The sequence below is a fragment of the Esox lucius genome, chromosome 15 (genome assembly GCF_011004845.1).
Source record: "Esox lucius isolate fEsoLuc1 chromosome 15, fEsoLuc1.pri, whole genome shotgun sequence".
Taxonomy (NCBI): domain Eukaryota; kingdom Metazoa; phylum Chordata; class Actinopteri; order Esociformes; family Esocidae; genus Esox; species Esox lucius.
Window position 1 is genome coordinate 1,185,898 of NC_047583.1, and position 144,179 is coordinate 1,330,076.

General features: G+C 43.1%; 3 protein-coding genes across 4 annotated transcripts; 1 reads left to right on the forward strand and 2 right to left on the reverse strand.

The window, feature by feature from the left end:
* Window positions 1–22,834: 22,834 nt before the first annotated feature.
* rnf144aa (ring finger protein 144aa) lies at window positions 22,835–67,666 on the reverse strand. 2 transcript variants are annotated; one of them, XM_010898130.3, is made up of 8 exons: window positions 67,605–67,666; window positions 67,122–67,360; window positions 41,229–41,333; window positions 37,127–37,187; window positions 35,035–35,254; window positions 32,537–32,684; window positions 31,567–31,656; window positions 22,835–27,769 (listed from the first exon to the last, which is right to left on the reverse strand). In XM_010898130.3, the coding sequence occupies exons 2-8, from the start codon at window positions 67,299–67,301 to the stop codon at window positions 27,638–27,640; spliced, it is 936 nt and encodes a 311-aa protein (XP_010896432.1). In that variant the 5' UTR covers window positions 67,302–67,360; window positions 67,605–67,666; the 3' UTR covers window positions 22,835–27,637. The 2 variants fall into 2 exon arrangements, with proteins under 2 accessions (XP_010896432.1, XP_010896434.1); XM_010898132.3 differs by lacking the exon at window positions 67,605–67,666 and adding an exon at window positions 42,129–42,279 and having other exon boundaries at window positions 67,122–67,205.
* Window positions 67,667–71,386: 3,720 nt separating this feature from the next.
* Window positions 71,387–74,926, reverse strand: rsad2 (radical S-adenosyl methionine domain containing 2). Its single transcript, NM_001303704.1, is given in 7 exon segments — window positions 71,387–71,798; window positions 72,214–72,246; window positions 73,382–73,531; window positions 73,658–73,887; window positions 74,263–74,424; window positions 74,562–74,870; window positions 74,872–74,926. Coding segments are annotated over 7 exon segments (1,068 nt in total). The 5' UTR covers window positions 74,891–74,926; the 3' UTR covers window positions 71,387–71,633.
* Window positions 74,927–76,835: 1,909 nt separating this feature from the next.
* Window positions 76,836–82,663, forward strand: cmpk2 (cytidine monophosphate (UMP-CMP) kinase 2, mitochondrial). The gene is made up of 5 exons (XM_013137650.4): window positions 76,836–77,531; window positions 77,728–77,842; window positions 78,077–78,278; window positions 78,516–78,749; window positions 81,246–82,663. The coding sequence occupies exons 1-5, from the start codon at window positions 76,938–76,940 to the stop codon at window positions 81,364–81,366; spliced, it is 1,266 nt and encodes a 421-aa protein (XP_012993104.1). The 5' UTR covers window positions 76,836–76,937; the 3' UTR covers window positions 81,367–82,663.
* The last annotated feature ends 61,516 nt before the right edge of the window (window positions 82,664–144,179 follow it).

Sequence of the window (144,179 nt, forward strand, 5' to 3'; positions counted from 1 at the left end):
TGATCCTCTATAGACCTGCTGATATGTGGATCTCTGTGGGTTTGTTCTGACAGTGATGTTAGCCTCACCACATACCTGCTCTGTTTCTCATCCTCGGCCTTGATGTTAGAAGTGAGAAAACCACAAGCCTGGAGCCAGCTGTACCCTGCACAGAGTGTTGGCAGGCACACACACACACACACACACACACCTAGATACACATTCACATGTGCACATGCTTCTGCGCACACACATATGAAGATATTTATGCACACATTAAAACCTAGGCACACACACACGCACATACACAAATACAGGTTCACCCTTCCACCCACCAGCACACACAGATACACCCAGAGGGGGAGGTGCACAGGAAGGCTGGAACTTTGCTCAACTGCACGCCTCCATATTGCACCTCTTTAGCGTTGCATGTCTTCACACACCACTATGAACAGACCTTGAAATGAAAAATCACCCTCTGTTAGTATCCTCATCAGCACTGTCAACATCAGTATTAAACTACCTGTAAACATCTGTGATGTGTATTAAACTGCCTGTAAACTACCATCATCTGTGATGTGCATTAAACTGCCTGTAAACTACCATCATCTGTGATGTGTATTAAACTGCCTGTAAACTACCATCATCTGTGATGTGTATTAAACTGCCTGTAAACTACCATCATCTGTGATGTGTTTTTAACTGCCTGTAAACTACCATCATCTGTGATGTGCATTAAACTGCCTGTAAACTACCATCATCTGTGATGTGTATTAAACTGCCTGTAAACTACCATCATCTGTGATGTGCATTAAACTGCCTGTAAACTACCATCATCTGTGATGTGTATTAAACTGCTTGTAAACTACCATCATCTGTGATGTGTTTTTAACTGCCTGTAAACTACCATCATCTGTGATGTGCATTAAACTGCCTGTAAACTACCATCATCTGTGATGTGTATTAAACTGCCTGTAAACTACCATCATCTATGATGTGCATTAAACTGCCTGTAAACTACCATCATCTGTGATGTGTATTAAACTGCTTGTAAACTACCATCATCTGTGATGCGTTTTTAACTGCCTGTAAACTACCATCATTTATGATGTGCATTAAACTGCCTGTAAACTACCATCATCTGTGATGTGTATTAAACTGCCTGTAAACTACCATCATCTGTGATGTGTTTTTAACAGCCTGTAAACTACCATCATCTGTGATGTGTATTAAATTACCATCATCTGTGATGTGTATTAAACCGCCATCATCTGCGATGTGTATTAAACTACCTGTAAACTACTATAATCTGTGATGTGTATTAAACTACCTGTAAACTACCACAATCTGTGATGTGTACTGAAGTATCTGCAAACTAACATTATCTTCTGCAGACAGACATACAGGAGGAGGGCACAGCAACAGATTATTTGTCTGCTCTGGGATTCGAACCAGCAACCTGAAGGTTACCACTAGGCTGCCACCCACTCTGCTATAGAGTGTTACAGAGATTTATAAAGCAGAATATCAATATGTAGATAACTCGCATGCCGTTTCCATTTCCCAGGTTGCAGGCTGCTGTTCTGTACCATGTTAACAGGCCTCTCCAACCTCCAGGTGTAACAGTTCTCTCTCTCTCCGAGCTGGATCACATAGTTCTGTGCGGCGAAGTTTGCAGTATCTCACCAGCAAAGTTAGTGATTAGCACAAGCTCCAGAACTCTGGTGACAGCTGAGTTCATTTGAGTGGTGTGTGTGTGTGTGTCAGTCTGTCCCCTACCCATCATCCCCCACGGCTGCCAAAGCTTTCAGGGGGCTGCAGAAAATCTGCTCGGCAGATGGGGTTCTCGCATTTTACATCTCACTTGAGGGACACCCATGCGGGTGACGCAATCAATGACCCACAATGTAGCCGGCCGGGACCCAAGGATTCAAACAGATAATGGATGCAGAGCCACAGTCCAGAGATCCTCCACATCCCCACCCCCCACTTCAGAAGCACCCATATCTTTGACTTATGTTTTATTCTAAATAATGCAGGACTAAAATAAACACTAAAACACACACACACAGCCTGCTTCTGGCTCACAAACTTCAGGGGAGGGACAGTTGGGATTTGCACGTGTCATGGAGAAAGAACTACAAGTCCCACCAGGCCCGGCGGTGGAAATGAACCAGCTGTCTGCGGTTTGTAGATCAGATCCCATCCTCTCAGTTACAAAAACGCAATATAACGAGGACCAAAGTGGTAGGCATGCCATGTGTGTAGCCTTTGTTGTTTCACTGAAACAGGAGTTATTTTTCTTCCATTGCCTCCAAGCTGGGCTTGGTTGGTGCCAATGTTTGGTGTGCTGTGTTACATTTGTTCTCACACACACCCACATACACCCACAGAAAGACAAGGCTCATGCCCGGCCCCTCTAAAGCTGTCATCCAACTCCCGCCTTTTGTTTAATTTAGACTTGAGTGTGGTCCATAAATTCTCCTCTCACCAACTGGCTTCATCAAACTTGCAGAGATCAGAGCGATCAGACACATTATGGGGTTTGGGGAACTTTTTTATCTCTAAACAACTTTTGGTCGGGTCCTGATTGAGTCCTAGAACAGGAGAATGCAGACAGCAAAACATCTACTCAGTTTGAAACCTACTGAACAGTGTTTGTGCGGACAGGACAGGACAGAACATCATCAGAACACACATCGTTATTTACAGAAAGCTTTGGTTTCAGGCACTTTGTTCATTTTTATGCTAGCTTTGGTAAAATATATAGCTTAAATATATTTTGTAAAGTAAAAGGCAAAAATTAAATAGCTTTGGAAAAGTAAAAGGCTTAAATAAGACTATAAAATGCAGGTAAAATAAGTATTTTATTATAAATTCTATATCACTATAATTATGCATGAAGTGATATCAGATATTTACTTTCCCCAATGCTTTGTTTCTTATCCCTTGGATGCCAGCAGTACTACATTTCAGGAGCAGGACATGACCTAGGCGATAGGCCTATCTGGTTCCTATGGTTATGGTCATAATGCTTCTTTTGTATCGTCATAAACCGTATTTTGTCACTTCAAGTACTGACAAAGGATGGTCATAATGCTATTTTGAAATGATCATAGACTGTATTTCCTCAGTTCAAGTGACACAATATTTAGTTATTTATTCAAAATAAAATGACTGAAAGGTTATGGCACATGACTTTCGATAGCATATAAAATCTACACTAACATCAATTGCATGACTAGCATGGTCTCATTTTGTGTTACTTTAATGTACAACACACACAAACACACATTGTGAATTGAACTGAAAAAGTTTGAGGTCTTCGGACCACAACAAAGACCATTCATGAGACGCAGACCAAATGAAAAGCACGTTTTAGTTTTTGCCCTAGCACTCACAAACCTGACTAAAGTTGTACCCTAGCACTCACAAACCTGACTAAAGTTGTACCCTAGCACTCACAAACCTGACTAAAGTTGTACCCTAGCACTCACAAACCTGACTAAAGTTGTACCCTAGCACTCACAAACCTGACTAAAGTTGTACCCTAGCACTCACAAACCTGACTAAAGTTGTACCCTAGCACTCACAAACCTGACTAAAGTTGTACCCTAGCACTCACAAACCTGACTAAAGTTGTACCCTAGCACTCACAAACCTGACTAAAGTTGTACCCTAGCACTCACAAACCTGACTAAAGTTGTACCCTAGCACTCACAAACCTGACTAAAGTTGTACCCTAGCACTCACAAACCTGACTAAAGTTGTACCCTAGCACTCACAAACCTGACTAAAGTTGTACCCTAGCACTCACAAACCTGACTAAAGTTGTACCCTAGCACTCACAAACCTGACTAAAGTTGTATCCTAGCACTCACAAACCTGACTAAAGTTGTACCCTAGCACTCACAAACCTGACTAAAGTTGTACCCTAGCACTCACAAACCTGACTAAAGTTGTACCCTAGCACTCACAAACCTGACTGAAGTTGTGCCCTCTCTCTTACACACTTGACTGAAGTTGTACCCTAGCTCTTACACACTTGACTGAAGTTGTACCCTAGCTCTTACACACTTGACTGAAGTTGTGCCCTAGCTCTTACACACTTGACTGAAGTTGTACCCTAGCTCTTACACACTTGACTGAAGTTGTACCCTAGCTCTTACACACTTGACTGATGGAAACAAAATGATAGAAACAAAACATGTCACCATGGGTTCACCAGGACCAGGATTGGGACACTGGGAGTAGTGCATTCTTACTAAAAAGAAAGTTATTAAAACCGTGTAGGGCCCCTCGATATGTCCCCTAAGTGGATCCTTTGTTTAAATAACTCTTTACAAAGAGTTCAATATAGTGTTATTCAAACCAATTCCTGTATATGGTTCTAACTAGAACCCTATATGAAAGGTTCTACCAAGAACTATTTTATAATCTGAAGATGTATCAAACTGCATTAAGTTCTTTTAGATCAGGAGCATGGTAATTGCACTCTACCTGCTTGAACCAATTATTTTTAAGTCACCCATATCCATACCAATTAGGCCAAGGTCCCAATTTCAAAAAAGGTAGCTTACATTATATATAATTATATGAAATTAGGAATAATATTAATTATATTATTTACTATAATTATATATTTTTTTATTAAAAGTATTATTTTTTACTTTTTATAAAACTACATTAACTTTTATATCCGGAAATCTAGAACGGTGAAAGGTGTTCACTCTTTTGTGATTGATCTCCTTTTTTATGGGTACAGACCAGATTTTGCAAACGCAGCTGTCTGAATTTTGGCCATATAGTGTTCATGTACTGCTGGCATCGGAGTCATGAGAAATAAAGCATTTTGGAACCTAAATATCTGACATCACTTAATGCATAATTATACTGATACCTAGCATGTATAATTAAAAGTAACAAAAATACTGATTTTAAGAAGAAGGTGTTACAGAATGGTTTGTTATGTTTTGACAGACTTACGCAGGTGTCATAACTAAATATATTTCATAATATTTCTAAATATATGTGTCATTACATGTTATGACACTCTACACATCAAGTGTTACCGCATTGTTTTGGACATCCATGAATAAAGTTTAGGATTTTGGATTATGTTCTGGATTATGTTCTGCTCACTTTAGGGGGTTAAGGATAACCCACACATTACATGCCAATGCCGTATCTGAATTCTTTCTTGCAGTGCACAGCAAGAAAATCCTAATTTGTAGTGTATTCAAGGGTAATTTAAAATAATTCAAAAGATTGAATTAACAATAGTTAACAATAGTCACGCTAGCTAGTTAGCTTGTAAATATTGATCTGTGTAGGTTAACATGTGCCATCTGAAAAAAGAACATGTACCACTTCTAAAGAAGAACAGAATAGGTGGAACAACTCAGGTTTCCTTGTAAAGCCAAACATCTGTCAGGACTAAAATCAATCCAAGCAAGGGGACTGGAAGGCAATTAAACAGATAAGCATTGAGAAGGAGTGGCAGGGTCTGGCTGGGAGGCTTTGTGTGATGTTTGGTTTTAAATATTCCAGAATCTCAGGCTGATGTGACCCTATAAGTTTCCCCGTCCATCTGGTTGGTCTTCTATGCAGATTCAAACAGGTGCTGTGGGCTAAGGATTGCTGTCTTCCAAGTCCTTGTTCTCCGGTTACTGTTGGCTGGGAAACCATTAATTCTGCACAAATGACAATATTAGTAAAACATTAGCCAGTTTGAAGAAAAATAATGTTTATTCTGCATTGTCCTGGTTTAAATAAAACCCTGAAAGAATGTTGAAATTTCGTTATAGTCATAATGTCTTCTCATTTTGAACAGATTCTGTGTGACTAAATTCTGCAAAACTTTTTTGTTAGTTTAGTCAAATTACCACAGCACGTACTTCCAGGGGCGACTGGTCTTTAGGCACTGCCCCAACTGTTGTCAACAGAAAGAACTGCAACAACATTGTTATTTTTATAGATATATATATAATTTATTATCTATGAATATAGCATCTTCCTAAATTGCATATCATTTGTGTTAGGATTTTATTTCATGTTCACTGGTCCCTCCCTTGCTGCTTAAGACTGCGTTCTGCCGATTCGGGTTCTCAGTAGCAGGCCATAGGCTAAGCGTGAATGTGGGGCTAGCGCCTCTCTCACAATGCAATGTACATTGTATGTGTGAAAAGACTAATACGCATGCTCAGAATGTTAGTGTGATCAATGTAGATCACACAAATTTGATGCCAAGTGGGGCTGACAGCCGGAAGCCCCACTACAGCGTAATTTCGTATTTCAGACCTGATTGGCTGTCTGCCTGTCTGACGCCAACATTGGTCGGGAAGAAGAGCGAGGAGGGAGATTATCTTAGCTAGCTTGTTACATTCACAAACGCCAGATAACTTGAGAAAATGAATAAAGTGGATTTCATACTTGAGCACCGGTTTGAAACCCTCGGAGGAGAAACTTGGTGCGACTTGGTGCCCATCAGCCACAGGATATTGTAATCACTCAAACTGCTGGTAAAAGTAACCGCTGGTTTAACGTGGAGTGGTATTTGAAGAAAAAGTGGCTAACAGTTAGCATACAAATGAAGGCACTCTTCTGTTTTCCAAGTCTTCTATTTGGTGGAGATGGTACTTGGTTGAGGAATGGTTACAAAGATTTGAAACATCTTTCTGAGAGGATTGCAAAACATGAGAGCAGCGGGAGTCATCTGGACAATGCTGAAATTGGGCTTACTTGGAAGTGTAAATGTCACAGCCCAAGTTGACAGTGCATACAGGCGCTCCATTGAGCAGCATAACAAACAGGTGGAGGAAAACAGGTACGTTCTCAGTCCGATCATAACGTATTAAACTGTGTGGAAAATGTGAAACCGCCCTGCGGGGGCACGACGAGTCAGTGGACTCCCTGAATCCTGGAATATTCAGATGCATTTTTGAGACTGTGTGAGGGCGATTTGAGACTTCAGAGGCACTTATGACGCTCAGCTTCAAAGGGACATCTAGAACTGTACAAAACAAACTGTTAGACTGTATGTATGAAGTGTAAAGGGAAGAGATAGCCAAGCAAGTGGACGAGACATCATTTGTTGCCATACAGGCAGATGAGACAACTGAGTTCTCCTGTAAATCACAAAAGGTGGTTGTGTTGTGATACATGTTGCCTGACAATACAGTGACAGAGAGGTTTTTGGAGTTTGTGGAAGTCAAAGATAAAACTGGACTCGGCCTCTCTAATAGCATCAAGGGTGTGCTGGAACCCCTGAAGCTGGGAGAAAAGCTGATCGCTCAGACTTATGATGGCGCGACTGTAATGAGTGGAAACGTCCGAGGGGAGACAAGTTTGTTCACTGCTATGTTCACCAGCTGAACCTGACCTTGCAGCAACTTTGTTCCGCCAGGATGAGCATCCTGAAGGTGTTTTTTTCAGATTTAACTGCTTTTGCCACCTTTTCTCTGGTGCTCCAAAACGTGTTGCAGCACTTGCTGAGGCAACACAGAGACGCATTCCAAGGCCATCCGCTGTACGATGGAGCTTTAAAAGTAGAACTGTCAATGCAGTTTGGGAAAACTGCGCTGCGCTGCTCCTGTGTATGGAGGACATACGCACACAACCAGGATGGGATGAGCCCACCATAAGTGAGGCATACGGCCTGTCAAAAAAACTCTGGGACCGAGCCTTTCTGCAGCTGCTGGAATTGTTTTTCTTCCTTATACCAGAAGTTGATGTTTTATACAACACTCTGTAAAAACGGAGCATCGATGCATCTGGGATTAGCAGTGCACTCACCCTTTTTCAAGGAGAATGTCCAGAATATGCGGAAGCAAACTGATGAATTGGCTGCCACTGTTTACGATGGAACAGAGGAGCCAGGCCGAGTAACCAACACAGCGCCGGTGATGAAGGAGGCATGCAACACAGTCATCTCCCAAGTGGAGCAGAGGTTTTCACAAAGTGACCACCTGATCGCTGCCAAGCTGGTAGACAGCTCACTCTTCCCACAATTTGTCCTGTCATTCCCTACATCTGAGCTTGACTGTGTGGTGAAACTATGGCCTCTAGGAGACGAGGAAAAGTTGAAATCTGAGCTGACCACTGTACCACAACACTGAGCTTCACACTGGTAAAACAGCCCTGTCTCTGTTAAGATCCATCCATGAGAACAACCTAGAGGAGGCTTTTGCTGAGACGTCATTCTGATGAAAATTATCATTACAACACCAATGACGACATCCGAGTCAGAGAGGAACTTTTCTACCTTGAAAAGGGTAAAAACCTTCACTCGCAATATCACGGGACAGCCGCAACTCAACACATTGGCCATGTTGTCCATTGAAAGCCAGCTGATTCAGCAGCTACATGACTTAATTCCCAAAGTAATTGAAAAGTTTGCCCAGAGGAAGAACCGCCATGCCACCTTTCTCTTCAAGTGAGTCCTCAGCCTTGGTGAGTGAAAGCATATTTTATCATCCTGCCTTTGTGGTGCTGGTCCGTGCATTGGTCATATTTTTGTTCTGGATCGATTGATAATGATGGTGACGAGTGTCAGTGTGTCCAGGCTTATCTAGTACGGTTGTGGTCATAGAATGGATCTGTATCCCTAAATACTTTCCGCTTAGTTGTGGCCTTCAGTGGTGTTGAGCTCATTGCTGTTCACGTATGGCCCTGTAGGCACATTGGTTCTGAGCTTGGTTGCATTCCTAATTTAGGTCTGTAAATGTGACTTTGGTCATTTTACATGAAGGAGAGCAATTACACAAGAAGGTCTCTCTCTCTCTCTCCTGTATGTGTACTACAACCATACTTGGTAGAAGCAAGCCGCTTTGTCGTTAAAAGTGTTTGTTAAATAAACACATCACTAGCAAGAGGGAATTTTGTCGCCTTACTGGTATGTATCCTATATTTTGAAATGGTTTGTGCCCCACAAATTTTCTACATATAAAAACGCCACCGTGTACTTCAGATAACTCCTAACAACTGTTTGGAATGTTGTAAAGACTATAAAAGGAAAATGTATCTTTTTTTTACATGATGTTGTATGCATCCTCAACCTAAAAGCAGTCTGTAGGCCAAGAAAATAGCCATTATAAATGAGGGTGAGGAACCATCTAATCTAATAAATTCTCCTTTAGCGATACTTTGTCAGGAAGTCTCAGGTTGTGATACCGCTGTCTATATCAATATACACTGCTCAAAAAAATTTAAGGAACACTTAAATCAAACTAAATATATGTTTACTGTACATTGTATAATTCATTGAAAACTAAATGATGCAACAACGGTCAAAGGAATCTGTGGCGCTACTTGGTGGTATCAGCTGCACCGATACATAACGTCCCAGAGGTTCTCAGTTGGATTCAGGTCTGGGGAATGTGAGGTCCAGTCAATGGCATCAATGCCTTGGTCATCCAGGAACTGCCTACATTCTCTGGCCACATGAGCCTGGGCATTGTCCTGCACCAGGAGGAACCCTGGGCCCATTGCACCAGCGTAAGGTCTCATGATGGCTTTAAGGATTTCATCCCGGTACCTAGGAGCAGTCAGGGTACTGTTGGCTAGCACGTGGAGGTCTGTGCGTCCCTCCAAGGATATGCCTCCCCAGACCATCACTGACCCACCGCCAAACTGGTCACACTGGATGATGTTGCAGGCAGCATAATGTTCACCACAGCATTTCCAGACTCTTTCTCGACTGTCACATGTGCTCAGTGTGAACCTGCTCTCATTTGTGAAGAGAACGGGGTGCCAATGACAGACCTGCCAATGCTGGTGTTCTCTAGCAAATGCCAGTCGAGCTGCATGGTGCTGGGCTGTGAGCGCAGGTCCCACTAGAGGACGTCAGGCCCCCGTGCCACCTTCATGGAGTCCGTTTCTGACAGTTTGGGCAGAGACATGCACCTCCTCATGCTACCATTAGTGACAAGGTCACCAGCAAAACGAAAACCAGAGAGGAGCCAGTCAAGAAGGATAAGGAGAGAGCAATTGTCTGTGGCCACCACCTGCAAAACCATTCCCTTTTTGGGGGTTGTCTTGATGTTGCCTCTCCAGTGCACCTGATGTCACTTTCATTTGCACCAAAACAGGTGACATTGATTAACAATTGCTTATGCTTCTTGACTGGGCAGATTGATATCCCTGAAGTTCAATTGACTTGGTGTTACAGTGTGGTGATTGTGTTCCCTTAATTTTTTGGAGCAGTGTCTATACACAGTATAATAATACTGTTTCATACCTCCCATCCTTTTTTAATACAACTGTTATATAATATGCCCTTTGATAATAACATCAAATCTAACTTAATTCCATATTATGGGGAACACAAAATAAGCCAACAGCAGAATGTGGTTTGAATGTGCTGAAGGTGAAAAAAGATGTAAAAAGCTGACAATGTCAATACGGGAACCAAGAGGAGGACCTGGCAACCCATCCTGCACCTGCACCTATACACACCTGTCCCCTGTGTCAAGCTCTGGCTCGTCTTTCTGGCTTCCTTTTTCATTTGCATTCTCTTCCGTGCGCTGCAGCTCAGAGTGGTGTCCTTTCTGGCGTGCTTTTTCAGTTCAGTGCTTCGTGTTTCAACCAAGCCCACCCCCCTGGCACGGTTGTAGGGGGCAGGGATGGAGAAGAACCTGTTTGACGATGACATGGCAGGGAGCTACAGACACCTGGCCGGCCTGAAGGGCAAGCAGAAGACTTTCTCCTTTTACTGCCTGTTGTCTCCCACTGGATAAAACAGCTGCTGTTGAACCGCTCACAAACAGCTCTACCACCGTACAACCAATTCCATCAATCAACACATCACTGCTTTGTGTGTGTGTGTGTGCTTGAGCGAGAGGTACACAAAGAGAGAAAGTTTGTGTGTGTCGGTGTTGTACGTTGTCAAACAACAACTGAGAATTGTGTGGAAAAACTATGCAGAGGACTTAATTGGGTACATTGAAATGTTTCTGTCATTGAAGTTGAAAAGCAAGGAGCAGAGCTCTAGCCAGGTGAACTGGCTTGGCTGTCTCACAAGTTCTGTATCTCTGTTCCCATCACCAACGTTAGTCCCGATAATGTAGTGGAATGCAGTACCATTATTAGTAGCGTTATCTGCATCAGATCAGGATGTCACGGTTTGATCATACTGTAGTCTGAAAGGTTTTAAGTTGGCAGAAGCTCCACACCAATCAAATCACACGCTGACTAGACTGACCTGGCTGTGGGAGCAGCGGAACAATGTCGCACACCTAGGTGTTATTCAGCAACTTCCCATGTGGGGTAAAAGGCACCAAATTGACCCAAGGTCAGAGCCTAGACGCAACGTCCTCCAACTTCAGCATACAGTCAAACATCTCAGATTTAAGTCAGACACAACAGCCTGCCTCCTCGTTTCAACCCCCCAACTCTCGCCCGTACGCGCACGCCGAGTTTAGGCCCTGCGTGAAACGTTGGAAGTTCCATATTCACGTCGTCTGACATATTGAATAATGGAAAGTTGCTTGTGGGCAGACCCAGTGACATACGCACACACACGCTCACACACGCGCTCACACACGCGCTCACACACACAACTTGGTCAGCACAGATGAGTTCTGGGAAAACAAGCAGCTGTAGGAGTAAGAACGGACCATAAGGCTCGACCGCTTGCCAAATTTCAGCATCTATTATGGATTGCCTGAGAAGCACAGTCCTCTGCGACCGGGGGCATGTTCCTGAATCACATGCAACCATACATTTGCATACTTCACCCAGACACCAGCCCATTTTTGAACGGAAGAATGCTTTTTATTGAAATTCATTTCAAATTGTGTAGTTTTAGAAAAGAAAATCGCTGGCAAGAAATGTTTATTCCAATGTAATTGCAATGTTATATTGTGCTGGGTCAATGAGTGGCCAATCACAAATAAATGAAAGGACATAAACCCTGATTAAATAGGACCATAATAATCATAATGAATCACTTATTATTTGGAGTGGAACACATTGAATGTAACAATCATGGATCAATCCATGGATTCATGATACTACTGGAAAAATCATGTGCATTTCACACTAGAACTACAGCAAAGCTTAAAGTGGGAATCAGCAGTTATAAGAAACAATAACCAATCACATGCCAAGTAAAAGCCAAGTGACAGGGCCAGAGAAATGAACAACCTGACATGAGTCAGAGAAATGAACAACCTGACATGAGTCAGAGAAAATGAACAACCTGACATGAGTCAGAGAAATGAACAACCTGACATGAGTCAGAGAAATGAACAACCTGACATGAGTCAGAGAAATGAACAACCTGACATGAGTCAGAGAAAATGAACAACCTGACATGAGTCAGAGAAATGAACAACCTGACATGAGTCAGAGAAATGAACAACCTGACATGAGTCAGAGAAAATGAACAACCTGACATGAGTCAGAGAAAATGAACAACCTGACATGAGTCAGAGAAATGAACAACCTGACATGAGTCAGAGAAATTAACAACCTGACATGAGTCAGAGAAATGAACAACCTGACATGAGTCAGAGAAATGAACAACCTGACATGAGTCAGAGAAATGAACAACCTGACATGAGTCAGAGAAATGAACAACCTGACATGAGTCAGAGAAATGAACAACCTGACATGAGTCAGAGAAATGAACAACCTGACATGAGTCAGAGAAAATGAACAACCTGACATGAGTCAGAGAAAATGAACAACCTGACATGAGTCAGAGAAATGAACAACCTGACATGAGTCAGAGAAATGAACAACCTGACATGAGTCAGAGAAAATGAACAACCTGACATGAGTCAGAGAAAATGAACAACCTGACATGAGTCAGAGAAATGAACAACCTGACATGAGTCAGAGAAATGAACAACCTGACATGAGTCAGAGAAAATGAACAACCTGACATGAGTCAGAGAAATGAACAACCTGACATGAGTCAGAGAAATGAACAACCTGACATGAGTCAGAGAAAATGAACAACCTGACATGAGTCAGAGAAAATGAACAACCTGACATGAGTCAGAGAAATGAACAACCTGACATGAGTCAGAGAAATGAACAACCTGACATAAGTCAGAGAAATGAACAACCTGACATGAGTCAGAGAAATGAACAACCTGACATGAGTCAGAGAAATGAACAACCTGACATGAGTCAGAGAAAATGAACAACCTGACATGAGTCAGAGAAAATGAACAACCTGACATGAGTCAGAGAAATGAACAACCTGACATGAGTCAGAGAAATGAACAACCTGACATGAGTCAGAGAAAATGAACAACCTGACATGAGTCAGAGAAAATGAACAACCTGACATGAGTCAGAGAAATGAACAACCTGACATGAGTCAGAGAAATGAACAACCTGACATGAGTCAGAGAAAATGAACAACCTGACATGAGTCAGAGAAATGAACAACCTGACATGAGTCAGAGAAATGAACAACCTGACATGAGTCAGAGAAAATGAACAACCTGACATGAGTCAGAGAAAATGAACAACCTGACATGAGTCAGAGAAATGAACAACCTGACATGAGTCAGAGAAATGAACAACCTGACATAAGTCAGAGAAATGAACAACCTGACATGAGTCAGAGAAATGAACAACCTGACATGAGTCAGAGAAAATGAACAACCTGACATGAGTCAGGGTGTTCTGAGTTTCTGAAGCAAGGACTGACCATGATATCAACATTATAGTTTGAATCACGTTTTGACACTGTTGTGTTTTAAAATTGTGGTTTTCAAATACTGGAGTAAAACAAGTTATTTGGGTTTCTGATCGGCTAAACCAGTTCAACTAATCTATACATGAATTTATTCATAAGTACATTTTTCTAAATTCAATAGACACAATACAAAGACCTTCGGACAAAAACCAAACCCTTTAGGCATTACTACCAACCAGACACTCCAGATTCAAGGCATATTTCTGAATAGTACAGTGAGTGTTTCTGGGGTTTGGGTCATCATTTTGGTGGATGACTCTGTGGCAGGTACCATTACCACACAGCAGTCAACTGTCTTGTAAATTACAAGGCCTGGGTAATAAAACCAGATTTGTACATCACCAGGAGTGGAGTCTGTGTCTGTCTTGTAAATTTAATTAAACAGCAGGTGCAAAATCAGGTCATATGGCTTTGATGTGTCCCATGTGAGAATGACAAGCAGACAAAGATTCTAATATGGGCAGCATTTACATATTTTTGCATGCGCACTCTTGTATGAGGGGAGCTGCTACCACCTTGTAGAGTATTATTTTCACGCAAATCAAAAGAGGATTCAAATTAACTGTCACCTTTACTTTCAATAGATCGACACCTAAATAAACAGTTAAGCTCTTCAAGAACAACCCATGCTCGCTTAACTTGGCGTAAGCGTGCTTAATTACCAACAGCTCGCCGAGACGAGATGATTTAAACTGGGTCGTGTAGCAATGTGTCTGCCAGCTACAACCGCAACGGTGACAAAATACCTGTAAAACACTAGTTCCAGCCCATTACTGTCAGGCCTTAATATAAACTTCCTTCAGGGGAGGAAATTATGTGCAGTGAAGCTAGAAATCATCCTTTTATGGACGCATGACCTGTGACACCGTTTGCCAGCCGTCTCCGTGGCTGAAGACCTCCATCGTTTGGAGTTGACTGGAGGAAAGTGTCAGCAGTCTGACCTGACGGCAACACCTTTGCTTGTTGTTGGGAGGAAGTGGTTGATAATTACCACCTAGGATGTAGCCATCTGTGCCACCCTTTCACGGCCTGTTAAACTTGCTTTTCAAAAAGTTTCCCCGTGACAGAGGGCACACTCCAGCATTATTAAAGCCAGAGTTAAGAACCTGGTATAACCGTTAGTCACTGTTTTGCATTTAACATAGGCTGTGAGAAATGTGGAACTGCTAAGGATGAAGCAGCAACGATAGACCTTTTTTTGTAGGAACCTAAATGCGTTTCAACATTACATGTAAGTCTCCAAATGCAGACAGACTGTCACCATGACATGACCGCCAGCGTTCACGATGGAAGTTGTTTTTTGATTTTTCTCGCGCACATTGCCATTAGTTTGACATCAACTTCATTCAACAGAGACAGTAGTATCGCAGCCTTGTCAATTGCATCTGAGGCTTTTCCTTAACCTTCAGAGACACCTGTGTTGTTGCAATGGAGGTGCCAGCTATTAACAACACACTTACCGCATGACTGTTGATCTGTCAGTCAACTTGGCAGTGTTTATGGGGAAGGCTTTGTTGTCACAGGTATTTTACATGTTTTGTAGAGTTTTTAATAAGAAATGCCAAGCAAAATCCACACAAAACTTGAGGGGACAGGTGTGTGTCTGGGAGCGATGAGATCTGTGGGGTTTTGATTACTGCCACATCCAATCACAGTGATCCCATCAGAGAGTAATGGAGACACATGACAGGCTGAGACAATCTATGGACTGCTGTGGCATCGAGTCAGCCAATATTTTCCAAGGTGTTCACCAAAAACCTAAAATACTGCCTGTGGCTATGCATCTAGTTTTATGGGAACCCACCCCCGCCATTGGCTTAAATGTCCTGGTATGTGGTATTCATGATGCCATTCATCTCCATAGTATTTTAGGTACCCGTATATAAAAAAACATTGCATTCAGCAATCACTGTTCATAGATGTTGCATTACATGTCTTTCAGTACGAGAGATCTTCTGGGTGTTTGAGACAAATCTGAATTGAAGAGATGCAGGTAGCTGCCACATCTTCCTCCAAGACTTTCGGTTGCTGGTGATTTGCACTAACTGCTAAGCTAACAGCTATAAAAAAATAAAAAAATTGCACATTCAATCCCATGGTATATCAAATCAGTGCCATGTTGGAAATGTTGGATCATGGTGAGATGCATTATAAACCCAAGTGGTGTCTCAGGCGCTGTGTTCAAGTGTGTCTGAGGCGCTGTGTTCAAGGTGTGTCTGAGGCGCTGTGTTCAAGGTGTGTCTGAGGCGCTGTGTTCAAGGTGTGTCTGAGGTGCTGTGTTCAAGGTGTGTCTGAGGCGCTGTGTTCAATGTGGGGGAATGAAAAGGCAGAATGTCAGCCTAAAAGAGATGCTGGCACAATGGAAGAGACCAAGGTGGTGAACCCCCTAGACACAGCCCCTGGTTTTACTCTGCTGTAGTACTGCGCCAGGGGGCTAGGCCCAGTCTGTCTGAAGTTACAGTTGTTTACGTTACATTTATGTGATGGGCAACACTGATATATGCTGGGCTATGATTTCATATCTGTCTCTCTTTTTGGAGTTCTGTTGAACCGTCAGATGACCTGAGCTCACTGTCCGAAAAAGACAGGCATATTTTTTTAAGTTGCCTTGTTGTGTCACACAGAACAACTCCTCACCAAAACTATTTATAGATTCTACAAATTCTCCAAGAATATGTTTGTTATTCAAAAGCTAATTTCCTGAAATAAAAAAATGTCCCACGAAGCTGAGAACAATGGCCTGGCCTACACATTCAGCATTTTAGATGTAGCAATAATAATAATAATTAATATTAGGGCAACAACATTTTCTGAGAATAGCCAATCAACAAAATTACACGTCATATTTTTGGATGTTTTACTGCCATCCATGGCCTATGGAATCATTTAAATTTCAGTAATTCAGGATGAAAACTACTTTGTAAAAGCAATTTGTGACAACTGCTTATGTAAAAAGGGCTTTATAAATAAATTTGATTGAGTTTTATTGATTGGCCTGTGTTTTCTACAGACTACCCACCTGGTCGTTGTTTGAAATTGTTCTTAGTGGGTTTTTTCATTTATATTAATTATTCTATTGCACAGCATTTGTGCACCCATAACTCAAAGTATATGAATGTAGGCTGCAGTTGAATAAAAATGCAAACTTGTGAAAATCAATAAGATGCATTCATTCTGCAAACCAACCTGATGTGATTTGAAGTTTTCTATTTTTCCCAGATTTAACAGAAATCTGCACTGTAACATTCCTGAATACAAGTAGGAGATTCACAATCAGTGTATTTGGACATTTCAGGGAAGTTAACTTAAATTTACCTTAATCCCTGATGTCCCATTAATACGTTCATAAAGTAGGCCAGCCGGTGTAATGTCCTAAAATACAAAACTCAACAAAGCACTCGTGTGATAATTTAACACTAAATGTTGATTTGTAACTGGAGCTTTTGCAACGCATGTCAATAAGAACCAGACCGTAACCTCCATCACACAAAATCCCTTTATATCTCTTCATGTCGCTACATTTAAAAATAATCAATCTTCAGTGGAATCAAACTAAGTCTCAGAAAGGTTGTTAGCAGAGCGCCTTGGCAACATCCATCTGAAACATGTCAATGCATCTGCATGCGCCTCCGTTTGCTAACAAGAAATTCCTCTGGCTGGCTGAGGTCTGAGGAGGCATCAGGACAGACAAAAACAGGGCTGCTTTCCCCTAAAGCACAGCACATCTCCACAGAGACCGGCTGACATGTCAGGAACAGCCCAGAAGACTCAGGTGAATGACTGCAGGCACTCAGAGATGGCCAGGACAGAGCACTGTGCGTAGGAACACCCCCACGCAGAGGAGACGTGTCAACACCATTGATACTTGTTTCATAACAGCGTCTTCTGGAGGTCACGGATGCCCTACCTTTTGTGTTTTGACATTTAGGAGTTCCATGTTTGGTAGGAAGACGGTTGAACTATATAAGGTTGTGGTGGTTATTTAGGTTATCTGACATCTGAAAAAGCAATTACTATCCATCCGATCAATACCTGACCTAGTATGTGGTCATGGTAGGAAAAGGTCCCAGTTCCTGTCAGAATACTCAAAGGAATTACTAGCTCATTTCACCAATGCCTTGCAGCACAGGAGAAAATGCCTTTGGCTAAATGTCAGCCCCAGAATTGACTGAATTGCCTATATTGTTTGTGACCATTTGCAGAAATTTCGTCAAGGGCGCAAGAAGACCTTTGGAAAACCACAAATAAGTGCATCCTTTGTTGGTCACAGGCCATCAAGTGTTTTCTTCTTCTTCGGCTAATTTCACAGCGAGACAGGACCAAGGCCATGCTGAACCACAGGAAGTTAATAGGTGTCATGGGTGGCGTGGACAAAGAGCTGCACTGTAGCATGCTGGGAGTAAACTTATCAACATGCCATCTGATGTCCTGCACAATAGCCTCTGGTCAAAGCTTGAGTCACATCACCCACCCCACATTATTAACCTTTGACCTTTAGGGGCAGCCCCTGATGGCAACCTGTGCTGACTCTATTGCTCTGTGTGGGAAACAGACGAACCCTGCAGACATGTGAAGGCCATGTATGTCTCCCCTGACCTCAGAATAATCAACACCATCCATAACAATCCAGTGTGTAGCTAGGTTACAGGCGGTTGAAGCACTGAGGAATAAAGTGTGGTAAACATTGTGTGCTGTCATGCAGAATGAGAAATATCAGCTCTACACGTTGCTTAACTATTTGAAACACATATGCAATAAGGCACGAGGGGGTTGGGTACCAAGGCAAACCCCAGATACACTATTACTGTTATAAACCAGTCACCAACACAAACAGAGCAGTAAAAAGTGATGTCACACCTATCAGCCAATCAGCATTCAGACAACCTTGTTTATAACACTCAATAGACGAGTCCTCACTAGTGGACATGATGCTGTTTAGAAGGTTGTACTATGGAACAGCCTTTGGTGAGTTCACGACAGGGTGAGGCGGTGGTCTTCATGTTCTCTGTGTTTTCGATGACGGCACTTTAGTTCCCTCTCCTGGCAAACTGATCCACTGCATTAACCTACTCAAGTCAAGGCCCAAAAAGATCCAAGCACAGAAGAAACACTAAACTGCTAAGTATACATTATGTACCAATTTGGATAACATTGTAAAACGTATGAAGAGCTGTGAGACCAACATAACATTTATATTCAGGCAGACAAAAACATAAATTTCACTGGGTTAGTGAACAAGTAAAATGTAGCTACCTTTCTAGACAATGCTATGATATCTGATATTCATTTTTATATACATTTCTTGCTCTGAATGTAATCTGCTGTAGGAGGTGGTGAGAACAAAATAGAAGCAGCATATTTAATGACGTTCAGTAGCAAGTTTAAGTGCTAATGATATTAAAAGACATGCTGAACAAAACAGGGAGGACAAAAATATCCACTTTAATTCAATGTAATTCAATTCAAATTAAGAAAATTAAGAAAAATAAGAACCAAATGTAGTTTATCACAGACACCTTTAAAAGTGAGAACATTTCAGTAATTGCTGGCAAACTGATGAAGTCATGTTTAGCTTATTTGAAGAAATTATGAACTTCATCAGTGAGACTGATGAACACACATTACCTGACCATGGGTCTGAGTATACACGGACATCTGTCAATATTAATGTGACATCGTTATCTCAAACACACGGTAACTCAGAACCACAACTGCTTGCAGTTCACTTGCGAAATTATCCAAGCAAAGCTGTGCTCTCAGTGTTCTCTGGGACCAGCTCAGTCCACACCAGCTCGGTCCAGACCGGCTCGGTCCACACTGGCTCGGCAGCACCTGGAGCCTATTTTAAACCATCAAATCGCTTTGAAACATTTTATGGGCTATCCATCATGTCGCCACTTGGAGAAAAGGAGGAATTCCAAAAGCATACCATCACCGGTTCAGTCCAGTCCTCACATAAGCAAGACTCCAGCTGCCACCACCTAGCAGCTTATTACAAACCACAGAGACAGGAGGAGGACCTCAGACTGGACAGGCATGGTCCACAGATGTAGAGCAGACAGTACACAGCTACTACATGGCTAGCATATTACATTTCAGAAATGTATTTGATGTGCATGAGCAGGGTCTATTTGGGAAAAATGACCACCTGCCTTAAACAAACGATGACCTCATAAACCCGCATATTTACACAAGCAGAGAGCCACTCTAGAGACAAAACAACAACTGGCAGGCGTGTAACATTTCACAGAAAGAAAACCTGGACAACACAAGAAAGAAGTGTTTACCCTAAAGACTGAAGTACAGGCATGAGGAGGGACTTGGCAAAGCAACGTGGGTAAACCTTGGCCTGAGGCGGTCCACACGTGTGATGTCAGGACTTTGTGTACCATCCAGGACAGGTGTATGGACCGGGTTCTGGCTTCCCCTCCTCGTTTCACTCGCTCCAGATAACCCATCAAACCCTGTCGCCATGGCGCCCACAGATGGCGCTTCCTGCGGCCGGGCTCTGTGATTGGTGGAGGCTTTCCAAACAGCACGCAGCTGCCCGGGGATGATATATCACTGGGTTGTTATTTGGCATTTGCACTTTCATTTCAGGCTTGTCTGCCTGACGATCCCAAAGCCACATCTGGCAGGAAATAGAAGCACAGTGATTAAACAAAAGGCTGAAAAGCAGGTGCTGGTTTGACTGGGCCACAGAACAACGTGGAAGGACCAGTGGAAGTTGCTCAGGGAAGGCTTTTCAATAGTTTTAGGTCGCACTATATCAGCTTGTTGTATGTTTGAATTATTAGAAGCCTTATACACTTTAAGGTATGCAAGAATATCTTGGGAGAATGACTGGATTGCATGGGGTACCACACAGACATATGCAATTTGTAATAATTTGTAAAGTTTTTGATACATAAAAACTATTTGGGAAATGATATCCAATAACTAATGTTGACTATTCCAATTCTAAGTACAAAGAAAAGTAAAGCAAGAGGTCAGCTATACTGAGAAATATGGAATAGTATATACAGTGGATATAAAAAGTCTTCACACCCCTGTTAAAATGTCAGGTTCTTGTGATGTAAAAAAAATGAGACAAAGATAAATCATGCCTGAACTTTTTCCACCTTTAATTTGACCTATAACATGAGCAATTCAATTGAAAAACCAACAGAAATTTTGGAGGAAAAAATAAATAAATAATAATACTCACAATAATCTGGTTGCATAAGTATGCACACACTTAAAGTAATACATTGTTGAAGCACCATTTGATTTTATTACAGTACTCAGGGTACTCCTACCCAGTACTTGGGTAGGAGTGTATTAGCATGGCACATCTTGACGTGGCAATATTTGCCCACTCTTCTTTGCAAAAGCGCTCCAAATCTATCAGTTTGCGAGGACATGCGCACAGCCCTCTTCAGATCACCCCACAGATGTTCAATTGGATTCAGGTCTGGGCTCTGGCTGGGCCATTCCAAAATGTTAATATTCTTCTGCTGAAGCCATGCTTTTGTGGATTTGGATGTGTGCTTAGGGTTGTTGTCGTACTGAAAGGTGAACTTACTCATTATCTTTCTAATGAACACCTGAAGGTTCTGTGCCAAAATTGCCTGGTATTTGGAACTGTATATAATTCCCTCCACCCTGGTTCCAGCTGAAGAAAAACAGCCCCAAAGCATGATGCTGCCACCACCATGCTTCTCTATGGATATGGTGTTCTTTGGGTGATGTGCAGGTTTATTTTTGTGCCAAACATACCTTTTGGAATTATGGCCAAAAAGTTCAACATTGGTTTCATCAGACCAAAATAAAATTACCATGTGCTTTTGGGGGACTTGATGTTTGTTTTTGCAAAATTCAGCCGGGCTTGGATGTTTTTCTTTGTAAGAAAAGGCTTCCTTCTTGCCACCCTACCCCATAGTCCATTCATATGAAGAATATGGGAGATTGTTGTCACATGTAGCACACAGCCAGTACTTGCTAGAATTTCAGTTCCTTTAATGTTGCTGTAGGCCTCTTGGAAGCCTCCCTGACCAGTTTTCTTCTCTTCTTTTAATCAATTTTGGAGGGACGTCCAATTCTTGGTAATGTCTCTGTTGTGCCATATTTTCTCCACTTGATGATGACTGTCCTCACTATGTTCCATGGTAAATATAATGCTTTGGAAATTATTTTGTACCCTTCTACTGACTTAAATCTTTTAACAATAAGATCCCTCTGATGCTTTGGAAGCTCTTTGCGGACCATGGCTTTTGCTCTGAGATGCAACTAAGAAAATGTCAGGAAAATCCTACTAGAACAGCTGAACTTTATTTGTGATTAATCAGAGTCACTTTAAATGATGGCAGGTGTGTAATGACTTCTATTTAACATGAGTTTGAATATGATTGGTTAATTCTGAACACAGCCACATCCCCAGTTATAAGAGGGTGTGCACACTTATGCAAACAGGTTATTATTAAGGTTTTTATTTTTTATTTTTCCCCCTCGAAGATTTCAGTTTGTTTTTCAATTGAATTGTCCACATTATAGGTCACATTAAAAGTGGAAAAAGTTCTGACATGATTTATCTTTGTCTCATTCTTTAACATCATAGAATCCTGGCATTTTAACAGTGCTGTGTAGACATTTTATATCCATTGTAGTAAAACTTGTGTAAATGTCTGATATGCACACTTTTAAAAACATATTGTATATATACCCAGGATGCACAGTAACATTAGAGCAATATAATTACTGATTAATATTACTACAAGAGCCAATGTTGTTGAGCCGGTCTCTCTTTAAATAAGACTAGCAGTTGGAGAGATGTTGTTTACTTACTCGCAGTCCATTTGCACATCTCTATTCAGTGACATTTACATGCTGTAAGCACTGAGTGGAATTACAATATCAACAGATAAACACAATACCGTCTTACAACACAAGAGGGCATACTTCTACATCTTACGTTCTTGGAACCATCAAACGATGCTGTGAGAATTGTGTGGCCTCTTTCGGAACATGTTGACCAGAGGCTTTGATTGCTCTATTCACAGGTCCACACCATATTTACTGAAACCAACATCTGAGCCGGCACAGAACGATCCAAGTCAATTCGGAATCAGGAATACGGTTGTCGCATTTATGTCCAGAAGCGAATCATGAAGAAACAACCCAATTTATTCCATGTCACAGTGTTAGTGGAACAGTAAATACATGGGAGAGAAAAGCATTGCTGTGTTTATCCAAGGCTGTCCACACATTGGCCATTCACATAGTTACATAGTTTGAACAGGCGGAGATATTAATCGTTCCCTTCCAAAGTTAACACAAATACAGAGTCATTACCGTTAGCTCACCGGCATTCAGGCCAACAAAAAGAGTGCAACTAAGAAACTATTGTACATATAATCAGGACTAAAAGATTTGTGGACACAATGTCAGTTCTTAAAATTATGAGTCATAACAGATCAATAATAGAAACAAAAGGAACATCATATTTTAACAGAAGAACATTATTCAAAATGAAAATTAACCTCAGTAGACAAGGACAAAGACCTAAATAAGTTCAAGGCTTAGAAGATGTGTATTCGATAGATCTCAACTTGAGATCCAAGAAACATGATGGAATATGGTTGACTCTCTGTAGAACAACAGGGAATGAAAGCAGATGATAAAACTAATGACTGAAGAGCCCAGAGTCTGAAAAGTAGATCTCGCATAAACAGATGAATAAAGACCACAGGCAAAAATCTGTCAAGCACCACATCACAACTACTCAATATTGTCCTCTGCTCAACAACCACTTAACCAAAATTATGCTCATACTGACTTCTCGTCTGTTACATTCCAAACACTTTCAAAAGCCAGCTTTCAGCAGTCTGTCTTCAAGCCTTGGAAAACATTTCTTACAATTCCAAACCCTGAAATACTTCAATAAAGACTATTAAAGTGCCTGTGGTTACTTCAAACATTTTACAGTCATACTGTAAAGTGGCCTATTTGGAGAAAGCTCCACCATTCAACATGGGACATAACGTTTCTGTTTTTACTTTACACGATCTGGAATGCTTCAAACTATCCACTTACTCTACACCACTGAATTCTCTGTTGCCAGACTTGGTGTAACTGTCATAGAGAGATACGGTCGGCTCAGCAAATCCACATGGGCTGCGCTGACAGAAAGACCAACCCTGATCTTACTTTCACTAATTTAATCTTTTGATCAATCAGATCAGCTCAGAAAATTCTTATGTTTAAATACCCACAGTGACTCATCAAAAGACCAATTTGTTGGAAAAGATCAGAATTGGGCTACCTCTAAATGCAGCTGAGCTCTTTAGATTTCTTTCTGCCAGAAGAAGAATGTAATAAAGGCTAATTAATGCATAAAGGGTCAGCAAAAAATGATGAGCCCACAGGCAAGGTACTCAAACATTAAGGCTAAATTGATTGTGCTGGCTACCATCAGGCAAAGTAATAGACAATGCTAGCTCTAGTTTATTAACAGCCCCCCAAATTCAACGCTACATGGAGTCCCTTATGGAACAGGAAAAAACCTTGGGCACTTCAGAGAACAAACTCAAAATATCTTGCCGAAGTGGTTCATTGATAAACTGAAATACAAGGATTAATTTCTTGAGGTTCACTGCAATCTTTGAAGACAAAGCTGTTTAATTGCCACTTTTTCGTTCCCTAGCTAAGGGGCTGGAGAAACTGAACCACTGAAATTCATAGAGCTCTAGATACAAGAAGTGGACAGTATCTATGTCAAAAATATTGTTTTAGCTGTGTCCAGGCTATGCAATCAAGTATGTGTTACAAACAAAGGAGTAAAACGGGCTGTATTTCACACAGTGTGAATCCTGAACGCGTAATGGTGGAAAGCAACGCTTTATGAGACAGTATACAAGGGGTATGACACCACATCATTTTCTACTGCGCTAACTGTGTTAGCAAACGGTTTATAAGGCCAATAAGGGATCTCAGGGGTGTGGAATACAGCCAATATACCATGGCTAAGCTCTGTGCCCAGGCTCTCCACCATGGTTCATCCACAAAATCAGCCATGGTATATTGGCCATATACCACAGCCCCCCATGCCTCATTGCTCAACTATACAGTATATATGTTTATATAGGTTTCTGATGGCATTAGACATTTAAACAAGGTCCAAAATATTGTTGCAAAAATCACGTTGTCCCTTTAAATGTTTCAGAATGACAAATGGTGTAGCTACATAACCCCTTTACTACAGCCCCGTGCACATATCCCGCTCGCTAGCGCTATGAAGAGGCACGATCCCATTCATTTCCAACCAGAGTCACAGAATTGGGGCGATAGTGGGCAGAGCTAATCTCAGAGATGAAATCTCCCAGCGGCAGCTACACTATAGAGTAGAGAAATGTTCAACTTGATGCTAATTTCCAGCGAGCGGCCAGTGGCGGAGTTCGGCTACTTCGAATGAAAGGGCAGACGTTCTCTGCATCTTGATGTTCCTTCTCTTTTCTACTCGCTAGCTTAAGAAATGGCAAGAAACATATTATTTCAGTGTCCGGTTTCCCCATTATCTATGATGCGTCTCCGGCTTTATAAAGAGATATAATTCTAAAAATGGATGCATGGAAGGTTTCAGAGATCGTTGGGATCATGGGTGAGTGATACATGCATAACGGAAAAAAAAGTAAATTGCTATTTGAACATAGACAAATCATTGATTTGGCATTGTGTTGATACTTTAAAAAATATATATTGGCGGAGTCACGCAAATAATAAATACGTATCAGTAATTGCGGAGACTGTTGTGTCCCCAATATTGGTCGACTTGTTGCTAGCATAAATTTGGAAGACGCCCCGCCCGATCGAGGCAGTATGCACACAAGGGAGGGCTATGAGACAGCTCACCAGAGATTGAGCGATTTGCGAGTTCAGTGAGTGGGCAGTGTGCACGCAGCATACAAGGTATGATTAAACATCATAATGAAACATAATATGATCCCTGACCATCCAATCCCACCATCCTTTACTGAAACACGGGCCGTGAACGATCTACTAGACCACTCTATATAAATACAGACTATTAGCAAGACCTAGAAAGATTACAAACTTGCATAGATACAGTGATGTGTAGAGCAGCTTCTGGATCAGTCCTAAACAGCCCAGTGAAGTACTTGACATTTTGATATCCCTGCAAATAAAGGTTGCAATGGCTGTCAGTAGTGGGAAGTGAAAACCTGCTCCCAACCAAAACATGGACAGCCACACCACTGACATGGGTAACATCACCACTGGTTCAGGGAACAACAATGTCTTTACAGGATGTTAGTTTGATCTAGTTTTTGTCTAGGATATAGCGTATATAAGCAACGTCAATGCAATATGGATGATATGAAGACATCTTTGTATCGGAGATATTCATCTCCTACCTGGTCAACCTGAAAATAAACAGGTTGTAATGACTGATTGTGTTGCATAAAACAAATGAATTCCTTAAATGTGCTTTCAATTGGACAACATTGGATAATGGACCTATTTAGCAAATTGTCCTCTGAATACTTTCTTATTTAAGGCCATTTGTTTCCATTTGGCTAAGCATTATTCTAATTTGTGTTTAACCCTGTGAGACCCAGAGTTGTATTTTACTGTTTCCTAAAGTGCATCCTGTATACAGTAGGTTCTGAATTAAATCATAATGACCAAAACTGCAACCAGATCTAAATAAATCTCTTAGTAGAATCTCTTGTGTGTTGGATGCTAGTTTTGGCTAAACATCAAAAGACCAAACATTTTAGAATATTAGTTATCAAAAGTGGATTTTTGACCAAATAGAATGATTTGACTGTTCTTCTAATATAATGATTTGAATGTTCTTCCAATATAATGATTTGAATGTTCTTCTAATAGAATGATTTGACTGTTCAGAAGTGGGAAAACATCAAACAACCCTGTGATAAAACATAGGGTTATTTCCCTACAGACTTTGATCTTTGCTTGGGTCTGACAAGGTTAAACATTACATCTACATTCAAACATTTCTTTATACAACAACAACAACAAAAAAAGTTTCTTTTTTACCTTCACCATCTGTGTGGATTGGGAAAAGAAGCAGCCTAATTTAGGGCCTCATAGAAAATGGGCTGACCTAGGATCAGTTGTCTAACCTAAACCATTCAACAGGCTGACCTAGGATCAGTTGTGTCTAACCTCAACCATTCAACGGGCTGACTTAGGATCAGTTGTGTCTAACCTCAACCATTCAACAGGCTGACTTAGGATCACTTGTGTCTAACCTAAACCATTCAATGGGCTGACCTAGGATCAGTTGTGTCACTTTGTGAACACAAGGCCAATAGGATTCTTATTGGGCCACACAGGTGAGTGAACAAACACATTATGGTTGAAATCCATTCAGTAAAAGGAAAACATTGCTGCTATCTGGAGTGAAGGATTAGAAAATAAACTGATCTAAGGAAATGTGCTGTACAGGGGAGGGAGAACACCTCCTGCCTCCAGCCCCAACAACGGCAGTAAACACAAATCGTGTTTCATCCTGTGACCCCAGCTCCTTCCCGCTGGGCAACACACAGAGGAAGCAAAGCGTTGCATCAGGACAAACATAAACAAAAACAGGAAGTCAATTAAAGCGAGTTAAAGTGAAACGTGGTCTGTTAGCAGAGTCTCCACCTCTGATGCCTCAGACATCCCACCCTCCCATACCACAGATCACTTCAAGTCCCAACTCACATTATCCTCTTACCACAATGACATTTGACCCCTGAGCTCCTCCACCAGGCCAGGGGAGACAGGGTCAACTCATGACACTGTGTGGTGAGATGTGGCTGGACCAAGGCCACAGCCTGCTCTCAGCCCTGTTAATGAAGCAGCTCTTGGAAGGAGGAAACAGGGGAAAAAAAAGGATGAAAGGGAAAAGATGTCCAGTGGTGGGCGGGACTCTGGGAGGTTTTAGGTGGGCAAGGGGTCGTCATCCCCTTTGCTACATTTGCATTTGCAGCAGAGAACGAAGGGCGTGGCCAGGAGGAGGAAAGGGGAGGCCACCAGCAGGAGGAGGCCGAAGCCAGCGAAGATCCCCACCACCTGAAAGACAACAGGAGAGTGAGACTTGTGTTGCAAAAAAAATTTTGTGCCTATGTATACAGAATAGTTCCTCAAAACATTTTCTGTGCCTATGTATACAGAATAGTTCTCAAAACATGTCAATGAGCACGATATTTTGCTGAAAAACTGAGGAAATCTATATTTTGTGAAGCCACTCCAGAGTGGATAACAGCACTGACACACTTCCTGTAAAGCCTGACGAGGTCGGTACCCACTACCTCCATCTAGCACATTAAGATTCTTGATAGTCTTGGGTTTGCCCTCTTCAATTCAGACCACAGGTTTTCTAATGGATTCACGTCAGGAGACAGACAAGGCCATAGTTTCTGTGGACCTGTAACCATTTCTGTGACTTTTTCAGATCACGGCCATGTTGAAAAGTCTATCAATGACCAAGTCTCAATCTACTGGCAGAGGCGACCAGATTTTGAGCTAGAATATCCTGGCACATAGTGGAATTCATTGTGCAAGTGATCTTAACAAGTAGCAAAACAGCCCCAAAGCATCAATGACCCACAACTATGTTTTACTGTGGGTATCTGGTGCTTTTCCTGGTATTTTGTCCAGTGTGACTCACCTGACCACAACACACACCAAGTTCCTGTAACGACTGGCTGTCATTTGAGGACTGTGCTCTGTGAGGGCTTCTTTAAAACAACCCTCCTGTGACACGGTGGAGGCAAACAGTTGAATTTGGGACTTGATAATCCTTAACTTAAGAGACTAGACGGTGTCGTTCTGAAACTGTGATCCTTGGATTCTTCTTTGCCTCTCACACCATCTTCATCACTGTGTGTGGGGGCAATATGAACATCTGTCCTTTTCTTGGCTACTTTGTAACTGTTCCAGACTTCTGAACCTTTCTGACTGTTGCCCTGACTTTTCTTAGTGGCATGTTCACTGGTTTGGTATTTTTATATGCTTTACCTGATCTGTGTAGGTCAATGACCATCTGGCTGTTCGGCTGACAGCCATTTGGGTTTACCCATGGCGATGGAGGACAAGGGAATTTCTACGTGTACTCCGATCACCATTTTGTTAGGGAAGCAGTACCTCCATTTGCAATGAACGCTGGAATCTGTGATATTTTATGCAAAGATGAATAGAGGATGTTGATAGTACAGCTAAATTCTAGATTGTGTTGAAGAGACCTTAAAGAGGCCAAATGGTTCATTGCTTACATTTGTAATTAGCAGTAGGCTAGCTACGGTGAACATCTCCTTTAATAAAAACCCCTGTATGCGCTGAGCATTCCTTTAAACTTCGTGGGGCATGTCACCTCTCTATCCACACGGGGGCGACAGACACTGGGCCATTTTCTGCTACAAAATGGCATTTCAAACAGCCTTTGACATCCAAACGTTCCTTCATTAAACAACATAGTGCAGTTCAGCATGTTTCAGAACAAGAAAGTTATTCTGCTGACCACTCCAGAGCTGATAGATGTGTCTGGTTTAATTTGGATGGATATGGTCCTTTTAATACAGTTTTGGAGGTTTCTGTACCCAGACGAGAACCCTGTTCTGGGGCAGCAGGTAGCCCAGCAGTGAGACCCTCTGACCAGGAACCAAAAGGTTGAAGGACTGGGTCCGTAAGCCAGAACGCTGGTTTGTTCTTCCCTTCAAGCAAGACAGTAAACACCATTTGCTCTCCCAGGCTCTCAACTAGCCAGCCCCCACCCCCCACCAGTCTAATTCAAAAGGACCCTTGGTGGGACCCAGTGCCATAACTGACAAATATCCCCTTTCCTTAACCTTGAGTCGTACCGACAAAGCAACTGTATAGGCCGGTCCGTGAGCCCAGATACGGGGTGACCTTCATTCTTCTGAGGAGTCCCTGTTGCGTGAAATTGCCCAGCCAGCTCCAATCTCAGAATAGATCCAAAGATCAGATTGAAAGGCGAAGACAGATCCAACAGAGGTTGAGCTTTCATAAAGGCAGGATCTGCCATAACATATCACGCCCTTTACATAAAGACTATGAGTGCTGATCAGGTTAGCCTTTTAGATCATAACGGTGCTGAAATGGCCATGGGGGACCTGACCCGATATCAACACTCAGACAACTAAGAGCTCTGGGTCTTTTCTATGTATTCCTGAAGACACGAGGCTTGTCAGGGGAATCGGGGTGTTGGTTACGGGCTGTAACTATGTTCCAATGACTCAGCCTCCCCCGCTGGGAAGCAGATGTCTGTGTGTATGCTAGCAGTCCCAACACTCAGTTAAACACGGGATATGTGCTCCTGTACGAAGAGCTGTAGGAGAGAACACTACAGCTCAAACCACAAAACTACAGCTCAAACTACAAAACTACAGCTCAAACCACAAAACTACAGCTCAAACCACAAAACTACAGCTCAAACTACAAAACTACAGCTCAAACTACAAAACTACAGCTCAAACCACAAAACTACAGCTCAAACTACAAAACTACAGCTCAAACTATAAAACTACAGCTCAAACCACAAAACTACAGCTCAAACCACAAAACTACAGCTCAAACCACAAAACTACAGCTCAAACTACAAAACTACAGCTCAAACTACAAAACTACAGCTCAAACCACAAAACTACAGCTCAAACCACAAAACTACAGCTCAAACCACAAAACTACAGCTCAAACTATAAAAAGTGCATTAAATAAAACTATGTTTAACAAAATTCAAAGGTATATATACAGGTGCTGGTCATAAAATTATTATAATATCATCAAAAAGTTGATTTATTTCAGTAATTCCATTCAAAAAGTGAAACTGTATAATGTGTTCATTCATTCCGCACAGACTGAAGTCCAGTGTAAAGTTTCCACAGTCAGTGATGGCTTGGGGTGCAATGTCATCTGCTGGTGTTGGTCCACTGTGTTTTCTGAGGTCCAAGGTCAACGCAGCCGTCTACCAGGAAGTTTTAGAGCACTTCATGCTTCCTGCTGCTGAACAACTTTATGGCGATGCAGATTTCATTTTCCAACAGGACTTGGCACCTGCACACAGTGCCAAAGCTACCAGTACCTGGTTTAAGGACCATGGTATCCTTGTTCTCAATTGGCCAGCAAACTTGCCTGACCTTAACCCTATGGAAAATCTATGGGGTATTGTGAAGAGGAAGATGCGATACGCCAGACCCAACAATGCAGAAGAGCTGAAGGCCACTATCAGAGCAACCTGGGCTCTCATAACACCTGAGCAGTGCCACAGACTGATCGACTCCATGCCACGCCGCATTGCTGCAGTAATTCAGGCAAAAGGAGCCCCAACTAAGTATTGAGTGCTGTACATGCTCATACTTTTCATGTTCATACTTTTCATTTGGCCAATATTTCTAAAAATCATTTTTTTGTATTGGTCTTAAGTAATATTCAAATTTTCTGAGATACTGAATTTGGGATTTTCATTAGTTGTCAGTTATAATCATCACAATTAAAAGAAATAAACATTTGAAATATATCAGTCTGTGTGCAATGAATGAATATAAAATATAAGTTTCACTTTTTGAATGGAATTACTGAAATAAATAAACTTTTTGATGATATTACAATTTTATGACCAGCACCTGTATTGGGTTTAGTTTGTAATGCTTTAAGGGCAGCTGAGCCCAGATAACTACTGTAGGAAGTACACTACCAAAGAACACACTAACTACAGCCAGAAGTGACTGGAGAATGTGCACATACTATAAGGACACATATGACAGGAACAAACAGTAACCTGCAGCCTCCCAACAACACGTGACCAGGTCCAACTTGCAAATCAAAAAGACAAACATGCCAAGGATACGTACTTGTGTTCTGTGCCAGATGACAGAGGCTCTGGAATGGCCCAGTTTATTCCGACAGGGGCCTTTGTCATAGTGGATCAAAAGGAAGTCATCCTGTCTCACAAAAACACAAAATGACACATACAGAAAGGAGGTGGGGGGGGTGAGCATATCATTAGTGCTGTTGTTAGTACCCTGAGAGGACAGGCAGCTGCTGGGAGAATATTGCTTTTAAATGACCAGTGAGATCTAACGACCAGTTAGGATTAACCCAGGATACTGGACATCTAACTACCCTGGTCTGTGGTTAGGATTAACCCAGGATACTGGACATCTAACTACCCAGGTCTGTGGTTAGGATTTACCCAGGATACTGGACATCTAACTACCCAGGTCTGTGGTTAGGATTAACCCAGGATACTGGACATCTAACTACCCAGGTCTGTGGTTAGGATTTACCCAGGATACTGGACATCTAACTACCCAGGTCTGTGGTTAGGATTTACCCAGTATCCTGGGTAAATCCGTCTAGCCTTCTTCAATCACAGAAAGCCCCTCCATTTCAGCTCCTTTGTATCAAACATCCTAAATGAGTTTGGATTTGTAAATCCAGACGTCAATAGTCTTATCACACCTCATGCTTTCATGCCCTGATAACACCGTTAACACCAGACCTCAGAACAATCTAAACAATCTGATCCAACAGACTTCACACTCTAATAGGAAATAAAAATGTGCAAAGATAAGCAGGAATAAGTCCATATAGAAATGGAGTGGGGAAGTGTTTCAGAAAAACACTGGGACCAGAAAAGTACCAGCACAGTGTGTGTGTGTGAAAGAGACAGTTATCTACTCACAGAGGCGTGCGTGTGTGTGTGTGTGTGCGTGCGTGTGTGTGAAAGAGACGGTTATCTACTCACAGAGGCGTGCGTGTGTGTGTGTGTGTGAGAGACAGTTATCTACTCACAGAGGCGTTTGTGTGTTTTCTACTCACGTCTAGGGACTCCAGGCAGTACCAGCAGAAGGCGTGTTTGCAGTTCTTACACATCATCTGGGCACAGCCTTCATCCCTCTCGATGTACACCTTACACTTGGGACAGCGCTTGATAGGACCCTCTTCGTCATCACTCTTATAGAAGGAGCTAAAGGGACACAGAGGAGAAACGTGGAGATTTTAATGGCACTGTTAAGGAATGCAGCCAGTCTCTCATACAGCAGATTTTGACAGCAGGGTTGAATGGGCACGGCCACCCGGCCACCAGGCCACCAGGCCACCCGGCCACCAGGCCACCCGGCCACCAGGCCACCCGGCCACCCGGCCACCAGGCCACCCAGCCACCAGGCCAGCAGGCCACTAGGCCACCAGGTCACTTGGCCACCAGGCCACCAGGTCACAAGGCCACCCAACCACCCGGCTACAAGAAATAAAACAGCATTTCTATTAACACAAAATGAAAATAGAATGAGAAACCCAAAGTGCTTTTCTGTTGCATGCAGATTTTTTTGACTTATAAATGACTGAAGCATATCCATGGAAGAATAACACTTATTAATGCCTCAGAGGTGACCTGTGATTCCCCAACACAACCTCAACGAGGACCATGGTAAACAACACTGGTAAACAACGTTCATGTAAACAATGTAAAAATCTGAATTTTGTTAACATCGATATCAGGTCTTTCATACAGTTGAATTTAAGAGTAGTTACTTTTCTCCAGATCCTGCCTCAACATTTAGCCAAGACACAGATCGGGTGATCCCTTTGTTATTGTTCAAAACAAGAATCCTGTCTTTAAAAGGATGATCTTGCTACTCCTTTTCATTCGGACTGCGGCCGCTCTTTGAGGTCAGGCACAGATGTCAGTTGGAGTCTCAGAGGGGTGGAACAAGACCATTCCCTTCCAAAGACAATTCTCTGTCTATTGATCCCCTCTGGCCAAAGTGAATTAAGGCACACCTTTTCACGTCCTGCTTCATCCGATACCCTTACAGCCAATTTGCAACAAAACAGGACATTTGGATTCCAGCTTCCTCTCAGAAGTGTGGCTATGCCACTGTGATCTAGCCCAAACATCTCTGGGGCCTCAGTCTATTGAACAGAAAGGACAAGCAACATACTCCGTTAAGGGGGTTAATTAACAACTCATGATGTGATTACTGTAACTCAAAGCCCTCCCAACTTGGAATACTTCGATCCCATCACCCAGGAATTCACCAGTATCTCTCATCAATTGTTTTCTCCCCAGGCCGACACCAACCATGCAATACAGGAGTTCTAGATTGGAACTACAAACCCTCTACACGGAGGCTGCATTTGTCATTAGCGTGTACTTCAATAACAGGAATTTAAGGGAAGTGCTGCCCAAATTTCACCAACATATCTTCTATTCAACATGCTTTGCCACTGTTATACTTAGGATTTAAGGGCCTCCTCCGCTTCAGCAGGAAGCACCACTAGTAAGTACTGAGCTGGTCTGAGAAAAGAGAATCCATTTAGTGGGACATTTGGACTAGAGGGACAGGTACACGTTTTGACCAGATGGACAGGGACTCGTTATGACCAGATGGACAGGGACGCGTTTTGACCAGATGGACAGGGACTCGTTATGACCAGATGGACAGGGACGCGTTTTGACCAGATGGACAGGGACGCGTTTTGACCAGATGGACAGGGACGCGTCCACAATAAAGGTATTTTATCCTTGCATATACTGTGAAATGCATTCTCCTTGGAAATACTATAATGAAAGGGCATTTTCCTTGCATAAACTGTAAAAGGCTAAGCACTCATTTCTCACTTCCAGAGAAGCTAAGCACTCATTCCTCACAGCTCACTGGGGTTACATCCCAGTAGACATCTTGATTAGGACAGTCAAGCAGCTTAATCCTGACTGCTGGCGCTGATGGCATCTTCATTTTCAAACTAACTAGCAGGAGTGTTAAGACATGTCCCTTCCCTAGTCGCTTCACCAACCGTCTTCAAAATGTCCACCATTATTCCAAGACCCAAATATGACAAGGTTACTGAGCTAAAGTCACACTACTGGAACTCTGACTTGGGTCATCATGAAGAACTTTGAGACACTAGTCTAGGATCACATCAACTCCATCACCCCACCACCCACTTTAATGATCTCCCTCACCAACACAGAGCCCAGTCACACCAGCACCCAGGAAACACCAGCACCCAGGAAACACCAGCACCCAGGAAAAGCTCAGCCCATACTGCCCGCCCCGGATCAGTCCGTCAGGAATCTGGTAGAGCTGGACTCATTCTGGAACCACAGGGTGTTCATGATGAGTGGACCTCGGTTGGCGAGGGTCGCAAACAGAACTCGGGAGCGTCGTGACCAGCAGAGAGTTGAAAAGAAACGTCTACCAGCAGGATATCAACCAGCCTTTATGCCAGCCATTTTACCTGTAGCTTACATCACAATGGTTTGTCTTCAACTGGTAGCAAAGGCGTGATGGAGAGGAAGTGACAAAGAGTACCTGGTCTCTCCTGGCAGGAAGGCTGTGATGGGCAGGTTGTTCTCCTGGGGGGGGCAGGCTTCCCCTGGGTGCCAGTTTGCCCTGCAGACGGAGCAGAACTCCAGGTTGCACACGGCACACTGAACCAGCTGTGGTAGTGCCACCTCAGCCTCCTTCAACTGGCACACTGCCTGGCATGATGATGACGGGCACCAGGTTCGGCATGGGTCCAGAAGCACCTCTGTGGTGGGACAAAACCAGGGCCGGTATCACCAACAGTACCCACAGCTCACTTGTAGAGGCATGGTGACTGCTGCTGTGCTACGAGCGACACATCGAAATATGATGTCAACACGTTTATAGAACAGAAAGGCTTGTGTTTTCCCCGTATTCTTTCACTGCTACATGGTTTTCTAGCGTACTGTCGTTGTGTCAGGGAGATTGACAAACCAAACCTAGAATTTTCTTACATGGCACTCTGAAAAAGATTCAGAAGTACAAAAGTGACTGAGGAAAACACACAATCTCGTGTTGCTTTTTCCGTACGATCACAGTGTCTCAGCCCTTCAGTTGATGCTGTCAACCGTCGCAGCAAAACACTTCTACTTTTCCAATTCCATTTTCTACCAAACAAACAAAAAAAGCTGTCATTCACTCAATGTTTGGTCTGTTGCTACAAAACAAACCCAACATCTCGATGACTGTCAGCATTCTGGAATCAGCGATGCAGCAATGTTTTTTTCTTGACCCAATTAGTCTCTGCACTGTTTGACAGCATCTCATCTGTCAGCATGTGTTTAACCCGTGTTAGTCACCTCATCAGTCCGGATGTCTGTCACCTGACCTGGAACAGCTCATTTAAGAGCTGCTGGCTGACAGAGAGCTTCAGTTGCAGTGGGAGAAGCATGCAACACATGCGTTTTTTGCCCGCACACAGTAAGATAATTCAAGCATGAAAGTTTTGTTCTCCACTGTTTGGTTTGGCTCCCCTGAACTGCCCATCCTAAATTGGAGTGGGACTCCAAAGTCTGGTGCGGTTTAATCAAAATCGCAGCAACCTTTACCTTCTGTGCTGCTCTCAAAGAATGGTGTCAGAGCTCGGATGAACTCATTGGTTCATCTAATCTATGACTCGAGCCGGTTACCAAAAAACATTCTAATATTGAGGGTACCCTCTCCAGGTGTAACCCTGCCCCTGCATAGTCACCTCTTCCACAATCCCTGACATGCTCACGTGGAAGGTAACAGCTGGCTGTGGTCCACTTGTCCTCTTCCCTGAACCCTAGCAGAGACAGTTATCCAAGTGAGATGTCTCGTTCTGGGGCAACACACTACAGGCAAGAGTTGGATGTCTTGCTGTCTCTCTACCATCTCTGCTGCTCTGTGACTCTCTGGGTACAATATGACTGCTCTGTACTTGCGAGCAACACAGCATTCACTGTTTGGATCCATAATGAGGACATATGGAAAGGTTACAGACAGAATTCTGCTTGGCTAGCCCGGAACATTGACGAGATGGCTGAGTGCCATCATCCACTTATCTCCCAGCTTTTTAAAGGATTTTTACCCATTTCTGGGGATCTAATCTGGTCATGGTCACTATACTGTGCACGTGTGTGTGTGTGTGTGTGTGTGTGTGTGTGTATGTGTGTTTGTGTGTGTGTGTGTGTGTGTAAGGAGTAACCTTGAGGCAGATGCAGTACTGAGTGGGTGTGTCAAAGATTGTTCTGGAAACCTGTATCATTACACTGTCACAGTATAAGGACATGCTCGGCAGAGAATAAAACTCACTAACACTGGAAAGGCAGAGATGTTACACACATACACAACCACAGACAATGAATTCATAATGGAACCCTCAGACCAACAGGAAGACGCAGGAATCACACATTTAAAGACATTCTCTATCCTGGAAGAGTGCAAGCTAACATATAGGCCTACCACTGAAATGATAATCAATTTAAACTAATCAAGACGATACTTGATGATTCCAGTCACCAGTCCGCTAACCGCCCATGTAAAAATAACTTTACAAAATGGATTTCACTGACTTGATGGGTCACATCAGGTGAAACCTGAAGACCAGCCAGTCTGACACTGAGGAGATCCTTACCCCTCTCAAACTGCAGCTTCTGGTATCTCTGCATCATCTCTGTGGTCACCATGCACTCAATCTGCAGGACAAACCAAGGGAGAGAAGAGAAAAGGAAAACGAGTAAGATCATATGTTGGATGTACTGTTTGAATGTTAGTTGTTAAGTCGCGTTGTCGCACACTTTATATTCATTCAGTCCTTAGTATCGTTTTCCGTTCGTGTTTGGTTTGTTTGTTTGTTGTTCATTAAAACCCACGAACGTGATAAATGCCTGCGCCTGGTTCCCTTGCCAACACTACACCACAACTACAGCGTTAAATACACAGCCGATTTTGCAGATTTTCCCACTTACAAAGCATGTAGAAGTCTGTCATTTCTTATCATAGGTACTCTTCAAAATCCAGAAAAATCACATTGTATGATTTTTAAGTAATTAATTAGCATTTCATTGCATGACATAAGTATTTGATACATCAGAAAAGCAGAACCTAATATTTGGTACAAAAACCTTTGTTTGCGATTACAGAGATCAATCTGGTATCTGAAAACATCACATTCTGTAGCGGACCAAATAATCCCAGGAGCGCAACAGAAGCTTAACATTCACCCACTGCTCCCATTTCTGGCCAGTCTTTCCAGTAAACCACAGAACACAGCATGATGATTCATATATGACACAATTACCTCGCATCCTTGACATGGATCGGATTGAAGTACTGATTTTCAAAAGGTATTAGCATGTTCAGTTGGTGACGGATGAGAATTTCACAACTAATTTGTTTCTGCGATATAAATCTCAGGATCTGAGGAAGGTCTGTAGTCTAAGGATCAATTCCAAAACCCAAACTAAATGTCAGCATAACAAAAAACCTGTCAAGGTACTGTACACAGAAGGTTAATATACAGTCATTACTACACACAGAAGAAAATGACATCAGGGTTTGGAAGTGTTCAAGCTCAACATCCATTGATTCAGAGTCAAATGACATAGTAGTGGACTGACTAGTCTCTGACAGACCATATCCCAAGCCGGGGGGGGGGGGCATCAAGCAAACTGTCTGGTAACGGAGAGGAACAGTCCCTTCAGGCTGACCTCAATCAGGGAAGAATGGAGATGAGGCAGGGACCATCCACTCTGCATAGCAACACGTCTCCAGGGAAGGATGGAGATGAGGCAGGGTCCATCCACTCTGCATAGCAACACGTCTCCAGGGAAGGATGGAGATGAGGCAGGGTCCATCCACTCTGCATAGCAACACGTCTCCAGGGAAGAATGGAGATGAGGCAGGGACCATCCACTCTGCATAGCAACACGTCTCCAGGGAAGGATGGAGATGAGGCAGGGACCATCCACTCTGCATAGCAACACATCTCCAGGGAAGGATGGAGATGAGGCAGGGACCATCCACTCTGCATAGCAACACGTCTCCAGGGAAGAATGGAGATGAGGCAGGGACCATCACCTCTGCATAGCAACACGTCTCCAGGGAAGAATGGAGATGAGGCAGGGTCCATCCACTCTGCATAGCAACACGTCTCCAGGGAAGGATGGAGATGAGGCAGGGTCCATCCACTCTGCATAGCAACACGTCTCCAGGGAAGGATGGAGATGAGGCAGGGTCCATCCACTCTGCATAGCAACACGTCTCCAGGGAAGGATGGAGATGAGGCAGGGTCCATCCACTCTGCATAGCAACACGTCTCCAGGGAAGGATGGAGATGAGGCAGGGACCATCCACTCTGCATAGCAACACGTCTCCAGGGAAGGATGGAGATGAGGCAGGGACCATCCACTCTGCATAGCAACACGTCTCCAGGGAAGGATGGAGATGAGGCAGGGACCATCCACTCTGCATAGCAACACATCTCCAGGGAAGGATGGAGATGAGGCAGGGACCATCCACTCTGCATAGCTAGACGTCTCCAGTCAATCAGGCAGTGTAGTCAATCAGGTAGTCAATCAGGCCGTCTAGTCAATCAGGTAGTCAATCAGGCCGTCTAGTCAATCAGGCAGTCAATCAGGCTGCATAGCCAATCAGGCAGCCAATCAGGCTGCGTAGCCAATCAGGTAGTCAATCAGGCCGTCTAGTCAATCAGGCAGTCAATCAGGCTGCATAGTCAATCAGGCAGCCAATCAGGCTGCATAGTCAATCAGGCAGCCAATCAGGCTGTCAATGAGGCTGTGTAGTCAATCAGGCTGTGTAGTCCATCAGGCTGTGTAGTCCATCAGGCTGTGAGTCTCATCCATCCCACAGAGTTCCAGACCCTTGTAGAATCAATGCTAAAGTCCTGTAAAGCTACAGTATTTTCCATGTCTCTTATTTTGACTTTTGCCTTGTGTTAATAATAATTAAGACTTCAGTAGGGCTGAATCAGAGTTTTTGTAACCACCATCCTTCAGAGTATTACCCATGTTACATATTACTAGTGTCTAAGTCAGCATATTTATTTCTGTGATTTAAAAGGATCAATTCCTGCCCCTACTGTACTAACTGTGGAAACAAAGAAAACTGAGACCAGATTTTGCATGCTTATGTCATACTGAATATTGTGATTAGTTATATTAAATATATGCTATATGTACTGTATATTACATTTGCAATTGTTGTTTAAGAAAAGAGGCTGCATCTGAGCATATCGTGGACTGTGTAGACTAGTCTGTTTCAAGATTTATTCATAGACAATGTAATTTGAACCCATCTCCCACTTCCAGCTTTATAAATAGCACTTCAGTCTCCTATTAGGTCACAATCGTTTCTGCCTCTTAAGAGTAATGATGTCATCTCTGTAGGTGGATCTCTTCAAGAGGACCAGCAAGAGCAACACAGAGGTAAACACTTCATTCTCCGGATGGATTCTCCAATGTTTGGGCCACTGTGTTGTTTGGGGACAGGGACCCCAGTGCCAAACAGATGTCAGAGGCCACACACCTCCTTAAAGCTAGGAGAAGCATCCATGATGGGTCCAGAATACTGCAGCCTGACCCAAAGGAGGGAGGAGCCCCCGATGCACAGACAGGCCAACTGTGTGTAGGGGACAGCACTCTTAGATGTTTGCTGATGGTTTCCTCAGTGGAAGCATGAAGTATTACAGTGAAGACAGAGACCATGGAGCCCTGGGCTGGAGACAGAGACCATGGAGCCCTGGGCTGGAGACGGAGACCATGGAGCCCTGGGCTGGAGACAGAGACCTTGGAGCCCTGGGCTGGAGACAGAGACCTTGGAGCCCTGGGCTGGAGACAGAGACCATGGAGCCCTGGGCTGGAGACAGAGACCATGGAGCCCTGGGCTGGAGACAGAGACCTTGGAGCCCTGGGCTGGAGACAGAGACCATGGAGCCCTGGGCTGGAGACAGAGACCATGTAGTCCACATGGTAAACTGGCCTTAAGGTTTTCTTGACTAGCCCTGTGGACACCGGACAGGTCCAGGAGTGACTTCTTGGGCCCTGATTTTGACCTGAAGGAGTCTTGCCTGAAGCCTAACACGGACCTCAGCACTAGCAGGTTTGGAGATTATGACTTAGACACTCCTCCATGAAAACCTAAAATAACCACATCCTCTCTGTTCTTCATCCAACAAAACCAGAACACCTTTTACTGTACCCCGCAAGTCCCCCCCTCAAGGCTGTACCCTGCAAGTCCCCCCCTCAAGGCTGTACCCTGCAAGTCCCCACCTCAAGGCTGTACCCTGCAAGTCCCCCCCTCAAGGCTGTACCCTGCAAGTCCTCCCCTTTTGGTCACATGATTTTCTGGGATGTATTTTGTCTCGCAAGGAAACATTTTCCCTACTTCGTCATGTCCTCCCATCGAGGGCCCAGATCTGCTCGTTCTTGCCAACTCCATGCTCTATTAGTGTAAAGAAGTTGGCACGACAGCACAAAAAGACCATCATCCATCAGACTGTTGTCTGGCAAACCTGCCTCGCTACATGATATGAAAGAAATGTTTTGCTTTAAATTGTCAAATTAAATGCAATTATCCCAAATTACCACAAGCTTCTATGTATTTTGATCATGCAATTGCATGTCACAGACTGAAGTTTGATTGTATAATCAATACTGTTCTTAAAATGGATCAATATAACTGTATGACTGTAAGGCTGTTATTGTTGTAAATGATACCTCATTTTCCAGTAAATGTCCTTGTTTTGGACAGGCAGAATCTGGACAGCTGATAGCAGTTTCGAGGCCCTCTTTGATCAGTAGTTCCACATACTGTTTCAGGCACTGAAAGAAAAGAGTAGAGTGTTGACCTCATTCTGTAGCTATGCAGTCAATCAGAACATGTGCTGGAACACTTTATATTAAAACAACAATGTGCTTCTCCTGTAGTAGAAGACCTCAGATTTTGGCTCGTATCATTCTGTTATGACAAGTGAGCCCAAGAGAAACCTGCTAAACACATTACTATCCAATGAAAGTATTTTCAGGGGACTTCTTATCCAAGACTCCTCACAGCTACATGACAAACTGTAGGCTTGCATAATGCTAAACTTCACTTCCATAGCCCTGAGTGAGATCCAATGGATGGTAACAGTGAGTTAAAGTGCTACGTCACAATTCAAATAGGCAATCCACTTACTACAGCAGCAACACAACTAATATAATGAATTACACTGATAACGACACTGATTGGAGAGTCAAACAGATTGACCTATGTTAAAGTAAGGAAGAACATTTACATATTATTTATTTAATTTTTTACATGAAAATAATTTAGCAGATGCTCATATTTAGAGCGACTTACAGTAATACTTTTCTTTTTGCACTGGCCTTGCCTTGGGAATCAAACCCACAACACTGGCACTGCAAGCACCATATTCTTCCAACAGGATGAGTTTCCACTGGTTCAAAATGGTTTCCCGGTTACCTCACCACGTGTTGCTTTTTGACTGAGATAAAGATCACCAATCTCTGAGCCAAGCACAACCACCTGGTCACAGGCCTTCCCCTACAGGTCTGAAACCCGGCCAGACAACAGAACCACAGAGACAGAAGACAGGTTTGGTGATGAAACAGTACCGGTGTACAGAAGACACACTGGCACTGGCCGATGGTGGTCATCTGCTCCAGGGGGAACTCCCCAAGGCACAGCTTACAGGAGACCAAGGGCTCTAGGGACAGATCCCAGGTGGGCCGATACCAGACTGTGGTCATCTTGCCTGCAGCAGAGCTGAGTGATAGCAAGAGAGAGAGCGAGAGAGAGAGCAAGAGAGAGAGTGCGAGAGAGAGTGCAAGAGAGAGAGCGAGAGAGAGAGAGAGCGAGAGCGAGAGAGAGAGCGAGAGTGCGAGAGAGCGAGAGTGCGAGAGAGCAAGAGAGAGTGCAAGAGAGAGAGCGAGAGAGAGAGGAAGAGAGAGAGAGGAAGAGAGAGAGTACGAGAGAGAGAGTACGAGAGAGAGAGGAAGAGAGAGAGTGCAAGAGAGAGAGAGACAAAAAAGATTCCAAATAATGACAAAGTTTAACAATGTAGGAAAGCAAATGTTTGTCATTTTACAGTCAATTAGGGGAAACTAAAATAGGACAAACACATGCACCAACTTATTTTTTATAATAAAAAAGGCTTTCAGAGTTGCATCCAAGAGAGAAAGCTTTGCAGACACAGGCCAATTAAGTGATTTTTGACCAAACTCCCCTTGTCAGTAAGTCATTGCCCTTCTCTTCAGAGGGCTGTTACATATAAAATCAGTTATTCATGCAACCGGAGTCTCACTGCTTGTTGAGTGATAGGAGCAGTCGTATGAACAGAACACTCTGCCTCCGTCATCATCTCTCCCTCTATGATCCTCACTGTCCTCCCACCATGGTCAAGCGAGCACCCAATCACAATATTTCAGTGAGTATTTTGAGGAAAGGCCGTCGTGCACGTAGCGTCAACCCTGTCAAACCCGCCCATGGCTGCTAGGCAACTGGAAGCAGAGAGGAGAAAGTAAAAGGGGCGGGCCGACAGATAGCTTCCACGGGTCTGAGCGGTGAGCCCTGACAGAACAGAGTCGCTCAGAGGTGGGGGAGACGGTGATGCCGGCCCAACTCCAGTGGACACATGCTGCTGAGAGACAGCGTTATCCTTAGCGGCGCACGGGGCTGTTTGACAAAACGCCCAGCGGGAGATATACAGCGGAACAATGGGATGTTTAGTCTGTGGGAACAAACTGCCGACTGGGTCAACGACGGCCAAAACCCCACTGTACACCCGACACCAGGGAGGGGAGATTTGGCAAACGCTATGTGATCAATGATTAAAACCGAAACGGGCACTTCCTGATTAATATGTTATTCACCGTGATTAGTGGACTCTGGTCTTCCCTCCAGCCCTGTAATGGGAGGGGGCAGGTTGGGGGGAGGGGGCAGAGTGTCTACAGGAGTGTCTACAGGGAGCCTTCCTCTATCCATTAGTCTGGTAAACTGGGCCTGCTTCCATCAGAGCAGGCATTTGAAGGCTAGCCAGCAGCGCTAAAAGCCAGCCTACACCAGCAAGTGGACATGGAATCACATTATCACTATAGATAACCATTTGATTGATGGCTATGTGAATTATATTGCAGTTTTTACAGAAAGATACACATTGAAGAGATTCCCATGTTTCTCTAACAGAAGCAACAGGTAAAGGACTGCCACCTGGCTCAGATTCTGGCCATTTGGCTGCTCTCAGCAGGAGAAAAAAAGCAGTTGCACAAACAGTTCTCCTCCTGTCCTTGCAAAACCCTCATAGTATTGGCATGCAATGTTTTGTTATAAAGGTCCATCCATGTGGCAGGATGTTATTTCCAAAACAGACATTGGCATTGTTATATCAGCAAGGCTTTCAAAGTCTTCCATATTGCCTTCATCTAATCCAGAAGCATCTGTATTGGGTTCAGTAAGTAGCAGACTTGCAACACTAAGTAAGTCTGCCCTCAGGGTTTTCTGCACCTGTCATAAGAGTGTTCAGATATTTATGAGATTTCCAGTTGATAAATGGGATCATTTTCATTTCTTCAGAATAACATGTAACATTGTAAATAGTGCACAACTAAACTATTGTAATAAATAACTTGGTAAAGAAAAAAAAAGACAGAAAATTGGTTAGTATAGCTGGACAATGCTGATCACAACCCGCTGCCCAAGGTGGTCAATCCTGTCTAAAGGGCGAGTACTACTAAATCCTGTCTAAAGGGCGAGTATTACTAAATCCTGTCTAAAGGGCGAGTATTACTAAATCCTGTCTAAAGGGCGAGTATTAATAAATCCTGTCAAAAGGGCGAGTATTAATAAATCCTGTCTAAAGGGCGAGTATTAATAAATCCTGTCTAAAGGGCGAGTATTAATAAATCCTGTTGTGTATTGGTTAGACCATGTCTCTGTGTTGTGTATTGGTTAGACCATGTCTCTGTGTTATGTATTGGTTAGACCATGTCTCTGTGTTGTGTATTGGTTGGACCATGTCTCTGTGTTGTGTATTGGTTAGACAATGTCTCTGTGTTGTGTATTGGTTAGACCATGTCTCGGAGTTGTATATTGGTTAGACAATGTCTCTGTGTTGTTTATTGGTTAGACCATGTCTCTGAGTTGTATATTGGTTAGACCATGTCTCTGAGTTGTATATTGGTTAGACCATGTCTCTGTGTTGTTTATTGGTTAGACCATGTCTCTGTGTTGTATATTGGTTAGACCATGTCTCTGTGTTGTGTATTGGTTAGACCATGTCTCTGTGTTGTATATTGGTTAGACCATGTCTCTGTGTTGTGTATTGGTTAGACCATGTCTCTGTGTTGTATATTGGTTAGACCATGTCTCTGAGTTGTATATTGGTTAGACCATGTCTCTGTGTTGTGTATTGGTTAGACCATGTCTCTGTGTTGTATATTGGTTAGACCATGTCTCTGTGTTGTTTATTGGTAAGGCTGGAGTAAATAATAAGAGTCAATGAAGAAAAAGATGAGCCAGAGTGGAGAGAGTAGAGTTTTTATGACAGAGGGTGGTGCATTGCGAAAGGGAGTGCTCTAACCACTGCATTATTTACTAGGAGGTCCATTATCGCTCAGTGACACACACACACACACACACACACACACACACACACAGTTTCATGCAGCCCTAATGCCTGTCTCGCAGGTGACATTACAACACTGATCAATAAGCAGGCTGTCATATACATGAACCCATTTCACCACTTCTCTAGAGGAGGAAGCAGGTCTGACAGACCTACTAAGTGTCAGAGTTTGGTGTCGTGGCCTAAGCTGCCAACGTCAGGTCACAGAATGCTCTCAGGCGACGGGAGTTTCAGCCTTCTAAAAGGAATACAGACATGTAACAATTCAGCCTTCTAAAAGGAATACCGACATGTAACAATTCAGCCTTCTAAAAGGAATACAGACATGTAACAATTCAGCCTTCTAAAAGGAATACAGACATGTAACAATTCAGCCTTCTAAAAGGAATACAGACATGTAACAATTCAGCCTTCTAAAAGGAATACAGACATGTAACATGTAAGGTCGATTGTAGTATCCAGAGTTAAGCACATATACACATACTGTCATCTATTCTTGGTATAAGGCTTCTCCTTGTCACAGACAAAAAAAAGACAGAATACATGGATTCTTTTTAAAGCTGTACATGCAGGGTTTGTTTAGTATATGCATTACATGAATTCACAGCTCCATATTTACAGATACAGTATGTGCAATTGTTTCTGGATGTGGGAGCGAAGAGGAGAGTGGAGTAGAGGGCAGCTGTTTAGTTAACCCGTTAGAGGTGGGTTGATGTGATGAGCACGGTGTAATTAGCTAGCCAATTAACTATAAATGGACACATTCTGCAGCAGGAATATATTCAACTGCGGTCCTGAAAGGCTGACTGATGTATTTTTTCCTACCTGGCGGCTAATTCCACTGTCCACTTGTTTTAGGTCTGAATCAGAGGCAGGATGAAAATCAGAGGTGTTTGATCTGTCCAGAAACGAAGTTGAACAGATGATCTATAGTCAAAATAATGGTACAAATGTGTTTAATAAGAAGTATATAGGAGTATATAAAAGTATACAGAAGTATATAAGAGCATGGGCTCTTAGATCTATGAACACAGGCCAGCTAGTAGAGCCCAGAGTCCAAACTAAACATGGAGAAGTTGCGTGTAGCAGTTGTGCTGTACACAACTGGAATAATCTACCAGAAGATCTTAGATGTGCCCCAAAAGTATACACCGGGGTCTCCTCCCGGTGGGACAGGACCGGAACACCTTCCCAGGAAGGCGTTTCCGGAGGCATCCGAAACAAATGCCCAAGCCACCTCAGCTGACCCCTCTCGATGTGGAGGAGCAGCGGCTCTACTCTGAGCTCCTCCCGGGTGACCGAGCTTCTCACCCTATCTCTAAGGGATCGCCCGGCCACCCTGCGGAGAAAGCTCATTTCGGCCGCCTGTATCCGGGATCTTGTCCTTTTGGTCATGACCCAAAGCTCATGACCATAGGTGAGAGTAGGAACGTAGATTGACCGGTAAATCGAGAGCCTCGCCTTGCGGCTCAGCTCTTTCTTCACCACAGACCGATACATCGACCACATTACTGCAGAAGCTGCACCGATCCGTCTGTCAATCTCCCGTTCCATCCTTCCCTCACTCGTGAACAAGACCCCTAGATACTTAAACTCCTCCACTTGAGGCAGGCACTCTCCACCAACCTGAAGTGGGCAAGCCACCCTTTTCCGACTGAGGACCATGGCCTCAGATTTGGAGGTACTGATTTTCATCCCCACTGCTTCACACTCGACTGCAAACCGTCCAAGTGGATGCTGAAGGTCCTGGCTTGAAGGGGCCAGCACGACAACATCATCCGCAAAGAGCAGAGACAAAATCGTGTGGTCCCCAAACCTGACACCCTCCGGCCCCTGGCTGCGCCTAGAAATTCTGTCCATAAAAACCTCTGACAGAAGTATACAGAATCATATACACTCACCTAAAGGATTATTAGGAACACCATACTAATACAGTGTTTGACCCCCCCTAAGACCAATAGTATAATATGTATACCTAAACTTAACTTTGCCCTAATGCCTAACCCAAAACCTAACCAGTAATGATTTACCCTAATCCTAAATGTAAGTCTAGCTACAATTGCAACTTTAGCCCTAAATCTAACATGTAAGCCAAAACATAGCTAGGACATACACTCACCTAAAGGATTATTAGGAACACCATACTAATACTGTGTTTGACCCCCTTTCGCCTTCAGAACTGCCTTAAATCTACATGGCATTGATTCAACAAGGTGATGAAAGCATTCTTTAGAAATGTTGGCCCATATTTATAAGATAGCATCTTGCAGTTGATGGAGATTTGTGGGATGAACATCCAGGGCACGAAGCTCTCGTTCCACCACATCCCAAAGATGCTCTATTGGGTTGAGATCTGGTGACTGTGGGGGCCATTTCAGTACAGTGAACTCATTGTCATGTTCAAGAAACCAATTTGAAATGATTCGAGCTTTGTGACATGATGTATTATCCTGCTGGAAGTAGCCATCAGAGGATGGGTACATGGTGGTCATAAAGGGATGGACATGGTCAGAAACAATGCTCAGGTAGGCCGTGGCATTTAAACGATGCCCAATTGGCACTAAGGGGCCTAAAGTGTGCCAAGAAAACATCCCCCAAAACATTACACCACCACCACCACCAGCCTACACAGTGGTAACAAGGCATGATGGATCCAAATTCTGACTCTACCATCTGAATGTCTCAACAGAAATCAAGACTCATCAGACCAGGCAACATTCTTCCAGTCTTCAACTGTCCAATTTTGTTGAGCTTGTGCAAATTGTAGCCTCTTTCTCCTATTTGTAGTGGAGATGAGTGGTACCCGGTGGGGTCTTCTGCTGTTGTAGCCCATCCGCCTCAAGGTTGTGTTTGTTGTGGCTTCACAAATGCTTTGCTGAATACCTCGGTTGTAACAAGTGGTTATTTCAGTCAAAGTTGCTCTTCTATCAGCTTGAATCAGTCGGCCCATTCTTCTCTGACCTCTAGCATCAACAAGGCATTTTCGCCCACAGGACTGCCGCATTCTGGATGTTTTCCCCTTTTCATACCATTCTTTGTAAACCCTAGAAATATATAGAAGTATATAGAAGTATACAGTAGTATATAGTAGTATATTGAAGTATGTAGAATTAGTAGCATATACAATTATATAGTAGTATATAGAAGTATATAGAATTATATAGTAGTATATAGTATATAGGCCCAGTTTACCTCTCGCTCCCCGGCTGTAACTGCACCCTACCAAATCACATGACAAAGACCTTCATTAAATCCTAGTGATTCGCCATGTCAATAACAAACAACTCCTCAGGCGATGCAACTCCATTCTGGTCAAGTATGCCTCTCTGTTTAACTTGGGGCTTACCTCTCCCTATTTTGCATAATGTCATATCAAAATGGATTGTGTAAGGTCTATTTATACCATCTAGTGAGAGAACCCTACAGACTGCTGCCTCCCAGAGTGCACGCACTTTACCATGCAGCGCACACCAACACAGGATGCCTTAAGTGACGAGACCAAGTCACGAGACGTCCTTCTGTGACGAGACCAAGTCACGAGACGTCCTTCTGTGACGAGACCAAGTCACGAGACGTCCTTCTGTGACGAGACCAAGTCACGAGACGTCCTTCTGTGACGAGACCAAGTCACGAGACGTCCTTCTGTGATGAGACCAAGTCACGAGACGTCCTTCTGTGACGAGACCAAGTCACGAGACGTCCTTCTGTGACGAGACCAAGTCACGAGACGTCCTTCTGTAACGAGACCAAGTCACAAGACGTCCTTCTGTGACGAGACCAAGTCACGAGACGTCCTTCTGTGACGAGACCAAGTCACGAGCCACCTTCTCGTAAGAGACCAAGCAATCGTTCTCAGAAAAGAACAAATCACAAGCATCCTTCTGTGAACAGAGACCAAGTCACAAGTCATCCTTCTGTTACCGAACACCAAGTCATATTTCTGTGAAGAGACCAAGTCACGAGTCATATTTCTGTGACGTCACGAATAATCCTTATTTGAAGTAGAAAGTGAATAACAAGCCAACCTACCATACCAAAATATTATAGGCTAAGCTATGTAACCAGCTAACAGGCTAATTGTGACTTAACGGCTAGGCCAAGAACAATCACAACACAAAACAACACTATAATTACATTCAGATGTGTAATAGACATGTTTAGTGTGCCTGCTGTCATCTCATATTCCTCCCCAACTGCCTTCCTTCTCCAGATGGCTAATTAGGAGAAGCCTTGGGGACTGACATGTTTAGGTCGCTCCCTGGCCACTGGCCAACTTCCTGTCTCCAGGTCACCTGTATTTGTATGAGACACCTCTCTGAGTACAGGAGGTGTCACTGGGGTTGTGGGCCCAAAGCACTGTCAGACACACCTACACACTCAGTCAGCCGTCAAGAGGAGGGAAACTATCTAGTCAGCTCATCTGGTCAAGTCAGACAATGTATTCTGGATCTGCTGCAAAGGGTGTGTTTTGGGGGTCATTGACCTCAAACAGCAGTTTACTTGGCATGTACTTTGACCTTGTTATTTTTGCAGTGGATTGACCACTGTTGATAAAACTGAAAATCTAGAAATGTCTATTGTAATGAGATATTTGAACAGTGTAATGAAACAAGTCCAACTGCAATATTTTGGACTTATAACAGAAGTAAATGACAGTGTCGTTGACAGATTTTAGAGGAATGACGAGGCAGCCAGTGTTGCGTACCCAAGATGTTGTAAGTTAGGCAGAGGACAAGTCAATGCAATTTCATTCATCCCAAGGGAACAAGCACATTGTATGCAGAGATCATGGATTTAGAATAACATAATCCCGCAGTTGTTGTGTTGGCCCCTTCTAACCAGGACCTTCAGCATGCGCTGGGACGGTTTGCAGCAGAGTGTGAAGCGGTGGGGATGAAAATCAGTACCTCCAAATCCGAGGCCATGGTCCTCAGTCGGAAAAGGGTGGCTTGCCCACTTCAGGTTGGTGGAGAGTGCCTGCCTCAAGTGGAGGAGTTTAAGTATCTAGGGGTCTTGTTCACGAGTGAGGGAAGGATGGAACGGGAGATTGACAGACGGATCGGTGCAGCTTCTGCAGTAATGCAGTCGATGTATCGGTCTGTCGTGGTGAAGAAAGAGCTGAGCCGCAAGGCGAAGCTCTCGATTTACCAGTCAATCTACGTTCCTACTCTCACCTATGGTCATGAGCTTTGGGTCATGACCGAAAGGACAAGATCCCGGATACAGGCGGCCGAAATGAGCTTTCTCCGCAGGGTGGCCGGGCGATCCCTTAGAGATAGGGTGAGAAGCTCGGTCACCCGGGAGGAGCTCAGAGTAGAGCCGCTGCTCCTCCACATCGAGAGGGGTCAGCTGAGGTGGCTTGGGCATCTTTTTCGGATGCCTCCGGAACGCCTTCCTGGGAAGGTGTTCCGGTCCCGTCCCACCGGGAGGAGACCCCGGGGAAGACCTAGGACACGCTGGAGGGACTATGTCTCCCGGCTGGCCTGGGAACGCCTCGGTGTCCCCCCGGAAGAGCTGGAGGAAGTGTCTGGGGAGAGGGAAGTCTGGGCATCCCTGCTTAGACTGCTGCCCCCGCGACCCGGCCCCGGATAAGCGGAAGAAGATGGTATGGTATGGTATAATCCCGCAATGGAAACTTTCCAGAAACAACATGAAGACCTGAGTAACACGTCTCTTCTTTTCAGGTCATGCTTTGATCACATTGCAGCTTGTTTAGTTTACTTCTTGAAAGTGTGATGAAACTGTAGAGTTTAAAGGGATTTTGCAATTTCATCCAGATTGGCAGCAGCAAACTGAAATGATTGAGAAAACAGAGTAGGATTTAGTGCTGATCAGAATGAGATATCTAGCAAAGCACAAGCTACTACTGGAGTAGCAGATGTTCAGGAGTGAGCGGAGTTTGAGGGGAAATCTACCTAAAACGGGGCTAAAATAACTTGGTATTTGTGTTGAAGGGGGTCAGAGTGTGGATCTCACATTGATGGGTGTTAAAAGAGGAGCTGGTGAAAAAGCAGTTTGCAATATGGTAAATTATATCTGATTCAGTGAGAAAGGTTAAAATTAGCAAGGCTATGGAATAAATCTCCACTTCCAAGAATTGGCAGAGTGGCCTCTTCTGCAGGAGTAAACATGCTGTGGAGGTTCCCTTTTAGTGGAAACAAGAAACTATTAAAGTGCTTACATGTTTCATGTTTATAATTAACAAGTAGCCTACATTGAGGTCAAAGAACACATATTGGATGTTATTAAAGCTGAATGAGAGAAAGTCCCATATGTCTGTCTGGTGTATCCCAACCATGCTAACAACTAAACCTGATGACGACAAACTAAATCTGGAGAACGTTCAGTCAAACAGACTAGAACCTAAAAAGAGGCCTCATTCACAGCTAAGTCTCCTGTTCACACTGCTACTGGAGCATCGGGGCATGCACTTGCAGACTCAACAAACAGTTTTTACCCCCAGACCATAAGGCTCCTCAACCAACCTCACTGATCATTAGCACATCTTAGTGCATCCATTTACAGGCACTACAACACTTATAATATTTAAGATTCCTATATACTGTCCATTTTCCCATTTCTACATTATTTGAAATTGCTTCTATTCACTGTTGTTAAGTATATTTTTTATTTTCTGCTATTAGTTTTATTTTAAATATTTCTTAATTACTACGTAGATGTAGCGTGCCATGTCACAATAATTGAATTGTTCAGAATGATGCATGTTAATCGGTGCACTTGACAAATAAGACTGACCGTGTGTGTGATGTGTCCTGACCGTGTGTGTGTGATGTGTCCTGACCGTGTGTGTGTGATGTGTCCTGACCGTGTGTGTGTGATGTGTCCTGACCGTGTGTGTGATGTGTCCTGACCGTGGAGAACCTTGGCCTGAAGCGTGTGGAGAACCTCGGCCTGGAGCGCGTGGAGAACTTCGGCCCGGAGCGCGTTCTATCTGCTGTGTCTTATTGCCACAGCAGATAGTTATGAGTGAACTGGAAAAAACAGCCACTGTGGTGAGCAAATCCCCCTGGCCACACATGACAGCCACTTAATTCACGGCTCACGACAATGGCACAGATGGTGGAACATAGCAGATGATGAAATCAATAAAACGACCTGGGCACATTAATGACATATTAATGACATCTGAATGTGCCTGGCCCGACCATCAGTGCAGTTTGGTGTTCCATCATCCTCATCACCTCTGTAATACAGCACCAGGGATCTCAAGAGGCCAAACACTTCACCTCTCATCAGGACGCTACAGCTCTCATTCGGTACCAGCCAACTGACCCAAATTCATAACCCAGATGCTTCCAGAGGTCCTGTATTTGGAGCTGCACCAGCCCCCCAGAACAATGGCCTCCTGTCCTTGACGGTCTGGGGACTGAAGTGGACGCTTGGTTGTGTGACAGTATTGGTCTGCTTCTTCCCTGGCTGGGGTAGGAATCCATCAGACTGAGCTGTAGCCTTGATGGAAGGGGGGGCTATACAGCGGGGTCCTATCTGGGAAGGGGGGGCAGTAGCCGTGTCCTGGTATCTAGGACACAACCCGCACCGTGCCTACTGGGCATGTCGCCACGGCTGAGCCTTAGTGATGTTTTCTTTATTCTCTGGAGAAAGGGGGAGGAGTGTTGGATATGAATGCTGCTCTGGGCCTCGGCCTGCTGTCCCACCATGAACAGCCTACTGAATGTGCCATTAGCCAAACAAGCAGAGCTTAACGACACAGCGTAAATATTCCTGAAACTTTAGGGCTACACATATTCTGTCAAAGACCTATGCCAGTCAAATGCACAGGATGGTGACATGGGTGCAGACAGTAAACAGCATAATGGAAACCACTGTTTTGTTGATCGGCAGTGATGTGGTGGCCTCTGTTTTGTTGATCGGCAGTGATGTGGTGGCCTCTGTTTTGTTGATCGGCAGTGATGTGGTGGCCTCTGTTTTGTTGATCGGCAGTGATGTGGTGGCCTCTGTTTTGTTGATCGGCAGTGATGTGGTGGCCTCTGTTTTGTTGATCGGCAGTGATGTGGTGGCCTCTGTTTTGTTGATCGGCAGTGATGTGGTGGCCTCTGTTTTGTCATTCTGCTGAGTCTAACAATAAAATCCCCTGAACGTGGTGGCAAGGTTGCAATACATTTTTCCATCAGCTTTTTCTTAAAATGTGAGTGCGTTTTAGTAGGCAAAAACAAACCCCCCCACCCCTCTCTCTATTAGAAGGCACTGTCAATCGTAGAAATCTTCTGTCTATCGTTGAAATGTCAACAGCAGTCAGCTTGACAAGACAGGGTTTACACTAACTGGTTTAGGAACTCACCCTTCTTTTGAGAGAATGACAGCCACACACCAAACAAAAGCCTGGCTTGTTCTGTTCTTGAGACAGGTGAGGGCATTCTACCAATCCTACCAGATCACCAATCTAAAGCCAAAGAAGAACTGGCTTTAAGAAAAAAGTTAATCAACCTACATCCTAGACAGACAGGGAGAGAGAGAGACAGAGAGAGAGCGACAGACAGGGAGAGAGAGACAGACAGGGAGGGAGAGACAGAGACACAGAGTGAGACAGACAGGGAGAGAGAGACAGAGAGAGAGAGCGACAGACAGGGAGAGAGAGACAGACAGGGAGAGAGAGGACCAACCGCCAGACTGAATAATGAGATCTCATCTGGGTAAACTGCAACAGTGGAAACAAAACCAGTCTTGACACATTCTTAATAAGCACGCTGGAGGTGACATCTTCTCCCGCTAAAACCTCAGCATATATTTTAGTGTCCGAGAAGCTAAGCGGACCTGACCTGCCTCAAAGGGCCCAATCTTCTTGACATGTCTACAGTTGGTTGTCTTTCAAGGCATGTGGTCAGTTCCTGGGGGATCCAGTAGAGGTTCTTCAAAGTTATTTACAGAGTTTTTTTCATGGCAGCACAGCAAATCCCCAGATATGGAATCAATCGCCAGCTCTGACAGGGACTGTGGTTACAGATCACTGTATTTACCGAAATAATTTCAAATGTCACAATAACTGCAGGAGCCTTGAGCCAGGTTTCCATTTGTGTCGGGCGGCTTCGCTGGGAAAGAGTCATGGTTTGATGTGGCCTTGGTGAGTGTGCAGGCTAGAATTAAAAAAATACTCAAAGGCCGAAATTCACTCAAAGTTCAAGTCCCAGCAGAAATGGGACTCATGTATTTTCAAAGCCTTTCCAAACTCTGTACAATACAACATTCATATTACATCAGTCTAAAAATAGGTCCAGTTATTTTCCAGATGTGGCTTTTCACAATCCAACTGAATCGGTCCGTCTGTCAGTGTCAACACATCCTTAATGTACATTTAACCCTGTGGTCACATCCACATGATGGTACGAACCGTTGTGGTAATGTGTGCATGCCTGGTCAGCCAACACACGCGCACAAAACACACGGAAGCACTCACAGAACCACACAAGCACACACAAACAAACGTTGATGCTGTGAGAAGAGGTACAACCCGGTTTCCCAAAAAGCAAATAAAAACAATGCAATGATGTGCAAATCATTTATACCTATATTTAATTTCAAATAGTACAAAGACAACGTATCAAAAGTTGAAACTGAGAATTGTTTTTGTTTTGAGAAAAATAAAAACCATTTTGAATTTGATGCCAGCAACACATTTCAACAAAGTTGAGACAGGGGCATGTTTACTAGTATTGCATCACCTCTTCTTTGAACAATACTCCGTGAGCGTTTGGGAGCTGTGGAGACCAATGGCTGTAGTTCTGAAAGTGAAATGTATTCCCCTTTCTTGCTTGATATAGGTTTGGAGATGCTCAACAATTCGGGGTCTCCTTTGTTGTATTTTTCGTTTCATAATGCGCCAAATGTATTCAATGGGTGACAGATCTGGACTGCAGGCAGGCCAGTTTAGCACCTGGACTCGTTTACTACGAAGCCATACTGTTGAAATAGGTGCAGAATGTGGTTTGGCATTGTTTTGCTGAAATAAGCAAGGCCTTCCCTGAAAAAGACTTTGGATGGTAGCACGTTGCTCCAAACCCTGTACATATTGTTCAGCATTAATGGCGCCCTTGAGAACCCCTTGAGAACCCCATACAAGAACGGATGTTGCCTTTTGAATTGTGCTGATAACAAGATGGGCGGTTCCTTTCTTTTCTTATCCGGAGGACGCGGCGCCCATGTTTCCTAAAGATAATTTCACATTTTATTTGTCAGTCCGGTTTTTCTCATTGTTCCATCTTAAATTAGCTCAGGCCCAGAGAAGGCAGCTGCATTTCTGGATATTGTCTATATAGGCTATGGTTTCTACTTTGCACAATAGAGTTTTAATTTGCATTTTTGGATGTAGTGACGTTAAGTGTCCACAGACAATGATTTTTAGAAGTCTTCCTTAGCATGCAGTGATGTCCTTTACAGAATCATGTCTGTTTTTAATGCAGTGCCGCCTGAGGGCCCGAAGATCATGGCCATCCAAAATTGGTTTTCAGCCTTGTCCCCTGCATACAGAGATTTCTCTGGATTCTCTGAATCTTTTAATGATATTATGTACCGTAGATTAAGAGATCCTCAAACTCTTTGCAATTTTACATTGAGAAACAATCATCTTAAATTGTTGCATTATTTGCCTGCACAGTCTTTCACAGAGTGGTGAAGCCCTCCACATCGTTAATTCTGAAAGACTCTTCCTCTCTGGGATGCTCTTTTCATACCCAATCATGTTACTGACCTGTTGCCAATCAACCTAATTAGTTGTGCCATGTTCCACTTAGGTATTTATTTAGCATTACGCAACATTTCCAGTTTTTTGTTGCCCCTTACCAGCTTTTTTTCGAAACATGGGATCAAATTCAAAGTGGTCATATATTTTTCAAGAAACAATAAAATGTCTCAGTTCCAGCATTTGATATGTTGTCTTTGAACTATTTTGTTTATGAATATAGGGTTTAAATAATTTGCAAATCCTTGCATTCTGTTTATCTTTAGATTATACACAGCATCCCAACTTTTTTGGAAATGGGGTGGTAGATGAGATTGGGTGTTCAAGGGCAAAACCATGTTAGATGAAGACAATCTCCAGCTAATCTGAGACAGATAATCTGACAGTACTATACCATCTCCAGCTAATCTGAGACAGATAATCTGACAGTACTATACCATCTCCAGCTAATCTGAGACAGATAATCTGACAGTACTATACCATCTCCAGCTAATCTGAGACAGATAATCTGACAGTACTATACCATCTCCAGCTAATCTGAGACAGATAATCTGACAGTACTATACCATCTCCAGCTAATCTGAGACAGATAATCTGACAGTACTATACCATCTCCAGCTAATCTGAGACACACAATCTTAAAGTACTGTTCTATCACCAGCAAATCTGATCCTTCGTATTTGAAATGCATAGTGCCAGATGACCTGTGTCATATGAATTGTGTCATGCAAAAGAACGCCCAAGAGAAAGGTATCGCTTAGGTTACTTATTGACAACAAAAACGTTAAGTGAGAGGATTTCCAAGGTTAAATTTGAGGGGAATTTATTATCGCCCAAAAAATATATTAACTCTCAAAAGCCAAATATCAGATTAATCAAATTTTGGAGGACGATGTTAACTGTACCGTAATGATATGCAATGGTATACCTCACCGTAAAGAGATGGTTGTTCTGGCAATGTCTTGACTGTAATAAATAGTGTAACTCTAAAAAGGTCTGGGGCTGAATGGGATACAGGGATATAGGCTACAATATGTTTTACAAGTAATTCTGATTGGACTAAAGCCCTTTTCACACAGCATTAGTTTTACCGCGGGAGATATCAGCGTATGTTATTTTTACTTAGCGGGAGAGTAATAACTCCAGCTGGAAAAACTACAGTTTTTTTTTTTGCATAACTGAGGTCTACTGATATTACCAGTCCAGTCCAAATCAACACACTCGTGTTTTGAGAGAAATTTCACAGTTCAACAAGTGCTGCTCTCGCATCATGCCAGAAAGATGACAACTGATTTGAGAAATTAAGATGCTGCTTTTGTGCCAAAGAACAATGTCTAGTGTAACCCCTGCTAGCAATAGATCATAGATCACAAAGCAGCATTCCCACTTTCCAAATGACCTAACATGGACATGGAAACTCCCGTCCAAACCTCAAAACACATCAAGGGCACCACTCAAATCAACAGGCAAAGGGACGTTTGGACATCTTAGTGTGGCTTTCTGAAATGACAATTATAAATTACAATTATAAATTACCGTTAATTCTCTATGCCTTAGTGTAAAAAGAAATGTCTTCACAGCCACTTGGAGAGAGGCCCACGGACAGGCTGTAGCCACGCCCCGGTAACTAGGGAGGGAGGCCCACCGACAGGCTGTAGCCACGCCCCGGTAACTAGGGAGGGAGGCCCACCGACAGGCTGTAGCCACGCCCCGGTAACTAGGGAGGGAGGCCCACCGACAGGCTGTAGCCACGCCCCGGTAACTAGGGAGGGAGGCCCACCGACAGGCTGTAGCCACGCCCCGGTAACTAGGGAGGGAGGCCCACCGACAGGCTGTAGCCACGCCCCGGTAACTAGGGAGGGAGTGCCACCGACAGGCTGTAGCCACGCCCCGGTAACTAGGGAGGGAGGCCCACCGACAGGCTGTAGCCACGCCCCAGTAACTAGTGAGGGAGGCCCACCGACAGGCTGTAGCCACGCCCCGGTAACTAGGGAGGGAGGCCCACCGACAGGCTGTAGCCACGCCCCGGTAACTAGGGAGGGAGGCCCACCGACAGGCTGTAGCCACGCCCCGGTAACTAGGGAGGGATGACACTGATTAGTCAGAAAGAGACACTGACAGAATCTAATCTGAAGGGCAAGGCACAAGGCTATTTTCCTAATCCAGTCGTAACGCAGTTTAGTAAATTGTCAGGAATTTGTAACTGCTGCAAATGCAGTCACAGTGCAGTTGACAGCCGGCACTGCCCCTGATATAAAGGCACTTTGTGTCATTCCCCCACCCGGGCCACGGGCCCCCCACCCGGGCCACGGGCCCCCCACCCGGGCCACGGGCCCCCCACCCGGGCCACGGGCCTGTTGCTGTGGGGATTGTGAAGACTGGATGGGTACGGAGACGGACTAAGCTCTCCCTTCTGATAAACACTTTCACGTGGCCTGAATGACACTCGGCAAGAGCACAATGGGCCTCTACTGAGTGGCTCTGGTCCACCACAATTGGCCCCTCAGTAAATACAACAGGAGGGTGAAAGCTTCTGTCAGACAGGACTCAATGGAAGTATGATACAGTCCACTGAAAGCAGAGGATTTGTTCTGACAGTGTGGTGCAAACACAAGGCCCTGTGACACATAATGGGTCACACATGCCTTTTAAACCTGCTGCCCTAGCCTGTTTGGAAACACGCGTGGTGTCCTCTAACACGCCAGTCACAGAACACGCCTGTCTTTACTTTCCCCGTGGGCCTTAAGACTCCTCACAGCTCCCACACCCTACTTCATTAGGAAGACAAAGGAGAGATTAACGAGCACATTCTGCTACTCTTCTCCCCAGTCGCCCAGGCCAGTCATAAATGAATACATGGCTCTTTCCCAGACAGGTTCTGCTGAGGCCTGCTGTGATGTCGACCATGAATGCTGACTTACAAACAAGGCATTCAGTCCTAATCATTAGACAACAAACAGAAAGAAATCTAGTGAATCCTGTAGGATGTGTCTTTTATTGGTTCCCAGCTCAGGACAGAACGACTGGGTTTTGCACCTTGTCATCTCTGGGACAGGAAAGAACAACCTTACACTTACTGGCGCAACAGTTAAAAACAGTTGTTTTGTTTGAATCACTGACCAAAGGGAACTGCTAACAAGCCACACGAACCAGCAAGGTTTCTAACTTCACATATAAAAAGGAACAAACAAGGGCCACCGCGGTCACCGCTAAAGACCATTCTTCCAGTGGTCGATACTCATTTCAGTTTGCTCCGGCCAACAACTGGAATTAGTTGCAAATAAGCTCAGCCTGAATCTGATTGGCAGATGAATGCAGGATATAGGCGGCATTGACTCTGCACCATTTGATGGGGTCTTGAGTACACAGTGAAGTCCTGAAGGCCACGCTGGTGTTCACAGGACTGCAGATTATTGTCCATATTCAAAATGCCGGTGTTTCTGCAGATCCCGGTGAATTGACTGTATTTCTTAAATGAGTCTTGACTTCATTGAGGGCATAAGACTCCAGTGAGCCGGGCCAGAGATGTCATTACTGACCCACAGAACAAGTCCGTCCCCACAACGCAGTAATGACTGTTTATAGCAGGACACTGAACCTGGGAGAGACATGACATTGGGGACCTGATTACTTTATGATGTGTCAAATGAAAATAACAGTCACCTCACAACTTAAAGAAACATGTTGACCAAAAAGCCAGTAACCTAACCTCACACAACTGCAGGAGAGCTGAGATTTCACAATCGTTCACAATTCTTTTTTAAATAGCCCTCAAGAAGACATAACGGTTTTCTGCTAATGGATAAAATGAAGTTGGTTCAGACACTTATTAAGTCAGAACGGTCATCATGGTTGTGTATCCCGAACGCACATCATGGTTGTGTATCCTGAACGCACATCATGGTTGTGTATCCCGAACGCACATCATGGTTGTGTATCCCGAACGCACATCATGGTTGTGTATCCCGAACGGTCATCATGGTTGTGTATCCCGAACGCACATCATGGTTGTGTATCCCGAACGCACATCATGGTTGTGTATCCCAAACGCACATCATGGTTGTGTATCCCGAACGCACATCATGGTTGTGTATCCCGAACGGTCATCATGGTTGTGTATCCCGAACGGTCATCATGGTTGTGTATCCTGAACGCACATCATGGTTGTGTATCCTGAACGCACATCATGGTTGTGTATCCTGAACGCACATCATGGTTGTGTATCCTGAACGGTCATCATGGTTGTGTATCCTGAACGGTCATCATGGTTGTGTATCCTGAACGCACATCATGGTTGTGTATCCTGAACGCACATCATGGTTGTGTATCCTGAACACACATCATGGTTGTGTATCCTGAACGCACATCATGGTTGTGTATCCTGAACGGTCATCATGGTTGTGTATCCTGAACGCACATCATGGTTGTGTATCCTGAACGCACATCAGTCAAGAATCCCTTGACACAATAAAACACTGTTAGAGGTTCCCTCCGAACCAGGAACACATCACAGTACAAGTCATTTAAGAGTAGACTGAAGAATAAACATGACGGCAGTTATCATCACAGGCAGATATCACTACACGCAGGATGCTCTCAGTCACCACAACATCTGGGCATGTTCACAGGCTTGCCTTACAAGAGACAGTGTGACAGTAACAGGAACAAAACAGCTGAGAAGTCTGTGTCACGCTCTTAGCTGATGTGGAAGCTGACTCACTTCGCAGATTACTTTCTGCATCTATATCATTTTACTCAGTCTACCTTTAAAAAGCACAGTAAGAGGTTGCCCTCCAAGCCAAGCCCAACAGCCATGGAATACGTAGAGACACAGAACAGGACATTTCCAAACACTCCTTCCTGAAGTGGGAGCTTGTGAAGTTGGAAGCCACGTTAGCACACATACTCCCATATTAAGGAACATTCCGTGCCTGTAATAAATTAACGAAAGTTTGAGGATGTAGTCAGGAGAATCCATTTGATCCGTGAGCTGGTAAAGGTGGAGGTTAAAGGTGGAGGTTGAAGGAGAGGTGTTGCGGGTGAAGCGGGAAATTGAATGCGAGGTCAAGCGAACTGGGGTGTGTGCATTTTTACAGCGATCTGGCAGGTACACAGAGTTCTGCCTGCATCTCACATCCACTGAAAGAAAATCCACACCCCTCATGCAAACCTATCCACATGTGTCTCCCCTGACAGAGAGCGGTCACGCCGACACATTGCAACGTTAGTGTTTTTCTCAGGACAAGCCTTTTCCACGCAGAGAAAAATACATTCTTGTTGGATGCATTTTATGACTCCCTGATGCGGGTAAAACTCCCTAATGGGAAAGAGTGTCTTATTCCACCACAACAGAAACTCCATCCCCTCGCATGGCTGTCTGCCCGAGCCGTTCTCACTGCATTCACTTGGCCACTCAACCGTTTGAGCTGTTCTTCACAGCACCCTTTTAGAGCCGACACCCTATTAAGCCAAATCCAGCAAGATAAGGGCGAGCTGCGGAGAGTTGGAGACTTGGTAGATCAATCAATCAAATTTATTTATAAAGCCCTTTTTACAATAGCAGTTGTCACAAAGTGCTTTTACAGAAACACCCGGCCTTAAACCCCAAGGAGCAAACAACAGTAGTGTTGAATTTCAGTGGCTAGGAAGAAACCTAGAGAGGACCCAGGCTCAGAGGGGTGACCAGTCCTCTTCTGGCTGTGCTGGGTGAGATATTAAGACTCCAATTGGAATAATTAATAAATGCATGTGGGCTAAATCCAGAGTCTATTTGAATTTAGACTAGGTCAGAAGTATGACCAGATGGACAAGGACAGGGACAGCAACGGACCCCCAAACCAGGTACTCTGCAGGTGTGGACCAGGACCTCATGTCCTCCTAAAGTTTAAAAAGACTGGGAAAATTCAGAAAATGCATTCCTCATATCAGCAATGATTTATAGTGGAGAAGGAGAACTGACCCAAACCCCAGCACAATAGTATATCAGCGTAAGACCTTGGAACTGAGACGGGGGGGTCCGGCAACACTGTGGCCCTACCCGGGGGAGGCCCCGGACAGGGCCAAACAGGCAGGAAATCAATGCACCTACCTTGCCAGGCATCAACCAAAGGGACACCCATCAACCGCAACCACCCTGAATGAGGGCCGAGTACTGCCAAAAGAGTACAGCCCAATTGCACAAGTGCGCAACAGAGAGACAACAACAAGCCAGTGACTCTTCTCCCGAAAGGCATTGGAGGGAGGGCATCCCAATGGCGATGAGAGCCCACCTGGCAAGACAGCAAGGGTGGACAGTATCAAGCCTTTCTGGTCACCTTCATGCCCCTGGGCCAGGCTACACCTAATCATAACCCGTGCTATAGAGAGGAGTTCCACAGTAGTGGAGCTCTATGACAAAAGGCCCTGCCTCTGGCTGTTTGTTTAGAAATTCTAGGTACAATTAAAAGGCCTGCATCTTGCGACCGTAGGTTACGTGAAGGTATGTATGGCTGCATCATTTCAGCAAAGTAAGTAGGACCAAGTCCATGTATTGATTTTATAGGTTAACAGTAAAACCTTTAAATCAGTCCTAACCCTAACAGGCAGACAGTGTAAAGAGGCTAGTACAGGAATAATGTGTTCAGATTTTTTTGTTCTAGTTAGGATTCTAGCAGCCCTGTGCAACACTATTTTAAGTTTATTTATTGATTTGTCAGGGTAACTGGAAAGAAGAGCATTGCAGTAATCTAGTCTAGAAGTAACAAAAGCATGGATTTGTTTTTTTTGATAGAAAGATGAAAATAAGCAACTCGATACATATTTTATATGTTCATCAAAGGAAAGGTCAGGGTCAAGGGTAACGCAGAGGTTTCTTACAGTTTTTTGGGATACAACCATGCAGCCGTCAAGGTTCACAGTGAGATCTGCTAACAACGCTCTTTGTTTCTGGGGTCCTAAAACAAGCATTTCTGTTTTTCTTGAGTTTAAGAGCAAGAAGTTCTCGGTCATCCACTTCCTAATATCTGAAATGCATGCTTCCAAAGTAGCAAATTTTGGGGCTTCTCCATGCTTCATTGAAATATATAACTGTGTCATCAGCATAACAGTGAAAACTGACATTATGATTCCGGATTATATCGCCCAGAGGCAGCATATATAGTGAGAACAATAATGGGCCCAGAACCGAGCCTTGAGGAACACCAAAACAAACCTTTGATTTGTCAGAGGATATGCCATCCACACATTTGTTTTCTAATCATGATGATCTTTTCATCAAGGCAGTTCACGTATTCATTACAACTAAAGTGAGGACCCACTTCACTTGTTGAGCTTTGCTTTTTTGTTAACTTTGCAACTGTATCAAAGAGAAATTTTGGATTGTTTTTGTTCACCTCAATCATGTTGGAGAAATAAGCTGATCGAGCAGACGTGAGTGATTTTCGGTATTGTAGTGTACTGTCTATCCAGGCTAGTCTAAATACTTCCAACTTGGTGGAGCGCCACTTTTGCTCCAATTTTCTGGAGGCTTGCTTAAGTGCTCTAGTATTGTCTGTGTACCAGGGAGCAAAATTCTTGTTGCGTATTTCTTTTGTTTTTAGTGGTGCAACTGTGTTTAATGTATTTCGCAGTGTTGAGTTTAGATCCTCGATTTGATCGTTTACAGATTTATTTACTCTGTAGTAAATGAGCGAACTTGTAAGAATATCAAGGAATGTATTTGTAGTCCGAGAATTTATAGTACGGCTTTGAAACTCATTGTTTGCGGAGCAAGTGGATTTCTTGTTTTAAAGGTAAATGTAATAATAAGACAGTGATCCGATAATCCAGGATTTGGGGGGAAATTATTAGATCTACAATATATTTTTCTCGTGACAGGACTAAATCTAAGGTGTGATTGTGGCAGTGTGTTGGACCTGAGACATGTTGAATAAAACCCACTGAGTCATTTATGGCTTCAAAGGCTTTTTGAAGAGAATCATTGGACTTTTCCATATGAATATTGAAATCGCCAAAAATTTGAATACTATCTGCCATGATTACAAGGTTAGACAAGAATTCTGGAAACTCATTGAGGAACATTGTGTATGGCCCGGGGGGCCTATAAATAGTAGCTATGTAAAACTATTTATCAGCCAGGTTAACTTTCATGAGTAAAACTTCAAAAGAATGAAAATCAGTGACGTGTTTGAGAGTACATTTATATTTACTGTCATAAATATTCGCAACACCCCCTCCTTTTCGGGATGCACAAGGGATATGATCACTAGTATAACCAGGAGGAGAGGCTTTATTTAAGGCAGTGAATTCATTAGGCTTTAGCCACGTTTCACATAAACCAATAACAATAACATCTAGTTTATGATCAGAGATTAATTCATTTACTGCAACTGCCTTTGGAGCAAGGGATCTAACATTTTGGAGTCCCATTTTGAGATGCGAAGTGATACAATAATTTTTATTTGTGACCGAGGTGGAGGAAGGCTTTATCTTAATAAGGTTGTTTTTGTTAGCACTACCTTGTTTAACTTTTCTCAGCCTGGAACGAGTCACAGTGGCAATAGGTAAAGCTGTACTAACTACTCTGGCTATGCCATCAACAGACTCCACTATGCTAGCAGGCTGGCTAACAGCCTGCGGCCTGACCTGCACCCTATCTCATGGTGAGGCTTTGGGAGTGGGACAAACTCTATCTCCTGCGACGGGCAGAACTCAGTCTTCAGCCAGCGATTGAGTTGCTCAGGTCGGCTGTAAAGCTCGTCACCACCCCTAGATCACTGCACGTCCTCAGCTTTGACCGAAACTGTGCAGACTTGTTCTTTGTTGAAGTCTAAGCCCAATCTTTACCCCTGGCGGCTTTAAATGGAAATGCCATGGCAAAACTTGATATGACCATTTACAGCTCAGAGGGAGCAGTCAACCTGTCTGAACATGACTGGTTGAGATTCATATTGAGACATTTGTGTTTTACGGTGTTGTCACACACACCCTTCGGAAAGACACGTTCACCTTATCAACATTTTGTTGTGCTGTGGACTATTTTGCCAAAAATCTACACACACTAACCGATAATGACAAAGCAAAAACACGTTTTGAAAAAACGTTCTCGTTCTGAAATCTCTCATGTACATGAGTAGCTTTATTCACCACTTGGTAGAAACACCCTTGGCAGCAATCCCAGCTTCATGTCTTGGGTGTGCCTCGACCAGCTAAGCACACCTGGTTTTTGACAGTTTTCCCTGATTCTTTTATTATAGGTAATCGCAAGTTGACTGGATGGGGAGCATCGCTGAACTGCCATCTTCATGTCTCCCCTAATATGTTCAATGGGGTTCATGTTTAATCTTTGGCTGAGCCACTCAAGAAAATTCACAGACTTGTTCCAAAGTCACTTCAGCAATTTTCTTGTCTGTGTGCTTCTGGTGGTTGCTGTGCTAAAGTAACTGCGCACTCTGGATTAGGTTCTCTTTAAAGACTTCTCTATATTTTGTTCTGTTTATCCTTCACACATTCCTGACCAGGCTCCCGGTCCTGCCACTGGGTAGCATCCTGTTGCATAATGCTCCCATCAAAAAGCTTCATCGTAGGGATGCTATTAACTTGTTTTCATCAGACGTCGCCCTTGATATTCAGGCCAAATAGTTAGATTTTGGTCTAAGCAGACCAGAGAATATTCTTCTTCATGGTTTCAGAGTTCTTTAAGTGCCTTTGAAATGTCATGCTTCTAACTTAGGAGTGGAGTTTTGTCTATGCTGAATCTTTAGTCAATGGACACCAGCTCTGAGCCAAAAAGAAAACAGAAGACATCACTAGTAAAAGTATGAGTGGATTTCTTGCCTGTGCATAAAACTGACCATCACACAGAGTTCCCTGCAGAAAGGTAGTCAGTATGAACATGAAAACCTCTAATAAAAACCAGGTGCTGATTGCTCTCATGTCTGAGCGCCAATCAAGCACCAACCCTTTAGTGGCCATTAGGTTCTCGGTAACCATCAATGCCCTTCTTCCCCGGTTACTTTGTTTGGCCAAACTGACAGCTCTAGGAAAAGTCCCAGTGGTTTGAATCCTCTTCCATTTTACAATGATAAAGACACTGTTCGCCTGGAAACTTGCAAATGCTTTGACAATTTCTTTTCATAACCTTCTCCTGATCTATGAGGCAACACTAATCTCTTAAGTCTATGGCGAGTTCTTTGGATTTTATGGATTGGTTTGTGCTCTGACAGGCACTGTGAAGTGTGCGAGCCTTTCTAAATCATGTCCAAATGTGGACTCCAATCAAGTTCTAGAGATATCTAGGATGATCAAAGGAAGCATCTGTGCTACATTTTTTCCAATAATTGGCACATTTCGTACTTTCGCTTTTACAATACAGGGAACTGTGAGAAGATTCATGACAACAAAAATTATTTAATCAATTATAAATTAAGTCCAAAACAACACAATATGGAGAAAGAGAAGGGTCTGAATACCTTACCAAGGCCCTATATATTTATAGTATAGACATTTATTCGGTATAGATGTTGCAGTACATTTGTCTTGAGATAATGTGATTTCCTTAGAGTACTTATATAAATATTTTCTTATAGTAGCACTACATGGCATTTACTTTTCACGTGATAACAGAGAGATATTCAACTCCAATGTTTTAGGGTGGGGGCGATTTCACCTAGCTGTGAATCATATCCAACACAAACACCAGCATCCAAACCGATGTCAGCACCGCATCGCTCCAATGGTGGCAGAGATCTGCGGTTGTGCTTGGATAATGGTAACGAGGTTGCAGTGTCAACAACAGAAAGAAACCGCTTGTGTAATACACTCATTTACCTCTTGAGTGGACAAATAAATATATTGGTATAACAGGGGAGAGCTTTGCTAATCAAAAAGACACGCACATGACAAAACGGCTTTCAAGACAACAGGTAATTCCACAACAACTGGTAATTATCATTTGTCCCCCTTCTACCGTCAAGGTGCATTTTTATGGACCTTATATTATAACCGAAAGCATCCTGTAAGCCCCTAATGGAACTATATTTTCGTGCACAGTGAGTGAATTTGTTTCGGCAGCCTATTTGTACGAGCTATTTCAACTGGAATTTAAATGGCCTACAAACGTACAATGTCCTTACTGGAGGGCAGCTGATAATATCAGCCTGTAGCTACAGTAGATTGCTAAGCAAAGTCGCTCATCGCTGTCCCTGTGAAAGATAACGTAGAGACACGGTTGCCTTGACAGAACTGTCATGTGAACGACTCCGTGCACATGTTGGTTATTAGCTAGAAAATTACCTGAAATGTTGAGACAGCGCCGTGTTCTTGGTTAGATGTTAACTCCAGGTGCGATGAAAGCAGAACTTGAAAGGTAATCTTAGATGAAATGTAGGTTTCTGGTTGCCAGTTGCAATTCAAGCGGCATAGCAAGGCAGGTACTGAGTGTCGTTTATAGAGGTGACAGCCTTCTGAACGCATCCATTAATATATCCGACCAAAACGGGAGACAGAAAGCAGATGACCATGTAGCTTATTTCCTGGAAAGAAACGAAGAGGGCATTCAATTTAAACTAAAAACAAGGTGGGTAACGAAAGCCGAAGAAACAACAAACCAAAGCAGACAATTTAAGCAGTTACTACTGACTTACATTTACTGAGGAAATCATGAAAATACCTGAGGGCTCGGTTGCAACTTCGCTTTTACCTGCCTCGAAACACATTAGGCACATTATTATCTTTGGTTATGTTTTAATAATACTGTAAATATTCCAAGGTGCCTACCTCAAAAACGTCCTGCAGCTCTCCACAGGAGAGAATCCGCTGCTCTGCGCTACAAATGTGTAGTCAGCCACAACAAAGATTAGCCAAAAAGAGAGTGTAATTTGAGTTTTGCCTTCAAAATAAATGTCTACCATTCAACAGCATGCAAACGGATACTAACAGTGCAGTAATATACATGCTCAAAAAAATGTATGGAACACCAAAATCACACCGCATTTCGATGTACAAAATATATTAAAGATCAAAATCTTTACTGTCCTTTGTGTAATTCGTTGAGAACAAAATGACGGGACAACAGTCAATGGAAACCAAAATCACTAACAGACTGTGGGCTGGATTCAAACTTCCATGGAAAATCTCAGTAAACATTTGAAATCACAGGCTGTTCCAACTCATAATGTGACTCAGTAATGTGGTTGGCCCCAACATGCCTGTATGCACTCCTGACAATGTCGCCGTCTCATCAGGGGATGCTCCTGATGAGACGGCGGATGGTGTCCTGGGGGATCTCCTCCCAGACCTGGATCAGTGAATCAGTGAGCTTCTGATCAGTGAGTTTTCTGTCAAATGCCAATCGAGCTGCATGGTGCTGGGCTGTGAGCACTGGTCCCACTAAAGGATTTCGGGCCCTCATGCCATCCCCATGGAGTCTGTTTCTGATTGTTTTTTCAGAAACATGCAAACCAGTAGCCCACTGGAGGTAATTTTGTAGGGCTCCTCCTGTGCTCCTCCTGTTCCTCCTCACACAAAGGAGCAGATACCGGTCCTGCTGCTGGGTTGATGCCCTTCTACGGCCCTGTCCAGCTCTCCTCATGTAACAACCCGTCTCCTGGTATCTCCTCCATGCTCTTGAGACTGTACTGGGAGACACAGCAAACCTTCTTGCAACGGCACGTATGGATGTGCCATCCTGGAGGAGCTGGACTACCTGTGCAACCTGAATGGGCTGCAGGTACCACCTCATGCTACCAGTGAATTTTAAGCCTACCAATGTATGTTGTCATAATGATAGCCACAGAATACAACAATGAGAACCTGATTTTAAGCCAACCTAATGGAACACAGACTAACAAGCAAATAGACCCATGCCCACACAACTGCATAACAAAGCTGGGAAAAGTAAGACAGCACATACACCCAGAATAACAAACAACACAATGTAACACAGCACATACACCCAGAATAACAAACAACACAATGTAACACAGCACATACACCCAGAATAACAAACAACACAACGTAACACAGCACATACACCCAGAATAACAAACAACACAATGTAACACAGCACATACACCCAGAATAACAAACAACACAATGTAACACAGCACATACACCCAGAATAACAAACAACACAATGTAACACAGCACATACACCCAGAATAACAAACAACACAATGTAACACAGCACATACACCCAGAATAACAAACAACACAATGTAACACAGCACATACACCCAGAATAACAAACAACACAATGTAACACAGCACATACACCCAGAATAACAAACAACACAATGTAACACAGCACATACACCAGGCATAACAAACAACACAACGTAACACAGCACATACACCCGGCACAACAAAACAGTTGTGTACACTCTTCAAAGTTGTATTCAATGATACCCCACTTTAGGGAGAAAACATCCATTGGTGAAGCTGAACAGGGCAATGAAAGTGAGGCTCTGTTGCAATGTTGAAGTCTAGAGGGATTTTAGATTTACTATTTTCAGATAACTTTTTGGTTTCATCTTACTGCTTATTGTCTATTGATGAAAACCATATTCCAAACCTTGTTTGCACAGTCTAATCAAATTATGGGAAGGATCCATTGTCTTTGCTAAATTTTGAATGGACTTTTATTTTGAAGGCATTATTGAGGAATTCGTATTGTGGCTGGCTTTACGTAGCTTTCTGAGACAAGCACTGGAAAGACGCCATTTGTCTGCGAATGTTTCTGTTTAGTTGTGCGCCTGGAGGAGACCCATGCCGTCTCCGGTCAAATCAATTCATTGGGAGCGCCCCTTGTCGGCCAATAAGCGTAATTGTCTTTTTACTTTCAGTGTCCACGATCTTTAACCAAGGGGCCATCGTTACGGTGGGGAAGCACGGCAACACAATGGATTCAGTGGCGACTAGTGGTAGTGCAACCAATGAGTTTTCCGAGACCAAATTGCAATTCCAATACATTTTCTAAATTCCATTTTCTAAGAAACACGTTTTGTCATTTACTTTCCGACAAAAATAATCCATGAATTCTCCTAAATATTAACCCCAGACCATAAGACTCCTCAACCAGTAACACTGATCACATGTACTTTATATGCTCTGATCACTTTCCATGTACATTAGCACACTTTAGTGTATTAATTAATAGGCACTACAACACTTACATTTATAATATTTAAGATTTCTATTCATATTTCAATTTCTGCATTATTTGAAATTGCTTCTAGTCATTATTGTTTTGTATATTTAGTATTTTTTGCTTTATATATTTGATAATTACTACGTAGATGTAGCGTGCCATGTCACTAGAATTTCATTGTTCAGAATGAAGCATGTTATTTGGTGCACTTGACAAATATAAGACTTTGACTATAAGCTACTGGGATGCATTTTTTTTAATATAAATTACACCCACTTCCATGCAATATGTATAAAATGATGACGTTTTACTTAAAATGCTTTTTCTACAGTTTTATTACACCTCAATCGGTGCGTTTCCCTTGCCAGAAGATTTGTGACTGTAAGTAACAGTAATTGGTTCTGAATGTGCCAACTGATGGTGTCATCCACATAACAAATCAAAAGTTAAAACAAGAAAAACACTCGGTCAAATGTCCCAGCCTCCTATGAGTAAATGTGTCCGAGTTGTTGACTGGATGAATTAAGAATCATCAATGTTTTGAAAATGAACAGCCGTCGTGAAACTCAAACTAGTTTAGTGGCATCACCCATGGATCGGCGTATGTGACAGTGAGTAGATTACGTTGAAAATAAAGTGTGTTGTCCATCTTGGATGCTGCCTCCAGTTAATATAGAACCTCAACTTAGAAACATTATTTCACTGACCATCAGTTCAGGAAGGACAACAGATGAATTATGCTACATTTAACATTAAACACAACTGACACGTACAGCTTTTTCTATAAATATTCCATGTCTTTGTTTCAGATTCATTTCAGAATGATTGCCCAACATCGTTAACTTACATGGCGTAATGTACACAAATGGAAGGAGGGTCCATTTGTTAACCAATTAAGGGACAAATATTGTCAACTTTGCAGTAAGAAAGAAATGTAAGACTCGGCCTGGATTATATCGATGATTTATCAGAGGACCGACTATTGAGAATCTACAGAGACAAATATTGATCAAGTCATGGTGAAAAAATCTTGTAGGAAACATGGACATGTTGCTCCTTAGGGACCCTTTCTAACAGAACCCCAGCGATCCATTTAGGGGTGGGGGTTGGAGTTAGTCTGTTGCACACAGACTCCCCATTCCTGTCTACAATGAAAATTACATGGTTAAAGTGTTCTTAACCATTTTTAAACATTTAACATGAGATATAACCGACACCTCTCCCATGCAGTTTGAATATTTGTTTGGGAACAAACATGATCCAGAGACTGAATGAATAGTGGAAATGGACTGCTATATGCTATCATTTCATGTGGCTAACGTATAAATAAACGCACTAATAAATTGCTCCCGATATGAGTGTCTGCTAACTTGCTAATATGTAAAATGAAGAAAACTGCATTCATGCAACTGACTTAAGATAGATTTAACACATGTAACAGAGTCGATGTAACACACATAAAATAGTAAAAACTTTATTAATGCTGTCTAAACATTTAAATTAAAGTGCAAATTGGCCAGAACAAAATATGTTAAAAAGTACAATCTATTAAAAAAAATAAACATTTAAGTAAACCTGAAGTTTTACCGGCATCAATAAATGTCATAGGAAAATATAGATATCTGTACAATTACATACAACTGATAATACTGAGTAGATCACCACTCGAGTCGCATGTCAGCCTTACTCCACACATATTTCCCTCCTCTCTTCAGGAACATCTTCTCGTCAAAGCCACTGAACTGAATAGCCTCCTGCACACCTACATCAAGAATGGACTTGGAAGGATCCTTTCTCCCCTGACGGCAATCCAGAAAACGCATCTAAAACCAGAAAATATTTATTTATTTAAGCCTTCATAAAATGTATAAAATTTGATGAAGCCTTTATAAAAGTGAGTCATGAAGGCAACAAATTGTTACCAATGGGTCTTACAGAAAAAAATGACATGATGGTTCAATATAAAAATATATCTCCTTGTATCTGATATAAAGATAAATGTGTGCCTCATTTCACCCTTCTCAGTGCCGGTAAATCAAGTCTGAAGCCACAGCCTATCCTACTCTGGGACTTATGAAGGTGTACTGTATCTCCATACATCTTAGTGAAGATGGAGAGCCTTTAGACGCTGGTTCAATAGGTCTGATGAATGAGGAACGTCTGTTTTAAAGGGCTTGCTAAGGCTCAAAATGTACAATCAGTATAATGTAAAATAACATATTGATTAAAAGGACTTACGTATTCATCTAGGATGAGGTAGGAATCTCTCATCTGACAAAACATGGAAACAAACATGTTAATACTGCATCCACTCAATGTTGATGTCACATCCTGTGTAATCTTAAATATGATGTTATATCTACTCTATTTAATGATGTCACATTTACTCTCTATTGTGATGTAATATATACTCTTATGATATCACATCTACACTCCATTATGATGTGCTCTCTAGTATGATGTCATACCTATTCTCTTTTATGAGGTAATATCTACTTTATTATAATGTCACATCCACTTGCTATTATGATGTCACATACACCCTTATGTAGTACTCTCTAGTATGATGTCACACCTGCTCTCTTTTATGAGGTCACATCTAATCTCTATTATGACACAGTATATACAACCCATTTGCAAAGAAAAGTTGGAACGCTATGTAAAATGTAAAAAACAGAATGCACTGATGTGCAAATTATTTAAACCTTATATTCAATAGAAAATAGTACAAAGACAACATATCAAAAGTTGAAACTGAGAAATGTTATTGTTTCTTGAAAAATATATGCCCACTTTGAATTTGATGCCAGCAACATGTCAAAAAAGCTGGGACAGGGCAACAAAAGTTGGGTAATGCAAAAAAAAAAACTGGTGTAACATCTCACAACTAATTAGCTTGATTTGTAACAGGTCAGTAACATGACTGGGTGTAAAAAGAGCATCCCAGAGAGAATGAGTCTTTCAGAAGTTGAGATGGGGAGGGCTTCACCACTCTGTGAAAGATTGCACAGGCAAATAGTGCAACCATTTAAGAATAACGGTTCATAACGTAAAATTGCTAAGAGTTTGGGGATATCATCATCTACTGTACATAATATCATTAAAAGTTTCAGAGAATCTGGAGAAATCTGTAAGCAAGGGACAAGGCCAAAAAACAATATTGGGTGGCTGTGATCTTCAGGCACTTCATTAAAAACAGACAGCTCTCCCTATGGACGATGTGGTACAGTCTTGGAATAGGTGATTGAGTTAGTAGAGAAAGCAAACTCTACTCCCTTCATTGATTTCTGAACTACTTAAATGATATAATATTTGTTGAATAGTTGTCATAATTATATCAATAACCGTACAAAAAAAAATCTATATAGTTGTGTGTTGTCTATTGTTGTGTTGTCCCATGCCATACCTTCTGATTGGATTCTGGTACCAGGCAGCTGATGCTGCTGTGCCTTTCCAGAAATTCCTGAAACTGCTCCTCACTGATGACAAACCTCTCTGCCTCCCGCAGACTATCTTCCCCTGCATTCTCTCCATCGATCAACAGACACTGAAACACCTAGACACACACGCACAGACAAGACAACAACAACTAATGTAATGCACCAGTGGGTTGTGACAATAAACCTCCAATATCAACACATTCACAACATCCCTTGTGAGTAAATGATTGCAACAGCCTCACCTTCCAGCGTACTGGATTGAGCTCTGTGATTCTGTCTCTCATGTCCTCCTCCACATTAAAGGTGTTAATCACAGAGTTGATTTTAAATGCCACTTTGTACTCCCGGCACCACTCCCGGACCTTGGAGAGGTTGTCCAGGTGGCTCTTGGTACCTTGAGCTCTGCCTATGGTCTGGTTGGTGTCTTCGTCAAAGCTGTCACAGGAAATGGCCAGAATGTCCAGGTATTCGCCTGTGAGGAGACAGAGAGTTCTGGTTTTATAAATGACAATTTCAAATGATTGTGTTTTGTATTAACATAATATCCAGACATTCCACTAGGGACATTAGTTACAACTTGTAATAGCTATATTTGAATAAGGTTGATGGCCAAATGCCATGTGCCTTTTATACAGTTTTCTGCAGTTATTTAAATGACAAGTGTGTAATGATTATCAAAACTATAACCCAGGTATCAACATGGCTATCAATAAACTTTTTTTCCTGAGTGCGCATGAGAATAAATATGATCATTGATTTAGGGCCGTTGAAAATAATGACAGTCAGCCGGGCAACTTTAGTTGCATATTTTCTCTAAATACCCACGGTCAAATGAAAACCATCTTACCATATTTCTTGAACCACTTCTCTCTGACCATGCTGCCATTGCTTACAATACTGACACTTGGCAGTTGGAGGTCTTCTTTGCAGTACTGTACTAATTTACCTAAGAATTCACCACTCTTGTGTATGAATGGCTCTCCACCTGAGAAGTTAATTTTTTCCATTCCTGAAAAAAAACATTGAATTCTGAATTATATTTAATGAATACACAACGTTCAATTAGATATAACTAAATTATTATGTAATAACATATATTATTATAGGGATATTACAAGTCTAGGAAAAGTTGTAGAGTAAACTCACCCGATTGCTTCAGAAGCTTTAGACCTCTCTTTGCTTCTTCAATGGGTAGGACAAAAGACGTTTTTGCGGTGTGAAAACAAAAACCGCACTTATAATTGCATTGTCGAGTAAAATGATAATTCACACTGCTTGGAGTAGTTGCTGGTTGCGTTAACTTTTTTTGCATCAATTTGTCTGTGGCAGAATTTCCTTTTCTTGTAGATCTCAGTTTTGATGCACCGTGTACCTGGGAACAGATAACATCTATCAAGGTCCGAACGGCTGCGTATATGAGCTGGAGGGGGCTCATGCAGAGTTGCACCCAAAAAAACGGCTTGAGTTGAGAACATGATTTTTTGTTTTCACCAACACGGTCCAGACCTTCTGTTGCGAAAATACCACAACTATACTTATATCCTCCAGCAATAGGCGTGTCTCAATCGTTGTTTCTATTAGCCCTAAAAGAAAACGAAACTTACTGTCTTCGTTCATACAGTTTCGTTTTGCCAATTCCATGGTGATTTGTTTATCTCCGAACAACACAATCACACATTACATTACTTCCGTTTTAGATAGTCATGGTTTATGGTTATGGCTCAAGTTTCCTTGTGTGCTACAAGTTCAGTTTCAGTTAATACTTATTGAAATTAGACCTATACGTAACCAGAAGTGTTCCTGAATCAAGCCGCACTCAGTTGATTAACTGTGGTGCATCCGTGGGAATAAACACTTTGGATCTAAAATAAACAGTTTTCAAAATATGACTTCAAAAAAGTGGTCTCTAGGCTCAACTTGCCCCTGATGAGTTGAGCCTAGGGAGAGGATACGTTGAGCCAAATCAGGGTGAATTGTGACATTGATTATATTGAAGTAAAACTAAAAATGTTCACCTCATATAGGCTAATTAATGTCCCCATCATACATTCAGGTCATCTTCTGAACTGCCATAGTAAGTGGTGTCGTTAAACAAGATTTTTATGTAACTTTCTTCTGAGCCACTGTAGACCAGTGTCTTCTTGGTTTTGACCCTTTCAGGGCATTTATTTTTCAGTCTTTTTCTTTTCTTTTTCAGTCCTTTTATTTTCTCTGTCATTGTGTGCCTTTCCAGCTCTAGCTTTTCTGGTGTGTTGGTCAAGATTTTTGTTTTTATTTTCTTCCTATTTCTTGGTTTAGTTGCAGTGGCTTAGAGAAGGGAAGGATGTCTCCTGGGGACACACCCAAAATGGGCAGGAGAACCAGTAACATCACTTATGGACAAGTGTTCAGGGTCCATGATTCTGTTTAATGGTTCAAGCAGAGTCATTACTTAAAAATGACAATTTATTGGAACTTAATAGTTAAGATTTTTACATTTTTTAGTTCAAGTTTACTGTACATAAAAATATAGAAGAAAATAATTTCCCAATATGCATTGCCCTTTAAATGAACTCTGGAGTTACCACCCATGACTGTATTTGTTAATGACAGAGACATGATTATTGAACACACGTATGATCTCTAAGTTCACTTTATTGACTGTTATAAAATAGTGAACTGAGAATATCCAACATATCCCGTAAATCCTTATTTTGAATTGCAACCCATCTAGCTCATGTACTACTCACTTCAAATGTCCGCAAAATACACTGTGCTGAATGCCCTGGTTAAAGAATCTTCCCCAGATTTCCAAATATGAAATAACTGTATCCACTGATATCTCCAGAAAACCTGGGAACTTAACCCGAATTTCGCAAAGCCACCCACAAGGAACTCCCTTACAATAGAAGGCAAAATTCCTATTTAAATCGAGTAAATGTTTGGGCAGGAATATTTTTTATTTAATTGTTACAATAATTTCTGTAGTGGGTGCAAAATATATGTTTGACTAAATGATTGGATTACTTTAGACAAATGTATATGTTTGATGTTTGTGTAGCTAAAAGTAATCAATCATTAAGTGTCCATGCAAAAAAGGATAATAAAACAATTCCAAGATATCAACCTGAAGCAGAGCATGCTGGGAACACTTTCATTTTAAACTTGAGTAAAAAATTGCAACATTGTAGTAAAAATGTAGTAAAAGTCAGTATAACAAACATTTTTAGTAATTGGGAACATTTCTCTAACTTTGAGTTACCCTTAGAAACATTTGAGTAAGAAATACATTCGGGTTTACAGTACTGTAATAATATGAATAGGCATAATAATACTATGACTCTAATAGCAACAGTTTAATTCAAATCATCGTTTGTGTTTGCATGACCGCATAGAACAAGACGTGACTGCCGTAGGTGCAACATTTGTGCCGACACACACTGTACCACTTTCGCTTTCCATACCGCGGTGGCTCACGTTTGTCCATAGCGTCATAAGTTTCGTTTTGCCCCCAAGTTTCTATGTATTGTGCTCGGGGTTTGAATGAAAATGACAAGACGCATGATGTCGCGGTTGGGCCAGTGGTCGTCTTATGCGTTTGCTGTGGAGTTTGATACGAAATCTGACCCAATCTACTTCTCTCTAAACGCTAAGAAAAGCAAAGAGGTGCAGCAAGTGTTCAAAAATGTCGACGCTAATGAAAGATGCTACTCGCTCCATGTTTACAGCGACGACAACTTTCAAAGAGCTAGGTTTTTTGGAGGGCTGAAAAACAAACTCCTAAAGGAATTACCTTCAGAATGTAAAGTTGCGGAAATGTCCGCATTTCAGCCTAATGTGAGAGATTCTGTTATGAGAGGATATTTTCTAAAAGACACAACGAAGTCATCTGTGACTGAACGACTATTGGGCGAGCTGCTTCGCAATGATCCAGTCTACGTATGCTCCTATTTGTGCGGAGAAGACAGTGGGTGGACGCAACATCTCTGGTCCCATACGGAGGACGGCAGGGTGGAGGCGTCTGAGACGTATTATGTAGAACCAGCTGAAAAGCCGGAGCATCATCCGTCAACTCTAAATATAATCAACTCTGATGTGTTCTACAGTTTTGACGATGCCTACAAAGTTCTGAAACAGGTTGGGACAGCCTCACTTTCCTGATTTAAATCATGTTAAATGTGTTCTTGCAATTAATTTAATTACGTAAAACGTGAGAGGTGTCCACTATGTGGTGTCAGAGAAAATTAAAGAACCAGCAATGTCACACTCTAGTGGTTGACAGAGGCATAACATCCAAATGCTGTGCTGTAGCTCTGTTGCTTCTCATTTGCAGTGTAGGGATATCATCCCAGAATCCAAGGATGTGCTTGATCTTGTTGACCAGAGGCTTGAGTCCAAGGAGGAAACAGCCTTTCCCGTTATTGTCATAGAGGGATTAGATGCTACTGGTAAGACTAAACTCTATCTCAATGTTGTTTTTGTCATTCTATTCACTTCTGGTTAAGCTGTTGGAACATGGGTTTTCACTGGTCAGTTTACATCTGGAAAAACACCTATGAGTCTCCTATTATTATTGTGACAACAGGATGCTGTCACAATAATCAGGACATGCAAACATGCCTAATGCTCTATCGGTCTGTCCCACTGCTGTGGCTATTTCCCTCTTCTTAACACATCCTCAGGTAAAACCACTCTGACTGAGTCCCTGAAGGAAGCCCTGGGGGCAACTCTTTTGAGGTCCCCTCCCCAGTGTCTGTCCCCGTGGAGGGCCCGCTTCGATGCTGAGCCCCCTGTCATCCGCCGGGCCTTCTATGCCCTTGGGAACTACCTGACAGCTGGACAGATAAGCCACGAGGCCAGACGAGCACCTGTCATCGTAGACAGGTGAGAAGAGCATCCGTTCGTTCTGGAACAGCTGTGGTGTATCGGGACCATGTCAGTGCAGCCGTGTTAATGGTTCATTAACATTCATTCAGTTCAAAGCTCATAAAAAAGCCATACATTTGCTTACATTTTGTCTCTAGAATAAACAGAATATATCCGGAATGGCACTGAAACTATTCTGATGTCTGAGGTGTTAGACATACTGACTCTGCCATCTGTCCTGATACCCTCACACAGGTATTGGCACAGCACAGCAGCCTATGCCATAGCCACGGCGGTGGGGGGTAAGGTGAGGAACCTGCCCCAGGCTGGTAGCAAGGTGTATGTATGGCCAGGGGACCTACTGATGCCCAGCCTGGTACTCCTGCTTCAACTCAACCCACAGGAGAGAGTCAGGAGGCTACAGGTCCGAGGCCAGGACAAGACCACGGAGGAGGAGGAGTTGGAGGCCAACAGCCTCTTCAGACAAAAGTACGATTTCTCATGATGGGCCTGTGGTCTAGTGGTCACATCCTCCAGATTTCTCATGATGGGCCTGTGGTCTAGTGGTCACATCCTCCAGATTTCTCATGATGGGCCTGTGGTCTAGTGGTCACATCCTCCAGATTTCTCATGATGGGCCTGTGGTCTAGTGGTCACATCCTCCAGATTTCTCATGATGGGCCTGTGGTCTAGTGGTCACATCCTCCAGATGTCTCATGATGGGCCTGTGGTCTAGTGGTCACATCCTCTAGATGTCTCATGATGGGCCTGTGGTCTAGTGGTCACATCCTCCAGATGTCTCATGATGGGCCTGTGGTCTAGTGGTCACATCCTCCAGATGTCTCATGATGGGCCTGTGGTCTAGTGGTCACATCCTCCAGATTTCTCATGATGGGCCTGTGGTCTAGTGGTCACATCCTCCAGATGTCTCATGATGGGCCTGTGGTCTAGTGGTCACATCCTCTAGATGTCTCATGATGGGCCTGTGGTCTAGTGGTCACATCCTCTAGATGTCTCATGATGGGCCTGTGGTCTAGTGGTCACATCCTCTAGATGTCTCATGATGGGCCTGTGGTCTAGTGGTCACATTCTCCAGATGTCTCATGATGGGCCTGTGGTCTAATGGTCACATCCTCTAGATGTCTCATGATGGGCCTGTGGTGTAGTGGTCACATCCTCCAGATGTCTCATGATGGGCCTGTGGTCTAGTGGTCACATCCTCCAGATGTCTCATGATGGGCCTGTGGTCTAGTGGTCACATCCTCTAGATGTCTCATGATGGGCCTGTGGTCTAGTGGTCACATCCTCTAGATGTCTCATGATGGGCCTGTGGTCTAGTGGTCACATCCTCCAGATGTCTCATGATGGGCCTGTGGTCTAGTGGTCACATCCTCTAGATGTCTCATGATGGGCCTGTGGTCTAGTGGTCACATCCTCTAGATGTCTCATGATGGGCCTGTGGTCTAGTGGTCACATCCTCCAGATGTCTCGTGTTGGGCCTGTGGTCTAGTGGTCACATCCTCTAGATGTCTCATGATGGGCCTGTGGTCTAATGGTCACATCCTCTAGATGTCTCATGATGGGCCTGTGGTCTAGTGGTCACATCCTCCAGATGTCTCGTGTTGGGCCTGTGGTGTAGTGTTTAGGCCAGGGCTTAATCCCTGCGTCCCACCTCATGCCCAACTCCATCTCCTCCTTTTATTCTGTTTTGTATTCATACATCAGAATACCCAAAATAACAACAAAATGTACTTTAGTTTTACCACTCTCTTACATCATAAAACAAGTAAATTCACATAGATAGATACAGTGAAAAGATAGTGTAGATAAAAGGGAAGAGACAGAAGATCAATCAATCAAATGTATTTTATAAAGCCCTTTTTACATCAGTCAACTCGAGCCATTGGATTTGGGCAAAAGGGAATGTAAGAAATAAACAACTCAAACAGTGAGTCACGTTTTTGGGGTCCAACATCAGAGGAACCGTATACTTTTAATTCAACACAATCATTTCTCAAACACAAGACACTATATTGAGTAGTAGGATTTCGTCTGTATGTGGATTGATGGACGGACAAACAGACAAACATTACTTCATTAGAGTTAATTGAAAGGGCCCATTCTGCTTGTCCATATTGACTGGACTGCCCTGCTACTCCACAGTAAGTTTAGGAAAACAGAGACTTTCCATTGGTTAACATGCCTGACATGCTGGTCAGAAGACCAGAACTAAGTGCACATACTCACTGTACTGTACCGTACTGAGCAAGGTCGTCAGGTCCCCATGGTCTAAGTCTGACCCGTCAAACTATTAGCAATCAATTACCCTGCTGAGGGGAACCAGCTGATGAGGAAAGAACCAGTGATTGGTTGTCAAGCTGGCGTGCTCCATTAAGCTGGTCTAAACTGCCTGCAAGTACTTTGACTGGTCGATGGCAGCTTTCATTCATTATCCCCACTGACATCATGGTCAGTGTCCCAACTTGCACCCTAAACCTGGCAGGAGTCACTTCTGTTTACCAGGTCCCTGGGGTAGTAGACCAGATAGGGTGCCCCTCTCCACATGCGTTCCCCAGATGTTCATCCAGAAGTCGTTATCCTCGACGGTAGATCAGCCTTGACAGTTTGGACTTAATCCGTCACCTGTCCAAACCTCTGAAATAAGGCTGTCTGTATTGCTATGGTTTTTTCAGACCCTTTAACCGTTGCTGAATTTCCACTTCAGCCACAGTAACATGTGTTCTGGTACTTATCCCGCGTTGTTCCGTTTATTGTAGTATAATGATTTATGGACCAGGCAAAAGCAATTTGCAGTCTACAGTTGACACGCAACTATATAAAACCTTTGTTATCATACCATTACTCATTTGTCATGGCGATCAGGAAAAAAACAATTAAAGTGGTCTTCCGTCTTTGTAGTACAGCTGACCCAGTTTCTACATGGGGTTTTATTTGCGGGACATAATTACTTCACCTCATCCACAGGGTGGAGGAGACATTCCAGCGGATCCAGGGCCCAGCCTGCATCACGGTGGATGCCAGTCCTTCTGCTGACCAAGTGCTCCGACAAGTGCTGCTTTTAATTAGGGACAAATGCCACTTATAAACAGCTCCTCTTCACCTCTCCCAGTCTTGCTGCAGTTCGACTGCTGCACCAGGGTTGTCCACTAGGTGGCAGTGGAGTGCCATTGATTTGATACGTTCAGAGCTTGTTAGAAGACTGGAGTCTTATTTGGCAAAGGGCCAGAGCTAACACAAACAAACAGAAACACACACGCATGCACTCAATAGCACACAGTGTCTCTCTTTCATACACAACACTAACACTCCCACACATGCACACAGACCCACACACACACATACACAGAGCCAAGACCCCGCCCAGGGCATGGTACAACATGCCAGTTTCTGTCCGTCTGCCATCAGCAAGATGAGGGAGAAACATTCTCATGAATACTATTGTGATCTGTCAGTAGGGATACATAGGGACGGGTAGTCACAATGACAAGCATTTTTATTAGACCCGAAATTCCGGAAATTAAAGGGAAGGTTTGTTTATTCATCAATCACTTCTATTTCATTTAAACAGCCAGCTCTGAATTTCCACTTTAAAGTGGAAAGCTGGACCCCAGAGTTAGAACACACAAAGAGCCATATGATTAATTTCACATTACAGTAACACTCTACTGCTCATTTGTTTAAGTACTGTTGCAGATTAAAGGAAACATGTTGAATATACCAGAAGTCAGGCTTTGGGCTGTTTTTGATTGATTGTATGCATATTATACAATACATTTCCTGTACAGTGCTTTGTCAGGGATTTATTATATCTAATTTTCTGGATAAGTCTCATGGGATGCAAAGGAAAAAGTTCAAAATGTACTGGGTTGGGGCGGTGTGGGCAAAACTGTGGAAGGTTGTTTGCTTTCGGGAGGGTTGTGTGTTTCTTTTATTGGGCAAACAGGTGGTTAGTGTCTCTTACTATACCACAAGTCAATATAGTCTACCAGTCAAATGTATATCCTGATCTCTTACAATACCACAAGTCAATATAGTCTACCAGTCAAATGTCTGTCCTGATCTCTTACTATACCACAAGTCAATATAGTCTACCAGTCAAATGTCTGTCCTGATCTCTTACTATACCACAAGTCAATATAGTCTACCAGTCAAATGTCTGTCCTGATCTCTTACTATACCACAAGTCAATATAGTCTACCAGTCAAATGTCTGTCCTGATCTCTTACTATACCACAAGTCAATATAGTCTACCAGTCAAATGTCTGTCCTGATCTCTTACTATACCACAAGTCAATATAGTCTACCAGTCAAATGTCTGTCCTGATCTCTTACTATACCACAAGTCAATATAGTCTACCAGTCAAATGTATATCCTGCCTTTAATCCATTGTGAGATTTATCTTGTTTAGGGACAATTAAATTATCCCTTTAGGTGAAAACTAAAGAGAAAATTACATTTGAATAATGGTGCAATAAGATCTGTTATTTGCATGTTTCGTTTTATTAATTTCGTTTGAATCATTTGTGGTTCCATACTTGACAGGTTTTTTGGTCCAGAAAGGCAAAGAAGCAGGCTGTGTTTTAACTTTTGATATTGATGTGTAGTCTGGCCATGAAATCCAATGCTCCCAGCTGGCCTTGTCATTCTGGAAAACGTACTGTGTATTTTGTCTCCTATATGATCTGATCTGTTATTCTTTGATCTCGTATCTAACACTTCAATTATGCCCAAACATGTATAATTTAAAGGAACCACTTCTATGATTTCCACCATAAAAAGCAGAACATATTGATGATATTATAATGGGTATTGGGCAGTGATGTAGTGGTAAAAAAGGTGGATGAATCTATATCTTTAATTTTGATACGACAAATCCTTCCTCAATATAATGAAAAATGTATTATGTTTTTAAACAGCGTCAATTAATTGCATTTGATGCAAGTCCGCTAAAAATGAAGACCTAGTGTAGATAAGTAATCAGGTTATTAATCTAAAAAAATTATCTGGACTGAACAGACATTCGCATATTCTTACAAATGAATATGGAAAAGCACAAGGCCTCTGTGCTTTTGGGGCGTGGTTATGTCGCTTCCTACCAATTAAAATATTTTACCCACAGGCTCTCCAGTCCCGTGAGAATGTCTAGCAAAGCTAACTGGCTTAGCTAGCTATGGAAGTGCCAAATTCATTGTCTCATCAAAAATTCTTCTCCACTTTATTTTGAAGGAAACAATATTTGTCTACGTTAACAAAAAACACTTTTGAATAATATGCAGTCCCCCGTCTTTTCTCCATATTTTGTTGTGTTACAGACTTATTTCACAACTGATTAGCCCTCAATCTATCCTTTAATGTTAATGTGAAAACTCATGAATAGATATTTCAGCATATTATTTGCAAATCAATAACAAAAACATCTTGTGCAGAAATATTTAAACACTCAGTTCTTTGTTGTAGTCGAGTCGCATGCCTTTTACTCCAGGCTTCCATCCAGCCTGGTTGATGGAGAGCTGCAGAGAAGATTATCCTTCTGACAGGTTCTCCCATTTCTGCAGTGAAACTGTTAGAGTGGCCACTGGGTTTCCATGTTGTTTTATTAATTCTACGATGGTAGTTTCATCTTGCTGTGTTCCTATGTTAGGTTCTCTACACATGGCTGGCTGAAGTGAGCCTAATGAAAGATCCAGACGGAGACAAGCAGCACAGCATCCCTGTTTCCGTCCACAATGGGCCTCCCTGTCTGCCAGCTGATGAACTGAACAGAATGCAGGGGCAACAGTGGGCTGGAGGGGGAAAGCCACACAGTCACACTCGTTTTTCTTCATGCTCGTTCGTCTAGACATTACCAGGCACCTCCAGTTGTCCGTGAACAACATGCTTAGGTACTCTGACACACTTGACACAGGTAGTGGTGAAATGTGAAGCTTTGTGAGTTTTGTGTTGGAAGAACGTCTTGCCTCTCTGACAGAACTCATGTACTGTTGTTTCACAGTGAAGTGCATATAAACCAGTTCACATGCGGACCGCGGTCAGTAGTTCACATACAGACAGCGGTCCGTAGTTCACATGCAGACAGCGGTCAGTAGTTCACATGCAGACAGCGGTCCGTAGTTCACATGCGGACATCGGTCCGTAGTTCACATGCAGACAGCAGTCCGTAGTTCACATGCAGACAGCGGTCAGTAGTTCACATGCAGACAGCGGTCAGTAGTTCACATGCAGACAGCGGTCAGTAGTTCACATGCAGACAGCGGTCAGTAGTTCACATGCGGACCGCGGCCCGTAGTTCCCATGCAGACAGCGGTCAGTAGTTCACATTTAGACAGCGGTCAGTAGTTCACATGCAGACAGCGGTCAGTAGTTCACATGCAGACAGCGGCCTGTAGTTCACATGCAAACCGTGGTCTGTGCTCGTGAAAACAAAAAACATTCACATTCACACACGTGAGAAAGTGTACACACTCACACACACACACTCACACACACACATTTACAAACGAATACACACAAACACAAGACACGTTTTCCATCTTCTACATCCTTCTCTCTATCTTCTACATTCCAACCCTGTCTACACACCAGCAAAACTGAAACACAGTTACTATATACAGTAAGTCCTTTCTAGAGCAGAGTGAGGCTGTGTTTGGCTGGTGATGGGACGATGAATTAGGGGTTTTAGCCATTATGAGCTTGGCAATGCTACAGGCTGGAGAGTGACCCTACTCTCTTACAGTGATGCATCAGCAGAGAAGCAACGGCTGTGGACCTTATTGATTAATGAAGCTCTCTCTGTCTCTGTCATTCCCCTCTCATACAGAACACCAGCCACAAGGCTGCCCCCCCCCCCCCAATTACTCTAATGCCGTGTTTTCATCGTCCAGAGAGGCGCTATCATTCAAATATTAACATCAGTTATAATTCCTGTCATACATCCTGGGAATTATAGGCTAATGTTTTTATTGTTCGAGTGAGGTGTCATAGAGTCTAAAACAATTATAGTGTGACATACCAGCATTTAATGCCAGTAAGGCAAATGTATGGGAATGTTTCTGGACTTAAAGTGTCTGGAACTTTCAGTAAAACATTGTAGATGGAGTAACGTGGTAGCTTCATCTCTGTAGTCCACTAATGTTGCGTGGTGGCCCCAGTGACAGTATTTTATATGAAGTAATACTTTTATAACTTGAAGACCTGAACCTTAACTCAAGGGACATTTTTACATTTGCCAAATGGGCAAAACCAATTTCCATACTCTCCTCTGCATGTTAACATACTGGTTCCATAAATGAACCAACAGCGCTGAGAAAAAGCCCTGGGCTGTAAAACCCTGGGCTATAAAACACTGGGCTGTAAAACACTGGACAGTAAAACACTGGGCTATAAAACACTGGACAGTAAAACACTGGGCTATAAAACACTGGACAGTAAAACACTGGGCTGTAAAACACAGGGCTGTAAAACCCTGGGCTATAAAACCCTGGGCTGTGAAACACTGGGCTATAAAACACTGGGCTGTAAAACCCTGGGCTATAAAACACTGGGCTGTGAAACACTGGGCTATAAAACACTGGACAGTAAAACACTGGGCTATAAAACCCTGGGCTGTAAAACACTGGGCGGGAAAACACAGGGCTGTAAAACACAGGGCTGTAAAACCCTGGGCTATAAAACCCTGGGCTGTGAAACACTGGGCTATAAAACACTGGGCTGTAAAACCCTGGGCTATAAAACCCTGGGCTGTGAAACACTGGGCTATAAAACACTGGGCTGTGAAACACTGGGCTATAAAACCCTGGGCTGTAAAACACTGGGCGGGAAAACACAGGGCTGTATAACCTCCCCCTGCACTGGGGCCCTTACCTCCCCCTGCACCGTGGCCCTTACCTCCCCCTGCACCGGGGCCCTTACCTCCCCCTGCATCGTGGCCCTTACCTCCCCCTGCACCGGGGCCCTTACCTCCCCCTGCACCGGGGCCATTACCTCCCCCTGCACCGGGGCCCTTACCTCCCCCTGCACCGGGGCCCTTACCTCCCCCTGCACCGGGCCCTTACCTCCCCCTGCACCGGGGCCCTTACCTCCCCTTGCACCGGGGCCCTTACCTCCCCCTGCACCGGGGCCCTTACCTCCCCCTGCACCGGGGCCCTTACCTCCCCCTGCACCGGGCCCTTACCTCCCCCTGCACCGGGGCCCTTACCTCCCCTTGCACCGGGGCCCTTACCTCCCCCTGCACCGGGGCCCTTACCTCCCCTGCACCGGGGCCCTTACCTCCCCCTGCACCGTGGCCCTTACCTCCCCCTGCACCCTGGCCCTTACCTCCCCCTGCACCGGGGCCCTTACCTCCCCCTGCACCGGGGCCCTTACCTCCCCCTGCACCGGGGCCATTACCTCCCCCTGCACCGGGGCCCTTACCTCCCCCTGCACCGGGCCCTTACCTCCCCCTGCACCGGGGCCCTTACCTCCCCCTGCACCGGGGCCCTTACCTCCTCCTGCACCGGGGCCCTTACCTCCTCCTGCACCGGGCCCTTACCTCCCCCTGCACCGGGGCCCTTACCTCCCCCTGCACCGGGGCCCTTACCTCCCCCTGCACCGTGGCCCTTCTCACTACACTACTCCCTTAAATATTTCATCTGCGTAACAGAGCAACAGCCAAAGAAAAACCTCCATGAAATAATGAAAGATCCAGGCGGGAGACGGCAGCACAGCAGTAATAGATCAAATGAAAGCTGTCCTTCTGAACATTAATAATGAGTGTGTTGTGGGGGGGGGGGGGGGCAGGCCGTGGCATAGAAGGAGGAGGGCATGGGGATAGTAAGTAAGATGGGAGATGGGGGGTTCTGTTGCCTTGGCACAGAGCCCTCCACCGGGCTTGGTTTGGCTGCCAGATGAAGCGGCATGGTGACTCTGTTGTGTGGTGTCAGGGGCTCTGTCTGGCTGGGAAGGGGGAGGAGGGGGTAGACCATGGGCCCCGTCACAGCCCCTCAGTGGCAGTATAACCCTCCAGCTGGCAGGTAGGCCCTTCCCTCTCGCTTCTCTCCCCCTTCCTCCCCCGATCTGCCCTCTGAACACAGTGGGAGTGGAGCAGGCGTCACCACAGCAACACTCCTCATCAGGATGAAGGGTTAGTGGGGGAGAGCTACGCCAAACCCTTCAATCCGGAGAGAGATGGGTTTGTTGGATCAGGGGACAGGGAGTATGCAGGAGAAAGAAAGATAGACATTTGGGTTTTGTAATATTGCAAATTAAACAAAATCTTTGTGATAATAATAAAATAGATGAAATCCTCCAGTTCTCCTGGATTTGAAGGGTGCCTTCCAACTGCGGTTTTCAGATCTCTGCAGGTTTTCAATTGGATTTAGATCTGAACTCTCTGCCGGCCACTTTAGAACAGTCCAGGGTTTTGTCCTAAGCCATTCCTGGGTGCCTTTTGAAGTGTGTTTTTAGGGTCGTTGTCCTGCTGGAAGACTCGTGATCCTTTGACCAAGACCCAACTTTATAACATGGGGTTTGACGCAGCGGTCCAAAATGCCTTTGTATTCTACTGATTTTATGATGTAATTCATAAGGTGTTATTTACTGATCCTCTTCTATGTTTGACTGTGGGAAGGTGTTAAATAACATAGCCGGCTCTTCGCGTAAGCAGAGCCGCTAAGAAGAGCAAATGTCTCTTACTGACTGACTGACTGACTGACCCCTTGTTAAATAGCGTAGTGGTTAGAGAAGCGGACTTGTGAACTGTAGGACCAGAGTTTGCCTATTACTGGCTAATAAGCTGTTAAAACGGCCGGTGGCAAAAGTAAATACAGTTCATAGATGCTATGGCGGAGGTAAACTTAATAAGAAACTTTAGTCCGTTAAAAACAATCCTCAATGGAGTCCAGCGACTGCTGAAACGTGTAATGCCGTGGCGTAGTGATTAAAGACAGTGCCACTCCTGTGGAAGACCTAAGTTCGAATCTATTGAGAGCAACGACATTTATAAATTATTTCTATGTTCTTTACGGAACCTCCTCCATGTTTGACTGAGGGGAAGGTGTTCTTTACTGAACCTCCTCCATGTTTGACTGTGGGGGAGGTGTTGTTTACTGAACCTCCTCCAATGTTTGAGAGTGGGGAGGTGTTTTTTACTGAACCTCCTCCATGTTTGACTGTGGGGGAGGTGTTGTTTACTGAACCTCCTCCAATGTTTGAGAGTGGGGAGGTGTTTTTTACTGAACCTCCTCCATGTTTGACTGTGGGGGAGGTGTTGTTTACTGAACCTCCTCCAATGTTTGAGAGTGGGGAGGTGTTGTTTACTGAACCTCCTCCAATGTTTGAGAGTGGGGAGGTGTTCTTTACTGAACCTCCTCCATGTTTGACTGTGGGAAGGAGTTCTTTACTGAACCTCCTCCATGTTTGACTGTGGGAAGGAGTTCTTTACTGAACCTCCTCCAATGTTTGACTGTGGGGAAGGTGTTCTTAATTGGACCTCCTCCATGTTTGACTGTGGGGGAGGTGTTGTTTACTGAACCTCCTCCAATGTTTGAGAGTGGGGAGGTGTTCTTTACTGAACCTCCTCCAATGTTTGACTGTAGGAAAGGTGTTTTTTACTTTGATGACTTCATTTTGTTATCTATAAACCTGAGATGGTGTGCTTCACCAAACATGACAGTGTTTTATTCAGTCTAACACAGAATTCAGACATACACAGAATTGTCTGTGCACGCACACGTTTGTGTTGAACTGTCAGTAAGTGGCTATCACATTGATGTAAATAAGGTAGCCATCGTCTGAGCGACAACCCAAGGTAAGAAGCTAGCTAGCTGTCACAACTCGATAGCTACATTTGATTAGTGTCATGCAGGCAACATTAAAGAATCGGCCGCAACAAAAATAACTTCAAAATAAATGTCTGTGGCGAAACGTTATATACATTTGGCCGCAACAATAAGACTTCCATTAATCTTATTGTGCCTTCAAAATATAAACGAAAAATTTTTTTTTCAATAATACTTTACAATAATACTTTACATAATACTTTACGTAAGGTAAAGAATATTATAAGGTGGAGTATATTGAGAAATGGTTAGAGATTTAGTAAGTAAATGTAGAGCACATTACAAACGTAATGTGAGTCCTATTTGGATGTTATTATTGTTAATCTGCTTGTGCCCATTACCTTTGGCGAGGGATTATGTTATAAATCCAACCACATTATTTTGTTCCTTGCCACTGTAATGTACCTCGCCAGCTCCACCTCCCATAATGAAATGTAATTTAAGTTTATTGAATGCACTGTATTTTACTAATGCACTGTATTTTACTAGTACTTTTTCTGAAAGTACTTACTAAAATAAACTTCAGAATTTATTTTATTCAATTTTTTGTTTGTTTGTGTATAATACGGAATGACAGAAAAAGAAAATGGAAGAAATTACATTTTGAAAAGGATTAAATGGAATTGGCCAAAGGAAAAATCTGAATTTAAAGGGCCCTACATTGCTCTGTGCACTACTTTCTCAAGAAGAGAGTTGGTGCATTGGATTAAAAGCTATTTCATTTCTGGATCCTTCTATTCTGGGGGCATGTGGTCCTGGCTGATGGAATAAAACTTCACCGGTTGGTTTCCGTTGCGACTGTTGGAGGGCCTCGACCAGGCATTGTTAAATATTTAAACACGCTGAGAGATCTCATTAAAAGCTGCCCACATTAGGTCCCAAACACACATTGCCTCCCACTCTCTTGGACCCACATACACCCCACATACATACACATAAACATTTACACACACACACAAACACACACTCAAACCCCTTATAACATTTACACACACACACACACACACACACTAAAATCCTGTTATGAGCCAGTGGAGTGTGGCCCAAAAACAAAACATTGTCTACTGTCATCTCTGGTTGGTGATAAATCCTAATTTCTTGTCAGGGCAGTGTTCAATTGTTCCTCATCTTATCTGCCAGACGATTGAGCTTCAGCGCAGCTCTGACAATAGACAAGCAAAAAAAAACACTGATCCAAAACATGGCAGGCAGACTAGACTAATATTTCCATAACACAGACAGAAAAACAAGACGGAGAACAAACTTTGTCTCTCTGGAGTCTGCTCGGTCTTCTCTCGTACTCTACAAAATCTGGGCAATTAATTTGGCGTATAGTAGTGGCTTCCTGTTGTTAGTCTGGGCTGCCCTCCGAAATAAATAATGTTCCTTGTAGCCCCCCCCCCACACCCCCGTATTGAGGCTCCCAGAGGGATAAATCAAAGAACAAAGCTGACGATTTCTTTCCTCTGCAGCTGTGTGTGTGTGTGTGTGTTTGTGTATGTTTGTCATTTTATACTTGTAGTTGGTTTATTTTTGTTCCAGTGCCATTAATGCGCAGGCAGGTCTCCAAGTTAATCAGTGTCAACCTTCACTAGAAACTAGAGGAGCTCACTACCCCACCCTCCATCCGCTCTTCCTGCCTCTCTCTCTGTCTGTCTGTGAGACAAGCCGGGCTGTTTGGAGTTTCATACTCCCTGTCACACGGCTGACGGCAAGGTCGAAACCAACCAAGCCCTCAGATAGCGAAAATATTGAAACATCCACTGCTATGCTTAAATAAAAGTAAAGCATCTTGATCCCTGAAACTTGTGAGAGTCAGAAGAGACACTCCCCTTTGATGAATGTTGCTGAAGGAAGACGTTGCCCCGTGCCATCTGATTGGCTGGCAGCCAGACAGATCCAGAGAGAAGAAATTAATAGGCAGAGGGTGAAAAATAACTCTAAGAAATACTGTAATATATAAAGGATTTCATCTTACTTTAAGAAGGCCAAACGGTAAAACGTATAGTTTTTAAAACTGTTACTACGTTATTACTCTGTATCTTTCCCATGCTAAAAGCCAGCTTGCTGCTGGCTGAACTACATTTAAACATTTCATGAGTACCATTACTTGTTCCAAATGACTTGAGATTGTGTGTATAAATCACATTTGCATCTCACTCTCACTACCTTGTCACTGACTGTGTAAACCATGTGTGTGAGAGAGAAGAGCAACACAGAGAAAGAAAGAAAAATTGTGGGAAGAGAGAAGAGCAGGAAACCCCAGGGTTGTGGAGTTAAAATATATACACTGCTAGATCCTAGTTGGTTATCCCGGCTAAGCTGCATGTACCCCCTACACACATTTAAGTTGTTCACTCTGTGGTTCTCCTGCCCACTGAAAACGACTATCTACCTCCTTCACAGTCTTATCACGACTTCTCTGAAAATATTGAGTTTATATCTGTTCATCTCAATAATCAACAGCCTTATTTACCCGCCAGGCTTCACTTCTGGGTCCTTGGTAACGCGAGGCCTTCCACCAGCTTCCCTCCACTAATCTTCTCTGCCCGCGAGACGTCGTGTTTTGAGAAACAACAGTCAGGCAGCGAAGGGGTCTTTGAAGGGAATCTAGACAGGTGTTTTCCCCGACACGGACTCTGCCTGAGCATTGTTGGGAGTGCTGTCAGTCTCAGAAAAGTCTTTATTTAAACTACTTTTTCCCCAGGTTAAAACCTCACCCTATGTTAATAAACCTGTGATATTGACATGTCGTTACGCAGTGTGCTCTGTGGACACAGTATCTCTTCAGACGACAGCCGACATTTCAGTAACGACACCCCAGAAAGAGCCAGTGAAAAACAACCCTGTCCTTCCTTCCAAACACTCTGTGGTGCAGAGTTCGTCCGTCTCTCCTGACCACTGCGCTGCACGGAGATCCTGCTGCCTGAGTCGGAGACGGTCTAATCAATATGGATTCCGGCGGGAGATCAGGTACTCGAGGCGGGCTGTTTCCTCGGCAGCCGACTGGCTCCTCAGGTAATAATGCCAGCCAGGCGGGCAGGACTCGTCTGCTGTCGGGGACATCCCCTGCCAAGCCTACTGATTAATCCCTGTGTGTGTAATTCAGCATGATGTTGATATTACAGGGGCTGTGTTACCATCTCCATCTGGGATGGTTCGATGTTGTGTTAGAGAGGATGGGCCGGAGTTTACAGCATATGTTGCGGTCAAATATGGTTGAATTTGGGATGAGAGATTTTTTGGTAACTGAATGTTGTGGAGGTAAACCCGGGTAATGTAGTAAAAGGTTCACCCTTCCCCCTGGCTGTGGGGCTGAAATAAATATGCAAATGGCAGATCCATCCTTTCAAATGACTTGTTGTTCTGAAATGTTTTCCATGTATTTGCGGAGTAGTAATTCAAACGTTTATACGCTGTGTTACTGGGAGTGTAGACACAGTATGAAAACACATTTCAGATAAACTCTAAGATAGGTATACATTTTTATTCAAAACCTCAACGACAAAGGAACATACAGTCTGTCTCTTGTTTCATTTTGTTCTCTATGATTTATCTTCATGTTAGAAGCCCTGACACAATGTCAATGTTATCTGAATGAAGTATATCATCTAGAACATTCCCTGTTCATTGCATCCTATTGAGATTACTGTAATCATCTGATAATGACACACAATCATTCTCCAATTATGCTTTCAGAACCTGTGTTGTAACTGACATCCAAAAACAAACAGTGCAACTGGCGAATCTCAAAATCACCCAATAAACATTATTCCAAGGTTATCCAACACAGCACCTTTGGGCCCCACAAAACTACTGGCATCAATAAGATTATTTTTGACTGTAGATAATACAGGAGTTCCCCATTCATTTTGACTGTAGATAATACAGGAGTTCCCCATTCAATTTGACTGTAGATAATACAGGAGTTCCCCATTCTTTTTGACTGTAGATAATACAGGAGTTCCCCATTCATTTTGACTGTAGATAATACAGGAGTTCCCCATTCTTTTTGACTGTAGATAATACAGGAGTTCCCCATTCATTTTGATTGTAGATAATACAGGAGTTCCCCATTCATTTTGACTGTAGATAATACAGGAGTTCCCCATTCATTTTGATTGTAGATAATACAGGAGTTCCCCATTCATTTTGACTGTAGATAATACAGGAGCTACCCATTCATTTTCACTGTAGATAATACAGGAGTTCCCCATTCTTTTTGACTGTAGATAATACAGGAGTTCCCCATTCATTTTGATTGTAGATAATACAGGAGTTCCCCATTCATTTTGACTGTAGATAATACAGGAGCTCCCCATTCATTTTGACTGTAGATAATACAGGAGTTCCCCATTCATTTTTATTGTAGATAATACAGGAGTTCCCCATTCATTTTGACTGTAGATAATACAGGAGCTCCCCATTCATTTTCACTGTAGATAATACAGGAGTTCCCCATTCATTTTGATTGTAGATAATACAGGAGTTCCCCATTCATTTTGACTTTAGATAATACAGGAGCTCCCCATTCATTTTGACTGTATATAATACAGGAGTTCCCCATTCATTTTGATTGTATATAATACAGGAGTTCCCCATTCATTTTGACTGTAGATAATACAGGAGTTCCCCATTCATTTTGACTGTAGATAATACAGGAGCTACCCATTCATTTTCACTGTAGATAATACAGGAGTTCCCCATTCTTTTTGACTGTAGATAATACAGGAGTTCCCCATTCATTTTGATTGTAGATAATACAGGAGTTCCCCATTCATTTTGACTGTAGATAATACAGGAGCTCCCCATTCATTTTGACTGTAGATAATACAGGAGTTCCCCATTCATTTTTATTGTAGATAATACAGGAGTTCCCCATTCATTTTGACTGTAGATAATACAGGAGCTCCCCATTCATTTTCACTGTAGATAATACAGGAGTTCCCCATTCATTTTGATTGTAGATAATACAGGAGTTCCCCATTCATTTTGACTTTAGATAATACAGGAGCTCCCCATTCATTTTGACTGTATATAATACAGGAGTTCCCCATTCATTTTGATTGTATATAATACAGGAGTTCCCCATTCATTTTGACTGTAGATAATACAGGAGCTCCCCATTCATTTTGACTATACATAATACAGGAGTTCCCCATTCATTTTGACTGTAGATAATACAAGAGTTCCCCATTCATTTTGACTGTAGATAATACAGGAGCTCCCCATTCATTTTGACTGTAGATAATACAGGAGTTCCCCATTCATTTTGACTGTACATAATACAGGAGTTCCCCATTCATTTTGACTGTAGATAATACAGGAGCTCCCCATTCATTTTGACTGTACATAATACAGGAGCTCCCCATTCATTTTGACAGTACATAATACAGGAGCTCCCAAACACAGGCATCGCTGGGCAGGTGTAGTTGGCTGACCTGTCTGATGAATATGTACAGTGCAACACTGTAGAATATAAACTGTCTTCCCTGCGGTTCTGTTTTGTCTGACGGCCTCTGTTGCACAGCCTGGATGCAGACGGTCAGCGCTGCCTCCGGGCGGGCTTGACGCCATGATTCTGTCTCTTTTCTCTTTTTCATTATTCTCTCTCTTCCTATATTGCTCTTCTATGTTACTTGTTCTTTCTTTCCTTTTTGCTTTTCTCCACGCCCTCTTTCAATCCTCTTCTTTCTCTCTGCCTCTCTCTCTACAACACAACCCGGCTGAAAGACAGTGAATTTATTGCCTGCCTTGAGAAAGACGAGTGTGAACGCACGACAGATGGGTGAGGCTGGCCGAAACCTCCAAACTGATACTCAGTCTTGTATCCCCCCCCCCCCCTCTCTCTCTCTCTCTCTCTCTCTCCCTCTATCCTCATCTCATGCTCGGTCTGGTCACTTTAGCTACCTGTCTTCTCACAGAGACCTAACTATGGTGACAGCTTAGGAAATCACCTGGAGGATGGGATATATTGAATGGATGGGTGTCTTTAGCTGGGTCTTGTTAAGGCACTACTTCTGATATTGCCGGCACGAAGATTTATGGCACCAAGTATAAGTGCCCCCTTTATAATGCGTTGTAAGTGCATTACAACACCATTTGGTCTGTGCATAATGCATTATGATGTATGAAATAGGCGCATCGTTTTACGTTGCCTCACAGGTCATCTTGGATCACTTAGCTGGGATTGGGTGACATTTGAGTTGTTATGGATACTGTAGGATAGAGTAGACAACCATCAGCCTCATTTGAAAGCACTTGAAATACAACTCATGCTTCTCTTTCGGGTAATATTCATCTGAATTCTACACGCTCTACTTCTAATTACATCCAGTGAGTGAATGAAGTGAGAACATGCAGTGGGCTGACACCTGTTTACATGGCTGAAGAGCCAACTGGAAGGTCACTGGAGCCAGGTCACCATACCCGAGGCCCAAATGTCAACCTATTCCCTATAACATGCCCTACTATAGACCAGGGCCCATTAGGCTGTGGTAGCGCCCTGTGGAATAGGGCTGGTTTGAGACTTAAGCCATGTGTTTTAATGACCGTTCAGCCAATGTCCCCACAGCCTATTCAATCCTCTGTGGGGTTTATGGGGATTGGAGCCTTAAGTTACATAGGAACAGTACTTCAACGACGGCTGGAAAAGTCATCTGTCATCTGAAACGATAGATACTGTGGCGTTGAAAAAGTTTGAAGAAATTGTACTCTAATTTTCTCTGTGTGAATTCAGCATGCAACAAACAATATATCTCCCTTTATTTGGTGTACTTATGTCAAACAAGAGAGACTTATAATCGTAAAACAGGATAATGGGTCAAAGCCCAATAGCACTGATATTCATGTCTGTTTGGGCCCGGCATTGTATGCAGCACTCACACAAAAATGAAATATGATTTAGAGAAAATATATTGAGACATGGCATCAAACTCCGCACTATGGTTCAAATTCATATGTCCTCCTCCAACTGACAAACCCATAATGGCTTTTTTCCACTGCGTGGTACTGGCTCAACTCTACTCGCCTCACCGCGATTCCATTCGCTTTGGGAGCTTTTCCACTTCTATGTACCAGACTCTACACGCCCCTCCTTTTCGGCTTTTCCACTGGCCAAAAGTTAGGATAGTACCTGGTACCAGATACTTTTTTTTGCACCAGCTCCGTCGAGGTTCCAATTGAGCTGAGGCGATACCAAAAGGTGAAACGTGAAAACACGGATGACCTCTGGTTGGACAAGAGGGACATCTTGCATAAACCCAACATGCAGCAAAGCAAACCAAGCTGTCCTGTTAGCCGTCCAGTCAGAGAATGGTTTCATGAAACGAGAAGCCCCAATGTTAATACAAATTTGGAAACAACAAACTTTATATGATGATGCCCAGATTGACCTTCTCCCAGAAATGTCCAGACGGTATCAGATGGTGGAACAGGTCAGGAGCTCAGGTCTGATGTCACCGACAGTGAAACACACTGTGGTTTTGGTCTGTCTTTCAGGAAGTCCACATGGACCAGCTTACAGTAACCAGATAGTGTAGCAGGGTTGTACCATCCACAGACAGGAAGTGTTGCATGTCAGTAGAGAGGTGTGTGTGTGTGTACGCGCTTACAGGTCTGATCCTCAGACAGATCCTCTGTCAGTGCGGAGCTGTAGAAACCCAGATGTTTGCAAGGATGCCAGGTTGCAGCTCATCATTCTGGGTGCATCATTCCCGGCGCATCATTTCCGGCGCATCATTCCCAGGCGCATCATTCCGGGTGCATTATCAGGACTATTTCATTGGCTAGGAGGTGGGCCTCAATGGAGGTCCACCGAGAGGCTAGCAGTCTCCAGTGTTTCATGGGATCATGTTTCACAGAGCTCTGCAGAGGGGCCCAGCCTGTCAGCCTCCACCCAGACACACGTCCTGTGGACACTCCTGTTCGGAGCAAAGGCTTTCATGACTAATTGCTGCACTGCTCGGCCTGCGTTTATATTTCACATTTAATTTATCTGCAATCTGGTGTGCACTAGTTTAAGTTACTATGGAGACCAGCTCTTATGGTTTCTGTTATGGTTATAATGGCACAGCGTGAAACAATGAGAAGCAATAGAATTTCAGTCATACCATTTTTTTGTCAATATGATTATGTTAAAGGAGAATACTTACTTTATATTGGATGTTTTTCAACCTGAAAGTGGTCTGTGGGGGAAGAGAACAGGGGAGCCCTGGTTCAGTCATCTGTTAACACCCATAACAAACTCAGCCACTGTGAAAAAAAGAATCCCTGATTGTAATGATAATTTTTTAAATTAATTTTTATTTGGCCAAAAGACAAATACGGATTGGATTTCAGGGGATATTTTTGATGGCAGATTGTTGCTGAAATAATGATGTATTTACTGAACGAGTGAGGTAAATAAGTTCTTAGGCACAATTTATCACGTGATATTGGCAATATACCACTAACTCCTGAGATGCATTATTGCTCTTACAAACCGGTTACCTCAGCAGTTAGAGCAGTAAGAATTGATACGTCATACCTGTGGTATAGAGTCTCATTTAGCACACGTACCAACCAATCAGAATTCAGGATTTGAACCAACCAGTTGAACCAAAGAGTCTCTTATACAATAGTTAAGAATAATCTACTCTATTTCCTGAAGGTAGGCTCGCAAACATGGAGGGATGTCCTGGAGCACCCGCCTCTAGTTGCAGGCTAGAAACATGCCCCCCCCCCTCCCCACACCCCACTACAAACAAACAGTCTGATGGAAACCATCACCTGCAGGGGCCTGAGTGTTCACACATCCACCCCCTCTCTACCCTTTTCAACTTTCATCTGATGTGTTTATGGTCCCATATCAAATATCCTTCCTCCCCATGTCCTCTGTGAAGCCACTGGTTGGCTACTTGATCTCTCTTCCTCCACGTCCCAGTCACAGAGACTACAGGGATAAACTGTGTGATTAAGCAAGCCTGGATTTTCTTTTTCTTTTTTTTACCAGAGGAGCAGGGCAACAGATGTTCTCATGAAAAATGCAGCAGCATTTGTAGCAAGAATCATTCTAAGCTGGAGTTGGACGGGCTGGGCGAGTACTTTAAAGGTTTTCATACACAAGAGAGTGCCGAGCAAAGTTGAAATGCCTACCACTTGTGAGGAAAGGTGCAATAAAAATGAATTATTGCGACAACTTTACCTCTAATCTTAAGTTATTCTCTCTTTTCCGGGGGAAAAGAAGATCTCACCAACCTCAGTGTAAATTATTTAGGAGTATTTGCTTGGGGATGGTTCGTGTTTTAGTTTTGTGTAATTTGAGAAAACTATCTAAAGATCAATTTGACTATAAACATTTGCAAGGAGGTTCAGCTCATGTGATCAGTAGGAAAGAACTCACATCAAACCTGGATCCTTTTTTAATAACGTACTGAATATACATGTTTTTAAATCTTCACAGACTTCTGAATAATTCTGCATTTCCTTTTTTATAGTAACTGCATGACATATACTGGGCTTGGCTGAATTTACCCACGGGATGTTTTCCACTCAAAATGTTGTTACACATATTCTAGGTGTCTAAACTCATAGCTTTTTTTCAAAGCAGTTGAAAAGCAAATTGCAAACACATATATGGCATGACATCTGGCATGTTACTGTCGATCTGATGGGGTTTCCTAGTATGCACACAGTCAGTCCAGTGGGAAAACACTGGAAGCAGCCTCACTCCTCAAACTGTGAAAAACAACTTCCCAACCATTGTCTGCATGATGTGTTCAGGCCAATTAACGTCATGCTTCAATTAAATATTTGCTTGCTTGACGACTGAGGTAAAGTTTTTCAACTTTACACTATTAATCAAGTAAAATGTTTCTCTGAAAAACGTGTCACAATAGGCACCCTTATCAATTGTTATTAACCCCACACAGAACAGAGGACGGTTTGAGGTGTGAAATATCCATGGGTCACAGCTGGAGACATGCAGAAGTTTGTTGAATCTAGGGGTCACTATAAATTAGATGCCAAAATGTTATTTGGATGTTTTCCTAGAAGAAAACCTTCACTCCAATCAAGACAAACTAGAGTCTGCTAAATGTCATCGGAAATTTAACAGGAACTGGCTTCTGTGGTCAGAGAATGCACAAATAGAGCTTTCAAAACCAAGCTGGAAACAACAATAAAAGATGTCATAGCAATTTCTGCTCATCTTTATCAAGGGTGCCAACGTATTGAATGTGGTTGGCACTGCTGCTGTTGTGGTGGTTCTTCGTAACAACAAAACAAGGGAGTTGTACACAACAAAGTAATCAGTGATTGCGTGGTCTGTACCCAATCAGAGAATTCAATCCTAAACAAGGTTATTTTTTCAAACACGGCTTTACTCACTGATGTTCCATCTCTCCCCCTGCCCGTTTTCTGAGACCAATGAAGACAGTTAGAATGTGTTTGCACTTTGAATTCCATTTCGAAATTGTTAAAGAGAGTGTCATGTAACAAATCATCATTCACAGACATGACCTTGGTCTGGACCAATTCAACTGGGTAACCAGGCAACCAATGAACCCCTGCCAAGGGCAACTCCACATAGCTGGTTCCTAGCTGGATAGAGGTATCTATCACAGGCTGATCTGAACCTGGGCTGGAACACCTGAGGTCTGAATCCTCTGCTGTATCACGCTGGTTTGAATCTGGATTGGAAAACCTAAGGTCTGAATCCTCTACTGTATTACATTGGTTTGAATCTGGATTGGAACACCCGAGGTCTGAATCCTCTGCTGTATCACACTGGTCTGAACCTGGACTGGAACAACTGAGGTCAGAAACCTCTGTTATATCACATTATTTTGAATCTGGATTGGAACACCTGAGGTCTGAATGCGCTGCTATATCACGCTGGTTTGAATCTGGATTGGAACACCCGATGTTGGAATCCTCTGCTGTATCTGCAGGACTTAAATCAACAAAAGATAAACTGTTCCTCATAATTAGTGATGGCCATTCAAGGCATCATTCAAGGCTGATTTTTTTTTAACCCTTCTGTTACCTTCTTAATTTTAACACTTCTGTTCCTCACTCAAAACCTTCCATTTTGACTTTTTTGGAAAGGAAAGAACAAGGTGCAGTGGTCTCTTAATTTTATCTGGATCTGTATAAGGCAATATTTTAACAATCTAGTCAGTACATTTTATGTTTGATGTTAATTCCAATGTTGTCCTTGTCTGTTCTTTTTTACAGACTAGATAGTTAACTATATTTCCTTGTACATTTCAATGATGGCTTTTATTTTGAAAAAGAAAATCTGAGTGGTGCCAGCATAATATCCTGCTTCTAAAATAATTCTAATGAAGACTTGTTTGGCCAGCAATACTCATAATGCCTTCATGTCCAAGTATTGGGGAATTCTGAGGACCAAATGGATAGAGGCTCTCTGTCTTTCCTCAAGCGTATACTAGACTGGGTCCGTGGGCGGGTCCGTGGGAGGGTCTGTGGGCGGAGGTGACTGACAGATTGCAGTTCTCACCTCTGGGGTTGACCCCATTACCCCACCCCCTCACCCCAACCCCCACCACATGCACTGCTTCAAAAAGGAAGTGGAACCTGCCCTAACCAGTACCACCCCACTCTGTCTCCCACACAACAATTGCAGGCAGGCATGTGTAAGCATACCCACACACAGACACACGCGCACAAACACACACACAGACACACACAAACGCACACACAGAGAGACACACAAGCGCACACATGCACACACACAGATGCACACACAAACACACACACACAGATGTAATTTAACATGGGACATTTTGTGGAGATGCAAGGTCTTCCTACATTTGTGATCATAACACCTTGAAGAACACTTCCTGAGATGCAGGGAAAAAACGACTCTCCTTTAAAATATAGTTGGCAAATAATACAAAGAAATTTGAGTGTGCTTGGACATGTGAAAGTTAAAAGCAGTGGGACAACATGGTAAAGTTCTAAATCCTGTGAAGACTATCTAGACTCTGTTAAGACGTTTCCTCTGATTCCAGGAAGTTTTAGTCATACTGGTCTAGGTTTTAGTCATACTGGTCTAGGTTTTAGTTATACTGGTCTAGGTTTTAGTCATACTGGTCTAGGTCTTAGTTATACTGGTCTAGGTTTTAGTCATACTGGTCTGGGTTTATTTATATTGCTCTAGGTTTTAGTCATACTGGTCTAGGTTTTAGTCATACTGGTGTAGGTTTTAGTCATACTTGTGTAGGTTTTAGTTATACTGGTCTAGGTTTTAGTCATACTGGTCTAGGTCTTAGTCATACTGGTGTAGGTTTTAGTTATACTGGTCTAGGTTTTAGTCATACTGGTCTAGGTTTTAGTCATACTGGTGTAGGATTTAGTTATACTGGTCTAGGTTTTAGCCATACTGGTCTAGGTTTTAGTCAAACTGGAGTAGATTTTAGTTATACTGGTCTAGGTTTTAGGTTTACTGGTCTAGGTTTTAGTCATACTGTTCTAGGTTTTAGTCATACTGGTGTAGGATTTAGTCTTACTGCTCTAGGTTTTAGTCAGACTGGTCTAGGTTTTAGTCATTTTGTTACACATTTTTATTTGACAAATTAATTTTGCCTTGGTTGCTCTTTTGAATTATTGCTTAGAAGGGTACACCCTTATCTTCATAATGACTCACTTGGCCTTTCATGCCAACATGACCCATGTTACCACCTCCGCAGGTTCGCACACATTCAAGAAACCAAGAAACAGTGTCATTACTACCCATAAGTCTCAGGGAGTAAGCTGCACAAAGCTCTCAGTCAATGATCACTTTTCATCAGGAAGAAAGTCCCAGTTGCTGCACACGCACAAACATTTATGAAATATCCCGCATACTAACATGTTCTCCACGATGCTCTAATAATGATTTAGCACAGCAATATGAGAGAGGAAATATTGCCAGACATTTTACATAATTCATTCCATTGCGCTTCAAGATGGGCGTTGATGTCAATGGGTAGATTATTGGAGAGGAGGTAGTTAGTTACGCTTAGCCTAAGCTCTGGTGTCTGTTGCTCTGAAACATAACTCTGAAACATAACTCTGAAACATATATATACTCCAGGCCATAAATAGCTGTCGTGAAGAACAGATTGTGTTGTTAAACCAAACACTCAGAGGGAAGCAGAATTCAGACATAAAAATTGTAATAACCTGCCTGTTATGGAGATTTATGCGTCCTCGTAGTTTCAGCTTTGTACATTCTGGATATTGCCAGGTAGTAAATTTAAGGAATGCCTTTTGGCAAAGCTTCTGCCCCACCCCCCTGCCATATGCAGACAACAGAGAATCACACTCACACACACACTCACACACACACACACACACACTCACACACACACACACACACACACACACACACTCACACTCACATACACACACACACACACACACATACACACACACACATGAATATGTGCAATGTGCTCTCCATCTTTATCCATTTCTCTGTCCCTCTCCCTCCATCTGTCTGTGTCTTTCTTTTATCCCCTTCACACACTCCACAGAAACACAGGAACTCTGACAGACACGCCACAGAAACACAGGAACTCTGACAGACACGCCACAGAAACACAGGAACTCTGACAGACACGCCACAGAAACACAGGAACTCTGACAGACATGCCACAGAAACACAGGAACTCTGACAGACACGCCACAGAAACACAGGAACTCTGACAGACATGCCACAGAAACACAGGAACTCTGACAGACATGCCACAGAAACACAGGAACTCTGACAGACATGCCACAGAAACACAGGAACTCTGACAGACACGCCACAGAAACACAGGAACTCTGACAGACATGCCACAGAAACACAGGAACTCTGACAGACACGCCACAGAAACACAGGAACTCTGACAGACATGCCACAGAAACACAGGAACTCTGACAGACACGCCACAGAAACACAGGAACTCTGACAGACACGCCACAGAAACACAGGAACTCTGACAGACATGCCACAGAAACACAGGAACTCTGACAGACATGCCACAGAAACACAGGAACTCTGACAGACATGCCACAGAAACACAGGAACTCTGACAGACACGCCACAGAAACACAGGAACTCTGACAGACATGCCACAGAAACACAGGAACTCTGACAGACATGCCACAGAAACACAGGAACTCTGACAGACATGCCACAGAAACACAGGAACTCTGACAGACATGCAACAGAAACACAGGAACTCTGACAGACATGCCACAGAAACACAGGAACTCTGACAGACATGCCACAGAAACACAGGAACTCTGACATGCCACAGAATTAATTACAAACTCGGTCACAATTCGTCACCACTCTTACATGATGGTTTTCTCTTTATGGGCAAAACCTGTGAGAAGTTTGGCCTTTCTTTTTCACAATGCAGAACTCTCTCTTTACATACGAGTTGACACTTTATTTGGACAGCGAGTCTGTAATTGCGTGGCAGATTATTTACAGGCTATCGATGACATTTAGTTATCTACTTACCCTAACCTTAACCCTTAAACTTCACCCTTTCCTTGACCTTTTCCTTAACCTTTACACTAACATTCTATCCCTAACCGTAACCATGGCAAACATGTACTTTGTTTCTAATGGTTTCTATTTTGATGCTCTATTGAACATCTAGAGATGACAGTTTTGACTGTCCAAATAAAGCGTAACCAAAAGCTGTAATGACATCCCAGAGATTGGCTTCACTCTTCACAACCTGGAAAACCACTCAGCGTTCACAGACACTGGGGAAAAAACAAAGAACGACGCCCTTCTGACACCTAATGCTACAGGGTGTCACTGAGTCCTTTGGCACCCATCAGCAAGGATTTAGACAGAGAACGTAAAGCTGGGGATGGGTGAGAAGCATTCCACCCCGACCGATGCAGAGAGAAGCCCACATAACTAATGTCATGAGCGAGGGAGAGAGATGTCAGACCAAAGCACCGGCATGCTGAGATACATGCAGATGTTTGTTAATGATGGAGGAGTGTTGGGTTTCCGGACGGATGGAAAGATCTCTCTCTTTCGCTGTTTCATCCTCCATCCATCAGATGTGACTTTCCTGTCACCAGCATCCACACATCATTACTCTGTATAAACCACCCTGGGGGCCTCCAAGACTTGATCTCCAATCATTTATTCACTGATGGATTTTTTTACTCCCTTCCTCTTGAAAAGAGGTGGATCTGTGTCACAAAGCAAGACGTCTGAACAAGTGAAGGACATTTTGAAAGTCGGGGAATTATAAAGGCGGCAGATAAGATTGCGCTTAGAATGTTAGTTTGGTAGCTGAAAGGTCACTGGTTAGAACCATGGAGTACTAAGATCTGTACTTGTGCCTCTGAAAAAGGCACTTAACCATAGTCGCTCTGTTAATTTGCTCTGAATAATAGTGTCTGTTAAATAACTAATAAGAAAAGATCCAGAAAAGCTTTAAGAATGACATGCAGCTTCCTTGTTTTATACTGGAGACTTGAAACTTGGTAAGAGAGTGAGATATCACTAATGATTTTGAGACATCACTGATGATTCTCTGAGACATCACTGATGATTTTGAGACATCACTAATGATTCTCTGAGACATCACTGATGATTTTGAGACATCACTGATGATTCTCTGAGACATCACTAATGATTCTCTGAGACATCACTAATGATTCTCTGAGACATCACTAATGATTCTCTGAGACATCACTAATGATTCTCTGAGACATCACTGATGATTTTGAGACATCACTAATGGTTCTCTGAGACATCACTAATGATTTTGAGACATCACTAATGGTTCTCTGAGACATCACTAATGATTCTCTGAGACATCACTAATGATTCTCTGAGACATCACTGATGATTTTGAGACATCACTAATGGTTCTCTGAGACATCACTAATGATTTTCTGAGACATCACTGATGATTCTCTGAGACATCACTAATGATTCTCTGAGACATCACTAATGATTTTGAGACATCACTGATGATTCTCTAGCTTTTAAGCGGCACTAAATGTCTGACATGTTTCACAGAGGTGAGCCCCTCTAGACTAGTTCAGTGTTTATGGGGTTATGATTAAGGTTGAGTTTAGGGTTGAGGTTGGGATTCGGGGTTACAAACCTCAGGCCTCCTTTCAGGAAGACAACAGAAATGGGCGGGGCCTCCTTCCTCACCAATCAGTTCACTGAGGCTTGTTCACTTCCATTTCATATGTAACCACCAATATAACAAAATACATACTGATGAAAGCTTGTTGTTCAGCATGTGGTGAAGTTTAGCAATTTATATGGGTGACACAAAAAGGGTCTATATTGATTTAAATACCTGGGCTATGGCACGTGAACAGTCCATGCAAGCGCACACGCACACACACACAGACACAGACACACAGACATACAGACACGCACACACACACAGACACACACACACACACGCACGCAGACAGACCCACACAGACACACACACACAGCCCCATCCTCCTCTTAACACACACTCACCTACATACTCACCCCACACAAGCACACATTATAACCACTACACATGGCTGTCTGTGTGAGGGCAGGCCAGGGCCTGCATTACAACCTTGTGTCCAAAGAAGCTGGGACGTTGTGTAAAATGTAAAGAAAAATAGTGCAATGATGTGCAAATCATTTAAACCCAACATTCAATAGAAAATAAACATGTATCAAAGACAACATCTAGTACTAGCAGAAGGAGGACCTGCTGATTTTCTCACTTTCAAATCCTGAAACTGAAAGATTTTATTGTTTGTTGAAAAATGGGCATGTATTTTTCCAAAAACAATGACTTATCAGTTTCAACATTTGATATGTTGTCTTTGTACTATTTTCAATTAAATATAGAGATAAATGATTTGCATTTCATTGCATTCTGTTTTTATTTGCATTTTATGCACCGTCTCAACTTTTGGGGAAATTGGCTTGTAAATTGGATCCCTGGGTTCCCCACTGTTCAATGGCACTTAAAGCCAGGGTGTCCTGCAGAGGCCAGGGTGAGGAGCTCAGTGAGCCTGAACAGAGACCAGGGTGAGGAGCTCAGTGAGCCTGAACAGAGACCAGGGTGAAGAGCTCAGTGAGCCTGGATAGAGGCCAGGGTGAAGAGCTCAGTGAGCCTGGATAGAGGCCAGGGTGAGGAGCTCAGTGAGCCTGAACAGAGACCAGGGTGAAGAGCTCAGTGAGCCTGAACAGAGGCCAGGGTGAGGAGCTCAGTGAGCCTGAACAGAGACCAGGGTGAAGAGCTCAGTGAGCCTGGATAGAGGCCAGGGTGATGAGCTCAGTGAGCCTGGATAGAGGCCAGGGTGATGAGCTCAGTGAGCCTGAACAGAGGCCAGGGTGATGAGCTCAGTGAGCCTGAACAGAGGCCAGGGTGAAGAGCTCAGTGAGCCTGGATAGAGGCCAGGGTGATGAGCTCAGTGAGCCTGAACAGAGGCCAGGGTGAGGAGCTCAGTGAGCCTGGACAGAGGCCAGCATTGGTACATAACATGTCTGGTGTGTGTTGGTGTGTAGATGCTATAGATTCAGCTAGGAGCAGTGTGTGTGTTGGTGTGTAGATGCTATAGATTCAGCTAGGAGCAGTGTGTGTGTGTTGGTGTGTAGATGCTATAGATTCAGCTAGGAGCAGTGTGTGTGTTGGTGTGTAGATGCTATAGATTCAGCTAGGAGCAGTGTGTGTGTGTTGGTGTGTAGATGCTATAGATTCAGCTAGGAGCAGTGTGTGTGTGTTGGTGTGTAGATGCTATAGATTCAGCTAGGAGCAGTGTGTGTGTTGGTGTGTAGATGCTATAGATTCAGCTAGGAGCAGTGTGTGTGTGTTGGTGTGTAGATGCTATAGATTCAGCTAGGAGCAGTGTGTGTGTGTTGGTGTGTAGATGCTATAGATTCAGCTAGGAGCAGTGTGTATCAGTAGGTAGTCACTGGATATACAGAGGTGGCAGTGTCTAGTCACTGGATATTCAGAATGGAGCAGTGTCTAGTCACTGGATATACAAAGGGGGGGCAGTGTCTATTCACTGGATATTCAGAATGGAGCAGTGTCTATTCACTGGATATTCAGAATGGAGCAGTGTCTAGTCACTGGATATTCAGCATGGAGCAGTGTCTAGTCACTGGATATTCAGAAGGGGACAGTGTCTAGTCACTGGATATACAGAGGGGGGCAGCGTCTAGTCACTGGATATACAGAGCGGGGCAGTGTCTAGTCACTGGATATTCAGCATGGAGCAGTGTCTAGTCACTGGATATACAGAGGGGGGCAGGCTGAGTGCCCAGCTGAAGGTTTATGAGTCTCACTCATATTTATCCTCAGCAGCTCCTACTTTCTCCCATCACATAAAGATGCCAGAGGTGTCAGACCTTGTGATAGTGAAAAGGTTGTTTGTGAAACCGTCTCACCAGATCTGCCACATCAAAGCCCAGGTTTAGATTTCTGTCAAAACACAACCGTAATTTCCAAGGTATGACTTCAAGGAAGAGGGGAATGATCTGAATGAGCAGTTAATTACTTCCATGAGCTGGCGAAGAAACCCAAAGAGTTCATCCCACCTGCCATGGCAGCTAACAAGGTGCCGGAGAGACCAAATGTTGGTTTGCCTTGTTAGTTGGATTGTTTCCTTCACAAATGTAATTAATTAACAGCGAGCCTTCGGGACCAGCTCAATTTCCCCGTCCACTTCCCCACACAGAAATACCCCAACATCCTCCCTCTACACAGAATTACCCCAACATCCTCCCTCTACACAGAAATACCCCAACATCCTCCCTCTACACAGAAACACCCCAACATCCTCCCTCTACACAGAAATACCCCAACATCCTCCCTCTACACAGAAACACCCCAACATCCTCCCTCTACACAGAAACACCCCAACATCCTCCCTCTACACAGAAATACCCCAACATCCTCCCTCTACACAGAAATACCCCAACATCCTCCCTCTACACAGAAACACCCCAACATCCTCCCTCTACACAGAAATACCCCAACATCCTCCCTCTACACAGAAATACCCCAACATCCTCCCTCTACACAGAAATACCCCAACATCCTCCCTCTACACAGAAACACCCCAACATCCTCCCTCTACACAGAAATACCCCAACATCCTCCCTCTACACAGAAATACCCCAACATCCTCCCTCTACACAGAAATACCCCAACATCCTCCCTCTACACAGAAATACCCCAACATCCTCCCTCTACACAGAAATACCCCAACATCCTCCCTCTACACCAGCAGCAGCACTCATAGCTGTCATGTGGAAATTGATGGAGGACCTGCTGAGGTCTGCTGGGTCCCAAGGTGCCTTTCCTCCCAACTCCTCCTGGCCTCTGGTTGATTAGGATAAATCAATCGGGCCGGGTCAGACACCTCGAAGTGGGGCACTGTCATCTCCTCCGGCTCCGGGGCGAGGCAGGGGGGGGAGAATGGATGGTGGGGGGGGGCGTTGCGGGGGACCCTGTGACCTCCCCGGATGGTTCTCGTTTCCACGGTGAGACCTTCATTACCAGCCAGATCAGCCGTCGGAGTAAAAGGGGCTAAATTAGGTAACTGGGGCCCACACTTGTCCTGATGTTCCACCTGGAGTGACCTCACAGGAGACAGGCAGGCCGGGGGCACGTCAACAGAAGCAGTAATGCCATTATTCCCCCCCCCCCCCCCCCCCCCGTACCGGAGGGGGCAGATAATGCAGGAGACGTAATCAATTGCCAAGGAAAATCAGGGGCCAAATCAATAGCGGCCGGGCTTGTTTGCTCCACATGCTGTGAAGGTGAGTCCTATGCTCACCACATAAATTGGACTAATTGAAGAGCATGCTCGGAAACAAGCCCTTTAAAAAGCGTGTCGATTTCAGCGTGATACTTGTGTGCGGAACTCATCTGCAGAGGAGGATAAGTTGCCATGAAGCTGAAGCAGAGGCAACATTACTGGGATTAAGGTGGATTCAGATCACACAGAATCCCTTTTCATTTCTAGATGAATTTACATCCAAAAACGATACTTCTGAACCGTACCCATATTAATAACGCAGCAGCATCTGGTGAGACACGGGTTTCTGAGGTCTATGTGTTGATCCACACAGTGTGTGCACGTCTTTGTGGGTGCTGAAGAAGCCAGTCCGCTGACAGAGATGCATTTCAACAACACTGACAACTAATTAAACGCCCCCCCCCCCCCCACGAGACTCCCACCGTTCAATAATTGGCCCTATTCTCCAGGAAACGGGGGCTTCTAAACCCAAAACAATCTATCAAAGTAAATGACCCGGCTATTCCCAAATCTTTCTCTGTAGCCAACCTGTACAACTCCATGGTGTTACCCTGCAGGCCAATCAGTTTGAGGGAAATCCTCTCAAAGAGGCTCTTCCAATCTCAAAGCCTCTAGGGGGGAACCGCCCCCAGAGTACCCCAGCCACTCTCTACTTTCTGTGGGCGTAATTAATAAGTTTGGTTGTAATGGCTGGATCACCAATAGGTTTTAACTCAGTTGGCTGAGTGGCGTGTCTGCAGATGGACGGGTCAGAGCCCTGTGAGGAGGAGCAGTGCCGGAGGAGTTACAAGATCTGGGCTGAGGGGTTGGTTCTCTGCCATCCAAGCTGCAGGAAGGAGATTTGAGTCCAAATGAAATGATTGTATCAGAACGAAATCGATAGCAATCTATGGCTTCCTTAATCTCACTGCAGCGACCAGATCACTCTCTGATGCAGGCAATCTCTCAAGCATCATTACGACACACAGGTCGATTGGGCCACAGCCACCCTCACTGTCCATCTGATAACTGGGGTCTGCTCCTCTTTCCCGGGCTGAGAAAGGGATGAGATGAGATGAAAGGAGGAGAGGAGAGAGGGAAGTGAAAGGAGACGAGATGAGGAGTAGAGGAGAGAGGGAGGTGAAAGGAGACGAGATGAGATGAGGAGTAGAGGAGAGAGGGAGGTGAAAGGGGACGAGATGAGATGAGGAGTAGAGGAGAGAGGGAGGTGAAAGCAGCTGAGATGAGAAGGATGAGCAAAAAGGAGAGGAAGGGAGAGAGGGAGGTGAAAGCAGAGGAGTTAAGACGAGGAGGAGAGGAGAGAGGGAGGTGAAAGGCCCAAATGGGTATCAAGTCTCAGAGGGGCTTGAACAGTCAGGTCCAGTCATACTGTCGTTAGTGAAAATGTAAATGCAGCAGCCAACACGGCCCAACAAAGTCCATCCACAGGCCTGGAGTCTGAAACAAACTGCATGTGTTCATGTCCGCAGATATCAGTTGAGACAGAATGTTCTGTATTTTGAGAGGAAACTGAAAGTGTGAGAACATTGTCAGAGTGTATTTGAATGACACAGATGCTTTTCCTTTGTCTGGGTGTCTCATATCTCCACTCACTTATTTCAACACAGCAGCATGAAGTAAAACATCACATTTCAATAGCTATTTACCTCTTACCATACATCTGTTATCAAATTACTTTTACAGTACTGCTGCTACTACATTAGCACTATATTAGCCACTGGCATTGGAATACATACCTGTATAAACCCAGTGAGCACTTTCATAGAATAAATCCACTTAGAGTCAGATCAACATTGTTTTGTGAGTCTTGGTTCCACACAGGCAAATCACTGTGAACAAAGCAGGCAATTAAAATCACTCAGTGCAGTGGAGCAGTAACAGTAACTACAGATTTTAATCACGACCATTCTTGGGTCCTGTAAGGTCTGTGGCCCAAAGCACACATCAACTTATCTCTTAAACCCCCGCTTTCTAATTTCCCACCTCTGTCAAAGTCTGCCAGCTCCCAGCTCCATCCCTCCACAGAGCCAACAGTTAGGATCTATGGAAAACAACTAATTAATTCCTATCATCAATATTCTCCTCATGAGTGGCTGGTAAGGAACACAGGGAGAGAGTAAAGCGCACGGTACAGGAAATCACAACGGTGGAGGCGTGAGGCTTGGGAGAGGAGAACAAGGGGGCAACATAGGGAAAGAATGGGAGAGAGAGAAAGAGAGGCAGGGATAGAATGGGAGAGAGAGAAAGAGAGGCAGGGATATAATGGGAGAGAGAGAAAGAGAGGCAGGGATATAATGGGAGAGAGAGAAAGAGAGGCAGGGATAGAATGGGAGCTGTTGCTGTTTTCACACAGCCATCTTCTTTGAAGGCCCTGTTGGCATGATGAACTTCTCCCAGTAATTAGAAGGCTGCAGACAGACTGCATCGTTAGCTCACCAACACCCCAACGACTGTTGCCCCCACGATGCTGTCACAAAAAAACATCGGCTTGCCCTCAGGCCGCAAAGAAGGAATGCGCTGAAGAATATTTAGATATAAATTATTCAAAGTGATTGCTCGCTCTCAATTATTCATGCAGAGGAGCCTTGCATCGGCACGTTGTAAATATTATTAATCTTGCCAATTACAAAACCCTTGCCTCTCTGAATGTTCCAAATGTGCACATCGTTTCGTAGCCTTTAATGTTTTAAATGGCTGGCGATGAATGTTCACCAGCTTTTGTGAATTGACAAGAACACACATTTTGGAAGCCTCACAATGCGTCCACATACTGCGAATGGCAGCAGTGACACATATTGACAATCCAATAGATGCTGTTGGTTCAGTGTTGTGACTACACTGCCAAAAGCTGCTCTCTGATTCTCTTCCCTTTCCAGCAATGTACCAGAGTCTCTTTCTATGTTATATTGCCTTGTAGGTGTGTGTGTCTGCATATGCCTCAGTGTTTCAGTACTTCAAGTGTGTGTAAAGGCTTTCAAATGTGTGTGGACGCCGGCCTTGAGAACTGGTCTTACTGGAAGTCTGAAAGAGGAGGCCAGCCAGCAGCAAGAGATCAGTCCCTGGGGAACAGAAGGACCTCCAACTTGTAACGTTTCAGTAAACTGATCGGTTGTTCTCTCCTGGGCATCCTGCATCTCTGAGAGAATGAATACAGAAGCGCTGTCAGTCCATGACACACTGTGCGGCTCTAGGACTGCAGTGCACATTTCAGTAGTGTTGGAAAGCAGTGTTGAAAAACATAGAATACCCATGGTTTTTCAGGGGCCAAAATGGTACTGTATCTGTCTTGAAACAAGACACTAATGAAATATACAACCCAGTTTCCCAAAATGTGGGGACGCTGCGTAAAATGCAAATAAAAACAGAATGCAATGATTTATCCCTATATTTAATTGAACAGTACAAAGACAACATATCAAATATTGAAACCGAGAAAATGTATTGTTTTTAATAAAAATACATGCCAATTTTGAATTTGATGCCAGCAACAGATTTAAAAAAAGTTGGGACATGGTCATGTTTACCACTGTGTTGCATCATCTCTTCTTTTAACAATACTCTGCAAGCGTTTGGGAACTGAGGAGACCAATTACTGTAGTTTTGAAAGTGAAATGTTTTCCCATTCTTGCTGGATAAAGGATTTCAGCTGCTCAACAGTTCAGGGTCTCTTTTGTTTTATTTTTAGTTTCATAATGCGCCAAATGCAGGCAGGCCAGTTTAGCACCCAGACTGTTTTACTACAGAGCCATGCGGTTGTAATACGTGCAGAATGGGGTTTGGCATTGCCTTGCTGAAATAAGCAAGGTCTTCCCTGAAAAATATGTTGTCTTGATGGCAACATATGTTGCTCCAAAACCTGTATATATTGTTTAGCATTAATGGTGTCTTCACAGATGTGCAAGTCACCCATGCCATGTGCAGTAAAGCACCCCCATACCATCACGAATGCTAATTAACTGTGTTGGCCTCATTAATTCCAAAAAATTTCACATTTTGTTTCGTCAGAACATAGGACAGTTTTCCACTTTCCACTCAGTCCATCTTAAATGAGCTCATTCCCAGAGAAGGTGGCAGTGTTTCTGGATCTATGTACGGTTTCTTCTTTGCATGGTAGACTTTTAACTTGCATTTGTGGGAGCAGGAACACACTGTTCACAGACAATGGTTTTCGGAAGTGTTTCTGAGCCCATGCAGTGATTTCCACAACAGAATTGTCTGTTTTTACTGCAGTGCCACCTGAGGGCCCTCCACGGCCATCCAAAATTAGTTTTTCGGCCTTGTTCCTTATGTACAGAGATTTATCCAGATTCTCAGAATCTTTTAATGATACTATGTACCGTAGATGATGAGATCCCCAAACACTTTGCAATTTTACGTTGAGAAACATTACTCTCAAATGTTTCCAATTTTTGCCCGTGCAGTCTTTCACAGAGTGGTGAACCCCTCCCCATCTTTATTGCTGAAAGACTCATCCTCTCTGGGATGCTGTTTTTATACTCAGTCATGTTACTAAACTGTTGTCAATTAACATTATTAGTTGTGAGATATTACACCAGGTTGTTTTTTTTGCATTATGTAATAATGTCTTTTGTCTTTTGTTGCCCCTCCCAGCTTTTATGAATCATGTTGCTGGCGGCAAATACAAAGGGACATGAATATTTCAAGAAACAATAACATTTCCCAGTTTCAACATTTGTATTGTTTTTGAACTATTTTTAACATTTAATGTGCTGTTTTGTACTTCTGCCCACTGTTTGCACTTCTGGTTAGATGCTAACTGCATTTTGTTGTACTGTACTTGTACTTGTTCAATGACAATAAAGTTGAATCTAATCTATTATAATTTAGTGCACAGACTTGGTAAACTCGGAGCTCTTTGTTCTAGTTCCAGTCTGATTGGAATGTGGACCAACAAAAAATCAAGTATCTACCTGATTAAGAAATACTTTAGTTCTGCATTAGCCAAGATTATTTTACACCTAATTAATAATTTCACAAATACTCAGCTATGGACCATGGAAAATGCCAATAATCAACTTTGGACCACAGACCTCTCTATTACTCAGGATTGGACCATGGACCCCTCCATTACTCAGCATTGGACCATGGCCCCCTACATTACTCAACATTGGACTATGGCTCCATCCATTGCTCAGTATTTGACCACAGACCTCTCTATTACTCAGCCATGGACCTCACAGACTTCTACAAGTGCACTATGGAAGGCTACATATTCTAAAGCTGCAAAACTGCTAGGCATGAAATTATAATGAGCTACCAAAAGACCACCATCATGGATCTCATGGTCCTCAGCTTCTACCTCCAGGCCATCACTTTGTTAAACCAACTGCCACACACACAGACACATCACACACAGACACATACACACACACGCACACACTCACAGACACAAAACACACACACACACACATACTCACAGACACAACACACACACACACTCACAGACACAACACACACCCACTCACAGACACAACACACACATACTCACAGACACAACACACACACTCACAGACAAAAACACACACTCCAGCTCATTCACACGCTCACACTCGCTGACAAAAAACACACTCCAGCTCTTTCACACACGCTCTTTCACACACACACACACACACACACACACACACACACACTCCAGCCCAGTCACTCTCTCTGTGTCTCCCTCACTATTGTAACTCCAGATAAGACTGTTTGCTAATTAACTAAACTGTATGTGAATTCATTTCCTCTTTACTAGATTTTGTGTTTATGCACAGAGCTACTTGCGACAGATAAATACCTGAATAATTTGTAAAATCTGTAATATTTGTTATTTTTGCTGAAGTGTTCCTTTTTGTTTCTTGTTTAATGTTTTCTCAATACTTTTTTAACATTTTTGTTTTTGGAACAGATATAACAGATAATACCCCATCAAGAAATCAGCTGTATGTAATACATCCTTGAAAGTACTATAGTACTGTGTAATCAAGCAACACATTTACAGCACCCTTTCTAAAGAATTGTTGATTTTGATGCTATTAGGTGTGTGTTAACTGTTAATATCCTAACTATAGCAATTACATGGTTCCAGTAATGAAAGAATAGTGTTGAAATGTTGTTCCAATCCCGTGATGATCCACCATGATCCCCTAACTGGCCTTTTAGTGTCTGTAACAGTCACATCCAAACTTGTTTTCATTAGAGCCTATTTGCCAAAGCTTTGTATTGATGGCACATATGTTGCCAGTCCTGCTCTCTCACTCTCTCTCATTCTCTCTCTCTCACTCTCTCTCACCCTCTCTCTCTCACTCTCTCTCTCTTTGGTTCTCCTCCTCATTATCTTCCCTCACTCCCCGGCACAGAGTGACGTGCTTTAATCCCACACTGGCTAAATTACATTAGGAATATCCCCTCATTAATTACAGCTGCTATTGGCAGCACCTGCGATAAAGCAGATTATAAGAGCTGGGAGTAAAAACAGGCCCCAGAATGGCTCAGTCAGCACTTTGTCTTCTTTCTGTCTGCATCTGCTGTCTCTCAACAGTTCAGCGCACTAAGTCTGACTGCCGTGTTGGGGTTAACAGCAGGGCTTGTTGGTATACAACTGGCCACAGGGTGGCGCTGCAGCATAGATAACTCTATAAACTACAGTACAGAGGTTTCAAACCCAGAGGCTTGAACGTTGCGATACTTCCAAGATTTGAGAATAGAGCATAACAGACTAGATTGGGTTTCAGAGATTCACAATTTTATAATGTGAGTAAAACTTGACTTTATTTGTTGACTATTTTGAAAAAGTCACATTTATGGTCAATGTTTTTACTAGCTAATGTTGAGATGATATTGCATACAGGCATTATCATGATTAATATAAGAGAAACACTTTGTCCCCATGTTAAAGGAACCAGTCCAGTTCAGCCAGTCCACGTTTAGAAGGGATGAAAGTTATTCCCCAGGCATCATTCGAACCCCGGCCTCCCACATGATTGCCATTGTCTTGAAACCCTTTCTCTAGCACATATTACCCCAAAAAGCCTGCACGGATGCGTACTTGAAAAATCAACCAGAAATAGTTGCAATATAACCATAGACAATTTTATTTTTGGCTTACTATAACGTAACTACTGAAGATTGTAGTCAGTGAAGTTTTTGTCTATCCTGAACAATTCCCAAGGCATAATTTGTTTTGACTGTTACAAGATTTGAACACAGGTCCTTTTGTTGGGTAGTCCACATCTCTAACCACTACATTATATAACAAGTGGCAGTAAGTCAGTCAGGCAGTCACTCACTCAATACGAGACATTTGCTCTTCTTGGCTGGCTCCACTTACACGGTCCGGCAAAAAAAGCAATACCCTTTGAGTCAACACGCTAATGCCATACTTGTACATTCGTTACATATCAAGTTATTTTTGGTACCGTCAACATGAAAATGCTATGAGGTACAGTGCCTTTAGAAAGTTTACTTCCCATTGAAGTTAACATTTTGTGAGTAGCCCATGCATATTTTTTCTTCTTCATATCTACATACCATACATCCTACATTTAAAAACAATTATCGTATTAAAAATTCAAAAAGGAAATATCAACAAGCCAGGTGGTCAAATGTCTAACCTGGTACCTGTTGTTGTTGGTAAATTGGTTACACCAGACCTAGCTAGTAACAGCTTTCATCGATAATGATAACGAGTATCAAGACATTGTAGAATGTGTCTCTCCAGACACTAGTTCTTGCTATGTTGGCATAACTAAGATTTGATCCACCTTGCACGGATTTGATCCACCTTCCTTATCCAGTTGGTTCATCTGTGGCTTCAACACTACATCCAGTTGGTTCAACACTACATCCAGTTGGTTCAACACTACATCCAGTTGGTTCAACACTACATCCAGTTGGTTCAACACTACATCCAGTTGGTTCAACACTACATCCAGTTGGTTCAACACTATATCCAGTTTATCCAGTTGGTTCAAAACTATGTCCAGTTGGTTCAACATTACGTCCAGTTGGTTCATACTGTGGCTTCTTGACTGGTGTTGAATGTTTCTGGCATGTAATATACATTGGGCCTAGTAATATGATTCCTACAACCACATAGCTAGACAATTAGTAACAATGTTTGCACAAGAAAAATCAGTTCAAAATCTTCATGTTCTTTTTATGACCTGCTTTCGTTGAACTGCGTTAAGAACAAACCGATCAGCTTTTCCTTATACCTAACACTAATCACGCTGAAGGGAGGTGACTGCTTGTTTGTAAGGCACAGGTAGAGTAAGTAACAATTCCACAAGAAAAAAATCAAAGCAGAAGCCCATTAAAATGTATCAGAAATACTCTTTCAAACCAAATTAATCATGTTAAAAATCCACATTAAACACACCGCTAGAAGCTGTCCAACTTGATTTATGCAACAAAAAAGTATAAATATCAAATGAGTCCAAGTGGGAATGCATGTTGCCTTCTGCACGCATGGCGTGTCACACACTGCAGAGTTCATAGGTTCCTTGAAAACGAATAAATCACTGCCTTTAGACAAATTAATCAAAGTGTCCAGCTGTTGCTGTGCATGGCCAACTCTCAACAGCCACTGCCTCCCCGCGCCTCTCTGTAAACCATCTCCCGCCCTTCACAGAGCAGTGTGTGTAAAACGGCAGATTGGGTTTGCCCCCCCACTCCAGAGTGATGTAGTGCCCCGTCCTACCTGACTTTTTATCACCAGATCACATTTGTTCTGCTGCTCTGCTTCTCTTGTTCCCCAACACCTCCGCCAGAGAGACACATCGTCTTCCCGTCGTCCAGGCACAGCTATTGTGACAACTCCAGTTACTGTTACAACATGTTCAGGCAATATAAATGTAATTGGAATTTAGATTAGGATACATTTCATAGACATAAGTTCTTCCAAGAGTCATGTGAAAGCATCAGCCTAACACCCAAGTGACAGGACGCTGTCATAATACTCAGCCCAACTGTTGATGTTATTGGGGATAGAACTACTGTCAGAGGAATACTGATAAAGAATACCAGTTAAAGTGAGTCAATTGAAAAAGATTACATATCTGTTTTTAGTCTGGGTCCAAGTCTACTTAAACAAAAGGCTATAGTATGTCCAGTCAAGACCAGCAAGGCCACCCGAAACAGTTTAGCATAACCCTATGACACAGCTAATACAGTAGAAAAAGCTGTTCCCCTTCTAACTCTGCTGTCCTTAAAGTAATGCCATATTTTGCCCCAATTACTCCATCATCATCACCAGAACCTGTACCGTGTTCCAACACTGAGAAACCAGGAGATGGACGTGTTCCGCTAGCCCATCTCCGGCCATTGTTTCAGGCAGTAGCATCATTAAATTCCTCAATGTTCTTGGTGCTAAAACTCTGTGTTGTCCTGGGGCTTGAGTTGGTGCAATGATCTATTGTTCTGCGCAAACACTCAAGTTGATTCTATTGTTATTCATGTGGGATCAAACAACCTCATGAAAGGCAGCTCAGAACAGTTGAAGCATGATTTTAACACTAAAATATTTTTGGGAAATGTTAGTGATTTAAGCTTGCATTCAGTCTAGACTGCATTCAGTCATTCCAGAAGCTGAACATGACTTACAGCATTTCACTAGTGTTTTAATCTCTATAGCAGATAAGCATACACCTTATATAAGGATAAGTGTCAAAAATAGATCCAAACCCTGGTTTAATTTAGGAATATTTAGTGCTATTCCTAAAAGGGCAAATGCCAGAAAAACAACTTCCTGTTTGGACGGGCAGACTTTAAAGACATTGAAAAACCCTTTGTATAAAACGTATTAGGAAAGCAAAAGCAGACTGCTATGTAAACAGGCTATCTACCACAAAGGGATGTCCTTCCAAATTCTGGGAAAACAGTAAAAACCCTGAAGGGTTTGTTACAATGCAGTGCCCCCACTACCACAGATAGTGTTGAAATCCTTACCTGTTACTAATCAAAATGCAATGATAGATGCCTTTAATTTCCACTTTATTGCAGAAGGTGATCTTTAAAAAAAACAAAAAACAACTCAGTATCGACCCAAAATGACAGAGAAATGGATAGATGAATAATGAATCTCCCCTTGTTATTTTAGATTAGATTCAAATGTATTGTCATTGAACAAGTACAAGTACAGTACAATGAAATACAGTTAGCATCCAACCAGAAGTGCAAATAGAAGAAGGCAGAAAATGTACAAGTACTAAGTAGTGTATGTCATAAGTGGTATAATAGTTGTGTGGGTACAAATGGCAAATCACAATGGTATTCTAGATGTGCAATCGAGGTAAATTGAAGGGTAGGGTAGCATGTGCAACTGAAATGCAGGGATAGCAGCAATGAGGTTCCTGAGGTAGATGTGTACCTGTGACAACTGTAAACTTCCATTGAAAACATGTCTCTCTCTCCTCCCTCTCTCTCTTCCCTCTCTCTCTCTTCCCTCTCTCTCTCTTCCCTCTCTCTCCTCCCTCTCTCTCCTCCCTCTCTCTCTCCTCCCCCTCTCTCTCCTCCCTCCCTCTCTGCTCCCGCTCTTTCTTTCCTCCATCTCCCTTTGTCTCTCTGCTCCCCTTTCTTCTCTCATTCTCAGTATCTCTCCTTCTCCCCATTTCTCCATTCAGTCTATCCTCACTAATCAAATGCAGTAAAACTGAGTCCCAACCTCTCATAGCCCCCTCCCCTCCTCTCACTATTCAGTTCATTTCATTTGAGGACTTTGTAGGAGTAGAAAACCTTTGAGTACAAGTAAGAAATCAGGAACCCACACCAATGTTTTAAAAGGATAAAGGCCTTTCAAATGTAACATTATCAACAGTGTACAGAATTGTAGCAATGTGCAAATGGTTAGAGTATGAAAAATCTGGGGAAATCAACAAATAGAAAATATTGCTTAAGCTTAATGTTTGTTATATTCACAAATTTTGCACATTTCAGTATTTCAAAATATTTCTGGATTAGTATGTGATCTATAGAAAATACATCAATCAGCCATAACATAATGATGACTGACAGGCGAAGTGAACTGATCATTTTGTTATCATGGCACTTTTAGTGGGTGGGATGTATTAGGCATCAAGTGAACATTCTGTCCTCAAAGCTGATGTGTTAGAAGCAGGAAAAATACCTCCTGGAGACAGAAAACCATAGAATGTCGGTTGCCCAGACAACCCGGTCAAAGACTGAGATATATCAATCTGGACAGTTACTATATGGGGACTTTAGTTAACTATGCTCTTCCCAATAAGGAATGGAGCTCTGTTCACCTGTAGGATGTAAGTAATAATAACCCCTGCTGTTCAAGAGCCAAGGCCCTGCTCAGCCCACATTCCATTCATCACTGCCCCCTGAACACAAGACACTGGCCACAAGATAAGTTGGAGACAGAGAGAGAGACCAGTTTTTAGCATATGTGTAATTGATCAAACATACAGAGTACAAAACTCTTCTATAAAATAATGAATAAATAAGAATGCCAATAAAAACATTTTCTACAGAAGGCTGGCCCGTGTCATTACGATCCAACAGATAAGCTAATGCAGCTCAAATTGCTGAAAAAGTGAATGCTGGTACTGATAGAAAGGTGTCAGAACACACAGTGCGTGGCAGTTTGTTGCGTATGGGGCTGCGTAGCCGCAGACCAGTCAGGGTGCCCATGCTGACCCCTGTCCACTGCCGCTGGGTCTGGGCGGTTTTGGCGGTGCAGGGGGACCTACACATTATCAGGCAGGTGGTCATCATTTTATGGCTGATCGGTGTATGTATCCCTAATCTGGAAGGAGGAAGTGCCGCTCTGTTTCCACCAAATGCTCGTTCTATATAGCAAGTCCATGTTCACAGATGTATTTACTCAATACCCTTTTCTTAACCTTGGGCCAGTCACTGTGGTCAGGTACATCCAGCATCTGTTTAGGGCAGCAATCCAATTTGAGTTTTTTTCAGTTTATTCTGTTCTGTCCTCTCTTTTCTCTACATCCCTCTCTCACCCCACACCCCCCCCCCCCCCCCACCACCATCTAATCTCTCCCTCCCTCCATCTTTCTCTGGCTGACCGTCGAGTTCCTCAACAGAGGAAATCACTCTGACAAGTTTACCCCCTTTCCCATCTGAAGGCTCACACAATCAAATGAATTACATCAACGTGTCCTCCGAGACAGGCCTGACCGATAAAACAGCTGACACGTTCAACGTTCCTCACAGCTCTTTCCTATTCTTACGCTTGTGATTTCCTAAAGGAACACTTTATTTTGAACCTTTATTTAGACGTGCTGTACTAAAGTCTGAAGGGTAGGTTTAACGTGGATTCGTTAAAGGAAGGAAAGGAAAGGTATGAGGCACTCTGGAAAATGTTGGCTTTATGAGAGGCATACTTAACTTGCTCATCTGTAGTTAAATAATCAATACAGAAAAAGCCCCTGATGTGAGAGGAATTCGCATGTCCAAAGTGGAAAGACATTATTACCGTCCATCATTTTTTTAATCGCTTTAAAGGATTACAGAAATAGAGACATTATGACTCTGAGTCCCCTTAGTAAGTGGATTAGTGGACCAAATGTAAGTTCTTTCATTTGAAAGTTAAAGGAACCAAACTGAAATATGTAACATTGTCAATTAAACAATGTACAAGTCTGTCTCTTTCAAGGCTTCAGTATTTATCTGTGACTAAGCTCCAGTATATGTCTCTGACTACTGTACGCTCCAGGATGTCTCTGACTACTGTACGCTCCAGTATATGTCTCTGACTACTGTACGCTCCAGGATGTCTCTGACTACTGTACGCTCCAGGATGTCTCTGACTACTGTACGCTCCAGTATATGTCTCTGACTACTGTACGCTCCAGGATGTCTCTGACTACTGTACGCTCCAGGATGTCTCTGACTACTGTACGCTCCAGTATATGTCTCTGACTACTGTACGCTCCAGGATGTCTCTGACTACTGTACGCTCCAGGATGTCTCTGACTACTGTAAGCTCCAGGATGTCTCTGACTACTGTACGCTCCAGGATGTCTCTGACTACTGTACGCTCCAGGATGTCTCTGACTACTGTACGCTCCAGGATGTCTCTGACTACTGTACGCTCCAGGATGTCTCTGACTACTGTACGCTCCAGTATATGTCTCTGACTACTGTACGCTCCAGGATGTCTCTGACTACTGTACGCTCCAGGATGTCTCTGACTACTGTACGCTCCAGGATGTCTGTGACTACTGTACGCTCCAGGATGTCTCTGACTACTGTACGCTCCAGGATGTCTCTGACAAAGCTCTAGTATATGTTTGAGACTAAGCTCCAGTATGTCTGTGAGAAAGTTCCAGTATATGTCTGTGAGAAAACCCCAGAATATGTCTGTGACAAAGCTCCAGTAAATGTTACATAGCTCCATAAAATGTCTGTGACATAGATCCAGTAAATGTCTTATGAGGTGAGACTACAGTATGCTGTGTGATGGAAAAAAGAAATGAAAGAGCAGCCATTGCATTTCTTCTGCATTTCCAAGAGGGCTTTCGTAGGTCATTAACACAGAACACAAACTCTGTATCTGCCACCATGCTCTGTGGAGTAATTCACCACAGGCCGCCTCCTCCCCACCCCGATGACCAGCAGATAATGACAGCATGTGCAGCCAGCCAGCCAGTGACCCCGCTCTCCTCCATCCTCCAGTCTGATTAGCTAGTCTCCACACAGCCCCATCACTCATTACCCATTCCTCCCCACACCTCCCTCACCTGCCTGCTCTCCCTCTACCAGCGCCCCTCTCTTACGATGTGCCATCGTTGGTGGCGGCTCCCCTTTCTCTCGCTGAATGGGGATGATAATCGGTCCAGCTTTGCTTTTAATAGCCAATGTGACAATATGCTAATACCTGGTGGGTGTGCTCCTCAATTTGACACTTCTGTGGATCTGGGTTGAACGCGAGACAGATGCACTCGACGGAGCGGAACCGACGGAGGCTGGCGCGCGGGCTCACTCATTAATGAGACGATGACGAACGTCACCCACAGCAATTAATGGAACCGAATGGTTAGCTTAGAGAGACTGTCAAAGAGACGTCCCAGGGACGGGTTTCTAGGACGGGGGTACACTCAAAACACCTCAGGGGGTGTTTGTTGTCCACACTGCAAAGTGCTTTTCACTGAATTTACAAGGTGATGCTGGTTTAGTTATTATTTCGGAGGGAATGCTGTCAGATTATTTCATATGAATTATCTAATAATGAATTTTACCATGAGTGATCCTATCATATTAAAACAAATAATTATAAAAGATATATTTTAATAGGACAAAATGCATGAACGTTACATGAACGAAATACTATTGGTTCATATGACAACAATATAAAGTATTACATTATCCAATGAAATCAAGCAGGACCTTAGAAAGTGCCCTCATTAAATTCTAGCATTGCAACAGGCAACAACACTCGTGGAGACACAGTGAACTTCACTTTATTGATTGGCACTCAGGATAAGTGTCTCCATAGGTGAACTGATATAGAAACAAAGGACGTGTTTGCTGCCCTGTTTATGTAGAGGCCATTTTAGCTGATGTAACCTGCTCCACACATCCCTCTGATGTCATGCTGGTTGAAGCCAGGGTCTGAAGGATCTAAAGGCTTGAGTCCGTGGGCGATGTGTGAACACTGCTTTCCCTGGCCTGGGCATTTAATCTCCGCAGGTTAATGTCTGTCAAGTGGCTTTTGCTAGGGGTGTGGCCAGCACATGTTGCTATCTGACTCTGTCTTCACCCTCTATTCTCTGGCCTTTTCTTTTTTGTCTCACCTAAGTAGGCCCATTGAGCGCTGTTTTCAGTATTCCCTGTCTCTCTCTCTCTCTGTCTCTCAGTCTGTCTGTCTGTGTCTGTGCATCCTTGTCTGTCTCTCAGTCTGTCTGTCTCTCTGTGTGTTTGGTATGGACCGCCCTTCTGTGTGTCTCTGTGTGTTTGGTATGGACCGCCCTTCTGTGTGTCTCTGTGTGTTTGGTATGGACTGCCCTTCCATGTCTCTCTGTGTGTTTGGTATGGACTGCCCTTCCATGTCTCTCTGTGTGTTTGGTATGGACTGCCCTTCCATGTCTCTCTGTGTGTTTGGTATGGACTGCCCTTCCATGTCTCTCTGTGTGTTTGGTATGGACTGCCCTTCCATCTCTCTCTGTGTGTTTGGTATGGACTGCCCTTCCATGTCTCTCTGTGTGTTTGGTATGGACTGCCCTTCCATGTCTCTCTGTGTGTTTGGTATGGACTGCCCTTCCATGTCTCTCTGTGTGTTTGGTATGGACTGCCCTTCCATGTCTCTCTGTGTGGTTGGTATGGATGGCCCTTCCATGTCTCTCTGTGTGTTTGGTATGGACTGCCCTTCCATGTCTCTCTGTGTGTTTGGTATGGACTGCCCTTCCATGTCTCTCTGTGTGTTTGGTATGGATGGCCCTTCCATGTCTCTCTGTGTGTTTGGTATGGACCGCCCTTCTGTGTCTCTCTGTGTGTTTGGTATGGACTGCCCTTCCATGTCTCTCTGTGTGTTTGGTATGGATGGCCCTTCTCTGCAGTAGACAGTGATTGAACTCTCCCCCTGGATCTTCCATGCAGCACAAACCCTACAGCAACATGTGGGTAATTGAACCTGTAGTAGCAGTGTGTTCCCATGGCACGCTGGCTCCAAGGGATCTCTCACTGCCTCCCTGCCCCCTCCAAACTTGGGTTTCTGCACCAGCACTGCATGCCCCACTACAGTAACCTCTCCAGCTCATTCAGGATGTGACTAAAGAGCAGAGAGAAGGGCACTTGTAGCACTAAACCCTATAGACTGGAGATGCAGCCTGGCTCAGTCTTCCTTCCTCCTTTTCTCCCATTATCGATAGTGTCTATGGAAAAACGGTGAGAAATAACCCTCCTCCTACACAGACTTCACTGAAGCGTTAAAGACGGTGCCGACAGCCCCCTGGTTTTATGCAGATGGAGGCGAGGAATCAGCCTGCCTCCAAGTTGTTTCAATGCGGCTGCCACGCTTGAATGTCCGCGTACTCACTGGCAGGCCCAGTCCATGAAGAGAGACATTTTCGTATCCTGCCACTCTCAGGCAGACAGGAGAAAGGAAGAACTGCTAGGTGAAATGTTAGTCTTCCTTTGCTTCGAGATTAGCAGCTGTCAGGAAAGCTTTCAGAAGGACAAAAAAGATTTCTGTCATTCTCTCCAAGGTTCATCAGAGCAGTCGGCATTTTCTCTCTCTCTCGCTCTCTCTCTTGCCCTCTCTCACTTGCCCAGTTGTATATCTGCAATTCAAAGCACTCTGGGCTTTGCCTCTTGCCAAATTACTATTTCACTTTGCCAGCCTAATTAATGGCATAGCACTCCCTTGAATTTATTTATGTGGCCCTTCCCTGATGCCAAACCAAACAAGACAGACCTCACAGATAACCATAAACTAGTAAGTAGGCCGAGGAACCTGACACCTCAGAAAACAAACCTGTTACAGGGAGTCTGTTTATATACTGTCTCTCTACACTCTGCGTTCCACTGACTTGGCTTACAGTTCCTTAACTGTTTCACTTCATGGTTTCCCTAGCAGTGGTTGTTAGAAAGGGATTGGGCAGGGTGGACAGACTAGCAACCTTTTACTTTTGACAGTGGATGCCCTAGCGTTCAGTATTATTTAGAGCATTAGAAAAGGACAGGAATTCAACATAAGTCACAAAAAGTAAAACAATACCATGTATTTTATAACCTGTTGAAACCTTTCGATTAAGCATAAACAGCTAGAATGCACATTCATGCCAAACTCAGACTGCTTATTCTTGACTGACAAAATGATTATAGTCAGAGAACTTTATATGAACTTTCAACTTACACATTGAAAAAAAGAAACAGAAATCAGTTCCTCTTCGGGGATCTTGGGTGTTTTCACTCCAATATTGTAAATAGTCTCCCTGGAAACCAAGCAGACTGGGAGGTTCCATTTCAGGAAGCACCAATCAGTGCCTGGGTTTGCTGTCCCCCTTTTCTGAAGCTGTACTGAAAGTTGTTCAACAGGGACCTTTCAACCGCATCTAGAACCTGTGTCAAATTCTTGCATCATGCTACAGTGACAGATTGGGTCAGGTAGTCAAGAGGACAGACGTCCTTGGTGGGTTTCATCTCAAACAAAATGATGCTAAGAAATCCCTTCAGAGTCGAGAAGATTAAAATTGTGTCTTCCATTTTAAAGAACCATGTTCTATAGATTTAGACTTTTTCAGTGTCACTAATAAATGAAGCTCAGGGATATTAGTCCATTTGAATTGGCTACCACTTGATCCTGGGGCGACCAGTGGTGTTTATATTGTGTGGGCAGTCAGATTTGTTTCACACATAACTGGCCAAAAAGAGCAAGGTTTGTTTTTTTACAATACAAATTGAATAATGTATTTACTGATCACATTTGGACCAATACAGTGTGACAGGAGCAAAGAGGCAAATACGTTAATTATAATGATTTGTGCCTTGCTTCTTTATATGATAATGCATATCCTTTTTAAACATAGTGACTTTGCTGTTATTGTAAGAAATGGTGGTATCCTTCAAACAACAACCAGATTTATTGGAAAGATGTCAAAGCATGAAACCTTATTTCTGTGATTGAACAATATTTCATTAATTTTCAGTTAGAAAAGAACAGAAAAATATAATATCCATAAAAAGGATACCAGAGACATACGCATTTTGCTACACCTCCTACAATATCTCCTCTAATGTGAACCTGACCAATGCCTACGCAAATGGCGTTAATTAAAATAAAACTGCCATTTTGAAAGCTACCCCCTCTTCCTTCCATGACTTTTCCTAAATATGTGTGCATTACATTGTTCCGTTGTCAGAATTCTAAAATGATGAACAGAAAACTATTTAGAGACGATTTACCTGGGTTTTTTTACCCCGTTTTTTGACTTAATCGGCCAACAGCCCACGCCACTTAGCATTGGTACCTAAATGGTACCAGGCGCTAATCACCCCTCACTGAATGCCTGACATCAGTGGATGAATGGGCGATACTCTCAGAGGAGATGATAGAGCCTTGGTTTCAATAGGAGATCCAGCTTCTTGTTTAGGCTAATTCATCAAATGTTAATCTAAAATGTTAATTAAATAATTATTCATGAAACGAAATACCAGATATTCTCTACCAATCATCAATTCAACACACGTATTACACGTTACTGATTTTATTAGGAGAGAGAACCAAAATCCTATCATCTCTCTTTGAATTTTCTCTGCTTATTTTACTAAAGATTAAGATTCTACAATTGTAATACGCTGAATAATTATTTATAATATGAAACACCAATTATCAGTTCAGCAAACGTATTACACGTTATTGTTTTTCATCAATACAGTCGACAAATTTTCATATAGGCTACTGTAAACCATTCTTTGAAATTGTGTACATGCTTAACTTACAGTTTGCTAATGAATCATAATTGTATCCTAATTTAGATACTTGGTGTTTGGTAATGAAGGGCCTATTTTGCATCAGCAACACTGACTCAATGACAAACATTCATAAGAAGACAACTTATGGTACCTTTATTCATAGCAACTAGTTTTTTAAGTAATTAAACATTTGATTGTTAATCATACATATAATAATAAATTATGTGTCAGGTAGTCATTCATTGCAAAATCTAGCTAGAGTTGTGCTCAAAAGTTTGCATGCCCTTGGAGAATTGGTAATATATGTACCATTTGTAAAGAAACAAATTAACTGACCTCTGTTCAAAAGTCTGCAAACCCTTAGTTCTTAATCCTGTGTATTGCCCCCTTTAGCATCAATGGCAGCATGCAGTATTTTGTAATAGTTGTCTATGGTATAACTGCCCATTCGTCTTGGCAAAATGCCTCCAAATGTCTTAATTAGTGTACAATCATTTAGCAATCAATTATTTATTTATTAATCATTAGACACCTATTTGGAAGTTGAAAACAAACATTTTAGCACCTTGTCAACAATTATTACATGATCAATATGTTTTGATTGTTTGATTTTAAATGTAGCCAGAAATGTAAAAAGTAGCAACAGAACTTGTCAAGGAGTATTAAGTCTTGGCATATTACTGAGAAGGCACCAATTAGAGTCATCATGTAGACTTCTCACAAAGAATTTTACAGTATTTTTAAACTGCAAAATATAAAACACTAAAGTATTTTGATACTAAATATGAAGCCATTTTCATCAAGCCTATCATTTACAAATTACAAAAATGTAATTTTGTATTTGAAATACATATCTTAAATACATGTATAATAAATACTTGTATAATGCTATGTTATAAGTATTTATACATTGTCATTGTCAAGTGAAACAATTAAAAACAATCTTCTATTTGGAGTAAGATGGATCAGAAATAGATCCCGAAATCGACGTGTCCGCCAAAGCCTGAGCCTCCTTGCAAAAAATAAGAAACTAACCAACAGCGACCGCAAATGCCCCTGCGAGACACTACTGTAAGTTATCCTCTGATCAACCTTTTAAATGGCGTTATTGATGTATGTCACGGTGTGGTAGGCAAGGAGCCCAGGAGCAGGATGAACGGTGAAACAAGGGCTTACTAAGCTAAAAAAGCGTAATGTGTAATACAAACAATGAAGGCCGAAATGGCGAGAACTGATTCAAATGAACAAGTACACTAAAAAAACAACAAACACAAGGACCACTAGCAGACAAAACTCCACAAAGACTCCGACAAACAGAAGGGCAGCTATAGGCTGCCCTTCAAAAGCCGTAACTAAGTTTCAGGAATTCTATTATACTGTCATATTATATAGTCTAGTTGAAAACAATAACAGTTTGAGAGTTAAGGAATCGCATACTGATATACTTATTAAGTTACTTATTTTATAAAGTTACATATTTTACAGTTAAAGTTACTAATTATCTGATGTGCATAGAATAATATGGGACAGTTAACATTTGGAGTTCCACAACAATCCTGTTTCAATGTGTTATGTATCTGTATATACATGTGTTAGGTCATTTATAATCATAATCAATAATGTATTTTTTTTGTTCATATGAAAGAAAATATATGCATAGCCAGGCTGGACAGATTGCCAGACAGAAAACGAGACAAAGTAAGGCCAGCCTGGCTATGCATTTGTTATTTTCTTTCACATGAACTATTATGAACAACATACATTATTGATTTAAAGCTGCACTGGGTTCTAACATTCTAAAAATAATTAAAATGTGAGAAACTGCTCCCCCAATTCATCCCTCAACCCTCCCCCCCCCCCCCCCACACACACCTGAGTTTGATTGACAGCGCGGTATGTCTTTCCTAATCAGATGAACACACATGTAGGCAATCTGATGCAATTTTTAGACATAGCGAACCGAAAATTGATAGACCCAGCTAAATGCAATGGCAACAACTAGGGTAAGCAACGCTAGCTATCTACCCAGTGAGCAATCGATGGCGGCCCACCGGTGTTTTGCTGCTGGCGGGCCGCAGGACGCTATAATGTCGTACAGCCAGCGGGCCGCCAGCTTTTGCCACTTTTCACCAGATCTCAATTTGCTTGTGTTGCCATTTTCTTCCAGCAGAGATGCTATTGTACCCCTTTTATTCTTGTACTGATTATTTGTATTAACTTTATTTTAATATTGTTAAACCTTAGTGTACAGAATTTTGGTCAACATTGGTAGTTTAAAAATTAAACAGACTGACTTTTGCACTATTGCCTGTGTAAAGGACCTTTGTGTAGACTTGTACAGTAAATACATATAAACAGCCGTCTCTTGCCGTTGCTTACCATCATATTTTCCCGAACTAATGGCCATTTTCCACTGCCTGGTACCAGCTCAACTACAGCCTCGACTTTAATGCATCATGGGGACAGTTCTTTACTGTGTTTAAACACTGCCTTGTCCGTAGATGGCACTGTAGCGAATGTGAATTGCGCGTAAGGCAAGACAATCGCCATTTTGCAAGCTAGGAATCCCACGTTCAAATAACTGGATCATTTTAGTGACTTGGTTCTTTAAGTCTCGTTCAGGAAAACGAACAACTCTTTTACAAAGTGTGTAAGGTATAAGCTATATGCTCTGAATTGGACAATACAACATGTGCATTATTGAAATTGTTTTACTACAATTTGACGAAATCCGGACTGACATCGGACTGAAAATTATTGAACACAAGTCACCTACATAGCTATGGTGAGTTCTGTTCTGCGCTATTATAAATAACTAGCGTTAAGTGTTGTTAGGTTACTGAGTAAGAACGTAATGAATGTTTTGTATTAAACAATGACTGTTTGCAATATTTTATTAACATTCAAATTTTTTGCTCAAATTCACTGGTAGCTGAACGCAAGTTCTAAACCATTGGCAGGAAAATAAGTTATAAAAACTGAGCATGAAAAAAACTGCATTGGCCTGAGATGAAATACCTACAGTAACCTTTGTGTTTTTTCGTGTGTCCACAAGTTTGGTTGCTTACTGTTTTTGTTTCTTTGTTTATCCTCAAGTTCGGATGTTTTGTGCTTCTTCGCATATCAACAGTTGAACAGGTATGGTAACGTGGTTAGCTAACTTGTATAAATCGTGTTTCTTAGTGTATCAACCAGTAAGAATGTTATAATATGTGCTTATTCCTTATAACTTTAATAAACTGCTACGTAAAGTTAGCTAAAACGTGTTCGTTTGTGTAACGTTACTCTTGGCAGTAACATTTAGCTAGACTAGCTAAACCTGCACTTCTGTTACTGAGGGGTCTTGTGTGTCCACATTGTTCTTAGCTAGCCTGTGTGTGTCTTATGCTGCCGTTTCTTTAAACCTCGTTTCTAATCATTGCCTTCAGGTCATGACGTTTTCTGTAGTTTTGTTCCCGGAGGAGGATGACTGTGTAGTTCCATGCCTGTGGCTCAAAGGGGGAGTTTGCTACTGGCCACAACACAGCATCACCAGCAGGAAGTCCTTCAGCCACAACAAGTTTGCCAGAACTTGTTCAGCTCCTGAAGACACCTGGGAGGCTCTCCCTTATAAGCTCATCAAGCATGCTGGTGAATTTGATAACTTAATGAAAATATGTTTTGCAGGGTAAATGCTTTCAAAACCTTAACCTTTCATAGACATGTGAGAGACAGGACGTGTGTATCGCCAGAGGAGTGAAAATCGTTCACACAACACCCTGTGAATTGCAGCGCTGGAGGTATTGTGAATTACGTGTTGATCTTGTAATTGCTGCAATGTTTACTTGGTTTCACCATATTTACCTGTTCACCAACTTTTATGTTTATTTTTAGGATGGAGCAAGCAGAGTACTCCAAGGCACCAGAGAGGTACTCCACGCCACCATGTGGAGGACTGTTACATAGGTATGTGTGGGTTCATTCACTTAACCCAGATGCTTAACTTGTTATTAAAGCATGTTGCTTCCAATTTTATTTGTCAATTTCAATTTATTTTTAGGGGAAAGAAGGCAGAGGTTGGGGGAGATTTTAGCTCTGCACATGAAGGTAAGAATGAACATTTTGGCGGACACTGCGATTTGAGTTCTGATTGTAAAATAACCAGATATTTAGTACTGAATAATTAACTGTCTGTCTTTCAGAACATTTGGAGAAGATCAAGCAACTGACTGAAGAGAAGGATGAGGGCACAGCTGACTCTACAATCGGGCAAAAAGAAGACTATAGTTACGCTAGCATCTAGTCTTCATGAAACATTTCATTTGTCTTGAACCGTGCAGGGCTCTTAGATCCATGAACACAGGTCAACTAGTAGATCCCAGAGTCCAAACTAAACATGGAGAAGCTGCGTTTAGCACTTATTCTGTACACAACTGGAATAAACTACCAGAAGATCTAAGACGTTCCCCAAACGTATTAATTTTTAAATCCATGTTAAAAACACTTCTCTTCTGTGCCTATGACTGAGCACTTAAACTCAACCACACTGTTTAGCCTTATAGCTTCCTATGTTTTTATCCCAATTTTAATCTTCATATATTTTCTTATTGTATTTTTTATTATTATGATTTATTATTATCATTTTTTTAATGTTTTTATTTGATTATTTGTTTTTAATGTTATTGTATTTTTATATTTACATTTTTTCTTTGTAAAGCAAATTGAATTGTTTCGATGTATGAATTGTGCTATATACATAAACGTGCTTGCTTGAATGTCATGCAATTCTCAAAATCATGTACGACCATTTAAGTAATATCTGATTACTGTATTACAGGAGCCATAAGGAAGAATCTTTCTAACCGGGATGCCACTGACGAGGCTGTCCAGAACCATGTCCCCAGGTACCAGAAAGGGGCAGCTGACCGTGCAGGTGGGAGAAGATGTCACGGCTGTACAAGGGACCTGCCGTGAATATGAATGACATCTCCAGCACAACCAATATTGCTGCTAATCTACAGTGCTCTTTTTTTTTTTAACTGCTGCTATGTGCAGTGTTATATATATGATTGCATTATCCTCTTAATATATTTATAGCTCTGTGTGAATGTTCTTAATTCTGATTGTAGTTGTAGTGTTATTCCACCATTTATAATCTTATTGTACTGATGTATTTATGATATTCAATGACCATCGATTTCTGCTAGGTCATACTTATGTATATTACTGCCATTCTAGCCCTTGTTTATTTTGTATTGTATTATGTTTTTGTACTTTTTCCACATTCAAATACTGTAATTTTACTATATCTGTTGCTGGACACGTTTTCTTGCACTATTTGTTTTTTTAAATGTATTTCAATTCATTTGCACATGTTTATTTTGTATGCTTGCTATATAATGCATGTTTTTTTGTATGCATCTTGCACTATTTGAAATAAATTGTTTAGATTTTATTCAGTTCATTGTCATCTATGATATTACCAAAATAATTGTAAAATATTATTCTAAATAAAACCTGATATTGGGGCGTGAGGCACCCAATATTTAGTTCAGTGCATAAAAGCGGCTAGCAGCCCTCGAGCCGCTGGTGAGCTGATCAGGGTAATGTTGGAAGGCATTGTCATGAAAGCGGCCTACCGGTGGCCCGACTGCGACGTGCGCTGTAAAAAAAAGCTGTCCAGACGCTTTGCAGAAACGCTCGGCGGCCGCAGCGGCAGGTTCGAGTGTTAAAACTGAAGCTGTTGTTGCTGGGTAGTTGTGTGTTTCTTTAGGCATAGGTATCTTTTATATAATGTTGGTTGTGTTAGACTAGCCAGTTAACTGTAGCCTAGTCAAAGTTAGCTTAGTGGTTCTGGATGCTACAGCTGGCTAGTGTAACATGCACAAATCATCTCGTTTTTCATTGGGTAATTGCACCAATTGTATCAGGCGCCAGGGTTCTCAAGTTCAAAGGTTTAATTTTCATTTGCAATTACGGCAACGAAATGCTTGGTTTTCCTACTCCCGACAGTGCAGTTAAAAGTTGAAAAGTAACAGTAATTATAATTTAAAAAAAATAAGAAGATAACACAATCACTTAGTAAGAACACTACAAAAATACACATCAATAATAATAACTATACAACTATACAACCATAGTGCAATGTAAAAGTGACAGGTTTGTATGATATAAGTGGCAGATGAGAATGATATAAAGTGACTGGTGTGCATGGACTATGGATGGAAGGAAAGATGGGTTCCCGAGTTGAGCAGCCTTACTGCCTGTGGAAAGAAGCTGTTCCGTGGCCGTTTGTTTTGTTTTGAATACTTCTGTACCTTCTGCCTGACGGCAGCTTGGTAAACAGGTTCTAGTGTTAAGACTGAAATTATGAAACTACAATATACCATGGTGAGATGGAAAGTCACTACTTTCTGGTCATGCCTTTATCTAAAGGACTCTCAATCACAGGATCCTACCAAAATGGTCTATTTTGTATTAGCCCTACTGTGCTCATTGGGGCCTAGAGATAATTTCTTAGACCTTTGGGATTAAATCATTGATTTTATGTCACTACAATAGTACCGCACAAAAGACCATGTCTTTTTGTAGAACAAGGATTGTTGTGCCTGAATTGAACTGGAGTTTTGCTATGGTCATTTGCCATTTTGACGGAAGATGGACAATCAAGGAAGGAAAATAGAGCATGATGAGTGCCTGTGATTGTCTCAAAGCAATTTCACAGACACCCTGTGAACCAAACTGAGTTACAGAAGATGGACAACCCTGCCCTGCAGACTTGTAACTCACTGGCTACTACCCAAGAAATCTTTTGATGTTTTCAGGGCTTTTGTTAGAAAAATCCTTGGCCCTTCCTGGGGGAATGTCTTTTGTTGTAGGTAGTATCAGTGAATCAATCAAAGCAAACTTTAAATGAGACTCAGAGGGAGACAGAAGAAGCTGTGTTTCTAATTGATCAATGGCTTGTTCAAGGAATTAACAAGGAGGCTAGCTTCATTAGCAGCAATGTTCCAAATCTTTGACTCTGGCTTCTTTCTGAGAAATTCGCCACAGGGCACAATTACAACACAACAATATTGGAATTCTTATTGTTCTGGGCTTTAGTACGGAATTTCTACAAACCGTCACCTCTTCAAAGCTGAGCCAGGCTGGAATGGATGTATCCTGCTGATCTGAGTCTTCTTTCGAAGAATGAGGACCCCCTTCCTTTCCCTATAAGAAATGATGATTTTCTGACAATTCTGACCTGTTTTGGGAAAGGCCTGCATTCATTAACAGTAATGGTCTGCACCCAAATCTCACAGGATGCAACCTACTGTCAGACAACATCGCCAGCTGTTTTATGAACTGACTGAAACCCAGGCCCTGGCCACAAAGAAAATATAAGCATCAATGTGAGTGATCTTGTGCCTATATGATACAATGATTGTCCCAACGGTCTGAACCACAACTTTTGATGGAGCCTCTTTCAGCCACTATGGACCTGTCCTTCGCCTGGCGTTCTAAAAGATTCCTTCAACTTAATATTAATTTAATGTAGGTATTTATTCCCTTTGTTTTAACCTCTTATTTTTAACTCTATTTCATTTATATATTTGCTGTAATTCATACATTTGATCAAACCATTATTTATTTACTGTTTCTATTCTGACTTTTTCCTGTTTATGCACCTTGAAATGCATTTTGTATGAATGGGGCTACCTGAATAACGTTAGATTTGATTTCAGTTTGATTTCAGTAATGACCCCAATAACATGGAATTGTGCTACTAAAAAGACACGTGAAATTCTCCTTTGACGGTGGCCATTAGAGTTCCCGGAAACCGGGCCGGGTTTAACGTGTCAAGCAGCTTCAAAGAGTACCACACAGGCCTCCAGGAAGCTCCCTGGCTGATGGAGAATCATTGATTGTGTGTTATCTTGAGGCGGTGGCGGACATCATATGGTTTAAATTCAGCCCGAATGCTCAAGACCTGCATAATTGATGCAATCCACATCAAAAGGTACCAGCCAAGTCGGCTGCCGAGGCCTCAGAACCTTTTGATCCGAGTTGTAACTAGTCAACAAAATCATCATTGCGTATTTTTGCAGTGATATTTCACCTTGCATGTAAACTTGACATATGAGATTAATGCCTCCTATTCCAGTTCAAATGAAACCAGTGTTTGTTCATGTACTGTAACACCTCCCTGGCCTTCGTCTGAGCGGCGGCGTACTTCCTCCCCTGTGTTTTAGTCCCCATTGGGTTCCTCGATCACAGTTCATCACACTCCACTGGACTTGAATGCAGCCCTGGACTGTCAATCACACCTGTCATCCATTTGCAATCACTACACACACATATACAGCTCCGGAAGGAATTATGAGACCGCTGCACCTTTTTCTCTCCTTTCCAAAAAAGTCGAAAAGGAAAGTTTTGAGTGAGGAACAGAAGCGTTCAATTTGCAGTGCTCTCTTCATTTTAACCCTTCTGTTCCTCATTCAAAACCTTCCTTTTCGACTTTTTTTGGAAAGGAAAGAAAAAGGTGCAGTGGTCTCTTCATTTTTTCTGGGGCTGTATATGTGTACTACTTCATGTATACAATGTCAGTCCTTGTTGAGTATTGTTTTGTAACCTTCTTTATGTAGGTACATTTGTTTGCTCCCATAGAACTTGCACCAGCGAGCAGAATACTGTCTGTTTGGTTGTTGTTTTGTTTCAGTCTCTTAAGACTTTGAGTTTATTTTGTATTTACCCTTGTTGGGCTTAGTCTTTTATTTATCTTCTGTATTTTGAAATTAAACCGGTTCCCTTACAATTGCATCCAATCTCCTTGATTCCAAAGTTACATTTACAGAAATGATTCATTTATTTATTTAAACAGGGAGGTCACATTTATGGCCTCCAATCTGCTTCTCCAGTTTGGTTTCCTTCTCCTTTACCTGGACTCCTGTTTATCTGGCTGTTGACTTTTCCCAGCCTTCTGGAGCTCCCTGCTCTTCAGCTACAAACCATTGCTTTGTCATGGCAATTTATAATGATTTATTATTATTAATTATTATTTTCATTTGTGGTGGGGGTAACTTCCATCATTTACCTCCACCTGCTTTCCGGGAGCCACATTTAACTTTTAATGACAAGGTGTGAATGAGTGGCAGCTTGGTGTGGGGCAACTTTGCTGGCTTCCCTAAGAATTCTGGAACTTGATGTTTTTGGGGCGTTGGTGTGATGCTGATGAAGCTGGTGGGTTATGTTTGCGTCACAATACACATCCTTCTTTCAAAAACTGTGTGGCCAAAGAATTGTATTTTATTTCAGTCTTACTACAAACATAGAGAATTAAAATGATATTAAATGTTTTTTTTTGATCAACTATAAATTTTTTTATGCAGATTTAATATATATTTTTTATTTAAAAAATTCACAATCACTAACGCACAGCAATGTCCGTAAATTTGGACAAAAACTGGTAGTATACATCAAATCAAGAGAGCCAGAGAAATATGCTTAGCCATTTCCTGCTCACACTCAAATGCTGCATTTCCACTGGTGCTTCACCAGGGCCACACCGGTGATTCACCCCGGTACCAGGGCCACACCGGTGATTCACCCCGGTACCAGGGCCACACCGGTGATTCACCCCGGCACCAGGGCCACACCGGTGATTCACCCCGGCACCAGGGCCACACCGGTGATTCACCCCGGCACCAGGGCCACACCGGTGATTCACCCCGGCACCAGGGCCACACCGGTGATTCACCCCGGCACCAGGGCCACACCGGTGATTCACCCCGGCACCAGGGCCACACCGGTGATTCACCCCGGGTACCAGGGCCACACCGGTGATTCACCCCGGGTACCAGGGCCACAACGGTGATTCACCCCGGGTACCAGGGCCACACCGGTGATTCACCCCGGGTACCAGGGCCACACCGGTGATTCACCCCGGGTACCAGGGCCACAACGGTGATTCACCCCGGGTACCAGGGCCACACCGGTGATTCACCCCGGGTACCAGGGCCACAACGGTGATTCACCCCGGGTACCAGGGCCACACCGGTGATTCACCCCGGGTACCAGGGCCACAACGGTGATTCACCCCGGGTACCAGGGCCACAACGGTGATTCACCCCGGGTACCAGGGCCACACCGGTGATTCACCCCGGCACCAGGGCCACAACGGTGATTCACCCCGGGTACCAGGGCCACAACGGTGATTCACCCCGGTACCAGGGCCACACCGGTGATTCACCCCGGTACCAGGGCCACACCGGTGATTCACCCCGGGTACCAGGGCCACACCGGTGATTCACCCCGGCACCAGGGCCACAACGGTGATTCACCCCGGGTACCAGGGCCACAACGGTGATTCACCCCGGTACCAGGGCCACACCGGTGATTCACCCCGGTACCAGGGCCACACCGGTGATTCAGGCTAATGTTGGCTCCAGACTTTCCGGTTTTGACTATACATTTGTTATCAAGGACATAAGGAGGGGCTCTGATGAAAGAGTAAACTATCAACGCAATTTCATTTTCCAGTTACGAAAAATAATAAGGCGAAACTGTTCTGGTAGTACAATAAAATAAACAATAACGCCGTGCACTGTTTGTTTTTAATATGCTGTTTGAACTTGAGTAATAAAACGTATTTCTTCCTCAAACTGCTGCGACCGGCTCCTTCTCCACCTACACTCGTGACACTGCAACTGTAAGCCAGTGTATTCATTATTTAGTTGAATAAGTATTTTGTGAAAACTATATATATAGTCAACCTTTAACAGAAGGATTTGGGAGAATTATGAGGTAATTTTGTGTTACACGTTCTGCAAGCTACCCAGGGGTCAGTGGAAAATCATCATCATCAGGTGCTTTTCCAAATAAATTCCTTAAAAATACCACTTGGAGATAATTCTTTTTTGAATTCTATGTTCTATGTTCAGTAGAGTCTCTGGAACATTAATGTTTGGTTTTGCTCCAGCACAACCACAGGCTAATCTACAGTGGTAATGGTAAGCACCGAACAATTTGGGAAAATGGACAATTAGGAAAACATTAATTTTTTTAAAAACAACAAAATCTAAATGAATACTTGTTTATGGAAAACCTGGTACATTTTTTAGAATCGGCTTCCATGCACAATTACACAAAAGGCCCTAATACATAATGGTTCTGACAAACATTCAGAAAATGTTTGTTAGCAGCTGTGAAAAACTGTGATAAGAACCCTTAATGGCTGCCAGTTTTTTTATTTTAATGTTGGCATGTTTGCATCAGTGCATTGTGGATTTCAACTGGATAAATGTGCCTTGGGGACACACCTTCTGCTCAGGTTGCTAATCTTCCAGGGCATTGAACTAACTGGACCTATGCGCTCACAACTGTTCACAGGCTCCAGGTTGGTTTGTATTGTAGATGTGCTGTAGCCTTCCATACATCGCTACAGACAGCCCACCCTCTAGGAATGTCAGCGCAGTAGAAGTGACAGGTTGCCTAGTGGGTAAATGAAGAATTGCTGGGTCGAATTCCTGAGCGGATGAAACCAATCTGTCATTTGGCCCTTGAGCAAGGCAGTTACCCTAATTGCTGGGTTGCTGTCCATAATGTGTGATCCCTGGGCTCTGACCTCACTCTCTGAAGGTGTCTCAAGGAGCAGAGGATGTGAAAAACACATTTCCTGTTCATTAATCCACTGTATATAAGGTGTGTTAAACAGGACAGATTGAAATACCCACTTCTTTATATTATCATTGTGAAATCACGCTGAATGTTTTTAATAGCGTACAGTCTATTCAAATTAAATTACACACTTTTTGAATATAGCTTCATGCCATTATTTCAGTTGACATGATGATTAATATGACACTTGTATAATGAGAGGGGTTTCCTATTAAAGAGGTCGAAGCTCAGATTAAGGACTGCAGCTTTCTTAAAGTGTGCCACCTTCGTTCTCTCCTGAGCCACTGTAATGAAAAACATGCATTTGTTGTTTAATGAATTGGCCATTCCAATATTGATTTGTCTGTCCGGGTATTGACCAGGTCTGCTGCTGAAGTCGAGTTATCCAAGGTGGTCCAAAAATGAACGTGCACGGAGTAGCACGTCTACTTGCAATTACTGAATACAGACATTTCAGCCAAGATTTAACTACTGCATGTTTTAACAAGGAAACGATTAAATATATGGGTTAATATACAGGCAGTGAAGTAATTAGGAGACATGCAGTGTGAATTGAAGTGCCCAGCAGACTAGATTGAATTGTAAACTCAGTGATTCGCTCTGCAAAGTGACGGCTCTTGTATTGTGTTCACTCTGCCGGTTCGAGGAAAACTATCGAAAATGTAACAAACCTATTAGATGACATTCTTAAACAAAAGTTGCCAGCGTAGCCTGGTACACAGTTAGGTCCACTGAGGAGACCATTCATTTAGTTAGGCCTTTTCCAGTGACCCTTAGAGCTCACCTGAACCATCCAACTCATCATTCCCGACTCAAAACAGGTGGCGAACGGAGAGTAAATTTGTTTTCCTGTTACGGTAGGCTCAATCTGCCCTCCAGTGTCCCTCGCTGCAGGGGGCCTGGCTTTGACAGCGCCTGTCCTCATTAGTGGCACACTAACACCTGAGAGATGAGATGCATCCTGACACCTAGGAATGATTCTCACCTCCATTATGAACAGCAGGGGGTCGCCATGATCCCATTACAGCAGGCAGGGAAGAGCTGGAGGTGATGGAGGGAGAAGGGGCGTGGGGGTGGGGGGGCATGAAGCACCGTGGCGTAGCCTCAGCAGTGTCCTGTGTCTGGAGTCTGTCTGGGAGCCCAAATGATGGAGGTCATCCAAACAGCGTTGTCAGGGAGACCAGGCGTGATCAATAACACCTGATGAGGTGTCGGTCTTCCTCTGATGTACTTCAAAATGGAATATGTTTTTCCCCAGTTTAATCAATGGGAAGAGTGTGAAACTAATTGGGCAAAATTGCTGGGTATTTATTGATTAATCAAGCTGAAAGATGAGGGTAGCTCAGTCAACATTGCAAGGGCATGGAGTTTTTTTTTTTGATTGGGTGAAATGAATTGATTTATGCCAGAGTAGGCGAGTGCAATATTAAAAGAGCAGTGGATTAAGCACCCGTGAGTCTATGATCACCAAAATCAGGTCCTCCGCCCAGAGAAAAATGCGTTGGTGTGCTTCGAATCATTGTCCTGCTGGAAGAGCCAAAAACAACCTGCTTTAGCCTCCTAAAATGTCCTGGTACTTGATGGAGTCCGTGTTGCTACGTGTCCTAACAAGATTCTATGTGATGTAGGACCTAACATTGTACAAACACGTCATGCAGAAATGAGGTTTAACATCCAAGTTCAGCATTGGGAATAAAAACGTTATTTTCATAATAATAATTATATATAAGACATAAAAGAGTTTCATAATGTTTACTGTGTCCATATTACATTTATAAACAACACAACAAAATAGAAAAAATATGGTTCCTTTTGCTGGTTTGTTTTCATTATTGAATAATGTGAACAGCTGTGTTGTAATTAGGGATTTTAATTGCAATGGTTGATGATAAAGATATGCAGAATGTGGCAAAACGTTAGGGTGGTCAGATCCATTCACCTAAAGGAACACACTGGTTACATGATCAACCGTCTGAAATATCTTTCCAAAGACTAAGTCCATCTCTGCCAACATTTCATTGGTTTAGAAGAGATTGTAGACATTTAAAACAGAGAAAGCAGTTCTCCCCCATTCCAATCATTTACATTTATGATAAACCTGGTAGAGCATGATAACTGTCTGGCAAAAAGGTGGAGGTGAAAAAATATGCATGAACTCTTATTATGAAAGTGTGAAAAGAGCTGCTCCATTGGATCCACTGCACTGGCCCTTACATATACACTGCACTGGCCCCTACATTTACACTACACAGGCCCCTACATATACACTGCACTGGCCCCTACATATACACTGCACAGGCCCCTACATATACACTGCACTGGCCCCTACATATACACTGCACAGGCCCCTACATATACACTGCACTGGCCCCTACATATACACTGCACAGGCCCCTACATATACACTGCACAGGCCCCTACATATACACTGCACTGGCCCCTACATATACACTGCACAGGCCCCTACATATACACTGCACAGGCCCCTACATATACACTGCACTGGCCCCTACATATACACTGCACAGGCCCCTACATATACACTGCACTGGCCCCTACATATACACTGCACAGGCCCCTACATATACACTGGACAGGCCCCTACATATACACTGCACTGGCCCCTACATATACACTGCACAGGCCCCTACATATACACTGCACAGGCCCCTACATATACACTGCACAGGCCCCTACATATACACTGCACAGGCCCCTACATATACACTGCACAGGCCCCTACATATACACTGCACAGGCCCCTACATATACACTGCACAGGCCCCTACATTTACACTGCACAGGCCCCTACATATACAAGTCCTTTGAAGGTGCAGAAAAACAGTCAGTATAGCAGTCACCCCTTGAGCGCTTTGACACCTTTTTCATAATAGCCACCCCTTTCAGAACCTGCTCATTATAAGGATCTTCTGTGTGTTTTTTCATAAGAAAATTGGCGTCCCATTAAGCTTTTCTGAGCCCTTGGATATCAGGCATCAATCAAAGTACAAAAGCACAGAGACCGCTATACCTCTTCTGTCCTTTCTCTGCACTTGGCCCGTTCTGCACAGTTGGACATTGTTTTCAGACTGGAAAGTCTACGCTGGCCTCCTCCAGTGGGGGTTTTGGAGGACAGGAGTTGGGAGTCTACTGTAATCTCCAGCCTGTGTAGCTCTGGCCCCCCGGAGAGACTTGGATCATGCCACTTGATTCAGTCTTTTAGTTCCACCACGATGCCGTAAGCCAGGAAACCCCCTCGCTTCTGTTGAAATGGATGGAAATGGCGTTCAGAGGAATGACAGGATTGTTGGCTGGTCTCCACAAATGTTCCACAGTTTTTGTCCCTTTTAACACATTTACAGTTTTACATAAAAACACACCCAAAAAAGACGATTATCGTTAATGGCTAAATGCATACCCTCCTGCCAACCTTTCTACCCACAGCCTGCCAATGTAAGTATCCCTTATTACAGAGCCTTCTCTGACAGGAAGACAGCCCTTAGAGAGGTCTTAAGATATCAACACACCACGGCCTGGCAAAACTGGACCAGTGCCACAGCGGCCACCTATTTTGAGTGAGAGAGCAGAAACTAGGATTTATTTCTGCCTAGACCTCACCCTCCATCTTTGAAACAAATTTTAAGTGATGAAATGAGTTCCTTGTGGCGTAGTCTTGTCCACAGCTCTGAAACACTGCCTCTTGGGGACTCACATTGTCGCATCGTGCCTTTGAATCCATCTCACTGCTCTTTCAGAAACAAATATTCTCCTCCGCCTGTCCCCTCTGTCTCGGTCCATTAAGGCATAAACATGCCTGAAAACAGATCTTACGACAAATTATAGCATGTAAATAGTTCCTCCTGTCATGGCCCTCCATTTCCACATTCACACGCCGATGCCATTTACACAAGTCCTGAGGGGCTACAATTATTGAGGGTGTTGGGGCTAATTAGATACTCCAATGGCCTCTTCTAATGAGGCCTTTTTGAGTTTGTGTTATTTCACCCACTGCAATGGACAGGCTTGCCTAAGGACATCGCATTGTTTTTGCAGTGGTATTCTGTGGCCTGGGGAACTGTTTACACACTAATTTAGCTTCAAACAAGGAATGAGCACTGTGTGAAAACTGTTTTGAGAAACCCTGACATGCACTTGCAATAATCTGAAAGCAAGAATCCCCTAACAGAAATGAAACCCACATGAATTCCGTCAACAACGCGTGACAAGGGAGGGACTAGAGTCTGGTTTGCGTTAAACAGAGTAACTGCCTTCATTGGAGAGGCAGAGGAAGGGAGTAGAGCGCTCTGGACAGGATGAAGGGTTGCTTGAGCAATTTGCTTCAGAACAGTTTAGCAGCCTTGTTACCGGGACACCAGTTGATCAGTGTGTGGGTCATGTATTGACCTCGGGGCTGTCCTCGCCGGTTCCACCGGTATCAACAGGGAGGACAGGGGAGGGCTTCATCAACAACTCCTCTGCTCCGGTGACTGTAGGTGGGAGAGTTGTACTGGGTGGGGGCCCGCTGGGTCTCTGGGTGGGGGCCTGCTGGGTCTCTGGGTGGGGGCCTTCTGGGTCTCTGGTGGGGGCCTGCTGGGTCTCTGGTGGGGGCCTGCTGGGTCTCTGGGTGGGGGCCTTCTGGGTCTCTGGTGGGGGCCTGCTGGGTCTCTGGGTGGGGGCCTTCTGGGTCTCTGGGTGGGGGCCTTCTGGGTCTCTGGGTGGGGGCCTGCTGGGTCTCTGGGTGGGGGCCTGCTGGGTCTCTGGGTGGGGGCCTTCTGGGTCTCTGGGTGGGGGCCTTCTGGGTCTCGTTGTTTTCACCCACTATGGTGCTGTTTACATGCTCATGAGATTTAGACAGCACTTCTAAAGCACCCTGGAGATAAGAGCTTTGTCTCTGCTTCTGGGAGTGGTGCACATGTAATCTACAACAGACGGCAGTTTGCAAGGTGTAGATGCCGCTCTATAATTAGCACCAGAACAAATGTACAAAACGGGTAAGAGTTGACTTAACTTCTTATTAGGTCTTATTTACATTACGATTCATTTTCCAGAGACATTTCGAAGACCCGAGACACAAGATTACTTTGTTGTGTGAACTTGCAGATATCGGTTGTTCAAAACGTCTCCTTCCACGGTAGCGATCTCTACATCTTCGATCCTGCCATCTCGGATGTATGCAAGATAATGGTGTCGAAACTGCCTCAGTTCATACGCACATCGCCAGGTTCCCCTGGATTGATGCCAACAAACCTGTGTGTT

What these genes read in the sequence shown, in the direction of transcription:
- cmpk2 (XM_013137650.4), top strand. Translation starts at nt 76,938, where the DNA reads ATGAAAATGACAAGACGCATGATGTCGCGGTTGGGCCAGTGGTCGTCT. An exon ending in CCTACAAAGTTCTGAAACAG is followed by an intron (nt 77,532 to 77,727) that starts GTTGGGACAGCC and finishes TCTCATTTGCAG; the next exon opens with TGTAGGGATATCATCCCAGA. An exon ending in AGAGGGATTAGATGCTACTG is followed by an intron (nt 77,843 to 78,076) that starts GTAAGACTAAAC and finishes ACACATCCTCAG; the next exon opens with GTAAAACCACTCTGACTGAG.
- rnf144aa (XM_010898130.3), bottom strand. Translation starts at nt 67,301, where the DNA reads ATGCGTTCAGAAGGCTGTCACCTCTATAAACGACACTCAGTACCTGCC. An exon ending in GACATTTACTGGAAAATGAG is followed by an intron (nt 37,188 to 41,228) that starts GTATCATTTACA and finishes TTTGTCCTGCAG; the next exon opens with ATTGAGTGCATGGTGACCAC. An exon ending in TCATCTGGCACAGAACACAA is followed by an intron (nt 27,770 to 31,566) that starts GTACGTATCCTT and finishes GTTGTCTTTCAG; the next exon opens with GTGGTGGGGATCTTCGCTGG.